Below are 144,179 nucleotides of genomic sequence, written 5' to 3' on the forward strand. Positions count from 1 at the left end.
CCAGTTACAGGACTTCAATTATTTCAATTCTTTATGGGGTGATTTAAAATACATATATAAGTTAGCAATGAATGTGGTTGTTAAATTAGATAGATACTTTCTGTGCTTCTTTGTATATTTGTTTGCGTTTGTTTTATTTGAGATTGTGACACAGTGATGATTGCTGTAATCCTATTTTGACTATTTTACCTGTTATGTCTGTATTGTTCATGCATCGTTGTAAATATAATGGAATTTGATTCGACGGTCATACAAATGAGATGCTTAGCGCTTTAAAACCAGGTTCAATCCACCATTTTCTACATTTAAAAATGCCTGTACCAAGTCAGGAATATGACAGTTTTTGCCCATTTGTTTGATGTGTTTTATCGTCTGATTTTGCCATTTGATAAGGCACTCTCCGTTTTGAATTTTCCTCGGAGTTTTTATAATTTTTTTAGCGAAGGCGTTTTCAGTTTATTATCGATTGATGAGTTTGACTGTCCCTCTGGTATCTTTCGCCCCCTTTTTAAAAGATTGTCGTTTGAAAATATTCTGGAAATCATTTTGTACATTTGCTCATGTTTTGACTGATGATTTTAAACATGTGCTACCTGGAACGATTGTTTGATTAGTGACTTGTAAACATGTGCTACCTGGAACAATTGTTTGATTAGTGACTTGTAAACATGTGCTACCTGGAACGATTGTTTGATTAGTGACTTGTAAACATGTTCTACCTGGTACGATTGTTTGATTAGTGGCTTGTAAACATGTGCTACCTGGAACGATTGTTTGATTAGTGACTGGTAAACATGTGCTACCTGGAACAATTGTTTGATTAGTGGCTTGTAAACATGTGCTACCTGGTACGATTGTTTGATTAGTGGCTTGTAAACATGTGCTACCTGGAACGATTGTTTGATTAGTGGCTTGTAAACATGTGCTACCTGGAACGATTGTTTGATTAGTGACTGGTAAACATGTGCTACCTGGAACAATTGTTTGATTAGTGACTGGTAAACATGTTCTACCTGGTACGATTGTTTGATTAGTGGCTTGTAAACATGTGCTACCTGGAACGATTGTTTGATTAGTGGCTGGTAAACATGTGCTACCTGGAACGATTGTTTGATTAGTGACTGGTAAACATGTGCTACCTGGAACGATTGTTTGATTAGTGACTGGTAAACATGTGCTACCTGGAACGATTGTTTGATTAGTGACTGGTAAACATGTGCTACCTGGAACGATTGTTTGATTAGTGACTTGTAAACATGTGCTACCTGGAACGATTGTTTGATTAGTGACTGGTAAACATGTGCTACCTGGAACGATTGTTTGATTAGTGACTGGTAAACATGTGCTACCTGGAATGATTGTTTGATTAGTGACTTGTAAACATGTGCTACCTGGAACGATTGTTTGATTAGTGACTTGTAAAAATATACAATGATATTTTGTCACCGCAAATGATCCTTTATTTACATCATGTGTTATTCATCTTTGAATGAATGTTTCTACTGATAAACATGGGGTAACCAAAGTATGTATATTTTTGAAAAAAGTGTTTCCGGCTTCCAGCTTCCAGTTTTTTTTAAGTCTTTGTGCTTCTAAGTCTATTTTTTTATGTTGCAATTTGTAAACTGTTGTTTATATTTTGGTCGCATTAATTTTTTGCCATGGCATTTTCAGTTTGTCTTCGTCAGTTTTTATCGTATGAATTGTTTTACATTGTCTTATCGGGGTCTTTTATAGCCGACTATGCGGTATGGGCATTTGCTCATTGTTGAAGGCCGTACGGTGACCTATAGTTGTTAATGTCTGTGTCATTTTGGTCTCTTGTGGACAGTTGTCTCATTGGCAATCATACCACATCTTCTTTTTATATGTGACTTATGGGTTTGAATAAAACTTTGGTATCTTTTAACTAGTTTATGTTTTATTAATGGTTGAACTATCATGATCACTGTGTAGATGCTTCTTTCATTTTGGGGCACAATAAATAAGAACAAAAACCTTTATTTACTTTTGATTTTACCTTTAAGGGTAGTAGAATGCACAAACAGTCTATACATATATACAAACATAAGACAGTTCTTACACACAACGTGCTACAATAATAACATCAACAACAAAACACAACTGTATCATATCATAATTATTTGTAAATAACAAAGTTTCTATATATTTAAAATAAAACAGTTGTATTAATTTATAGCTAACTGTTTGAAGGCAAAATGTATAAGCATTGAAAAAGGCTGACAAATTGACGACACATCTGGCATAAGATTTTTTAGTACACATTTGGGGTGATTGAGTGCAAGGAAAAAATTATCAAGCCTGAAATCATACTATTATTATTATTGTAAAATCATATCCGACATAAAGCCTCCTCGTGGGGTTATTGAGTATTTCTTTATTCAGCTGTTTTAATAATGGTTATTTGGTTATTCGGTTACAAGACCAAATATTTTATGATTATTTAATTAACTAGAACTGTATTTTTGATTATTTGATTATCTTGTTTAGAAAAACAATTAATGATTCTGTGATTATATTGTTAAAAAAAATATGATTATATGATCACTCGGACACCCCCATGAGGGGCCTCACAAAATCTAATCTCTATTGAATATTATTGAGTATAATAAAAATGTTAAAAGGGCGAATCAAACAGAAAGTTGTATAGCATTACGCTTAAACACAAAGAAACAACACATGGTGTAGATAACCGTAGAGACGCACAATTTGTAAGTCCATAAATGTTTTGTGATATGTTCTCAAACACTTTCAAATATTTGATTATATAATATAACCAAACAATTATCACTGATCTATTTGAATTCAAATTCCGTTTTTCTGATGAATGAACAAGAATGTGTCCATAGTCCATGTTCAGTGGACCGTGAAAATGGGGTCAAAACTTTAATTTGGCATTAAAATTAGAAAGATCATTTCAAAGGGAACATGTGTACTAAGTTTCAAATTAATGTAACTTTAACTTCATGAAAAACTACCTTGACCAAAAACTTTAACATGAACTTTACACTATTTTCTATGTTCAGTGGACCATGACATTGGGGTCAAAACTATAATTTGGCATGCAAATTAGAAATAGCATATCATGGGGAACATGTGTACTAAGTGTCAAGTTAATTGGACTTCAACTTCTTCAAAAACTATCTTCACCAAAAACTTTGACCTGAAGCGAACGGACGCACAGACGGACGAACGAACAAACGAACGAATGAAGACACAGACCAGAACACATAATGGCCCTCTACTATCGTACGTGGGGCATAACCATTATTTCATTTGATAGAACAGATAAAATTGAGAAAGGAAATGGTGAATATGCATTAAATGCATTTTTGTTCAAAACCTTATTGATGAAGAGACATTTTTATTTACAAGCTTACATTTAAATAAGCTGCTGTCATGATTTTAGAAATGCACGAAGGACAAGATTCGGTCTCTGATTTAGTTATTTTATATGTGCATACTTTAGTATCCATTAGACTATATAATCACTCGGACACCCCCATAAGAAATGCATGAAGGACAAGATTCGGTCTTTGATTTAGTTATTTCATATGTACATACTTTAGAATACTGGGGAATTTTTAACTAGTATAAATACACATGTGTAGCTGCCAAACTAAATTCTGAGTATGACCAAACGTGAAGGGTGAGAAAGTACATAATATGTGTATCAGTTTAAACTCTTATAAGTTTGAGGTATATAATTGTTGAAAACATGCTGCACAGACTTACGTTTTGACCTTTGAAAAATAAAAGTGCTAATGAACTTTCCATTCTTGGATACAAATTCGTGCGAAACTTCAGTGTAAACATGGTACAGTTAAAGCTGTAAAAGCAGCTGAGAAATTGCACTGTCCTGTTTACTGAGAAATCACACTGTCCTGTTTACTGAGAAATCACACTGTCCTGTTTACTGAGAAATCACACTGTCCTGTTTAATGAGAAATTACACTGTCCTGTTTACTGAGAAATCACACTGTCCTGCTTACTGAGAAATTACACTGTCCTGTTTACTGATAAATTGCACTGTTTATATTTACAGAAATGCAACCTTTGTAAATGGGGAATTACAAATATAGACTGATACTTGTATACACATTACAGAAAGAAAGACATAATAATAGCCATTTATTTACAAACAATTTCAATCTAGCAGTTCATCAGTTGATCTCTGTCCAACATGTAAATGGTATTATATAACTATACAAAAAAAAAGTAACTTTACAAATGATGATAAGTTTAAATTTAATTGATTTCTAAACACAGCTGGTTTACCCACCAGCATAACAAATTAAGTATACTTTACGAGTTTTTACAATCAACGGGTTGATGCAACTACTGGCGGTTGTTACGTTCTAACGGGTATAACCTGCGCAGTAGATATGACATATCACGTGTGCAAATTATCTGTTTACAAAATTATGTATTATCAAAAACACAAAGGTTTGTTCATCTAGACGTATGTGCTCAAACACGCTTCATGAATAGATAACAACTTTTAAATTCCTATTTTTGTACAAACATTTGCTTATGTCGAAAATGGTATACTGAACCTGGTTTCTAGCTAGTTAAACCTCTCACTTGTATAAAAGTCGCATTGAATTCCATTAAATTGACGCCAGTGTGTGAACAAAGTAAATAGACATAATAGGTAAAATTGTCAAAAATAAGGATACAGCAGTAAACATTGTGTTATAGTCTAAATCATTATAAAACAAGAGGCTCTCAAGAGCCTGAATCGCTCACCTTAATTCTTGTGGTTAAATCTCTCATCAATGATTATTTTGGCTTTTCAATTTATTTAAATGTTTTTTGGATCGTCCTATTTTCTTCAAAAGCCAAAAAAAATAATCATTTTCTCCTATGTTCTATTTTAGCCATAGTAGCTATGTTTCTTGACATACAAGGAAATAAAATATAAAATTTATACTAAATACTCTGAAACTCATTTAGCCTAAGTTTGGCTGAAATTGATACAGCAGTTTCAAAAGAGAAGATTTTTTAAAGTAAGTCAACATGATGAACAAATTGTGAAAAAAGTCCTTAAAGGGCAATAACTCCTTAAGGGGTCAATTGACAATTTTGGTCAAATTGACTTAATTGAAGATCTTACTTTGCTGAACATCATTGCTGTTTACAGTTTATTTCTATCTATAATTATATTCAAGATAATAAACAAAAAACAGCAAAATTTCCTTAAAATTATCAATTCAGGGGCAGCAACCCAACAACAGGTTGTCTGATTCATCTGAAAATTTCAGGGCAGATACATTGTAGATCTTGACCTGATAAACATTATAACCCCAGGTCAGATTTGCTCTAAATGCTTTGGTTTTTGAGTTATAAGCCAAAAACTGCATTTGACCCCTATGTTCTATTTTTAGCAATGGCGACCATGTTTGTTGATAGATCATAACTTCGGATACAATTTACAAACCAGATATCCTAAGGAACATTCAGTTAAAGTTTATAAGTATTTGACCCAGTAGTTTCAGAGGAGAAGAATTTTGTAAAAGATTTTTAAGATTTACGAAAAATGGTTAAAAATTGACTATAAAGGGCAATAACTCCTAAAGGGGTCAACTGACCATTTCCGTAATTTGACTTATTTGTAAATCTTACTTTGCTGAACATTATTGCTGTTTACAGTTTATCTCTATCTATAACAATATTCAAGATAATAACCAAAAACAGCAAAATTTCCTTAAAATGATCAATTCAGGGGCAGCAACCCAACAACAGGTTGTCTGATTCATCTGAAAATTTCAGGGCAGATACATTGTAGATCTTGACCTGATAAACATTATAACCCCATGTCAGATTTGCTCTAAATGCTTTGGTTTTTGAGTTATAAACCAAAAACTGCATTTGACCCCTATGTTCTATTTTTAGCAATGGCGACCATGTTTGTTGATAGATCAAATCTTCGGATACAATTTATAAATTAGATACCCTAAGGAACATTCAGTTAAAGTTTGAAAGTATTTGGCCCAGTAGTTTCAGAGGAGAAGATTCTTGAAATAGTTTACTACGACAGACGACGGACGACAGACGACAGACGACGGATGACGACGGACGCCAAGTGATGGCATAAGCTCACTTGTCCCTTCGGGACAGGTGAGCTAAAAATCAAAAAGGCATATAGAGGAATCATATTGGCAAAAACGAAAGCGAGAATACAAAAATTTACCATAGCACAATAACAAAATGACAGGCTGTATAACTACTGAGCCACGTCAAATGGATATTGGGATTGTAGGAATCAACTCTCATAAAAGGGGTTAGTACATATTTTAGCTTTTTCCTTGCCATGCATGACACTCACACATGAAATATGTTTAAGATAAAAGATTGTTATCACTATTACATTGTGATTCATTCACATATTGTAAATTCAGAAATTATTTTGAGGTTTTTATTAATGCGAAAAATGCGACTGAGTGAGTATCACATTAATAAGAACTCAAATTCTTACACTGATACCTATATTAGTATAAAGATTCTTTTGACATTGTAATAATTACTATCGCTTTTTTGTCCCATTTAAAAAAAAGGCAATAATAAATGCACGCAATAATTTTTGAATTTACAGTGGATTATTGAAGTGACCAAATCGTAATGCCTTGGATTGACAATACTTCCTTCTATTAATTGTTAACTGATGGTTTTTCTAGCTGTTTTTTCTGAAAGAAATTACTTTTATTTTATTTGAAGCATTTATGAAGAGTTGCCATATCTGTGCTAGTAACTTCTGTCTTCTCTATTTGATCTGCTAAATCTGCATAAATTGAGTCTTTTCGTAGGGCTTTGAGAAATTCATTAAATCCCTGTTCATTTTTACGCAACAGCATGTCCATTAAATTCCTGTTCTTTTCCTGTGGTGTTTTACCAGATTCTATCTTCTTCCCATCATCAACTGACACCACCTCTCTTGTTATTAGATGATCGACTATGTTTTCGTGTTGTATATCAGTGATGACCTTGAGGTAGTTCTTTTGTAGACGAACTTTATATAATGGAACATTAAAAACTGATAAGCCTACAAAATACAAAAAGATTTTTTTTTCTTCAGATAATGCTATTGACCTTTTATGACTAAAGACGAGGTTAAATCCAGAAAAGATATTTGGACCACATGAAATTTATAACGTTTTTATTGTTTTACATCACTTGGTCGATACCTCTTCTGGTGGATTATACATGCCCTAAAGTATTATTAGCTCAGTATTCAGTAATTTGCAACTCACATGATTTTAAACAAACCCTTCTTAAATTTACCGTTTATATTTTTTTTAAATTATGCAGAAACTAACGTTTCAACTCATTCGGGCAAAGTTGGCATTAGATGGATTTGGCCATTTTTCAGTACTTTCAGGTATGTAGCCCTTCTACTGTTTTAGTTTTATTCAAACTTTTTCTCAAATCTAATGTCTCATGAATAAGTTGAATGCCCACATATAATGATAGATCTTACATTTCTTCATACAAATTGATGATGTATGCTCTGAATTTATGAAACACATATGATAAGCGTTTGACATTTTAAACAGAGCTGGTAAACATACTTATTCACAATTTATAGTTAATTACCAATTTGTTTGTTATTCTGTTTTCTCTCACTTTGATTTTTTTTATAGTTGACCAACACTAATGCCTTTGCATTATATATGTTCACTATTCTTTTCTACAGTTGGATCTAAGAAGCGAAATTCATCTGAGGTCATATTTGCCTGATTCGTAACAGGTACTTAATGAACTGTGACGTCATTATAACTGTAGAAAAGAATCTTGATCTCAATGCCTGAGATCATAATTACTAAATGTCACAATGTCTAAGATCATAGTCACTTAACACAAACTGAAATTCGTTCTGAAAGACTCATCATATATACCAGTGACCTACTTTGGTATGCAAGAAAAGTAGTATACTTATGATAAATTAAATACGACGCAAATGATCTGGTAGATAGTCTTTAGAATCAAATACATTATATCTATTTTGAATGAATATATAACAAGATTTAAAAATGTTTTCAGTAAAAATCCTTCTTTGTTTGTGTTTATAATAAACCCTTCAGACATACCTTTAGTTTCAGCAGATACTGGACTTGGACTGAAATCACATTTCAAATCATTAGCGATATCTTCGTATCCATAAATACGTAATCCATCAACAAACACACTGTAAACAGGTTCCCTCCTTTTGATCACAATATCCAGCAATGCTTTGTTCTGATCATCCTGTCGAGGATAATGTTCAATATAACGTCTGTCGTCTGCTGATATCACCAGATGTGTCATCATATGGTCTAAAATCTGACTGATTTGTATATCTTGTATGATGCTGTTTTCGTTTTCCCTGATTTTATCTGTAAATGAACAGATCTGTTTATTAACAAAGAAGAAGCTTAGTGGATCGTCAAGTAAAAGAATGCTAACAATTTTTTTACATTGTTTTTGTGCATCAATAAGGGACAAAAGATACCAAAAGGACAGTCAATCTCATAAATCTAAAACAAACTGACAACGCCATGGCTAAAAATGAAAAAAAACCAGAAAAACAATAGTACACATGACACAACATATAAAACTAAAGAATAAACAACACGAACCCCACCAAAAACTAGTGCTGATTTCAGGTGCTCCGGAAGGGTAAGCAGATCCTGCACCACATATGGCACCCATCGTGTTGCTTATGTGATTTCAAATCCGGTAAATAGTCTAATTTGGTAGGTCACATTCATGAAAGGTAAGGGGATTGTAGTTACGATGTAAGGAACATATTCAATATCATTTGTGATACGGTTATTCCATAACTGTCAACCAACTCGTGATGGCGTCCGTAAAATTTACGAAGGGATGATTTCAACTTCACTATTTGGAACTCTTGGTTTAATAGATTCCTTGTACGCAGCAACCCTCTATCAAGAAAATCATGATAGGAAATGCAAGCACGGGAATATCGTATCAATTGGGAGATATATACTCCGTATGCAGGTGCTGCTGGAATGTTGCTACTTAGAAATGGAAAGTTCACAATTGAAGCTGAAATCATCTCTTTTGTCATATAGTTTTGTTTTCAACCGACCCTCATTATCAATTTCTAGATGTAAGTCAAGATATGAAGCCGACTTAACTGTATCTGTAGTATCCTTTATCTCCAATTCGATGGGATAGATGCGTTCCACATAGTCACCAAATTTTGAATTGTTTAGTGAAAGAACGTCATCTATATAGCGGAAAGTTGAGTTAAATAATATTGCTAACTTCTTATCTTTCTTCCTAAATGTTGTTTCTCGAACAACATATCATTAGTTTTAAGAAAACCGCCATGACGTGTCATAATACACAGATTAAATCAAGTTGAGTGTAATTGTAGTTTAAAGTAAAGTGTGGCTCTATGGTCGGGTTGTTGTCTCTTATACACATTTCAGATTTTCATTCTCAATTTTATTGCAATAGAGGAAATACAAAACATGTCAGTATATTACAATGTACATTGATTTCAATAAGTTCAGAAAGAATCATCATGTAAAATTATCAGTATGGATTGGACTGTTGACAAAACACCCCTCCCAGTTTGTGTATCTTTCTGTTTTGGTTTTTTCCCCCTACTTTTTCCTGCAGCAAATGTTTTCGGAGCTGTCATCACTTTGCGTTACTTAGCAATTATTAGGAAAATAGTGACCAAGGTCTGGTTAATCATTAAAGTAATAGGTCAGACTAAGGCGGTAGAAAGATATTTGTGCTTAACCATATGATGAAGTACAATAGAAAAACTTTGTTTTAAATATTTCCCTGATTGCACGTAATTTCATTCAACAAACAAAACGTCAGTGGCATTGTGTATTAAAAATATTTTAGCACTGATTCTATGTATTTCTGTTATGAATCTATGATATACATATTCCGTGTACTGAATAACTTTTTTACATAATACCTTATATAGTGTCTTTTTGTTTAATTTACTTAGACCGTTCATGTAGCATTACCTGTTACAATTTCTACTGCTTTAAGTGTATTTGGATCAACATCCTTTACAACCTCCTTTAAACACCTTGCTCCTTTACCAATATTTACAAAAGCTTGCTCAAGAACCCGTATTGTAGGTTTCACTGTTCTGTCTTTCCTCCATGTAAACAAGACTCCCTTATTCTGTGCTGTCAAATCACGATCACATATCTCTTTGATACTCTCTATTTCTTCTACAGACAGTCCAAGTTCTATTCCTAGTTGAAAAACTATCTTGCCAATCAGCGGTGCTAATCTGTCTACAATTTCATCTGATGGAATACAGTCTAGAATATCATCAGAAATACCTGGAATAAAAAAAACAAATATATCTACAGAGAATTATTCAAAACTAATCAAAGACTCATATTGCAGTGTTACCTTGAATGCTTTTTTAAACAATGGAATATTGTTTATCCTGGACAGTCAAATGCATGTTATGCTTGTGAGACACAAGGGTAAACAATTGCATTTATTTTCCAGCTGGCACTACAAATCAAATATGGTAATATATACAGTTTCTAGATTCAATGCATGCTCTCTGGAAATGAGACAATAGCTGAAGCTGAAAATCGAACCTAAATATTTCCCCCATTACTTCAATGTAATTTTATAATTATTCAAGGGCATATTTTCCCCCATATTGGACTACCAACTTTAAATTATTGTCTCATCCAAATTATTTTAATTCTTAAAGGGTCATGACCGGCATTTCAGAGAGCATTACAGATCGATTATTATTAGCGTCATTTCATTCACTGGCTTGTTAAAGTCGAAAATTAAATTTAGACATTCAATGTATACATTTCAGAATACTAGTATTACGGAAACAAAGCAAACCATTCAAACTGAACATTGAACAATAAATCCTAAAAATGGGATTAGGGTCAGTGGAAACCTACCAGTCGGACATCTTCACCTTACAATCATGCCATAAACCAAATACAACTGCCCCATTATTTCCCGGCAAACTACCAAACATCACATTGACCAATGGACTATTAAATAAAATGTATACCTTACCGTATTTCTTGGTTTGTTGGCCGGGTCATCGAACACATTTTTTTAAAATTAGATACCCCAATAATGATTGTGATCAAGTTTGGTTAAATTTGGCACAGTAGTTTCAGAGGAGAAGATTTTTGTAAAAGTTAACGACGGAAGACAGACGACAGACAAAGGACGACGACGGATGCCAAGTGACGAGAAAAGCTAACTTGGCCCTTTGGGCCAGGTGAGCCAAAAAGTTGCACAGTTAGATAAAAAGGAATCAAGATGACCTTTTGTTTACCTTAACTACCCTTAATCAGATATTGTACCAAGGTAAGCATTACATTTATGATTTTTTTTTCGAATCAGAACAGTATGAAAAACATAACACTTTTGAATATACCATGTAAAAAACTTTAGATATCCAAGTACTTACTAGATTTCACTTGTTTTCTCTGACGTACCTGCAAATATGATAATATTAAACATTAATTTATTTCAGGGTGATAAGTTACATCTACCATTGATCCATGTTATGTGGAAACAAGTTCGTACAGTTATTACAGAAGTAAAGGTTCCAGACAAAATCATAAAGACATGTTCAAATTACTCATTGCTTTTGACGGTTTTGGTCAAAGATTAATATCATATAAACTTAACCTTAGCAAAAATTAATGTAAAAAGTTTAACAAAAGTACCAAACTCAAAGACAAATTCAAAAACAGGACGCTTATCAAAACTTGACCAATTTATATCAATATCAATAAACTGAAAAGGTGAAAAACAGGACGCTTATCAAAACTTGACCAATTTATACGATATCAATCAACTGAAAAGATGAAAAACAGGACGCTTATCAAAACTTGACCAATTTATACTATATCAATCAACTGAAAAGATGAAAAACAGGACGCTTATCAAAACTTGACCAATTTATACTATATCAATCAACTGAAAAGATGAAAAACAGGACGCTTATCAAAACTTGACCAATTTATACTATATCAATCAACTGAAAAGGTGAAAAACAGGACGCTTATCAAAACTTGACCAATTTATACTATATCAATCAACTGAAAAGGTGAAAAATAGGACGCTTATCAAAACTTGACCAATTTATACTATATCAATCAACTGAAAAGGTGAAAAACAGGACGCTTATCAAAACGTTACCAATTTATACTATATCAATCAACTGAAAAGGTGAAAAACAGGACGTTTATCAAACCTTGACCAATTTATACTATATCAATCAACTGAAAAGGTGAAAAACAGGACGCTTATCAAAACTTGACCAATTTATACTATATCAATCAACTGAAAAGGTGAAAAACAGCGGCCATATTTATTAGTTGGTACAGGCATTTTCAGAAAAGAAAGCGTGTTCAATCTGGTTTATAGCCAGTTAAACCTCACACTTGTATGACAGTTGTTTGTTTAAAGGGACACCATTGGGTGAGTAACCCAGACAGATATAACAGGTCAAATTACTAAACAATTCCTACAAAAAGACCAACTTATGTAGCAAAGCGCCAAAACAAAAAAATAGTAGATACTGAATTTTGAGTTTCACTATAACATCAACAAAAAAGTGTTAAGTTATATATATATCACATACCTTATATAGTAAACAATATCAACAATTTCTCGTAAGTGAAAACAAAGGAAATATAATTACAAAAAACTTTTGTATCCAAATCAAACCACACGGTCCTCCTGGACCAGAAATGCCTAACGTAAAAATTATTTTAAATATTCTTAATGGGTTCCACGGAACCCTTTGTCTCGAATCCCATTGCTGCTGCGTGTCAAAGTGTAATGTTGACCTAATAAAAACTCAGTCCATTTATCAATAAAATACAGAATTTTTCGATTTTCTCTCTTTAAATGCTACTTCTCGGTCAAGAAGATAAACTTCTGTCCAAGTTTTATGAAGGCTTACAAACTAAGCATGTAAAAAAACATAATCCCAAAATGTTAACTAAAAAGTAAGCCCATCTTTCAAAAGGATACTGAAAATGAAAATATATTTTCAAAACGTTGCATCAGACATTATCTCTTACCGGTAATCATTAAAAAGCTTCTGCCAATGTTTCATAAAATTCTAGGAAGGTTTGACAGGGTATTTGATGTGAAACAAGCTTTAACCTTAGACTCTATCTACTTGTTAACTGTTAAAAGTTTATTTATCATTAAAGGAGAATTAGCTGTCAAATGCATGCTTAACGATTTGACTCAAATTATAACATATAATTTAAAACTATTAACATGTATATTTAAATTATAAAAAAAGTCCTAAATAAACAATTCACGATGCATGTGGTCCATTATATTTATCACTTCTTTGTGTGTATTCTAGTCTAGATTCCATTTAATTAACCATCGAGGTGACCTCCTTAAACTGCCTACGGTCATATAACCAGATATTAACAAGAACTGGATACTGTGTTTTAGTCATTAACAAGGATCTATCCACATTTCATAATATTCCAGAAAGGATTGAACAAGTTAATTCAATTAAACTCTAACCTCAGACTGGACCTAAATGTTGATGTTGCGGCCGATGCTTAAACCAGAATAAAGGATTGCTATGTTTCACTTTCACGAAATTAATGACAACCTGATGGTAGTATGTTCATATAGAGAGTCATTCAAAGTTAATCAAATCAAAAGAAACATGATATCTTGAAGACAAATAAAGGGAAACTGAAGAAAATTGAAAGAAACAGACACAACATAAAAACTAGAATCTATAATTTAATATGACATTGCATATGTCTCTATTAGGTCTTGGTACTTTCAAATGCAATTTTTGGTCAATTGCAGATGAACATTACAAGACAGACATGCACACCTTAAAACCATACCATATACCAAATATATAAAAAAAAAAAAAAAATAGCACAAGTACATTGCAGTAATAACTTACCACACATAATGTATGTGCTGTTATTTCCATTTCTCTCAATCCATTGTCCAATTCTGTGAATGTTATTTCATTCTCTTTCAAATGCATCAGTGTCAAAAACTTTACCATCTGTGTATTTGTTGGGTAATTTTCTACCATATCACTCCATACCATTTCTTCCATTCCAAGATGGAGAGCCAAATCGTGTAGCATGCGTGTCTCACAATTAACAGACAGACGAAGCAACTCTGTGTTACTTGGGATCTGAGATAAAGCATCTTCACTCAAACCTAAAATGAAAATAAAAACACATGTATATATGTATATATATACAACTCGTCTAAACATTAACCCAACAATGTTAGATCTGTAAATTTGCCTTCAAGAGATGTAGTATATAATTAAAGGCAACAATAGTATACCCCTATTCATAAAATTCATAAATCGATTGAGAAAAAAACAAATCCGGGTTACAAACCAACACTGAGGAAAACACACAAAAAAAGAGGAGAACTACGATACAAGAGAAACACAAAACTGGTAAGATTGCCAATGAGACAACTCTCCACAAAAGACCAAATGACACAAAAATTAACAACTGCTGGTCACTGTACGGCGTTCAACAATGAGCAAATCCCATACTGCATAGTCAGCTATAAAATGACAATGTCAAACAATCCAAACAAGAAAACTATCGGCATAATTTATTTACCAAAAATGAACGATAAACAAATATGTTACACATAAACAAACGACAACCACTGAATTACAGTAAAACATAAGAACGAACTAAAAAAATCAGTTGAAAAAGGCTTCACTCATCAGATGGATAAAAATACAACTAATAAAAAATCATGCATCTAAGACTATATTATCAATCCGTACACATCCAACATCCAATGGATTTAGTATAAAGACGTCCTAAACAGTCAGGGAAAAACAAAACCTTGTGCAATGACAAGTACATGTATCGATATATTGTAGATCCATGAATGTGTTTATGTATATAGCATACCAGTAATATTTAGTTTGTTTCTAATTTACTGATAACAAAATCAATATTAATACCAATACAAACAATATTCAATGATCTTATTACAGTGTTGAATTGTAAACCTTTTAGAATAAGTTTATTTGAAGGATCGATAAGATTTACTAGAACTCTAAATTTCGGTTGACAAAATTTCCGTAAAAATAAGGATGTGCTTAATCCCATTTCAAATAAGTTTTCTACAGGTACTACCAAACTTCAAAACCAAGTCTTTATATTTATGGACAAATTTAGTAAAGGTTTTAAGTAATTTATGGTAACGAAGGAAATCCCTGGCTTAATAATTTACCATAGATTATGTTCGTTAAAATCAAATACGTATGTTTGTATAAACACAAATGGTTAAAATCCATTACTTTTCCAAAGAAGTTTCAATCTGAATTATGTGAAATATTGTCAACAGCAAAAAAGTAAAGCATATCAGTAGCATAGTTTATGTCATGAGATTGGAATTAAATTGGATATTTTCATAAGTTAAATGTTAACTCTTGTCAATAATATGGAAGTGCAGAGAGATTAATGATACATTTACCTGGACAATTAGCATCACACTGCTTGTGTTCCTGTAAAATAGAAAATAACTCTACAATCCAAGTATTTGTATAATTCCACGTAACAACCTACTTGCTTGTCGGTCCACATAACACATTTTACAAAATGTGAAAAGCACACATAATAAAACAAATAGAATATTGACAAATGCTGACAGTTACTACAAGCAAAGTCAGGTAAATATTATAGAAGTAATCCGATCTTCTACCTTACAAAAAAAACGTTTCAACATAGAGGTGCCGTAGAAAAATTATCATCCTTTGTCCCTCTGTCTGATACATTTGTCTATTGCTGTTTAGTTACTATACACATTTTTACGTAACGACTTTAAGAGCTTGATATGTAACATATATTACAATGCTGTACACTAAGTAAATTGATAACAGCTATAGAGTGCAATAAAGTATATTATCCACGTTAAAAAAAAAACAACATATATTTTACTCATTGTTGAATATCTTACGGCAACCTAAAGGTTTCTGAATTTTACGTCATTTGGTTTATGGTGGGGAGTTGTCGCGTTGACAATCATACTCCATATCATATTTCTTACATAATGTTAAAAGATTGAATGTTTAACATATAATGCAAATAAAGTAATTATCTTATCCAATAAGGTAACTTGACCACTTATGCGCAAACATTTCCAAATTTCTCGCAGTGATGTTCTTATAAAAGTATTTACATACCTTTTTCTTATTCCAAATACGCCAGTTATTTTTTATGTTTTCTCCGTGTTTACAAAGACATTCCTCAGTCTCGGAGACCAACTTCTTTTCTGAAGTGAAACAGTTAAATTTCGAGCAGGAGTACTCGGTGAGGAAGGGCAACTTGCTGCTGGCTTTACAATGAATAGAGGACTGATAAAATTCGGAGATTCTTTCTAAAGTAACAAACAAACAATCCCGGACACTGGTGGCTATATCAGGTATTATCAGCCCCTTGGAGCGCTTGTGGACTAGATGCAGTAAGATCTGATTTCCTTCTACACAGACAACAATATCATGCTCTTTATCAAATGATAACCCAACAAACCCAGAAAACATAAGTTTCCGTCCTTGGTATTCTTTTAATGTCCACATACTCAGACATGCACATATTAGACGGTTTGGTAAGGCTGGAGGTATGATGGTTCCTCTGAAAACAAAGGCCAAACTTACAGTCCTCTCTGGTGTACATTCTTGTGTCAAGTAATCTGTATTATTTCTGTCTGTAAGCATACAGGGTACAAAGAAGTTTTCTATTGGTAGACGACTTCCTGTTTTTGTATCATATCTCCGTTGTTCAGATACGATATCTAGATGTATCAGCATATCAAATATGTACTCTTTAAATGGTAAAATCTGACGGAATTCTTCTTGTTCCCAAATCTGGTAGAGGTCTTCTTTTTGTATCATTCCATTTTCAGACATTTTTGTGAAGGTTTTCCTTGTTTTCTTTTCTTTAGGCCAAAATGCAACATCTATAAATATGAAACGAAGAATATGTTATCAGACTTAAAATATAGTTTATATTAGGAGGTAATACCGGTCTAAAAAAAATACATGATAAAACAATTGGTATCACTCATTTAGATCATCACTGGAAAAAACAATTTATCCTAATAATTCGATTAAATGTCTTTTATAACAGAACACATTTCTTTTGTCTAGTCTGTTATAACGGGATTTGATGATCAAAGTTGAATCATTTCCCATTTGGAAGAAAATAATCTGAAACAAGGCTTGCATGTGCTGTGGGAAAAATTCCAGTTTTCAAATGTTTGCATGGTTTTTACATGTTTTCTGTAGAAGAAAAACTAAGAATAATGTATGGCAGTCATCCATGATGACATCTTGTCAGTCAATTACTGTCTTTCATATTTTTATTTTCCAGCTTTTAGCACAATTTTTCGGTATAAAGTCTACTCCTCAGTTACTAATTATTCTAAGTCAAAAAATATTTTGAATGTTTATTACCTTGATTTAATACATTCCTTTTGGGTGTGTAATTTTTTAGTTTGAGGTAAGTTCCCAAGCTGTGATCGTATATATAAAGAAGACATTTATGTTAAATACACTGAATGTGGTTTTTTTTTCTTTGAAATACTGGTTATTTTAAGATTCCCTGTTAAGTTTTGTCTTTATCAGTTCAATAAATTTAGAGAATTCCATCCTAATGTAAAACTACATCTACAGGGATTTGAGCAAAATGTCTTCAAAAAATTCCCCTGCCACATCATGATAGAATATAGTGTACAATACAGATCAATAAATGATCAAATATCCGTCTAAATCAAAATGGTTCATTATGATATTAAAGATGTCTATAAGATAATAAACAGCACAAAAAAAACTCTTTATTCTCATTTATAAGGTACTTTTGATTCATTTCTACCTCTCATTCCCTCAAACTTTTAAGACTATTAGAACTATAACATATTTATGTAAGAAATGTGATATTAAATGAGTAATTGTATTGTTAAATCTGAATGAGCTATACATACAAAAGTTTACTGACTCCATGGAGGGCTAAATCAGTTCTTACGTAAAACTGAAGTGTACGTTCAATTCCAAAGAGAGACATGTGATGCTTCCCTATTAATATTTTATTATTTTTTTTCAGTAGTCAGGCTTTTATAATCCCTATACATCACCACCTGACTATAGTGTAAGGGGTTTGATACATGTATATAAAACAAACACAAATGAATAATTGACTACATTGTTTTTCTAACAGTAGTAAATAATGTATTGTTACTGCTTCAAAAGCATTTCATTTACATATTACAGTATATTCCTTCAAGAGCAACTTAAAAAGATGTTTTCTTGTAAAACCCAAAATTGGAAATTTAAAGAAAAAATCAAAATAAGTTCCCCGAAACTCTGTGTCAGGCTTGCTCTGCCTACTAATATTAATGGTAGAGCTTAATTTCCTCAAAACTCTGTGTCAGGCTTGATCTGCCTACTAATATAAATGGTAGAGCCTCATTTCCCCAAAACTGTGTCAGGCTTGATCTGCATACTAATATTAATGGTAGAGCCTCATTTCGATAGATCACCAAAACTCTGTGTCATGCTTGCTCTGCCTACTAATATTAATAGTAGAGCCTCATTTCCCCAAAACTCTGTGTCAGGCTTGCTCTGCCTACTAATATTAATAGTAGAGCCTCATTTCCCCAACACTCCTAGTCAGGCTTGCATTAACACATTCTGTCTTTATTTGTATTTTTCTGATTATGAGCTTATTATGTATATCAAAAACTAAAACACAAACTAGAGGCTCTCAAGAGCATGTGTCGCTCACCTGTTACTGTATTTACTGATGTAGGTCATCTTGGTTGGTAGGTTGGGTCATTAGACACTTTTTTAATAGATACCCTAGTAATGATTGTGGCCAAGTTTGGTTAAAAATGGCCCATAGTTTTAGAAAAGAAATTTTTGTACAAGTTACAAAAATGACGAAAAGTTGTTCAATATTGACTATAAAGGGCAATAACTCCTCAAGGGGTCCTCTAACAATTTTGATCATGCTGACTTATTTGTAGATCTTATTTTGCTGAACATTATTGCTGTTTACAGTTTATCTCTATTTATAATAGTATTCAAGATAATAACAAAAAACTGCAAAATTTCCTTTAAAGTACCAATTTTAGGGCAGCAACCCAACAACGAGTTGTCAGATTCATCTGAAAATTTGTGAGGGAATAGATCTTTTTCTGGTGGACATTTACATCTTGTAAGATTTACCCTAAATGTCTTAGTTTCAAATATATCAATAAAAAACTGCATTTTACCACCATGTTCTAATTTTAGCCATGTCGGCCATTTTGTTTGGTAGGCGGGGTCATCGGACACATTTTTTAAACTAGATACCCCAAGGATGATTGTAACCAAGTTTGGTTTAATTTGGCCCAGTAGTTTCAGAGGAGAAGATTTTTGTACAAGTTACAAAAAATGACGAAAAGTGTTTAAAAATTGACTATAAAGGGCAATAACTCCTTAAGGGGTTGACTGACAATTTCGGTCATGTTGACTTATTTGTAGGTCTTTCTTTGCTGAACATTATTGCTGTTCACAGTTTATCTCTATCTATAATAGTATTCAAGATAATAACCAAAAATTGCAAAATTTCCTTAAAATAACCAATTCAGGGCAGCAACCCAACAACAAGTTGTCATATTCATCTGAATATTTCAGGGCAGATAGATCTTGACCTGAACAACAATTTTACCCTTGACAAATTGCTCTAAATGCTTTGGTTTTTGAGTTCTAAGCCAAAAACTGTATTTTACCCCTATGTTCTATTTTTAGCCATGGCGGCCATCTTGGTTAGATAACCAGGTCACCGGACACATTTTTTAAACTAGATACCCCAAGGATGATTGTGGCCAAGTTTGGTTAAATTTGGCCCAGTAGTTTCAGAGAAGAAGATTTTTGTAAAGGTTTACGGACGACGGACGCGGGACGACGGACGACGGACGCCAAGTGATGAGAAAAGCTCACTTGACCTTTCAGGTCAGGTGAGCTAAAAATGGTTAAAGATTGACTATAAAGGGCAATAACTCCTAAAGGGGTCAACTGACCATTTTGGTCATGTTGACTTATTTGTAGATCTTACTTTGCTGAACATTATTGCAATTTACAATTTATCTCTATCTATAATAATATTCAAGATAATAACCAACTAGAGGCTCTAAAGAGCCTGTGTCGCTCACCTTGGTCTATGTGCATATTAAACAAAGGACACAAATGGATTCATGACAAAATTGTATTTTGGTGATGGTGATGTGTTTGAAGTTCTTACTTTACTGAAAGTTCTTGCTTCTTACAATTATATCTATAATGAACCTTGCCCATTAGTAACAGAGAAAAATATTTGGTAAAAATTTACATAAATTTACCGAATTAATGAAAATTGTTAAAAATTGACTATAAAGGGCAATAACTCCTTAAGGGGTCAATTGACCATTTAGGTCATGTTGACTTATTTGTAGATCTTACTTTGCTGAACATTATTGCTGTTTACAGTTTATCTCTATCTATAATAGTATTCAAGATAATAACCAAAAACGGCAAAATTTCTTAAAAAATTACCAATTGGAGGGCAGCAAGCCAACAACCGATTGTCCAATTCATCTGAAAATTTCAGGGCAAATAGATATTGACTTGATTAACATTTTAACTTCTTGTCAGATTTGCTCTAAATGCTTTGGTTTCAGAGTTATAAGCCAAAATCTACATTTTACCCCTGTTCTATTTGTAGCCTTGGCGTCCATCTTGGTTGAATGGCCAGGTCATCGGACACAATTTTCAAACTAGATACCCCAAAGAAGATTGTGGCCAAGTTTGGATTAATTTGGCTCAGTAGTTTCAGAGGAGAAGATTTTTGTAAAAGATTACTTAGATTTATGAAAAATGGTTAAAAGTTGACTATAAAGGGCAATAACTCCTAAAGGGGTCAACTGACCATTTCGGTCATGTTGACTTATTTGTAAATCTAACTTTGCTGAACATTATTGATGTTTACAGTTTATTTCTATCTATAATAATATTCAAGATAATAACCAAAAACAGCAAAATTTCCTCAAAATTACCAATTCAGGGGCAGCAACCCAACAACAGGTTGACCGATTCATCTGAAAATTTCAGGACAGATAGATCTTGACCTGATAAACATGTTTATCCCATGTCAAATTTCCTCAAAATGCTTTGGTTTTTGAGTTATAAGCCAAAAACTGCATTTTACCCCTATGTTCTATTTTTAGCCGTGGCGGCCATCTTGGTTGGTTGACCGGGTCACGCCACACATTTTTTAAACTAGATACCCCAAAGATGATTGTGGCCAAGTTTGGATTAATTTGGCTCAGTAGTTTCAGAGGATAAGATTTTTGTAAAAGATTACTTAGATTTATGAAAAATGGTTAAAAATTGACTATAAAGGGCAATAACTCCTAAAGGGGTCAACTGACCATTTCGGTCATGTTGACTTATTTGTAAATTTAACTTTGCTGAACATTATTGCTGTTTACAGTTTATCTCTATCTATAATAATATTCAAGATAATAACCAAAAACAGCAAAATTTCCTCAAAATTACCAATTCAGGGGCAGCAACCCAACAACAGGTTGACCGATTCATCTGAAAATTTCAGGGCAGATAGATCTTGACCTGATAAACATTTTTATCCCATGTCAAATTTCCTCAAAATGCTTTGGTTTTTGAGTTATAAGCCAAAAACTGCATTTTACCCCTATGTTCTATTTTTAGCCGTGGTGGCCATCTTGGTTGGTTGACGGGGTCACGCCACAGATTTTTTAAACTAGATACCCCAAAGATGATTGTGGCCAAGTTTGGATTAATTTGGCTCAGTAGTTTCAGAGGAGAAGATTTTTGTAAAAGATTACTTAGATTTATGAAAAATGGTTAAAAATTGACTATAAAGGGCAATAACTCCTAAAGGGGTCAACTGACCATTTCGATCATGTTGACTTATTTGTAAATCTAACTTTGCTGAACATTATTGCTGTTTACAGTTTATCTCTATCTGTAATAATATTCAAGATAATAACCAAAAACAGCAAAATTTCCTCAAAATTACCAATTCAGGGGCAGCAACCCAACAACAGGTTGACCGATTCATCTGAAAATTTCAGGGCAGATAGATCTTGACCTGATAAACATTTTTACCCATGTCAGATTTCCTCTAAATGCTTTGGTTTTTGAGTTATAAGCCAAAAACTGCATTTTACTCCTATGTTCTATTTTTAGCCGTGGCGGCCATCTTGGTTGGATGACCGGGTCACGCCACACATTTTTTAAACTAGATACCCCAATGATGATTGTGGCCAAGTTTGGTTTGATTTGGCCCAGTAGTTTCAGAGGAGAAGATTTTTGTAAAAGCTAACGCCGGACGACGACGGACGACGGACGACGGACGCCAAGTGATGAGAAAAGCTCACTTGGCCCTTTGGGCCAGGTGAGCTAAAAATGAATTTAATTTTTAAGTTATATATGCTGGTTGTTGGTAATTCAAAAACTTGTGCTGTGTCAGATTTACCAGGGTGTATTAGTATTTCAAACTATGATATAGTGCCTATTCTTATTCATGGTTCAGTATTACAGCTGTGCTCCACAGAGCATTACATTTTCTTTTTCTTAAAGAATCTCACTGGAATATTAAGAAAAACATTGTGACATATATTTGTCAGCTTCATTATGATGTTACTTACAAAAAGAATTCAGTTTTGAAGGTCTTGGCAGAAATTCTCTAATGTATCACAACTTTTCCTATATACTCAAGAAATTTTGTACCTCACCTTTTTAACTCCCAATATTTTATTTATTTTACATTATTTCTATTTATACTACATATTGCGGAAATCTAACAAAAAATTGCATTGAAATGTCTCTTTCTTTTCAGGTTAAAAAAATGTCTTGTGATCAAGAAGAAACAGCTTTGATAATCACACATGATTTTAATGATATAATACAAACAGGCAGTGTTACCTTACCAAAGAAAAGAGCCAACCCAGTCGAATCAGAAGACAAAGTAGAATTAGATCAGGAAGCCACAAGAACTGAGGATTTAGAAAATTTATCTAACTCAAGTTTTTCAGTTTTTAATTGCTCTGAAATCGGCTGCACCAAACAATACCAATCCTTCTCCAAACTACAAAATCATATAGAGTTTGGTCGTCATATTTACAAATTGGAAAGAAAATCAACGTATGATGACATCAAATTAAAATGGGCAGATGTTTGTAAAGTTGTTGATATCAGACTGAGAAATTTTGAAAAAGTCCAAGAATCATTAAATGAGATAAATGAACACCAAGTAGATTGTGGATGGGCTCTTAGAAAAGGAAAAAAAGTTATTAGGCACGCATAAGCTGTGAAAGATTATCTTTTACATCTTTTCACCATTGGACAAACTACAGGGAAAAAATTTAGTCCATCTGAAGCAGCCTTGTTGATTAGAAATAGTCAGGATGAGGAAGGAAGAAAAATGTTTCAACCAGAAGAATACCTCCTTACATCACAGGTGGCCTCATACTTTTCTAGACTGGCTTTATTATCCAGGCAGAATCAGCTTTCAAGAAAAGAACAGGACGATTTGAATGATGAAGACTTGGCTGCTGTTTTGTCATCTATTGAGGAAAATGAAGTTCCCTAAAACATTCTTCAAACACATTGACACATTTCTTATTTTAATGTATTTTTATATAAGTTGTATGGACTTTTGTTTTGAGTTAATGGGGGAGGGGGTCATACTGAACAAAAACATGAAAAGGGTTTAAAAGTCATTCATTATCCCTTTTGAATGAAGTTTTGGAGAAGATTTTATTGTTGTCTTTTGTTCATTCCAATTATGCATGGTTCTCAATAAAGATAAAAAAAAATAAAAAATAAATCCCCTCTGAAACTATGTAACAGAATTTTATGACACTTTGACAGTTTTAAGAACACAATAAAGATATGTGCATATAATAGGGTAATTTCAAACCCCTGAGTTTTGTTCGGGGTTTTGAGCTTTTTGGGAATTCCATAAATCTTTCACTGAAACAACTTGTCAGCTCAAATCCTGAAACTCTGCTCAACTCCTGAAACAACTCAGGAGAATTTCATGAAACTTAGTAGTTAGTTAGGACACAGCTGTGCATATTATCTGAAAATTTTAATCCCATGAAATTCTTTGAAGATATATAGCTCTTTAAAAGTAAAAAAAGATATTCCACATACAGTTTGACAGAGCAACTTCTTTGAAGCCATGGAACAGGTTTTGCAAAATTTGATGATTTGTTACAAAAATTATGTATATTTAATTAGCTTTCTGTGACTTATTACAAAAGTAGTTTTTGTTGTCAAAATGAAACAATTGAATAGTGGAAAAGTTTCATTTCTACACAAAAAAGCATTCTGAAGACAACTTTTTCCCCAGTAAAGCTAGTAATTACAATGTAAAGAAATAGATATAAATTCATGAATTTGGCACCATTTAAGGAATTGTCTTATAAGAAATTAAAAATTATTTACTTCAACACAAATATATATATAAGTATATTATTAGTGTGCTCATTTCCAAGTAAAGACATAAAAATTTGGCGGGAAATTAGATTTATCTGGATTTTCATTGCCATTGTATTGATAATTTCAGTCTTTCCATAGAGGATGGAAAACTAACTAGAGTTGTGTTATTTGGTAAATGCTTTATTCAGATATATAAATTTAACTGAGAAATTTTGAAATTAATGTAAAAAAAATTCTGGTTTAGTGATTGATATAACCAAAGGGTTTCCGAAAATCCGACCAAACATTTATCAGCAACATCCTAAAATGTTATTAAAAGTGGGAAACATAATATATAATAACCTTCTTAGCATTGTCTGATCACTACTTTTTTCATATTTGATTGTACATGATGCATAGTGTTATGAAAACAATTCACAGTTAACCTCTTCAGAGGAATTGTAATTTTGATTTTTTTCTGAAATATCGATTTTTTATCTACAAAATAAATTACTTTATGATAAAAGTCACACGGTTTTTGTTATTTTTTCTTTCAAACCAATATATAAACTGTATAATATTCAAAGGTTTGTAGATGTACTGGCTCCATCAATTTTTTTTTAAGACTTTGAAGTTCGGTGAATTTCATGAAAATATAGCCAAATGGCTTTTTGAAAATCAACAGATATTAAAATCACCAAAGAGATATAAAGGCAAATCTTTAGATATCATCTATTTACTTGAATTTCATTCTTTTAAGTTGTTAAATGATATTATATCCCAAATCAGATTAATAATTGAGATATAAATTGATTTTTTTATGTTTAAAAAGTGATGAAAAATAAGATTTTTCAATAAAAAAAAACAATTTTTTTGATTTATGGTTTAAACACTGTTACCATGGCAACGATTTATTTGCAGATTTTTTTTTCATGATAAATCATTATTTTACACTTAAATAGATATGAAAACACATTTCTTACTAAATATTAAAATCTAATTATATCACCATTTGCTTGATTCTTAGGAAGACCTGTACTTAATACCACATTGTTTTTTCTCCTTTTAGTCTTTTTTAAATTGACATTTAAGAAAAACGATTTCAAAATTTATCTCTGTTAATTGGCATGAGTAAAATTTACTTCTGTCCAGTCAAACATTTCCTTTAAGATTTCATTGCATACAAGATCACAAATCAAATCCCCCTCTTTTTTCCTGTTTACAAGCTTTAGTAACCATGTCATCTACAGTTTCCAAAATATTCTATAAAAACACAAAAAAAGAATGGTGTTTCTTAATCCCCAAAATATATTTGAAGGACCCAGAATTATTTTTTTTGCAGTGAAATGCAATGTTATTTTTCTACGGCTGTCAAATTCAAGGGAATATTATTGTTGAACCTGTTTCGTTGGAAACCAGATGTGTCGTTCTATGATTTGATGGTTTTACATCCAAAAGTTCAATAACTGATCACTGGATTGATCATAGATACTGTATCTCTAACAGACAAATATGATATTTTAAAATAGGGGTCAAATATATCACAGGGAAATTCATACTCATAAACTGACATCGCCATGGCTAAAAAAAAATTAGACAAACAGACAAATTTGATATTATGAAATAGGGGTGAAATATACACGAGGCACATTCAAATTCATAAACTGACATCGCCATGGCTAAAAAAGAAAAAGACAAACAGACAAATAAGATATTATAAAATAGGGCGAAATATACCAGAGGGACATTTAAACTCAAAAACTGACATTGCCATGGCTAACAAAGAAAAACACAAACAGACAAATATGATATTATAAAATAGGGGCGAAATATACCAGAGGCACATTCAAACTCAAACACTGACATGGCCATAGATACGACATAATCTGTTATCATCTGTGAAATGAATATTGCATAACAGTCAACCAACTCGTGATGGTGTCCGTAAAAATTACTTTCATCTTCACCGGTTGGAACTATTGGTTTAATTTAGTAGGAATTTTATTTAAATCTGTGTATAAAACTTGTTGTATCTTTTGACAAATATTTCAAAAATGGGGACCAATGAATAGTTTGTAATACTAGGCATCAATATGGGCACTTATACTATTTTGCAATTGTGTTTCATTTGTGGTCAAAATGCATTGATCCTGCAACAAAATTGAAAATAAAAACATGGAATGCGCTAAAGAGATAACTACCTGACCAAAATGCAGAAAACAATCAAAGGCCACCAACACATCAAAAAAATCTTGCAAAGGGAGTTGTGCATCAGCTGGTCCCTAAACAATAATGTATGTTAGTTTAGTGAAACTGAATGTCACACTAACCATGTCTACATTCACCTTCTATAAAAAGTCTAGCATACAAGTTTCAGTTTAAATATATAACAAGAGGCTGTCACAACGACAGCAAACCGGATTTATTAACATGTATTTGTGTCCTGGCTATATCACAAGAACCATTACTGATGAATGGTGAAAGTGAAAATCGTCAATATCGAATTTGACCTCCATTTTGTAATCAGTATCAACATTTGAAAAGCTTAGATTGAATGGTTCATTAGTAAATGCAACAACCTGAATGGAAACGACATTTTACGATCTTTCAAGAACCATAACTCCTGAACGGTAAAAGTCAAAATCGTCATTATTGAACTTGACCTCTATTTTGTCATCAGTAACAACATATCAAAATTTCAAAAGCTTTGGTTGAATGGTTCATGAGAAAATGCACGGACACAACGTTAAAAAACATTTTTCAATCTTTCAAGAACCATAACTCCTGAACGGTAAAAGTCAAATTCGTCATTTTAGGCCTAAAAAAAAAAGATATGTGTTTCCGGTAACATCATTTTGAAAAATAGGGTCGTTAGGTCGGAATTCTTTTTTTTTTTTTTTTTTTTTTTTTTTTTGACATCGTGAATGAAATCTGGAAAATTATCATGTTATTTCCAAGTCCGGATCCGTAATTAGTTTCAAAAACTGGAAGTGTGCCATTTGCAATGTTTTTGAAGCACCTGCTGTGCAAATTTCTTGGATTTTAACCTATTTGGAATACCTTTTGACATAAATAAAATGTTTTACTGGCTTTCTATGCAAGAGGAAGCAAGAGAGAAAAAATATTATGTCATAAATCAGAAGCCTGTGTCAAAAACAGGGTCGGTTGATAAATTTGATCCAATAAAAAAGTTAGGGTCGGGGCTAAAAAACGGGGTCGGTCGGGTTACCGGAAACACGGATCTTTTTTTTCTCGGCCTTATTGAACTTGACCTCCATTCTTTCATTAGTAACAACATATTAAAATTTGGGAAGATTTGGTAGAACAGTTCATGCGTAAATGCACGGACAACTTCATTTTTCAATCTTTCAAGAACCATAACTCCTGAACGGTATAAGTCAAAATCGCCATTATTGAACTTGACCTTTGTATAGTTATCAGTAATAACATATTAAAATTTTAAAAGCTTTGGGTGAACGGTTCATGAGTTAATGCACGGACAACAGTTGATTGCCGCCCGCCCAACCGCCCGCCCGCCGTACATCCCCAAATCAATAACCGACATTTTTGTCACAAAAATCCGGTTAAAAACTACACATTGTCTCAAAACATAATTGTGTTGGTAATCAACTACACGTTGTCTCAAAACATAATTGTGTTGGTAATCAACTCACACATTGTCTCAAAACATAATTGTGTTGGTAAACAACTACACATTGTCTCAAAACATAATTGTGTTGATAATCAACTCATAACGAGATAGAACTACTTGCATTCTCAAAGTTTTTTTAGCATTGTTCAAATATATTTTATATTTTGAAACCATGTAGTTCTATAGTTATACCGATACCTTTATACTAAATAAGTATCAGTTGCAGTTTAAATTGAAAAAAAATCTATTATATTTAAGTTTCATAGAATTTTGATTAAGTAAACTTAAGAAAGAGAACAGAAACGAAAAAAAACTGCATTGTCTCCATTTGTAAGAAGCATAACTCTATAACGGTAAAAGAGAAGGCACCAAAATTCAAACTTGATTTTTGTTTAGTGGTAATAATCATTTTTTATAGAATTCATAAAGTTTGGTTGAGGCATGGACTTTCTATACTAACAGGACTAGTCACTTATAACGATATCTGTACACATTATCAGACTGATCTGTACACATTATCAGACTGATCTCTACAAACTACAAATGAACTATATGTTCAAATTTAACAAAAAATCGTTTTTATGAAATTTTATGCATTTTGTCATTACAAACTGCTTTTCATGTTTTTCAAAAGATTTCTCGTCTTTTGAATATTGATCTTTAAACTTTGAGGAATTTGTTCGTTGAATTTTCAGTGGCCGCCATCTTGTGTGACATTTTACACAACTGGGGTGTTCTTCAAAACGATATGTCTACTTTAGTACTTTATCATTCTGTCAAAATTTTATATTTTTTGTCATCTTAAATCGCTATTAATCAGATTTTATATATACAACTAATAATAATCATACAATTACAATGTACTGTGGAGTACGCAAATAACTACTAGCATCGTATATCAGAGATACGAAACTAAGTTTATTGTTGGGTGGTAGCTTTAAACAGACTGCTGAGTAATCAGTTAAAATCAATAGAGACGAGTCCTGTTAGTATAGAAAGTGCCTGGTTGAGGCAAGCTTAAGTGAGGAAATGGAAACAAAAAAAATCAGCAATTTATACATTCATAAAGGGACATAACTCTAGTATAGTAAAAGTGACGCTACACAATTCAAATTTGATCTAAGTATCTGAGTAAACTGCTCGGTTGCATGCTACCGTTCATCACCAATTAAAAAAACAACTTTTCATTCAGAATTCTGTTAAAATATTGCATGCATTTCACAATTATTAACACTGTGGATAAAAAAAATATTAATCTTTTTACTAATATATTACATAAAAGTTCTCACATACCAACATAAATATTAGTATAGAATATTATCAAACAGTCTGTCACGCTCTAATAAAAGGAAGGTAAACAATTTTTGGATATTGGAACATTTTTACCTGCAATATATATATTCACTACACAATGAAAATACATACACACCTGTGATAAAAGATCTCATAACTTCCACCATAAGAAGAGGGTTGATCATTACATTATCTCTCAGCTGGGGGGTATCGAAATAAACAATCTTCCCCAAAGAATGATGAAAATGTAGAAAATCAGTCAACTGCTCAGGGGACAGGACAGACACCTCGCTGATAGCATTTAATTCTTTAACTTCAGCCAATGACATTATTTGTTTTCCTTCTGCCACTAGTTCAGCGATCTCTAGCTCTAGTGGAACACAAGCATTGGGCATTCTTTCACCCCAGCATGGGTGGTCGAATGTAAGTTCTGTTATTGTTTTCTTCAGAACTTCTATTTCTGGGTCGGCTTGATCTTTGGCATTGACAAATATTAGAGGTCTAAGGACCAGATGATGTTTTCCCTCGTGGTCTTTAAACAACTCCTCAATTCCTCTGTAAAGCTCTTCACGTCTGGTCTCAATATTCTCCTGTTAAACATAAAAAGTTGACAGAATAATTTACTGTAAAGATACTGTATCGCACACCTGATGATTTATATGCATCTTCAATGGTGGAATATTCCAACGCACACCTGATGATTTATATGCATCTTCAATGGTGGAATATTCCAACGCGTACTACAATTAGATTTATCTCAAATTTTCAAATGACATACATCTTCTCTTATAGGTCAATTTTACACTTTTAACCTAGATCTTATACTTTCAAAGATAACAGACTGAAACTGTTATCAGTTGTTAAATCTTACATTCCAAGGAAAACTTGCTATTAACAACAACAACAACAAAACTTTATTTTAAGAGAGTTACACATTTACCTAATCTTCCCTGAGGCCCTCATCATGAAAAATCAAACACAATGCATACATATTATACATTGCATACATTAGTATAAAAAGTCAAGTATGATAATAATGTTCATTAAAACTTGATGAATAAATAAACATGACATAATCAGTTTTTAATATTATTTATACAGCTAGGTTGATTTCAATATAAATTGATCTGTTATAAATGTTGTATTTGAAAGAATTAACATTTGTAATATTTCTTCACGGTATTAGCAAATTATTCCACAAGAATGGTCTCGAATACGTAAAAAAAAATTTTGATCAATTCTGTTTTTGGTTTAGGGAGTATGAGATTTCCTTGAACAGCATTTCTCAAGGGGTATGTATTTCTGCCTGAAACATAATGAAACTTGTCAGTTAGATTTGATGGGGCATCATTTTTAATGCACTTAAATGTCATCACAAACTTGTGATATTTTATTCTCTGTTCAACTGTCAACCAGTTTAAGTGTTTGAATAATGGCGAAGAAGGAGCGAAAGGGTCGGTTTCTAGTATTAATCTAGCAGTAATTTTAATATCCTCACTTCTACAACTACTCCACACTTAACAACAATAATCAATTAGTGGCAAGATAAAACCAATATAGAATAATTTTCTGCAGTCTAGATTTAGAATTTTTTTAATCTTTAATAGTAGATATAGTCTAAATGATATTTTTGAGCAGATCACATCAATTTGGTTTGTCCATGTGAGGGAAGGGTCAATTTTAATTCCTAAAAGACTTTCGCATGTGGAAGATTGTATCACTTGATTGTTAATAGTTAAACAACTCTCATTGTAATTTAACAGGGGTTTAGAAATTTTGTTATAGCTCACTTGCCCAGGGCTAATTGGTAGCAGAGTTTTACTAGCCCTGTTGGAAGAATTACTAGCCCAACAAAACTGACCTGCTAGCCCTAGTATGCCCTACAAATTCAGCGTTTGCTGCAATAACAATGATTTCTATAAACTTAACAATTTGTATCCATTGTACAGTAGATTTTTGCAAACATGATACTCAAAACTTATGTCAGCAAAAAATATTCCTTTAGCATATATATTCAATTAATCGATAATTGAATATTCACTGAATATTCTGATCTAATGAGTTGACCAAATCTGGCGATGATACAAGTCTTTGACCACTGCTATATAATACATGGGAATGTTAAAGGATTGGAGTTTTTTTTTTATCAGATACAATAACATCATCATGTTTTTGTTAAAGAATTATCCACTGGTTAATTACGTAATACTCATATTTGTTTTTAGTTTTTAAAATTATATATTATTAAAATTAACTAGATATCATTGAGATGGGAGCCATCTCTGTGGGCCCCGCTGTCAATAAAGTGTGGTAAATAAGTTGTATGGATAATCTGATATGAAGCATTATTTGAAGTTATTACATAGTCTCATGTGCGATTTTATTCTAAGATTTTAAGTTAAAACTGATAAATATTCTCAACTTACTTTCATAGTATAATAGTGATATGACTGCATGATGTGAACTCATTGTTGACTACTCTAAGGTGACTTCTGGATATATGGATTGATGTTTGAACAATATGTTTAAAGGTGCTGCCCAATTGATATTTGTCACATATTTTTAGAATTATGCCTTCAATATATTAACACCCACCAAGTATAAAGTATGAAATAATAACGGTTCTCGAGAGGTAGAGCGGACACAATTTGTTAAGAACAACGAACGGATGGACAGACCGACGGACTGACCTTTGACCTAGGATGCATACATTATGACACATTCTCTGGTGTTGGTTAATATATATGTTAAGTTGAAAATGTTTGTCAGGTATAAAGTATGAAATAATAACAGCTGTCCTCTCAAAATATAGTGTGGATCAAATTTGTTAGCGATGGACAGACCAACAGACCGACAGACCTTTGACCTATGAAGTGGTACATACATCATGACACACCCTATGGTGTTGGTTAAAATGGATGTCAAGTATAATATTTGAAATCATAAAGGTTCTCAAGATATAGAGCAGACACAATCTTCACAACAGAACACGGGGTTGTCAACTGAAACCAAAGTTTTTTTGACGTTGACCTTTGACCTAGGAAGTTATACATACATCACGACACGCCCTCTGGTGGTGGTTAAAATAGATGACAAGTATAAACTTAGACATCATAACGGTTATCTAGATATGGAGCGGACACGATCTTCATCACAGGACACGGGGTTGTCAACTGAAACCAAAGTTTTTGACCTTGACCTTTGACCTAGGAAGTTCTACATACATCATGACACACCCTTGGGTGTTGGTTAATAATCATGTTAAGTATTAAGTATAAAATCATAACGGTTATCTAGATATGGAGCGGACACGATCTTCACCAAAGAACACAGGGTTGTCAACTGAAACCAAAGTTTTTGACCTTGACCTTTGACCTAGGAAGTTGTACATACATCATGACACACCCTCTGGTGTTGGTTAAAATGGATGTCAAGTATAAACTTTGAAATCATAACGGTTCTCAAGATATGGAGCGGACAAGAAAGTGTTACGGACGGACGGACAGACGGACGGACAGACGGACGGACAGACGGACGGACAGACGGACAGACGGACAGACGGACGGACGGACGGACAGACTGATCACTATAGGGCGACCCGCCTTAGTCGGCGGGGCCCTAATTAAATGACCTTACATATTTATGTGAATAAATTCATCATCCATAGTTTGGGTCTTTTATAATTGTTTTATTAACCAAGTACAGTAATGTCCATATTTACATTTATCACAGGTAGGCTATTTGTAGGCTATAAATAGATTACAACCTGAACACAGTCTCTAAACTAAAACTGTATTCGTTATAAATTTTATTTCTTCAAATCGAATTCATTTGAATATCAATGAAGATAATCATGATTGATGAAATATTATTGCATCAAGGTTAAGTTTTCTGAAGACTGTTAATGTTTTGTTCATGGTTTGGGAGGCTTCTTCACATTATGTAAACAAAAACAAAATGGCATCCATAACATGTGCACATGTTTCAAATTTATATCTGACAAAAGTCAGGTTTCTGCTGTCAAAAGGGATTCACATTTATATTGCAATAAGTTAATCAGAAGGAGGTACAATACCACCCCTTGTATTGACACATCGATATTGAAAGTACGGGATCCACCCAGTTATTTGTTCTATTTTAAAACTTGTACAAAATCAGTTCAAATTCTTGGAATCTGATTGGCTAAAATAGAAAAGTGATGAGGGGATTTTTTTCATTCTATTTCAGAAACGCCAAGAATTTTTTGTTACTAGTCCGTCGGGCATAAGGGGTTACAAGTTTTGGTTGCCCGAGGTCTAAAAGTTGTAGTCCCGGGCGTCGGGCTAGTGGATTTCTTAACCCCTGCAAGTAAGCAAAATAAGTCACAATTAATAAGTTGGCAATAAATCTAAAACAGGTAAAGAGGGTATTTGCATGAACATAAGGATATTGTTTAATTTAAATTTTTTGTTGATAAAAATTGAACTTATTTTAAAACAAATCATGAATCGTCCTCATGCATTCCCTGTCACAATCTTTCACAAACTCATCAACATTTGTATTAGGTTTTGGAATTTCAAATATTTTGGCCTCTAACATCACTGAAGAGACATTTATTGTTAAGATGTGCATATGGTGCAGTACCACTAAATTCTAAACTTTCATATTGTCAACATATTTGTTGAAATAAAACTGACTTAAAAAGAAAATACAAACTTTAACATTTAAACTGAGCAATTGTTATAGTCAATAGACCATGCCCGAGAGAAACAAGGCAAAGAAAATACAAACTTTAACATTTAAACTGAACAATTGTTTAAAGTCAATAGACCATGACCGAGAGTGACATGGCAAAGAATCTCCATGATAATGAGATATATCAAATTGAATATTAATACAAATGCTAACCAATATCATTTTCTTATCTATAAATGTTTCTTCATATATTCTACTCTAGTTATACGCCCTGTAATCTGATCTTAAGTCTATTACCCACAAATCAATTAGGATCAGATCTTGTTCTTTCGAAAGTGTAGCTTTATACGAAGTTTGGTCAAGTTAAGACATATGGGCATATTATCATTATGCAAGCAGTTTTTACACATTATTCAAGTGTTTCAAATGGCAATGACTTACTACTATATTTCTAACATAAGATCACTCACCATTGGTACTCTGTCCTTGTGAGTGGCAACAAACAAAATTTTTGGAATGCCTGCATATACAACCTTACAATAGGTCAGGATGGAATTGACCCAATATTGCAAGAATACTACAAAATAAAATCAAAATCTGTTATAAAAAAAGTATAAACTAGAGGCTCTGAAGAGCCTGTGTCTCTCACCTTGGTCTATGTGAATATTAAACAAAGGAAGCAGATGGAATACAAATTCATGAACAAATTTAACAAGTAATTCCATTCCCCTACTTACTTTTTTAGGCATAAAATATAAGAAAATAAATCTGGATGGTGTATGAAGAAAAATTTCATCAAAACTAAAATTTTTAGTCTTTGGGTAGATAATTTGAGAAATCAGTATGTAAACATTCTAACATTAAATATGTTTTTTGGTTTACTCATTATAAAACAATCTGACTTTCTATAGGAAAACATTGTTTTTAACATTGCTTAATGACTAGGCCATTAATTGTGAATTTGACAATACATTGCTTAACTTACTTTTACAACAAATAAACATATTTTGACACAAGTAAGGATGACATTTGTTTTTGCTGCTATTTAACACAAAGTTTTAACAAAAATAGAATTAAGGAATAACAACAATAGTGCACACACTGAAATTTCTCGCCTTCTTTACTAAACATTTATATTATGTTGATAGTCCTTAATATAAAGTTTTACTACAACTAACACAAAAAACTTAGCATGATCCAAGAGGTCAAGGTCAGATAAACTAAACAGAAATACATGTACTCCTAACAATCATTCAATTCACTAAATGAAGTTGACCGGTCCATCTACAAAGGACTCATCAGTGACGCTCGAATCCAAAAAAGTTAAAAAGGCCAAATAAAGTACGAGGTTGAAGAGCATTGAGGACCAAAATTCCTGAAAGTTTTGCCAAATACACCCAAGGTAATCTATTCCTGAGGTAGAAAAGCCTTAGTATTTTAAAAATTAAAAGTTTTGTAAACAGTTAATTTATAGATATGACCAAGAAAACTAAACATTGACCAATGAACCATACAAAGGAGGTCAAGGTCAGATGAACCATGCCAGGTAGACATGTACACCGTTCAATCAATCTATGCATTAAATATAGTTGAACTATTGCTTATAGTATCTAAGAAACAAACTTAACTATGAAAACTTAACATTGATCAATGATCCATGAAAATAAGGTCAAGGTCAGATGATACATGGAGACTGAAATGTACATCATAAAATATTACCATACACCAAATTGACCTATTCTTGCTTTCATGGCTATAGCGCAATACTGTGCAATTGAAAATTTCTTGCTATTGCACAATACTTAATATAATAATGCACATATCCTGTTTGTTGTGTATCTCCTGCCATATCATTATTATTTGCTTTTATATATATATATATATATATCAGAAATAAACAACTTAAAATAAAACAAGAGTGCACACGCTGAAATGTCTCGCCTTCTATACTAATCATTGATATTATGTTGATAGTCCTAGGTATAAAGCTAAGCTTTATTTCAACTGTCACATAAACTTAACATTAACCAAGATAACTAAACAAAGACCAATGAACCTTGAAAATGAGGTCAAGGTCAGATGAAACATGCCAGGTAGACATGTACAGCTAACAATGCTTCTATACAACATATATAGTTGACCCATTACTTATAGTTTAAGAAAAATAGACCAAAACACAAAAAACTTAACACTGTGCAATGAACCGTGAAAATGAGGTCAGGGTCAAATAAAACCTGCGTGACTGACATAAAGATCATAAAATATTTCCATACACCAAATATAGTTGACCTATGGCATATAGTATACGATAAAAAGCCCAAAACTCAAAAACTTAACTTTTACCACTGAACCATGAAAATGAGGTCAGGGTCACATGACATCTGCGCGCTAGATATGTACATCTTACAATCATTCCATACAACAAATATAGTATTGCATATAGTTTGAGAAAAACAGACCAAAACACAAAAATTTAACTATAACCACTGAACCATGAACATGAGGTCAAGGTCAGATGACACCTGCCAGTTGGAAAATGTACACCTTACAGTCCTTCCATACACCGACTATACTAGCCCTATTGCTTATAGTATCTGAGATATGGACTTGACCACGAAAACTTAACCTTTTTCACTGATCCATGAAATGAGGTCAAGGTCAAGTGAAAACTGTCTGACAGACATGAGGACCTTGCAAGGTACGCACATATTAAATATAATTATCCTATTACTAATAATAAGAGAGAATTCAACATTACAAAAAATTTGAACTTTTTTTAAAGTGGTCACTGAACCATGAAAATGAGGTCAAGAACATTGGACATGTGACTGACGGAAAGTTCGTAACATGAGGCATCTATATACAAAGTATGAAGTATCCAGGTCTTCTACCTTCTAAAATATAAAGCTTTTAAGAAGTGAGCTAACGCCGCCGCCGCCACCGTAGCCACCGTAGCCGCCGCCGCCGCCGCAGGATCACTATCCCTATGTCGAGCTTTCTCCAACAAAAGTTGCAGGCTCGACAAAAAAATTAAAGAAAAATAAGCAGAAAAAAAATCTCCCCGCCCCCCAAATTTTTTGAACCCGTATGATTCATTACCCCAAACTCAATCCCAGCCTTCCCTTTTTGGTCCCAAATTCCTACACATTTAGGGCAATTGCCCCAAAACTCAAACCCAGCCTTCCCTTTGTGATATAGAACCTTGTAGTATAATTTCAGAAAGATCCATACACTTACACAAAAGTTATTGTCCTGAAACTAGAAAAATGTGTTTTTTTAACTTTTTGGCCGCTAATTCCAAAAATGTTGAGGCAATTACCCCCAATATCAATCCCAGCATTTCCTTTGTGATATGGAACCTTGTGGTACAATGTCAGAGAGATCCATAAACTAACACAAAAGTTATTGTCTGAAAGTTACAAAAATGCTTATTATTTGGCCCCTTTGTCCTTAAATTTTGGTACCATAACCCCCAAAATCAAACCCAACCTTCCTTTTGTGATATTGAACCTTATGGTAATATTTCATAGAGATCCTTTTCTTAAACTTAAGTTATTTTGCAAAAACCAATATGTCTTCCTACGACGACAACAACGCCAACTTCATACCAATATATGACCGCAAAAATATAATGATGTCTGTCAATAAATGCAACACTCTGTTCATGCTTATGATAAAATCATCAGCTCCTTTTTTGTGAGAATTTACTGATTCAAAAATCTAAAGCACTTTCCGACGTTCAAAAATTCAAAACCTGGTATCTTTGATAAATATTATTGTCTAAACTCATATCAATGTTTCAAAATGTGAGACATATGTTAAGGTTAATATTGTAGTTTGTGACAAGCTCAAAGTGGCAATGTAAACAAGTTACGTAAACATTTAGATTGGCTTAAATATTTAGACAATTTTAATTATTTTTTTAACTATCACCTTGCTGTCATAGAAATGTATCCTGTTTTCATTATCTGAGTGTAAATAACATGCACATTACCTGCTGGCGTTGGCGTCATGTGCTGCCCTGGAAAACACATCACATCAGGGACCTGTTCATTCAAATCTTTGCTCCCATCAAATACTACAAGAAACAATGCCCGGAACGTCATGAAGGTCTGATGTGTTGTTAGAAAAACATATTGTCCACCAAAATCCCAGAAGATAAGACGTCCGACTTTCATCTTATACTTCCCACTTTTGAGGAACTTTTCCATTTTCTTTCTTATTTCTTCTTTAGTCATTCTTGTTCTCATTTTCTTTTCCATCTGTTTGACCGTGTGAGGCACGTTGGAGGATTTCGTTGATGGCAGAGATTGTGTTGCTGCAGACTGTTCTGATGACAAAGAGGAAAGTGTAGCTTTGGCATAACCAGTTGGGCTTGTATCTGAAGCTTTGTTGGTAAGTTCACTCTCCTCCTCTTCTTCCAGAGAGGTCATTAAAACCTTACTGTACACAACATCCAGGGCATTATAAGAGTCTGAAATTATATTTAATACATCAGGCAAATCAAATCAAAATCAGCTGCAGGCTGTCAAAACGAAGTGAAGAATGTAAGAAAAATCAGTAATTAAGATTAGAATGATATCTTATCAGGTGTAACATTCACATAATGCTATTAACACATTTTAAAGAGTCATATTTTAACTGATTGATGATGACATTATTGAATATGGAAAATAATGTTAATTCATTGAATAATTTTAACATTTAAATTCAATTTCAAAATATAAAACCTTAACATCTTTCTAATAGGATTAGTAAAATGTTAAGATTTTCATACACAAATCAGATTTGATATTGAATTAATATGGTGCGTGAATAGAAGGCACAAAAAAAAGCTACAATGTGAAACTATTTAAATCAGTGCTATAACATGTCTGCTGATAGCGCAGTCCATGCAATATAGTTTTTTTAATGTGGTCAGATGTTTGTACTTGTGCTCTTTCTCACCTGGATCAACAAGAATCCACTCTTTTGACTGAATGTCGAGGCCACAGCGACCTTCTACCAGAGAAATCCCATCAGTTGGATGTCGCCCTTCTGGTAGGACATCCCCAGCTAACAGCTTCACAAGAGTCGTTTTCCCAACAGAAAATTGACCGGTTACCATGCATCTCATATCAAATGATTCATAGCTGCCCTTCCCTAATAAACGACTTAACATGGCAGACTGTTGCCCTTTTCCGATGGAATCTAAAAAAAAATAAAAAAAATGGAAAGTTTTGATGTGTTTATGTTGTGAAAAAAAAATGTATCCATACACAAACTCATGGATAATTTTTCCTCATTTGTTGGTTAATATGTTGATATGTCATCTTTTCGATATGGCAATGTGTTAAATATGTCAGAATGTCTTTATGGATATGTGTTGATGTATTAGCCTGTTTATGTATTGAATTATTGGTGTAATGATGTAGAAGTCTGTAAATGTGTTAAATTGTTAGTGTTTTAATATGTTAATGTGTTGATATATGAATATTTTAAGGTGTTGAAATTTCAGTGTGTCAATATGTCTGTGTCGATGTATGAGTCTGCATGATAATGTGTTAAACTGTCAGTTTGTCGATATCTCTGTGTGGATGAATTTATCTGTTAATGTGTTAGTTTATAAGTGTGTTGATATGTCTACATGTTGATGTACAAGTCTGTTAATTTGTTGATGTGTTAGTGTGCCAATATGTCAAGGTGTATGTATGAGTCTGAAATTTTAGTTAATATGTCAGTGTGTCAATATGTTTATGTGTCGATGTATGAGTGTTAATGTATTGATATATCAGTGTGTTAATGCATTGATGTTTGAATCTGTTAATGTGTTAATCTGTCAGTGTGTTTATATGGCAATGCATTTATTTTTAAGTCTCTGAAGGTATCAATATGTCATTGTGTTGATGTATGAGTCTTGTTCTATGTAGATCTGTCAGTGTTTTGATGTATGAGTGTTAATGGGTTGATTTGTCAGTGTGTCGATGTATCAATGTGTAGATGTTTTAGTATGTTTATGTGTTGATATGTTGATGTGTTGATATGTCATGTGTAGATTTATGAATCTGTTAAAGTGTTCATCTGTCAGTGTGTCAATATCCAAATGTGTTGCTGTGTGAGTCTGTTAATGTGTCGTAATGTCAACTTGTGGATGTTAGAGTCTGTTAATGTGTCGTAATGTCAACTTGTGGATGCTAGAGGCTGTTAATGTGTTGATTTGATAGTGTTGATGTTTTGATATGTCATGTGTAGATTTATGAATCTGTAATAGTGTTCATCTGTCAGTGTGTCAATATGCCAATGTGTTGCCGTGTGAGTCTGTTAATGTGTCGTAATGTCAACTTGTGGATGCTAGAGGCTGTTAATGTGTTGATTTGACAGTGTGTCAATGTGTTAATGTGTTAATGTATGAGTTGTTCAATATGTTTGTGGTTCAATCTGTCAAGAGTGTATATATGTCTATGTATTGATGTATGATCCTGTCAATGTGTCAATATGTCGACGTGTGAATATTTTAGTCTGTTAATGTGTTGATTTGTCAGTGTGTCAATTTGTCAATATGCAAATGTTTCAGTCTGTTAATGTGTAGATCTGTCAATGTGTCAATGTATGAGTCTGTTAATGTGTTTATGTTTGAGTCTGGTAAGATGTTTATATTCAGTGTGTCAATATGTCAATGTGTTGATGTTTGAGTCAGGGAATGTGTTGATATGTCAGTGTGTCAATATGTCAATGTGTTGATGTTTGAGTCAGGGAATGTGTTGATATGTCAGTGTGTCAATCTGTCAATGTGTTGATGTTTGAGTCAGGGAATGTGTTGATATATCAGTGTGTCAATCTGTCAATGTGTTGATGTTTGAGTCAGGGAATGTGTTGATATATCAGTATGTCAATATGTCAATGTGTCGATGTTTGAGTCAGGTAATATGTTGATATGTAAGTGTGCCAATATGTCAATGTGTTGATGTTTGAGTCTGGTAATATGTTGATATGTCAGTGTGTCAATATCCAAGGTGCTGATGCATGAGTCTATCAATGTGTTGATCTATTAGCGTGATGATGTATGTTTGCTTAAGTCAGTCCAGGCAATTACTGAAAACAGTAATATTACTATTTTATATAATATTACAAGTAAAAGTAATATTACAAAAAATAGTAATATAATTCTTATATTACTAAAAACTGTAATTTTGTTATATTACTAAAATGTGTAATATAGTCTCTATATTACATAAAACAGTAATATTACTAGAAAATGCCTATATTACATAGAACTGTAACATAAGGCTTAAAGTCTCTAATGCTGCCTTTAACTCGAGGCTGGAGACAGCATGACGTAGTTTTAGTATCATATTACATGGTAAATAAAAGATGGATCAAAATCAGTTTCATCACTTCTGCAAAATCAGATGGAGACGCCAGAGCAACCAAATATGGAGTTGGAAAACACTTCCAGTACTGAGTAAGTTGAAACATTTTATTATATTGTGAAGGATATAGAATTTTTAAGTAAATAAAAGTATTTTATTCTGATAGTGTAATGACTGGTGATAATTTTAAACATGGTGCAATAGCACCGTGATGTTTATCTTGTTAGCGGTAAGCAGTTTAAAGAGGGCACATAACGTATATCCACGTGTTTAACATGGGGAACAACTCATGTATGTCTTGTAATATTTCGCGGTAAAATGGTTTTTACTGCACAAGTAGTTGGTACATATTGAAAAACGTTGTTTGATTGTTATGAAAATAAAATAATTAAAAAGAAATTGTTTTTCTCTGAAGGCGGCTGAGAATTTCAGAACATCAAAGGAATCACCGTTTTAACTTGTACTAATTTGCGGTAAAAATGATTGTTACTGCAATTGAAGTTTGTACACAATGAAGAACATATATAATTGTCATGAAAATGAAAGACTAAAATTTAATTGTTTTTAAAAAAGATAATTGTTTTCACGCGAAAGCTGAAAATGCAGAAACATCAAAGTGATCACGACCGTATTTAAATTATACCAATTTTGTGTATAAACTACACATGTATTGAAAATATTTATCATAATGTAAATAAAAGATTACAACATGAATAGTGTTCATCGAGATTTGAGAAATTAAGAAACATCAAAGGAGTTTACGTATTTTAACATAAGCTTGTCAAATCAACGAGTTTTATGAGGTGATTATTGTTTATTAACTACCAGTATTTCACGTTTGTAAAAATAGGAAAATCGGAAAGATTGATTACACAATCATAGTAATGATGTTATAAAAATTCAAAAACAGAATTGTTTAAGGGCTTCATGGGTGAAAAACATTTTTCTTTTTTTTAATCTGTATCCGATTTTTCGGAGTTTGGGTGAGCATAGCTGTATGGGTTTATACATCCATGGAGGGGGATAGGACCTTTATCGTTACTCCGGGATGGGTTGTTTTTAAGCTCGGTATTCCGGGAGATGGGTATTTTTTTTTCGAATTTCGGGATTGGGGAGATTTTTTTTTTGAAATTCAGGACCTCAGGATTTCGTGTGTTTAAGTCCGGGATTTCTGGATCAGGACCCCTCTTACCTCCCCTCATCTATGGGGTTATTAGCCGACCTTTTTCTTTTCTTTGCCCACTGGTTGATATTATTTTTAACCGAAGAAAATTTTAAAACAAATTGTAGAGGGAGCGAAAATCATGTTTTTAATTGACAATATCTAAACGGAAGTTTGAAGTTTCCGGAATCGGAAAATCATAGCAACTTATATGTTTTGGACAAAGATGTTTTGGAATTATTGAAACGTATATACATGCATCACTAAGATATACGTCCTTGCTGGGATGAAGAGAAAATCAAACACATAGTGGTTGAATATTTAAAAGTTTTTTTTTTCATTTTAACTTTATTCACGTAAGAGGACGTCCATGTGGTATTCTTGGGAGGAGGATTTTGAAAATTCACATTTCATTGCAGTGACTAAAACAAATAACGAGTCTTTGGAAGATAATTAAAATGAAAGTGCGTGTGGTAAAGCTGCGGAAATAAACAATTCAATATTAAATAAATATAGGACTTCGATAATTATTGAAAATAGTCCCCTATATCCAAATTTATGTAACATGTGTATAATTTAAAATAATTTATAGAATCAAATTCAAAATGTAGAAAACACAAGTCACGAATTTTATTGAAATTAAAAACCTCGTGTGCTCCAAAATTTATATAACATTATTAACAATGGCTTGCCCCGCGTACGCGTTCACCTTCGATACCCTTAAAAAAACTGATACAACTGATAAATTATTTTTACGAAGTCAAGAAGAATTATTACAGAAAAAGTTATGTTCAAGTTTGTTATAATAATCAGAATATGTTGATGCAAGGTCAATTGATATCGATTTTTTTTCATTGGTTAAGACTGAGAGCTGAATTCGATATTAATTTTTTCATTGGTCTAGACAGACATCTATTTATAAAAACAACCAATGAAAACACGCTGATCACGCTAACTAAAAATAGCCTATATTGTTTATTTACAACTCGAGATTTACAATTTTTGAACATTTATATTAACGAACTGGAACTTTTATACTATTATAATAGTTACGATATATTAATTTAACCTTCCACGTTTTTTAGGGGAACACCTTAGGAACCGGTAATTCGTCTATTTTCTTTTTTATTTTCACATTAATTTTGTACTAGACCTACTTGAAGCTGGGTTTAATCAGAGACATATAATATTATATGTCTCTGTCAGTTAAGTAGTAAAACAATAATATTGTTTACTGCATTTACAATTTTAACAAATCCAGGAACTCTTACATGATTCGGCCCCCATGATTCTACATTCTGACTTTTACCTTTTCATGTACCGACGGCTAATCAATCACGTATAACTTAATCAGCTGTCAATCACAACAAGGAATCAATAATTCGATACGGGAAAACGAAATCTCAACAGATCGATCATTTTCATGAATGAATATAACAAGATTGATACTAGTAAAATAAGCTCGAATATTTCTGCGCTGCACAGATCTAATTGTTCTTGTAGTGTATTTTTTTCTTCCAATCATTTTTTTGTACATGAAATGATGCCTTCGTTTCTATTGAAGTGATTGATGATGGATATACAAGGGGCACAATAAATGAATGACATAGTTATACTGCTAAAGAATCTGATTGTCTAGAGAGGAAATTAATCACAGTTTGATTTTAATTTACTTCTTAACTGACCGTTGATTAAACCAAGCTTCAAGCTGCGTGATTACATAATAACTTATCGATGGACGTGTAAATACTGACATGTTTATTGGAATAGTAAATATATTTTGATTGGTTTTTGATACAAGTCAATATCACAGATTAAGATCGATTATTAGGTCACTGGTGAACTCTTCTGATCATAAATACACTCTTAAGACATAAGCCCGGATTTACATATATATTTCTACAAATTTATATCAGCATGTTATCAGTGATCAGTTAGATATAAATTATGTGGACACACTTTCTTAGTGGTTCACTAATTATAACCAGATGTTGACCACAAAATGTTAAGCTGTAAATTCATATTTCTCTATGTCTTTCCTCCAGGCTCCATTGTATTTCTGAACAATAACTATGATTTTTTTTTAATTTATCTGAAGAAATTTTCTTTTATTAATATTAGTCATGTTAATCATTTAATACATGTATAGATTAGACCGATGGTTTTCCAATTTGAATGGTTTTTACACTAGTAAATTTGGGGCCCTTTATAGCTTGTTTCACATGTCAATGTGACTGAGTGTTTTGGAAATAAAGCATATTGTATTGTATTGTATTGTATTGTTCGGTGTGAGCCAAGGCTCCATGTTGAAGGCCGTACATTGACCTATAATGGTTTACTTTTTTAAATTGTTATTTGGATGGAGAGTTGTCTCATTGGCACTTGTACCACATCTTCCTATATCTATATTTAGTTTTTTTGTGATATTATGGACAACTTCCCCTGCATTTATATGAAATCAAATTGTGTTCCTTGTATTTCTTAAACTAATAAAAAAAATGTACCATTAAAAACGAATAACATTAACGGTACATTTATTTGTTTATAAACTTTTTATTACTGTTTCTATTTACTTAATAACTTTAATATTACAATTTATTGAATAATTTCAAAGTGATGTGAATTCAGGGAAAACAAAAAAAAAAACATAAAAGATAAGCCTAACCATTACAAATGATGTGGTTTATGCCATAGATATTGGCTAAAAAGACAATTTGTTTAACCCTCCCCCTTTTATTTAAATCTAGGATTTTTCTTAGTTTTCTATCAATTTCAATAAACTACAAGAAACTACAACATCAGAATTATGTCATCCTTTTTTTTTAAGTGTGTGATATTTGCTACTACCCAAAACAATTAGCATATTATATACTATGAATTACAATAAAAACTGAATCCATTTTAAATATGAACATAAACTATGATATAATTACTGTAATAGTTTTCTTTTTTTTATTTCAACTTCTGATTTTCATCTTACACATGATCAAACTTTATTGCTATATTTGATATCAATATTCACTAGAATTCATTTATACACATTTATAACTGTACTTCAAAATAAATGCTGAAAATAATATATTAAGTAATGTGATATGTATGTGACCAGTTATTTAGGGGATTAAGATAAACAAACCCAGCATGGTACTGGTCTGGGGGTAATTGGCATCAGCATTATAAGAGTAGCTGGAAATTCCGGCTTATGTCTTAGAGTGAGTATAAAATCTGTGTTTTAAACCAGAGACATATGTGCATACATGTGTCTCTATTTTATAAACGAATATGAATAAATGTTAAGTGCAAAGAATGTTAGTATCATTATATATATGTATATACAATTTAGATATGGGATATGTCTTTATAATACAATTCTCCTTTTGCCATTTTTTTGTGATTTTCATTTCGAAATTTTATCAACCAAACGTGTTAACAATATTTGTATTAAACTGAACATTGTTGTTTTTCTGAACCCCTTATTTTCAAAGATTTTCGTTGCATACAGTAAGTTATAAGGTTTATTTTCTCTGTTTAAATTACCATGTACATGTATGAGGCTATGATTGGGTCACCTTTCATAAGGATATTTATGGGATTTTCAAAAAAGAGAATAATGGGACCAAATACTGTAATTACCATACTAAAGAAATGAAGAAATATAAAGAATAGATTGATTTATTAATTGTTGGTTGCTTAACGTCCAGTGGCAAATACTTCATGCATGTAGGACAAATATGAAAGACACAAATTGACAAACGAAAAAAAGAAATAGAGTGATATGGTAAAAAAATAAAAGATATATAACTATAGGAATGATAACCTGACACACTATTAATTACCGCCCAGAATCGCATATGTATATATCTATTATATATAAATGAGTATACATGTCTAATTAAATGTTTATTTTTGTCTCACTGTGCCAGCTTCCCACCCTAAACCTAAATCTTCTCATTTGTTTCTCAGGTCGGAGACGTATATATATGTTCTGTTTGGACAGTCAAGTTTTTTATTAAACTGTGTTATAAAATCTTTTCTGATTTAGTTTTAATTGTTACATGGTTTTGATCTCATAATCTTGAGGTCTGGCATGAAGTGTTTTCCTTGGCAATTCTTTAGATATCACATCATTATGATTAAACATAATGAGTAATGACAAATTTCATAAATAGTTTGTGTCCATTAGCAATCCTGTTTCACTTAAGGTGGTACCTAACACTACAGGGAGATAACTCTGTAAAGTCAGCGTGACGTTTTAATTACGTCGTGTTGAAAAGGGAATAATAAGCTTCTCAATGATCAAAATTGGTGTTTGTCAAACTACTATATAACCAGTGTAATTTTTCTGTCAAAACGGTTGGTTCAAAATTTTTGAAATTTTTATATTTTTGTTAAAGGGTCAAAGTAAATACTTTGTCAAAATTTTATGAAAATTAAACGAGCCAAATTTATTTTAGCGAAAGTGTTGGGTACCACCTTAAATGAAAAAAAAAAATTGAAATTCTAAGATTTAAACCTTCTGAAGGAAACACCAGAATTATTTATTTACAGAAAGAGTTTGACTTTCGATATTTTTATAATAAATTTTAATAAATAACCAGAACTCAAACCTGTGTAATAGATGTACTGCTTGTTGTTAAGACCATTAAATCTTTATTATGTTATATAAATACAAAGATAACTTGTATGAGTGTTATTGAGTACATTGTTGTCTATAACAAATGTATATTACAGATATGTGTAATATAAAGTCCCCTTCTCTCAATAATATATTACAGATATGTGTAATATAAAGTCCCCTTCTCTCAGTAATATTACAGATATGTGTAATATAAAGACTGTCCCCTTCTCTCAAAAATATTACAGATATGTGTAATATAAAGTCCCCTTCTCTCAGTAATATTACAGATATGTGTAATATAAAGTCCCCGCATCTCAATAGTATTACAGAAATCTGTAATATAAAGTCCCCTCATCTCAATAGTATTACAGAAATCTGTAATATTAAATCATTGTAGATCAGTAATATTAATACAGCAATGGGTAATACAGTAGCAGTTCCAAAAAAAACGTTACAAGGGGACAAGTCAAGTCATGCTTCAACTATTTCTTATATATATTCAACCAAATTTTTGACCAAAAATGAGGGGTCTGAGGCTCCCTGAATCTGCATATGATGCTTATGAAAACAAAACTTGAGTTTATATTTACACTTTGTATAAAAGAAATTGTTGATTACAGACATTTCAAATAGACAGCAAAAAGAGTATTTTCATTTGTATCAAAAGGACGTACACATTGAAACAATATACTATAATGGCAAGATGAAGGGTTATAACCCTTTTTACTAGGTTTGACTATTTGGGATATTCACTGACTCAATTGTTTTATTATACCAACAAGCAAATTACAATAAAAAGTAATATATTGTATCATATAAAAAAAGAAGATGTAGCATGATTGCCAATGAGACAACTATCCACAACAGACCAAAATGACACTATAGGTCGCCATACGTACAGCCTTCAACAATGAGCAAAGCCCATACTGCATAGACAGCTATAAAGAGCTCCGATAAGACAATGTAAAACAATTCAAACGAGAAAACTAACGGCCTTATTTATGTAAAAAAAATGAACAAAAAAACAATATGCAACACATAAACAAATGACAATCACTGAATTACAGGCTCCAGGAGTGACTTGGGACAGGTTGTCAAAACATTTACGTTAGAAAACTGTTTTGTGTCTATGAACATTTGGCATATACACAACAAAGCAACTATTTCTGTAATAAATGAATGGCCCTGAAAAGGTTCATTTTAAAGAGATATCATCACACTAGATGAGTTTTCGAGTCTTGTTTGATCTTTTACTTTGGCATTTGATGTACTTTTAACCTAGCCGTTTTCATATTAGCCAATCAAATAATCATTTTATAATGAAAGGTATTATAATACTAAATAAATCTTAGAATCATAAGCAATGAGTTGCCTAATGCACATACTCACTGTCCGGTTGTACTAGTTATAATTACATTAAAAAAAATATTCTTATATATATATATATATATATAAAAAAAAAAAGAAGATGTGGTATGATTGCCAATGAGACACTTACTCTTCACAAGAGACAGAAGGACACAGAAATTAGAAAATATAAATCCCAGTACATGCTTCAACATGAGCAAATCCAGCTTGTCAGGTATATATATATATAATATATATATGACACTATAATAAATTATTTGTATTCTGATATATGGACTTTCAATTTAAACAGAAATAAAGAAAAAAAACACTATCTGGCCTGCATAGAAAATATTTCTGAATAGTTTAATATTTATTGAAATCTTTAATAACAGTAACTGAAAATCATCTAAAGTCGAGGGACAAGGACACTTATATCATATAATCTTTGTATTCAGTGGTTAGGATGGGCCACTGAAATAGTTCTCTATATCTGCTTTATTAGAAATGTTATGTTGAGAAATTTATACTTTACAGTACATATATACAGATGGAAGAATGCCATCACATTTGAGGGAATCCCAATTTTCACAACTCATTAGCTTCACAGTTTGAAGTCCTTGTATATACTACTCTTCCCAATAAACTGACCACAGATGTTACACATAGATTATCTGATAAGAAAGTCAAATTCTGGCATTTTCTGTCTTTACTTGAAACATAAATACATCTTCTACCTGCATGACTTGTAACAATATCTATATATTGTATATACAGAGTCTGATGGTTTGATGGTTTCCAGATAATAACTTTAGTATAGTAAATAGAAATCAATAAAATTTTAATGCAAGGTTTATAACCTCTTTAAGCAAGGAGGTTATAATATAACCTTCTTGCTCTTAAGGAAAGTTGGGATTAATTTTGGTGGTTTTGGTCCTAACAGTTTAGGAACAATGGGCCCAAAAGGGGTCAAAATAAGCATTTTTCTAGTTTCGAGACAATAACTTGTGCCTAAGTGTATGGATCTTTCTGAAATTGTACCACAAGGTTCTATTCATAAAAGAAAGGTTGGGATTGATTTTGGGGTTATGACCAAAACTGTTTGGGAATTAGGGACCAAACAGAGGCCAAGACCAATACTTTTCCAATACTTTGTATAAATTGCTTATTTCTTGACCAATTTCAATGAGGTTTTATTCTTGAATTCTTGGGGTTCTTAAATATGCTGAATCTAACCATGTATTAAGTTTTTGGAATTTGTTTCCTTTTTTTAAATTTGTCCACATGAGGTCAAAAGGGTCCAAAATTAAACTTTGATAATTTCATCAAAAATTGAAATATTGAAGTTCATTGATATGCCAGACCCAACCGTGTATTTAGATTTTTGATTTTGGGTCCCATTTTCAAATTGGTCAACATAATGGTCCAAAGGGTCGGTCCAAAATAAATTTACTTTGATTTTAACAAAATTTCAATTCTTGGGATTCATTGGTATGCTGAATCTAATCATGTATTTGGATTTTTGATTATGGGCCTAGTTTTCCAGTTGGTCCGAGTTGGATTCCAAAATAAAGACCAGATCTGGATTTTAACAGTCTTAAAATACACACACTTTGGTTGATCAATGCATTTGAATGGGTACATATAGTTGGACGCCCTCCCCTTTGTCCTGGGTTGGGAACCCCCTTTTTAAAATGGCTGGATGCCCCTGAATTACATTGACATGTTTTATTAAAACATAAAATTTAAATTATAAATTATCATAGCATTTCTAAATTATATGCAGAAATCAGCTTATTTTTATCAATATTCAAAGAAGAAAAGAAATTTATATTTTCTAATTAAGTTATGGATTAAAACATTGCAAAAATGTTATGAAAATAGAAACCGCCTTGTCTGTAAAAGAGATTATAGATTACATAATGTATTTAGTGGATGTGAGAACCACTATACCTACTGATTTATTACTTGTATAAACAATCAATTATGGATAGCAGGAAAAATCCTGGCTGTAAATTTAGATTAAATATGTCTAAAGGTCAGGGTTTTTTAATTTGCATCATTTTATCATCAGAGGATGTCAGGATGTGGTTAAAACCAAAGTTGTAAATTAATCCTCACATTAGATATTTGACTGAGCTATCAACAGTTGATGCCATGAATCTCATAGTTTGACAATAAATGCACTGATTAACTTTAACAACTTTTTGAAAAAGGAATTTCCAATGTGTCAGCAACTTTTAAGTGGGAATGACAAATTAATTTCTATCTTTTTGACTGCAAAAAAGAAGAACACATTTGTACATGATGCATTTCTATGTCAAGTAAAAATTGTCCACACTTGTTTCAGAAACAGTTAAGGAGGTTCACTACTGACAATTTCAAAATAACAAGCTTTTCGTAACATTAATATACATTTATTGGAGATTAATAACTAATGGAACCAAAAGAACATAAAAAAAAATATATTTAGGTCAATGTGTTTGTTTTCCAGATATGAGCTAGGGAAATTTTGGGGGAATGTGTAAATAGCAAAACCAGAAACCAAGAAACCAGAAATCAGAAACCAGAAACAAGAAACAAGAAACAAAAAATATAAAAAATATGTAATGTTGAATATTATTTTTTTAATAACTAAATATAATTGACATAATATAATTACACATTTATATTAAACTGATAAGGACTGTTCTTTATGCATCTGCTGTAGCTGAAAACCTTATCAGATGAAACAAAACTTATATACAAAAAAGTGTCAGTTCAGTGTTGGACTGCATACTTAACTTGTTACATTGAAAGGATGACATTGATTATAGATGTTTTAATATTGTTTTATATTCTGGCTGTAAACATATCTTTCAAGTGGCATTTTGAGTACAAATTGTGTCATGTTATTTAATCATTTAGATAAATAGTGATTAGAATACCACAAGTGAAATTGGAAAAAAAAATCAGTTACAGTTACACTGTTCATAGTTTCTATGTAAAAATTAGTAAAAAAAAAATAAACAGCTGCGCCATGAGAGCATGATACGCCCGTCACATTTTCTAAAAATAAGGTTCAATAACTTCTAAATGTCATATCAGAAATTTATGAATAATTAAAGGGAGGTTATCTTAATAGATATTAACCAGGCACCAAAGTTTAATGAAAACTGCTCAAAGCAATAAAGGTATTATCTGAAAACTAGAAAATCACCCCTTTTGATGAATAAAATCCCATAACTAGGAAATATAAAATTTAAAATCTATAAAAATTGAAAGGGAGCTTACGTCAATAGATATAAACAATTCACCAAAGTTTCATGAGAACTGCTGATGGCATTTTTGAGTTATTGTCCGAAAACTGGAAAATCCCCCTTTTTTTAATGAATAAAACCCCATAACTCGGAAACATAAATCTGAAATTTATTAAAATCGAAAGGGAGCTTCACCAAAGTTTCTTGCAAATTGGTAAAAGCATTTTTGAGTTAATGTCCGACATGTTGACGACAGACAGACGGACAACGGTATACCATTATACGTCCTGTAAACGTGCGTATAAAAATGACACAATTTTCAACTGTGTATAAAATGACTATAATTCAAGCATATATACATATTCACAAAAATGAAAAAAAAATAGTGAAGAGATGATTCAAATGTCAATGTGACCATTAGGGTTGAGCGAAAAATCAACAGAAATAAGGGTATTTTATCCTAATTTACAAAACACTTAGTTAAACATGATTTGTACAATGTGAAGAGTTTACAAATAACCATATAGATCAGAATTAAAACGCTGTACCAAGTTATGTTTGTGGTCTAACACTGAACTGACACTGTATAATTGTTTTACATCAGCAGCCCTTTACTATAAAGTAAACACACGATTAAAACATCTATAAACAATATGTCAACCTTTCAACACAATTAAAAATCCAACACTGAACTGACACTTTTTTGTATATAGTTAAGTTTTATTACAATTGATAAGGTTTTCAGCTACAGCAGGTGCATAAAGATCAGAGTCCTTATCAGTTATACATGTGTATTTATATCAGGTCAATTATAATTAGTTATTAGAAACATATTCAATATTAGATAATTTTTAATTTCTTGTTTCTTGTTTCTTGTTTCTGATTTCTGGTTTCTTAGTTTCTGGTTTTGCTATTTACACATTCCCGAAATTTTGGTGGGAAAATGTTTTCTCTTGATTTTTTTATAGCTCTATCATAGACAAAGTAAAGTTCTCAAAAACTAATACAATACAATACAATACAGTATTTTTATTTTCCAAATTAAAGGGCATATTACAGAGTGATTAAAGAAACATAAAATAATAGAAAATAACAACTTTTTTAGATGGCTTTATGATTACACATGTTAAAGATTTTTAAAGAGAAAAATGGGGGTCGATGGGCAAAATTTTGTAAGGCAGTCATATGAATAAAACCAGAGGATTTTGAAAATCTGACAAGAATTCCAGAACATTCTTAAGATCGGAATCCAATTTCCTAACCAAAAAGCCTGAACTTAGAACCACCTTAACATAAAATATTAATTCTAAGCACACTGTGAGTGTATTGAATGTTTTAAGAAAACAATTATCACAAGTACAGGACAGAGAAAGATAATATTATACTTCATTCTTTCTTTTCAATCAAAACAACATTTATGTTTCCAGTGAAGCAGTGCTTGCCAGACACCTGAAGATTCTTGAAACATCCTGCAGAATATGTGGTAGTAAAAAATTGCACAAATCATCAAGAAAAAAAGACGAGTTTGTTACTGAGTTTAAAGAAATGTTTAATATTGATATCATCTTAGATGTACCAGAAATTCACCCAAATGCCTTGTGCAGAACTCACGAACAGTTATTATTGAAATACAGAGAACAAAAAAAACACCAAAATATGCACACTTTTAAGACCAGCATCCAAGTAGTAGATTTCAACCCACATACTGACTGTTGTAAAATATGCAATGTTACCCGAGGAAGAAAAAGGAAAAGGACAGGAGTAAACAACCCTCGTATTATACCTGTAGTATCCTTGAATCAGCCTCAATGCGAAATAGAAACCACTGATTTAGATGAACAATATAATGCTTCACCAAGTGATGTCAATGACTATTCTGATTATCTAGTTGAAGAAACATCCGAACCTTCACCTGCTGAAAGGAATTTTGAATTTGAAACCAATTTGTATGACAAAAAGGAGCAAGAGAGTCATGTCAAAGATAAATGTATTGTTGATGATTTATTGACCAATATTGAAAATTTAACAGAAACAAGTAGAAAGTACTTCCTTAGTGAGCTCATTTGTAAACTGTCAAATGAGGAAGTATCTGAACTTGCATTTATTATTGGGAGACAGCAGCAGCAAATTTTTACAGATGATATAGAAAACATTTCACAGCAATATACAAGCCATTCATTCTTGACAGAGTTAAAAGCTGAAAAATGGCTGTCAGAACGAAACAGTGCTTTGATTCAGTTCATTTCTGGAATCACAAAATTTTCAATATCAGATGCAGCTGAAAATATGAAAATAGCTGTTTGTCGAATAGTTGAGCAAGTTTATGCATTACGTTACCAGAAACTTGTTGCACCAATATCATTTCTTCTCTCACTTAATATATATTCTAAAACAAGTAGCAGAGCTGTCGTTGACTTAGTCAGTAAAACAAGCCCAAGCGGAACTTACAATACACTGCAGAAGTGGATTTCAAAATCTGGAACATCTGCTCCACCATGTCCACCAGGTACAGTTATGGCTGCCTTTGATAATGAGCAAGTTGTTGCATATAAACGGGGTATAGCTCCTAATCAAAAGTCCAAGTGCTCAATTATTACCACTGTGCTGTATGCATCTATGTCATCAAAGAATACTATTCCCATGTTCATTCAAGAAATAGATATATTAAAGCCTAATAACTGGTTCACTCTGAATTTTTTTGAAGAACGTCTTAAAATCATCAGGGCAAAACAGCATGAAGATGGAAATCAATTGGAGGAACATATTATGAGGGACAAAGAGACATTTGTACAAGGTATCACTGAAATAAGGGAACAGACATGCGATGAATATGAACAGCTAGAAAAGCTGCATTTTGAACAACTGCACCATTTCATTCAGAATGCCATTGATGCTGTTAGATATGAGCATAAAATGAATGAGGAAGAGGATTCTTACCTTGATGAAATTGACAAAAGAACACATGAAGCAGAGAGAAGGAAAGATATTTTAGTTTGTACGTTATGCAATGCAGAGAATGGCAAGAACAAGATAGTATGTGATAATTGTAAGAGGAGAGAAGGACTTAAAGAAGCAAGAATCAAGAAGAAAGATACCGACACATCTGGAACCAACAAAAAATCAATGTCAAAAACTGAAGAAATAAAGATCAGCAAAACAGATGATAACCAAGATTCTAAATATATACGATACCAACATGTTCCATCCAATCATAAGGGGCCAACATCTACAACTTTAGGCATGCCAGCATTTGTCAACCCTAACAGCAATGAAACTGTGTCTTTAGTTCTAAGGCATATTGGAATCAATATGGGAATTAAGAGATATGGGGGTAAAGAACGTAGTTGGGCCTTTGTCTGTTGTGATGGTAGACCACACAGTCTTTACCAAAAAATTCTAGAAGAATCTGTCATGTGTAACCATTGTAACCAGACTTTTTCAACAAGGAACACCTATAAAGAGCACCACAGATTAAAACATCAACCTTTACGTCCTTTTTGTTCTAGGGAATTCGACTGGCTATACATGCGTATTGGAGGTGGTCACTTTGAAATGAATGCTATGAAAGCATTCTTTGAACTAAACTGGACACCCTTTTTAGAAAAATTATGTGAGCTTATGGGGTTTAAAACAGAAAATGCAAAACATTTTGCAAAAACTTGCAAAGATCATCATGTAGCTTGGCAACTTCTTCTCACTTTCCACACTTCCTCTCTGAAGGAGATGGTGATACCATTCATCAGAAGCTTGAAAGAAACTAACTTAGAAGCCACTGTTGAAAATTATTTCCGCTTTTATAAAGAATTTTTGGCACACAACTCTAACCATGCATTCCTCCATTTGCAAATATGCAGATTTTCCCAAGCTATTATTAATTTCAGAATGGGTATGAGACGTAACAATGCTGAACTTGTAAAAAGCGCAAAATATCATCTGAAAGAATTATTCTATGGACGCTTTCATCCCCACTATCAAAACATTGAACTTTTTGACTGTATTCAGTACAAATTCATGCCTGATGAAGTAAAAAAAGTTTGGGATGATACCATTTCTTTCACAGTGAGTGGAGATCCATCAAAAGGGCAGGACCTTGATTTTGTTTTGGAGGAAAAGAACAAAGCAATAAAACAATATCTACCCAGTGGAACTGTGCCATCAGACGAAACCTGGAAATCAATTTGCTGTAACATCACTTTCTTTGAGTCTTTGCAAGATAAATTAACAGACCTCCTCGGTTTATCAAAACAGTCAGAATATGGAACAAAAATAATTGATATTAACAATGCCATCACCTCCTACCGCCCAGTTTTAAGGCAACATCTATCTACAATGAATGACGAACACACTTCTGTTTGTGGAAAGAAACTCCATTCAGAACTAAACACCTTTCTGGAACAGTCAACACAGAGAAGGCAAGAAAAGATAAATTCTTGTATTCTTGGTATCCCAACAGATAAACCAACAGGTGGACCGGTCTTCATCACACCAGACGAGGAAAAAAAATATGAGAAAAAAATGACAAAGGCTGAATTAAGAGACTCAATTAAAACAATGATCGGAAAGCTTTTTCGTAATGTTGAACTTCAGACTCATTATTCTACAGTTTTAGACAGCCTGAATGATACTACACAGACAAATAAGGATACCTATCTCAATCTTTACTTTGAATTACAGGATGTAACTGACAATATTCAAACTGAACTTGATAGCTTTGAAAATGAATGATATAAATTTTGAATCAGATAATACACATTACTATTAATTTGCATATTTATTAAGATTAAGGTCTTTTGCTGGGCATATTGTTTTTTTTTCTTCAGATTTTCTGAATCTTCTGGTTTTTAATCATTCGAGATTAAAACATAAATTATGTTTCCACTATTAGCATCCAGTTTTCTATTGCGTGCAGAATAATTAGTCATTTGTTTTAATCTTTAAAAGAAATGTTGTTATTTCTTTTAATAAAATTTCTTTATTGATAAAATTTAAAAATTCCAAGAGGGAACGCTTTTCCGACCATATTGTAATGGGTTATAGTCCTTAGAAATAAGCTCATAGTTCTGTAGTTTTGTTTCATTCTATATAATCCTTTAATACCGGTAATCTACTTTCAATAATAATTTATTAGCTATATAAGTATAATTTAGGCTTGTTTTTTTTGTATTTCAGAGTGGCTTCATATATCCTTAATTAAAAATTCATATTTTGACATATTTGAGAGCATCTAAACTTTATCATTGAAATTTTCTAGTTAATCTACTTATTTTTTAGTAAATAATATTTGTTAAAGAACATATGCCTCTAAAACAGTTTATACCTAATTATAAATAAAAGTATTGATTTATGAATTTTATATTTTTGTCTTTGTTTTATTCTCTCAGATGTAATTTTATTTATTTTTTTACAAACATTTGAAATTTAGTAAGAATAATCAGGCATCCAAAACTAGCAAATCTAATTGGGACAAACACATAGATGAATCAACAAAAGAGCCAAGCACATGTTTAAAGAATTGTAATGATACTTAATGTAAACAAACTTCTAAATGCTAATTAGTAGCAAATGTCAAAATAATAGGATCAAAAGCATCCATACCCTTAAATAAGCTACTTTCAAGATTAACTTCTTATCTTAAACTACTACTACACACTCATTGACATAAAATTACTGATAAATTTGTCAGCCTCTAATTAAGTCGTCACATATTACATGAATAATATTTCAGAATTTCAATTAGATTGTTGCAAATATATATGATTAATTCAAATTCCATCTGAATAAAACAAATTAATTTCAGATACAGTTTTGTCATCTTTTAACACCCCCTTTTTTATTCTTTTATATGAACTGATCATGTTTCATTGTATGATGTGGTATCTAGCAGCATTAGTGTTTCAATAGAACAATGAGTCAATATAGGAGTCTGTTACTTTTTCTAATCTGTCAGTGTGTCAATATGGTAATGTGTTGATGTATGAATCTGTTTAAGTGTTGATTTGTCAGTGTATCGATATGACAATGTGTTGATGTATGAATCTGTTTAAGTGTTGATTTGTCAGTGTATCGATATGACAATGTGTTGATGTATGAATATGTTTATGTGTTGATTTGTCAGTGTATCGATATGACAATTGGTGAGTCTGTTGTGTGTTGATCTGTCAGTTCGTCATATGTCAATGTGCTGATGTATGAATCTGTAAAAGTGTTAATCTGTCAGTGTGTCAATATAGCAATGTGCAGACCTCGACAATAACGCTTGTCCGATTGTCCGGTACCAGAGGGAAAAAAGGTCGGACAAGTAAAAGCTGTATCAAGCTTGTCCGTTGGGACAAGTACAATTATTCTGCAGAAAATAAACTTCATCCAACTTTAATGAACAAAGTTTAATTATAAACAACAAACAAACAAAACAAATATTAATTTGACATGTTTCTGTCACGTAGTTTCTGTATTCTGTCTATTCAAATGCAAAACCTTTTTCTTCGACTTGCAATCGATAATTTTTAACTGGTTCTTTGTCAGGTACTTTTTAACAGGTCAAAAGTATACTATTCTTGGAAACCAGTCTTACTGATCCGAATCAATGCTGCGCTTTATAGATAAGGTAACTTTATAGTACAGTTCGTCACCTGGACAGGTTTAGCTCGAAGTTTAAGACAGTTTGGCACCGTAGGACACATATTTAGTAGACATGATTGATAGACAGTTTGGCAAGACAGGAGACAATTTGGGACCAAGACAAATCAGTATCTCATTTTCTTACCTTATTATGTTCTTTTTTAATAAATACCATATGAGTTTTCTCATTGGCAATCAGACCTCATCTTCTTTTTATTGATTGCATTTGAATAAAACATTTTTCAACTAAAAAAACCAGGATACAAACCCAATGAGCAATGATGAGTGTACAGGCCTATCAGATGGTGCCTAATGTTTAGATTCTGATGAGACTGGCATTGGTGAAAACTAGAACCTAAGTCCTGTGACATGACTAGATTCAGTTGTACTTGACTCATATTTTTGAAAAGTATTTCAAAAGAAATTCATCAAATTCGATTCTATTATTTAAATTCGTTTTGTTCCTTTAATCAACTTAAAATTTAAAAAGGTTATTTTGGGTTAAAAAAATTTGGACAAGTAACAATTTCATTCGGACAAGTAAGTTTTGGTATGTACTTGTCCTACTGGACAAGTTGAAAAAAAGTTATTGTAGAGGCCTGATGTGTCGATGCATATATGAGTCTGTTATTGTGTTGATCTGTCTAAGTGTGGATACCTCAAAGTGTCAGTATATGAGTCTGTTACGATAAGTGTTGATCTGTCAATGTGTCAATATGTCAATGTGTAGATCTCTCAAGGCGTTGATGTGTAAAAAGCTTTCGAACTGTCAATGTATAAATATGTCAATGTGTTAATTTGTCAACTGGTCAATGTGTCCATGTCTTTGTGTCAATGTTTGAATTTGATCCTTTTTTGATACCTCAATTTTGAGATGATGATCTGTCAATGTTTTAATATGTCAATTAATTAATATGTCAATTTTTAATAGGTCAACTGGTCAATGTGTCTATCTGTCTATCTGTCAATGTATCAATATGCCAAACAACTACTTATTCTGTATAATCCAGTTGAGCTGATGGCTGGTTTTAAAGTTTAGGGGCCAGCTGAAGCAGCCTCTAGGTGTGGGATTTTCTCACTGTGTTAGAGACCAATGGGAAGCCTTGGGCTGTTTTATGCTTTTTGATCTGGTTGAAGTTCCTTTGAAGCATTCCCCGTTTCCATTCGTAATTTTTATCAAATATTCAATTGCTTGAGTTATATATATTAACTAAGTTTCAAGTTGATATGATCACAAACTACATGTTTATTTCAAATAACTGGGAGAGACGCACAAACAAGAAAACAGCATGACCCTCTACTATTGTAGGCAGAACATAAAACATCAATGTACTTGTCTTAAGCAGATCAGCTTTATCCCACTGTGGCAATACTCTCAGAAAAATATGGATGTACTTGGGACAACAAATATCCGTTTATTAGAAACGAGCGATTATAAATCATTTCAGTCGGTATCTGAATAATTTACATTAGATAATTACCTTCAACTACTGGTGCTGCAGGTTCCTGTAAATGGGTGTCAGGAGTTACTTCTGGGGATGTCTTTGACATGACAGTCTACAAAAGAAAAATATGCTATAAACTATCATGCCCCATGTGAAAAGTTGTTTAATAGTTTAATACCCCTACAGAAAAAAAAAGTTGAGGGCTAGTTGAGGGCTATGTGGAGGACAGTTGAGGGCTAGCTGTTTTAAGCAAAATAGTTGAGGGCTAGGTGTTGAGCAGCTTTCTTTGGTTACATCTTCTGACATCAGACTCGAACTTCTCTTGAACTGAATTTTAATGCGTATTGTTATGCGTTTACCTTTCTGCATTGGCTAGAGGTATAGGGGGAGGGTTGAGATCTCACAAACATGTTTAACCCCGCCGCATTTTTGCGCCTGTCCCGAGTCAGGAGCCTCTGGCCTTTGTTAGTCTTGTATTATTTTAACTTTTAGTTTCTTATGTACAATTTGGAGTTGAGTATGGTGTTCATTATCACTGAACTAGTATATATTTGGTTTTCATATAGTTGAGCAAAAGTTGAGCATTTAGACTTTGATTGTTTTTGTAGTTGAAGAAAAGTTGAGCAATTGATCTTTGGTTTAACTTTTCATGTAGTTGAGCAAAAGTTGAGCAATTAAAAATATGAGCTGGTGATATAAATGTTATGTGCCCCATCTGTTTTCAATTTATCTCTGTGTACATGTGTTAAGTACAAGAAGACAGGAAATTTTATTTTAAAAGTACACAGAGTTTGAGGCAAAATTAAGGGAAGCACATGTTTTTATACATTTTTCTACAGGTATTTACTTAACTATAACTCATAACATAAAAATAAAAAAACAAACAGTATTTTTTTATTATAAGATATATCAAATATTCAAGATTTTGGTAATTAATAGTTATTATTAGGGGCAAGTGTTAAAGGGATCACACTGTCACAATACCCTAAAAAACCTCAAACAAAGTTAAAATTTGAACTCGGCTTGAGCATACACATGGCAAGCAAAGATGTCTTCTAGCTATCATAAATAAAATAAGAATTTTACAATGGATGTTTACTAATAACTGTATAGACATTGAATAGTGCAGTGTATTCTTCTGGTGGCCTGACTTTTGGATTAAGGAAGATTGATGTTTTAACAAATATTTATGGAAACATCTTTTGGTAAGTACATTGCATTAGAATTTCCACCATTTTAAATAAGTGTGTATGCACATTTAGTTCAAAATAGTGATATTTAAAGTGTCTTCTTAACTTTTTACAGTGAAGAAAAATTTAGACAACATATTTATGCATTAGTTTATATATTATCAAGTGTGTAAGACAGGAGACATATTTATTGTATTATTGAGAGAATTTGTTTTATAAAGTTTTACTAATATCCTAATAATAATATTCTAATACATGTATAATGAATATGGTATAAAACTATAGACATCTGGGATAAGACTGCCAATAAGACATCTATCCACAAATGACAGATATATATATATATCTTTTTTTTTCTTGTTGAACATGTTGAACAACTCTTTCTGTTTTGAGAATTTCAATATATATCTAAATACTTCTCCTTGTATAAAAATTAATATGGCTGCAGGATTAACTAGATTGTATTTACTAGATAACTTTTAACTAAAGAGCCTGTGTCGCTCACCTTGGTCTATGTGCATATTCAACAACGGACACTCTCCAACATTGTGGACAAGAATAGAATTCACGACAAAAATCAGTTTAGATGATCTTGTATTGCTTATCATTAAGCCTGTTTAGTTTCTCTCTAACTTCTTTAGTTTTTGCTCAAAACACAAAAGAAGATAAACAAATTCCTCATTTAAGGGCTATCCCTCCTATAAAGAGTCAGTCTACTTAACTATATCGGCAAAATTTGAATTGTTAGTAGATCTTGACTAAGGGCAATAAGGGCAATAACTCCAAAAAGAGTCATCTGACCATTTCCTCCATATTGTCTTCATTGTAGATTTTCTTTTGCTGATCATTTTTGCCTAGCTAATTTTCTATCTGTCTAATATAGTTTTAAGATAGAAGGCAAAAAACGGAAAGATTGGTCAGCAAAGGGCAATAACTCTAATAAGGAGTCTATAGACAATTTTGACCATGTTGACCTACATGTATCTGTAGAACTTGTCTTGTTCATCATCTTCACCGCTGTATCTATTATAGATTTCAAGATAGTAGGCAAAAATAAAAACTAGAGGCTCTAAAGAGCCTGTGTCGCTCACCTTGGTCTATGTGAATATTAAACAAAGGAAGCAGATGGATTCATGACGAAATGATGTTTTGGTGATGGTGGTACATCTTACTTTACTGAACATTCTTGCTGCTTACAATTATCACTATCTATAATGAACTTGGCCCAATAGTTTCTGTTGAAAATGTTACCGTTAGTAAAAATTTACAAATTTTATGAAAATACTTTAAAATTTACTACAAACATGATAAAGGACAATTACCCTTAGGGGGTCAATTGACTATTTTGATCATGTTGACTTATTTGTGAATCTTACTTTGCTGAACATTATTGCTCTTTACAGTTTATCTCTATCTATAATAATATTCAAGATAATAACCGAAAACAGCAAAATTTCCTTAAAATTACCAATCCAGGGGCAGCAACCCAACGACGGGTTCACTGATTCATCTGAAAATGTATGGGCAGATAGATCTTGACCTGAGGAACAAATTTACTCCCTGTCAGATTTGCTCTAAATGCTTTGGTTTTTGAGTTATAAGCCAAAAACTGTGTTTTACCCCTATGTTCTATTTTTAGCCATGGCGGCCATCTTGGTTGGTTTGGCCGGTCACACCACATATTTTTTAAACAAGATACCCCAGAGATGATTGTGGCCAAGTTTGGTGTAATTTGGCCCAGCAGTTTCAGAGGAGAAGATTTTTGTAAAAGATATATAAAATTTAGGAAAAGTGGTTAAAAACTGACTTTAAAGGGCAATAACTCTTAAATGGGTCAACTGATAATTTTAGCCATATAACTTATTTGTAAATCTTACTTTGCTGAACATTATTGCTGTTTACAGTTTATCTCTACCTACAATAATATTCAAGATAATAATCGAAAACAGCAAAATTTCCATAAAATTACCAATTCAGGGGCAGCAACCCAACAACAGGTTCTCTGATTCATCTGAAAATTTCAGGGCAGATAGATCCTGACCTGATAAACATTATCACCCCATGTCAGATTTGCTCTAAATGCTTTGGTTTTTGAGTTATAAGCCAAAAACTGCATTTTACCCCTCTGTTCTATTTTAAGCCATGGTGGCCATCTTGGCTGGTATGGTCGGTCAAGCCACACATTTTTTAAACTAGATACATCAAACATGATTGTGGCCAAGTTTGGATTTATTTGGCCCAGCAGTTTCAGAGGAGAAGATTTTCGTAAAAGATATATAAAATTTACAAAAAATGGTTAAAAATTTACTTTAAAGGGCAATAACTCCTAAAGGGTCAACTGACCATTTTGGTCATGTTGACTTATTTGTGAATCTTACTTTGCTGAACATTATTGCTGTTTACAGTTTATCTCTATCTATAATAATATTCAAGATAATAACCAAAAACAGCAAAATTTTCCCTAAAATTACCAATTCAGGGGCAGCAACCTAACAACGGATTGACCGATTCATCTGAAAATTTTAGAGCAGATAGATCTTGACCTGATAAACAATATCACCTCATGTCAGATTTGCTCTAAATGCTTCGTTTTTTTAGTTATAAGCCAAAAACTGCATTTTACCCCTATGTTCTATTTTTAGCCATGGCGGCCATCCTGGTTGGTTTGGTGGGTCACGCCACACATTTTTTAAACTAGATACACCAGAGATGATTGTGGCCAAGTTTGGTGTAATTTGGCCCAGTAGTTTCAGAGGAGAAGATTTTTTTAAAAGTTAACGACGATGGACGACGACGACGATGACGGATGCCGGACGCCAAGTGATGAGAAAAGTTCACCTAAAAATGGTAAAATTTGTCATTTGAGGGCAATAAATCCTACAAGAAGTCATCTGACGGTTTTGACAAGTATAGACAATTGGCAGAGCTCAACATCCTGATCATTTTAGCTCTTATCAGATTTTCTCTTTATAATGGTTTTCAAAATTATAGACAAAGGGTCTCTTCTACTAACTTGCCTAGTCTGGGGGGCATTCACCCAATATAAGTATATATGGTTTTAAGAAAAGTAACACATAATAATTCTGACAAGAGTGCACCCGCTGAAATGTCTCGCCTGCTTTACTAACCATGATTGGTTTTATGTTGATAGTCCTAAAGATAAAGTTTCACTTCAAGTACCACATAAACTTAAAATTATTAATGATCCATGAAAATGAGGTCAAGGTCATATAAACCAAGTCAGAAAGACATGTACACCTTACAATCATTCCATGCATCAAATAAAGTTGACCTTATTGCTTATAGTATCTAAGAAGCAGACTTAAACAGGAAAACTAAACACTGACCAATGAACCATAAAAATGAGGTCAAGGTCAGATGAACCCTTCCAGACAGACATATACACCTTACAATCATTCCATACACCAAACATAGTTGACCTATTGCTTATGGTATACAAGAAAAATACCAAACCATGAAAACTTAACATTGACCAATGAACCATGAAAATGAGGTCAAGTAATGACACCTGCCAGACAGACATGTAGACATTGCAATCATTCCATACACCAGATATAGTTGACCTATTGCTGATAGTATTAGAAAAACAGATCAAAACACAAAAACTTAACATTGACCAATGAACCATGAAAATGAGGTCAAGGACAAATGACACCTGCCAGTCAGACATGTACACCTTACAATCATTAATCCATACACCAAATATTGTTGACCTATTGCTTATAGTATAAGAAAAACAGACCAAAACACAAAAACTTAACATTGACCAATGAACTGTGAAAATGAGGTCAAGGTCAGATGAAACCTGCCAGACTGATATGTAACCCTTACAATTATTCTATACACCATACATAGCTGACCTACTGCTTATAGTATCCGAGAAACGGACCTAATCACAGCAGGGATGATTCCACTATATAGTTTAGCGGCCCCTTAAATCGGGCAGCGACCCCAAAAAATGTACATGAAAATGAATTCCCAATTCAGGAAATAAAATAAAAATCGATATTTCCGGAAAAGTTTCTGTCACCGATTAAGGCAACTATAATTTTTCATACATTGTTGTCAAAACGTTATTAAATCCGGATAATAATGCTGTTTATGATCCCATTGTATTAACAACGATCTAATTATGTCAACATGTGGCAAACAATTTTAGCAGCCGAATTCAATTGATTAATATGTTATGGGAGTATTCGATCTTGTAAGAGCAGATCGCCCAGCAGGTTGATAAAAATGGGTGTCAAAGCAGACCTCGGCAGAGAGCAAATTCAAATTTTGATATAACATTGATGGATAAAGTTTAATGGGCGCCGATCTTGTAAAAGCAGATCGCCCAGCAGAGCCGGTTATATAATATGATGAAAACTTGTTTTGTAAAAGAAATTATTACCTCAAAAGACAAAAGTTTGAGCGTTTTTTGAAAATAATGTTGATGATAGACCATTCATGAAATACGATGTCATCATTATGGAACTTTTTCAAAAGTTTTGAAGATGATCCAAAGAACACTGGTTCAATGCTTTAAACATCTTATCAATTATATGAACTTTTGTAATTTCTTTTTTGAATTCGACAATTGACCAGTTCAATTTGAAATCCATTTGAATCAAGGTAAATTTATAGAGATGACCTGCTGTTAAAAAAATACCCGATGAATGATTTTTTTCAGAGGTTAATGTTTGCTGAAATATATGTTTTTGTAATAGGCCTAGGTAGCTGAAATATATGTTTTTGTAATAGGCCTAGGTAACTATAGCTAAGATGATATATCACCAAGGAAAAATGAGGTATTTTTCCTTGGCAATATTTTTGAATAATTTTGTATAAATAAATCTATATTTTCTTTATTTCTTTAAAGATGTATTAAAGTGTTAGAATGCCAATATGTCAAAACTAAGTAAAGGCTGAATGCAAATAATTCACATCTCAAAGAAAACATAATTAGACTGTCTTTCTTAATTCTGGATTAGGGATTAAGGTAAACTTGAGGTAAAGCTATTAGCACCTTCAAAATATTACAATAAGACTGTAATTAGCTATTTCCTATTTAAGATAAAATACAATAGAAGTGTTATATTTTAGTTACATAATTTATACTTTAACTATATACAAGGTATTTGATAAAAAAGGTATCTAAGGGACCAAAAGCAATGATAAGTTGAATAGTAAGGATAAGAATAATTACCCTCCCCTTTTTGGGAGTTTAGGTTTTTGATTGGTCAAGTAACTTTGATATAGATAAAATGATTATTGAGATATATGGAGACAGAGATGAGTTTTAGAAAGGGACTTGGATATATTAACTTTATGTAATTTAGAGGATTGGATTAATTTTAGGCTTTGTCACATCATGGTGACTTAGTCCAATATTCGTATACATGTATGACTTGTGTTGTAAATATAAATGCTTATCTATTCGAGAATAATTAATATACAATCATCGAACTTAGTGTTTTATTGACTTCTTGTGCGTTATATAAAGAAAACCAGACAATGCGTTACCTATGCTCTACCATTCACTATACAGAGTTAGTTCCCTACAAAATAATATGATCAAAACTGGTTCGCAGAAGGTCAGCTAGTTCCCCCACTTATTGACATGCGATCCAGTCCGGTCATAGATAGACTAGTGCATCATGTTCAATGATATTCATGTAATAACAGTAGCCCATCTAGAATTATTCAAAATGTTACAACTTACATGAACATCAGTGTACAGGTTAAACTTAATATACATTTTCCGTTTTTACAGGAAAATAATGTTATTTCGTCTTAGATTTTATGCTTAAAAAATTCCCTATTTGATGTTCAAGGGACCCATTTGAAAACACCTGGAATCATCCCTGTCACGTAACTTTAACCTTGATCACTGATCCATGAAATGAGGTGGAGGTTAGGTGAACCCTATCTGACGGACACGTAGACGTTGCAAGGAACCCATATACCAAATGTAGTTATCCTTTTACTCATAAGTGAGAAATTCACAATACAAAAAAAACATATCTTTTTTCAAGCAGTCGCTGAACCATGTAAATGAGGTCAAGGACAATGGACATATGACAGATGGAAACTTCCTAACATAAGGTATCTGCATCCAGGTCTTCTACCTTCTGAAATATAAAGTTTTATACAAATAGTTTACGCATTTACGCCGCCGCTGGATAGTAATACCTATGTCTCACTCTGCGACTTTCGTCACAGGCGAGACAAAAATGGAACATATATCCGGAGTTAAAAGTCAGTAATATGAAAATAGTCTATTTACAACAGATCTCTCAAATTATGTATATTATTTGTACATGTAAGCACTTCTCCCCAACTCTGATTTTTAAAACATGGTTGATATACATATTTTATCAACTTATTTACTGTATAACATATTTCGTTTAGATATGGGGTTCTGTCCCTTCAAATATCTTCCAACTGTTAAAATTTCATTCTAATCAATCAGCTGCAAAGGAAACTGAAGTTACAATCCAGAACTCCTTTTTTCAATTATGTATCAATGACTTTGAAACACCAGACCTTTTTATCCAAGAATCAATGACTTTGAAACACCAGACCTTTTTATCCAAGAATCAATACGCTTTGTAAACCTTCCTTTATGTACATTCTTACAAAAGTCTTTTTATCCAAGAATCAATAAGCTTTGTAAACCTTCCTTTATATACATTCTTACAAAAGTCTTTTTATCCAAGAATCAATACGCTTTGTAAACCTTCCTTTATGTACATTCTTACAGAAGTCTTTGTATCCAAGAATCAATACGCTTTGTAAACCTTCCTTTATGTACATTCTTACAGAAGTCTTTTTATCCAAGAATCAATACGCTTTGTAAACCTTCCTTTATGTACATTCTTACAAAAGTCTTTTTATCCAAGAATCAATACGCTTTGTAAACCTTCCTTTATGTACATTCTTACAAAAGTCTTTTTATCCAAGAATCAATACGCTTTGTAGACCTTCCTTTATGTACATTCTTACAAAAGTCTTTTTATCCAAGAATCAATACGCTTTGTAAACCTTCCTTTATGTACATTCTTACAAAAGTCTTTTTATCCAAGAATCAATACGCTTTGTAAACCTTCCTTTATGTACATTCTTACAAAAGTTTCATTTTAATCTAACAGCCAAGGGTGGTGAAGGTATCTGGAAACCATTAGTTTTGGACAAGGGACAAAAAGACTGAGACAAAACAATAAACATCTGCGCCATGAGCGCATGATACGCCCGATGTCTTGTGTGGAAGTTTTATGCAATAATCATAAATAGTTTCTGAGAATGTTTCAAGCAATAACCATATATTGTTTTTGAGACACGGCGGGACATGTGAAACCCCCAACCTTGTTTTTTTTTACAAAAAACTAAATATCACTAAAATGAAATATTGAATCAAAACCAAAAAGTATACAGATCTTTAGATTGATATAACAAAGAAGTGTGTCAAGTTTTAAGCAATAATCATACATTATTTTTGAGATACGGCGGGACATGTAAAAAAAAACTCCCCTGTTTAACAAAATACTCAATAACTCCAAAATAAAGTTTTGAATCATCACCAAAAAGTATACAGATCTTTAGATTAATATAACAAAGAAGTGTGTAAAGTTTTAAGCAATAATCATTAATTGCTTTTGAGATACGGCATAACATGTAAAAAAACCTCCCCCTTTTTTACAAAATACTCAATAACTCAAAAATGAAATTTTGAATCATCACCAAAATTTATACAGATCTTTCGATTAATATAAGAAAGACATGTCTTAAGTTTTAAACAATAATCATAAATCGTTTTTGAGATATGGTGCGACATGTAAAAAAAAACTCCCCCTTTTTTACAAAATACTCAATAACTCAAAAATAGAATTTTGAATCATCACCAAAAATTATACAGATATTAAGATTAATATTACTAAGAAGTGTTTAAAGTGTTAAGCCATAATCAAGAATCGTTTTTGAAATACGGTGCGACATGTGAAAACCAGATGCTCCGCAGGGCGTAGCTTTATACGACCACAGAGGTTGAACCCTGAACGGTTGGGGCAAGTATGGACACAACATTCAAGCTGGATTCAGCTCTAAATTTGGATTGTGATTGAATAGTTGACACAGCATAGGTTTCTGACACAGAATGAATGTGTTCTAATGAACTTAAAATATTTGTTTTCTTTTAGAGCAATTCACTATGCTGTTGAATATTAATCCTCTCAAAAAAATAATTGAAGAAATTTTCTTTTTATTTATGAAATTTCAAATGCGAACCAGATGCTCCGCAGGGCGTAGCTTTATACGACCGCAGAGGTTGAACCCTGAACGGTTGGGGCAAGTATGGACACAACATTCAAGCTGGATTCAGCTCTAAATTTGGATTGTGATTAAATAGTTGACACAGCATAGGTTTCTGACACAGAATGAATGTGTTCTAATGAACTTAAAATTTTTTGTTTTCTCTTAGAGCAATTCACTATGCTGTTGAATATTAATCCTCTCAAAAAAATGTTTGAAGAAATTTTCTTTTTATTTATGAAATTTCAAATGAGAAAAATTGAACCCAATTTTTTTAATCACATTGCCCTTTCCCTTATTCCAAAACTAATCTCAATTAAAATTTCTAATAGAGTTTGCAACAATAACTACTCATTTAAATACATCATAAAATATTAAGATGTAAAAAAACTGCTTGTTATCACTGAATGGTAAAGATTATTTTAATTTATCAGTTGGTAGTAAAAAGTGAACATACATTGTATATTGTATATAAAAAAGATTTAAGTTGATTCTGGACAAAGAAAGATAACTCCAATTAAAAAAAATTCTTGCTATTGCACAATATTGTGCAATTAGATATTTCTTGCTTACTATTCTGGACAAAGAAAGATAACTTTAATTAAAAAAAAAATGCTATTTCACAATATTGTGCAATTAGATATTTCTTGTTATTGTGCAATACTTTGCAATTGAAAAGACTTGCTATTGCACAATACTTAATATAATAATTTTAGATCCTGATTTGAACCAACTTCAAAACTGGGCCCATTATCAAAAATCTAATAACATGTTTGGATTCAGCATATCAAAGAACTCCAAGATTTCAATTTTTGTTAAAATCAAACTAAGTTTAATTTTGGACCCTTTGGACTTTTATGTAGACCAATTTGAAAACAGGACCAAAAATGAAGAATCTACATACACAGTTAGATTTGGCATATCAAAGAACCCCATTTATTCAATTTTTGATGAAATCAAACAAAGTTTAATTTTTGACCCCGATTTGGACCAACTTGAAAACTGGGCCAATAATCAAAAATCTAAGTACATTTTTAGATCCAGCATATCAAAGAACCCAACCAATTCAGTTTTTGTCAAAATCAAACTAAGTTTAATTTTGGACCCTTTGGACCTTAATGTAGACCAATATGAAAACGGGACCAAAAATTAGAATCTACATACACAGTTAGATTCGGCATATCAAAGAACCCCAATTATTCAATTTTGATGAAATCAAAGAAAGTTTAATTTTGAACCCTGTGGGCCCCTTATTCCTAAACTGTTGGGACCAAAACTCCCAAAATAAATACCAATCTTCCTTTTATGGTCATTAACCTTGTGTTTAAATTTCATAGATTTCTATTTACTTATACTAACGTTATGGTGTGAAAACATAGAAAAATGCTTATTTGGGTCCCTTTTTGGCCCCTAATTCCTAAACTGTTGGACCCTAAACACCAAAAATCAATACCAACCTTCCTTTTGTGGTCATTAACATTGTGTTCAAATTTCATTGATTTCTATTAACTTAAACTTAAGTTATTGTACGAAAACCAAGAAAAATGCTTATTTGGGCCCTTTTTTGGCCCCTCATTCCTAAACTGTTGAAACCAAAACTCCTAAAATCAATCCCAACCTTTCTTTTGTGGTCATAAACCTTGTGTCAAAATTTAATAGATTTCTATTAACATAAACTAAAGTTATAGTACGAAAACCAATAAAATGCTTATTTGGGCCCTTTTTGGCCCCTAATTCCTAAACTGTTGGGACCAAAACTCCAAAAATCAATACCAGCCTTCCTTTTGTGGTCATAAACCTTGTGTTAAAATTTCATAGATTTCTATTCACTTTTACTTAAGTTAGAGTGCAAAAACTAAAAGTATTCGGACGACGACGACGACGACGACGACAACGACGACGGCGACGACGACGCAGCCAATGTGATAGCAATATACGACGAAAATTTTTTCAAATTTCGCGGTCGTATAAAAATTGAACCCAATTTTTTAAACACATCCCCCTTTCCCTTATTCAAAAAATTATCTCAATTAAAATATTCTAATGGAGTTTGCAACAATAACTACTCATTTAAATACATCATAAAATATTAAGATGTAAAAAAACTGCTTGTTATCACTGAATGGTAAAGATTATTTAAATTTATCAGTTGGTAGTAAAAAGTGAATATACATTGTATATTGTATATAACAAAGATTTAAGTTGATTCTGGACAAAGAAAGATAACTCCAATTAAAAAAAATTCTTGCTATTGCACAATAAGATATTTCTTGCTTACTATTCTGGACAAAGAAAGATAACTCTAATTAAAAAAAAATTTGCTATTTTACAATCTTTTGCAATTAGATATTTCTTGCAATTGCACAATACTGTGCAATTGAAAAGACTTGCTATTGCACAATACTTAATATAATAATTTTAGATCCTGATTTAGACCAACTTGAAAACTGGGCCCATAATCAAAAATCTAAGTACATGTTTAGATTCAGCATATCAAAGAGGCCCAAGAATTCAATTTTTGTTAAAATCAAACTTAGTTTAATTTTGGACCCTTTGGACTTTAATGTAGACCAATTTGAAACCAGGACCAAAAATGAAGAATCTACATACACAGATAGATTTGGCATATCAAAGAACCCCAAGATTCAATTTTTGATGAAATCAAACAAAGTTTAGTTTTGGACCCCGATTTGGACCAACTTGAAAACTGGGCCAATAATCAAGAATCTAAGTACATTTTTAGATTCAACATATCAAAGAACCCAACCGATTCATTTTTTGTCAAAATCAAACTAAGTTTAATTTTGGACCCTTTGGACCTTAATGTAGACCAATTTGAAAACGGGACCAAAAGTTGAGAATCTACATATACAGTTAGATTCGGCATATCAAAGACCCCCAATTATTCAATTTTGATGAAATCAAACAAAGTTTAATTTTGGACCCTTTGGGCCCCTTTTTCCCTAAACTGTTGGGACCAAACTCCCAAAATCAATACCAACCTTCCTTTCATGTTCATAAACCTTGTGTTTAAATTTCATAGATTTCTATTTACTTATACTAACGTTATGGTGTGAAAACCAAGAAAAATGCTTTTTTGGGGCCCTTTTTTGCCCCTTATTCCTAAACTGTTGGGTTCTTATCTCCCAAAATCAATACCAACCTTGCTTTTGTGGTCATAAACATTGTGTTTAAATTTCATTGATTTCTATTTACTTAAACTAAAGTATATGCATTTGTATTCAGATATCGCAGATCAAATTTATTAGTTCATTGTGTAATCATACGTTTTTTGATTGAGTTAAGTCTGTCAATTGATATTTTATCGTATGTTTTTATATGTTGTGATGTTATGCTATTGTTTCAGAAAAAGGGAGAAGGTTTGGGCCCATTAAAACGTTTAATCCCGCTGCAAATGTTTGCACCTGTCCTAAGTCAGGAATCTGATGTACAGTAGCTGTCGTTTGTTTATGTAATATATATGTGTTTCTCGTTTCTCGTTTTGTTTATATAGATTAGACCGTTGGTTTTCCCGTTTGAATGGTTTTACACTAGTTATTTTGGGGCCCTTTATAGCTTGTTGTTCGGTGTGAGCCAAGGCTCCGTGTTGAAGCCCGTACTTTAACATATAATGGTTTAGTTTTTGAATTGTTGTTTGGATGGAGAGTTGTCTCATTGGCACTCACACCACATCTTCCTATATCTATTTATTGTGTGAAAACCAAGAAAAATGCTTATTTGGGCCCTTTATTGGCCCCTTATTCCTAAACTGTTGAAACCAAAACTCCCAAAATCAATCCCAACCTTTCTTTTGTGGTCATAAACCTTGTGTCAAAATTTCATAGATTTCTATTAACTTTAACTAAAGTTATGGTGCGAAAACAAAGAAAATACTTATTTGGGCCCTTTTTGGCCCCTAATTCCTAAAATGTTAGGACAAAAACTCCCAAAATCAATACCAACCTTCCTTTTATGGTCATAAACCTTGTGTTAAAATTTCATAGATTTCTATTCAATTTTACTAAAGTTAGAGTCGAAAACTAAAAGTATTCGGACGACGACGACGACAACGCAGACGATGACCCCAACGTATTAGCAATATGCGACGAAAATTTTCTCAAAATTTGCGGTCGTATAAAAACACACCCCTGTTTTAGTTACAAAGTGCCGTAACTCAAAAAGTTTTAATTTAATTCTCACCAAAAAGTATACAGATCATTTGATGATCATAAGAAACAACTATGTTAAGTTTCATGAAATTTGGATAAGTCTTTCTCAAGTTACGGTGCGACATGTTTAGGCCGGACAGACAAACGGACATACAGACGGACGGACAGACACCGGACATTTGTATACCATAAAACGTCCTGTCAAAATTTTGAAGGGCGTATAAAAACTATATATATGCTCCATTTTGCACACCAATGAGCATAAACAAACTTCTGATTTTTTGGATTTCATTTTTTTTGCTGCTCTCAACAACGGAAACTCTTTCAATTTTATACTTAACCAAAGCTGGCCAATAACAGTCAAACCATTTTTACTACATTTAACTGTGTCATGCCATTTTCTGATCTTTCAAATGACCATATCTCTCCTTAGTTGATCTCCCTTTTGCCATCAGCAACATATTTAAATTTGAAAAGAATTGGTAGAACATCCCGTACTTTTACATATTATTGTCAATAACAAGTGTGGAAACAGACTAGCGTGAAAAGTATCCAGCATTCTGAGCAATAGTCAGATAATCTCCCCTTTTTTACAAAATACTCAATAACTCAAAATAAAATTTTGAGTCATCACCAAAAAAGTATACAGATCTTTAGATTAATATAACAAAGAGGTGTGTAAAGTTTTAAGCAATAATCATAAATTGTTTTTGAGATACGGCGCAACATGTAAAAAAAAAACTCCCCCTTTTTTACAAAATACTCAATAACTCAAAAATGAAATTTTGAATCATCACCAAAAAGTATACAGATAATGAGATTAATGTAACTAAGAAGTGTGTAAAGTTTTAAACAATAATCAAGAATCATTTTTGAGATACGGTGCGACATGTGAAAAAGAAGCACACCACTGTTTTAGTTACAAAGTGCGGTAACTCAAAAAGTTTAAATCTTATTTTTACCAAAAAGTATACAGATCATTTGACCATCGTAAGAAACTACTATATTAAGTTTCATGAAATTTAAATAAGGCGTTCTCAAGTTATGGTGCAACATGTTTATGCCTGACAGACGGACAGACACTGGACATTTGTATACCATAATATGTGGCGTATAAAAAATAAGAGACATCCAACAGATGAGAACACAGATTTTAAACATTTTTCTTTCACATTTGCCAACATGTATATTAGGCAACAAGCTTGGAATTGTCAACTTACATTGTTAACTGACAAAAATTACTACAATGACATTGAAAACAATAGGCAACTGTTTAATTGTAATTTCTTTGTACCAAGTCTGTTTTGTCTCTCATAATCTGTAAATATCTTTTAAAGTAAGACAAGACTATTTACCTTAAGGAAGTCTATCACTTCTTTCTTCTTCTCTTCAGAACAATACGGTGATATTTTTACCAGATCATAAGGAGTCTCACCCTGAAACACAATCAAATAATCTTTCATTAATTATACACATATATATCTTTTATTTCAAAAACTGTAAAACATTAAATAATAGGTAACTGTTGAATAAATTTTACCTATACAACATGTACAATGTAAAAAGATAAATAATAGGTAATTGTTGCATTAATGTTACCTGTATAATTCAAAACGATAAATAATAGGTAAATTATTGCACTAATGTTACCTTTATGACATGTATAATGCAATAAAGTAATAGGTAACTGTTGCATCAATTTAATTTATACAATGCAGAATAGTCTTATTTATACTTGACACAAAGAACAGTGAACCTAAACCAACAACAAATATGAAGTAACATTATAAAGAAATCAATGAATAGTATTTGAGATTTTACTGTTAAAGAAATTATTGCAGTATGTAAAATATCACATTAAAACCAAAAGAAATACGAGAAATCAATCTATCTTTATGATAATTCAACAATCTGTCTGGAAACTACACTTAATTTTGTCTGTGTCATTAACTTGTAATAAGTAACAACAGAGTGTAAGGGATTTTACTAACTCTACATATTTGGAACATATCTCATATTACTGGTACAACTGTTATATTAAAATACATTCTGCAAAATACAGCTGGGATTGTTTCTTTACTCACGTGATTTTTGTTTGATTCACATTGACAATGACAGTAATATTATTCTAGTAAGTGCTTTATTTACAACTATGACACATGAGTAAAAAGTTTACATATGTTACTGTGGAGTGTTATTATTCGTGATTTTTGTTCGATTCACATTGACAATGAGAGTATTATTATTCTACTACTAGCTTTTTGACAACCACTATGACACATGAGTAAAAGGCTGACACATGTTACTGCAGAGTATCATTTTTCGTGCTTTGTGTTCTATTCACATGAATAATAATATCATTATTCTATAATGTGCTTCATTGACAACCACTATGACACACAAGTAAAAGGCTAACACATTATGTTACTGTGGTGTGTCACTTTTCTTGTTTGTGCTCTTTTCAATATAATATTAATGACACATGAAGAAAACTGTAATATATGTCATTTTTCTTGTTTGTGCTGTATCGGCATTATAAAAGGCTGAAATATGTGGGCAACACTGTTTTTGTTTTATACTTTTTATATATATTGGCTAATTGATTAATTAGTGAATGCTTGGTATCAAGTGTGTTGGTAAAGTATAAGATTGTAGTTGTGTTGGTAGTGTATGATGTGTTGCTGGAGTAGGATTAGATCATAGCTTTGTTAGTGGTATATAATTGGTGTAAGGTATGTTGGTTGAATGTGATTAGATAGTAGTTATGATGGTAAGGTTTGATTGGATGGTTGATATGCTGGTAGTGTAGAATTTGTGTTAGAAGTGTAATTGAACTATGATTAGATGGTTGATATGCTGGTAGTGTAGAATTTGTGTTAGAAGTGTAATTGAACTATGATTAGATGGTTGATATGCTGGTAGTGTATTTTTGGAGTTAGATGTGTAATTGGAGTATGATTAGATGGTTGATGTGTTGGTAGTGTATGATTGGTGTTAGATGTGTAATTGGATTGATGTAGGGTGTGTTGGTACAGTATGATGAGATGGTAGTTGTGTCAGTAGTGTAGGATTGGTGTAGGGTGTGTTGTTGGAGTATGATGAGATGGTAGTTGTGTCAGTAGTGTAGGATTGGTATTAGGTGTGTTGGTGGAGTATGATGAGATGGTAGTTGTGTCAGTAGCTTATGATTGATGTAGGGTGTGTTGGTGGAGTATGATGAGATGGTAGTTGTGTCAGTAGTTTATGATTGATGTAGGGTGTGTTGGTGGAGTATGATGAGATGTTAGTTGTGTCAGTAGTGTAGGATTGGTGTAGGGTGTGTTGTTGGAGTATGATGAGATGGTAGTTGTGTCAGTAGTGTAGGATTGGTGTAGGGTGTGTTGTTGGAGTATGATGAGATGGTAGTTGTGTCAGTAGCTTATGATTGATGTAGGGTGTGTTGGTGGAGTATGATGAGATGGTAGTTGTGTCAGTAGTTTATGATTGATGTAGGGTGTGTTGTTGGAGTATGATGAGATGGTAGTTGTGTCAGTAATGTAGGATTGGTGTAGGGTGTGTTGGTGGAGTATGATGATATGGTAGTTGTGTCAGTAGTGAAGGATAGGTGTTAGGTGTGTTGGTGGAGTATGATGAGATGGTAGTTGTATCAGTAGTGTAGGATTGGTGTTAGGTGTGTTGGTGGAGTATGATGAGATGGTAGTTGTGTCAGTAGTGCAGGATTGGTGAAGGATTTGCTGGTGGAGTATGATGAGATGGTAGTTGTGTCAGTAGTGTAGGATTGGTGTTAGGTGTGTTGGTGGAGTATGATGAGATGGTAGTTGTGTCAGTAGTGCAGGATTGGTGAAGGATTTGCTGGTGGAGTATGATGAGATGGTAGTTGTATCAGTAGTGTAGGATTGGTGTTAGGTGTGTTGGTGGAGTATGATGAGATGGTAGTTGTGTCAGTAGTGCAGGATTGGTGAAGGATTTGCTGGTGGAGTATGATGAGATGGTTGTTGTGTCAGTAGTGCAGGATTGGTGAAGGATTTGCTGGTGGAGTATGATGAGATGGTAGTTGTGTCAGTAGTGTAGGATTGATGTAGGGTGTGTTGGTGGAATATGATGAGATGGTAGTTGTGTCAGTAGTGTAGGATTGGTGTAGGGTGTGTTGGTAGAGTATGATGAGATGGTAGTTGTGTCAGTAGTTTAGGATTGGTGTAGGGTGTGTTGGTGGAGTATGATGAGATGGTAGTTGTGTCAGTAGTTTAGGATTGATGTAGGGTGTGTTGTTGGAGTATGATGAGATGGTAGTTGTGTCAGTAGTGTAGGATTGGTGTAGGGTGTGTTGGTGGAGTATGATGAGATGGTAGTTGTGTCAGTAGTTTATGATTGATGTAGGGTGTGTTGTTGGAGTATGATGAGATGGTAGTTGTGTCAGTAGTTTAGGATTGGTGTTAGGTGTGTTGGTGGAGTATGATGAGATGGTAGTTGTGTCAGTAGTTTATGATTGATGTAGGGTGTGTTGTTGGAGTATGATGAGATGGTAGTTGTGTCAGTAGTTTAGGATTGGTGTAGGGTGTGTTGTTGGAGTATGATGAGATGGTAGTTGTGTCAGTAGTGTAGGATTGGTGTAGGGTGTGTTGGTGGAGTATGATGAGATGGTAGTTGTGTCAGTAGTTTATGATTGATGTAGGGTGTGTTGTTGGAGTATGATGAGATGGTAGTTGTGTCAGTAGTTTAGGATTGATGTAGGGTGTGTTGGTGGAGTATGATGAGATGGTAGTTGTGTCAGTAGTTTATGATTGATGTAGGGTGTGTTGTTGGAGTATGATGAGATGTTAGTTGTATCAGTAGTGTAGGATTGGTGTAGGGTGTGTTGTTGGAGTATGATGAGATGGTAGTTGTGTCAGTAGTTTAGGATTGGTGTAGGGTGTGTTCTTCCATACAGCAAATATAGTTGACATATTGCTTATAGTTTAAGAACTAGAGGCTCTAAAGAGCCTGTGTCGCTCACCTTGGTACATTTGTATATGTGAATATTCAACAAAGGACACAGATGGATTCGTGACAAAATTGTGTTTTGGTGATGGTGATATGTTTGTAGATCTAACTTTACTGAACATTCTTGCTGCGTACATATATCCCCATCTATAATGATTGGCCCAGTAGTTTCAGTTAAAAGTGTAAGTAAAAATTTACAAATTTTATGAAAATTGTTAAAAATTGACTATCGATTCGTCTGAAATTTTCAGGGCAGATAGATCTTGACCTGATAAACAATTTAACCCATGCCAGTTTTGCTCTTAATGCTTTTGTTTTTGAGTTATAAGCCAAAAACTGCATTTTATCCCATGTTCTATTTTTAGCCATGGCAGCCATCTTGGTAGGTTGACTAGGTCAACGGACACAATTTTTAAACTAGATACCCCAATGATGATTGTGGCCAAGTTTGGTTTAATATGGCGCAGTAGTTTCAGAGGAGAAGATTTTTGTAAAAGATAACTAAGATTTACGAAAAATGGTTAAAAATTGACTATAAAGGGCAATAACTCCTAAAGGGGTCATTTGACCATTTCGGTAATGTTGACTTATTTGTAAATCTTATTTTGCTGAACATTATTGCTGTTTACAGTTTATCTCTATCTATAATATTTTTCAAGATAATAACCAAAAACAGCAAAATTTCCTTAAAATTACCAATTTAGGGGTAGACCCAACAACAGGTTGTTCGATTCATCTGAAATTTTCAGGGCAGATAGATCTTGACCTGATAAACAATTTAACCCCCATGTCAGAATTGCTCTAAATGCTTTGGTTTTTGAGTTATAAGCCAAAAACTGCATTTTACCCCTATGTTCTATTTTTAGCCATGGCGGCCATCTTGGTAGGTTGACCGGGTCACCGGACACAATTTTTAAACTAGATACCCCAATGATGATTGTGGCCAAGTTTGGTTTAATATGGCGCAGTAGTTTCAGAGGAGAAGATTTTTGTAAAAGATAACTAAGATTTACAAAAAATGGTTAAAAATTGACTATAAAGGGCAATAACTCCTAAAGGGGTCATTTGACCATTTCAGTAATGTTGACTTATTTGTAAATCTTATTTTGCTGAACATAATTGCTGTTTACAGTTTATCTCTATCTATAATATTTTTCAAGATAATAACCAAAAACAGCAAAATTTCCTTAAAATTACCAATTTAGGGGTAGCAACCCAACAACAGGTTGTTCGATTCATCTGAAATTTTCAGGGCAGATAGATCTTGACCTGATAAACAATTTTACCCCGTGTCAGAATTGCTCTAAATGCTTTGGTTTTTGAGTTATAAGCCAAAAACTGCATTTTACCCCTATGTTCTATTTTTAGCCATGGCGGCCATCTTGGTTGGTTGACCGGGTCAGCGGACACAATTTTTAAACTAGATACCCCAATGATGATTGTGGCCAAGTTTGGTTTAATTTGGCGCAGTAGTTTCAGAGGAGAAGATTTTTGTAAAAGATAACTAAGATTTACGAAAAATGGTTAAAAATTGACTATAAAGGGCAATTACTCTTAAAGGGGTCATTTGACCATTTCGGTAATGTTGACTTATTTGTAAATCTTATTTTGCTGAACATTATTGCTGTTTACAGTTTATCTCTATCTATAATATTTTTCAAGATAATAACCAAAAACAGCAAAATTTCCTTAAAATTACCAATTTAGGGGTAGCAACCCAACAACAGGTTGTTCGATTCATCTGAAATTTTCAGGGCAGATAGATCTTGACCTGATAAACAATTTTACCCCATGTCAGAATTGCTCTAAATGCTTTGGTTTTTGAGTTATAAGCCAAAAACTGCATTTTACCCCTATGTTCTATTTTTAGCCATGGCGGCCATCTTGGTTGGTTGACCGGGTCACCGGACACAATTTTTAAACTAGATACCCCAATGATGATTGTGGCCAAGTTTGGTTTAATTTAGCCTAGTAGTTTCAGAGGAGAAGATTTTTGTAAAAGTTAACGCAGGACGACGACGGACGACGACGACGACGGACGACGACGACGACGGACGACGACAGACGCCGGACGCAAAGTGATGAGAAAAGCTCACTTGGCCCTTCGGGCCAGGTGAGCTAAAAACAGACCATAACCCAAAAACTTAACACTGAGCAATGAACCCTGAAAATAAGGTCAAGGTCAAATAAAACCTACGCGACTGACATATTGATCATAAAACATTTCCATACACCAATTTAAGAACCTTAGTGAGCACGCTCACATACCCCATGTCCCCACATTGTCATTGGAGAAATTAAATAAGTATAAGAAATAAAAATTGTATAAGAAAAAATATTGAATAATAATTTCAATATACATAGTATGTCCTTATTATCTACAAAATTTCATGAAATTCTGTTGTGTGTTTTCAGAGGAGTTGCGATGACAAACTGTTGCAGAAGTACATTGAAGCAAATAAGTTCAAAGGGGCATAACTTCTAGAAAAAAAATTGAACCGTTATTTCCTGTCGATATGTCCTTATTATCTGAAAAGGTTTCGTGAAATTCTGTTTTGTGGTTTGAGAGGAGTTGCGATGACAAACTGTTGCAGTAGTACATTAAAGTAAATAAGTTCAAAGGGGCGTAACTCCTAGAAAAAAATTGAATCACAATTTCCCGTCGATATGCACAACTACATAGTATTTCCTTATTATCTGAAAAGGTTTCGTGAAATTCTGTTGTGTGGTTTGAGAGGAGTTGCGATGACAAACTGTTGCAGTAGTACATTAAAGGAAATAAGTTCAAAGGGGTGCAACTCCTAGAAAAAAAAATTGAATCGCAATTTCCTGTCGATATGCACAACTACATAGTATGTCCTTATTATCTGAAAAGGTTTCGTGAAATTCTGTTGTGTGGTTTGAGAGGAGTTGCGATGACAAACTGTTGCAGTTGTACATTAAAGTAAAGAAGTTCAAAGGGGCGTAACTCCTAGAAAAAAAATTGAATCGCAATTTCCAGTCGATATGCACAACTACATAGTATGTCCTTATTATCTGAAAAGGTTTCGTAAAATTCTGTTGTGTGGTTTGAGAGGAGTTGCGATGACAAACTGTTGCAGTAGTACATTAAAGTAAATAAGTTCAAAGGGGCGTAACTCCTAGAAAAAAAATTGAATCACAATTTCCCGTCGATATGCACAACTACATTGTATGTCCTTATTATCTGAAAAGGTTTCGTGAAATTCTGTTTTGTGGTTTGAGAGGAGTTGCGATGACAAACTGTTGCAGTAGTACATTAAAGTAAATAAGTTCAAAGGGGCGTAACTCCTAGAAAAAAATTGAATCACAATTTCCCGTCGATATGCACAACTACATAGTATTTCCTTATTATCTGAAAAGGTTTCGTGAAATTCTGTTGTGTGGTTTGAGAGGAGTTGTGATGACAAACTGTTGCAGACGTACATTAAAGTAAATAAGTTCAAAGGGGTGTAACTCCTAGAAAAAAAAATTGAATCGCAATTTCCTGTCGATATGCACAACTACATAGTATGTCCTTATTATCTGAAAAGGTTTCGTGAAATTCTGTTGTGTGGTTTGAGAGGAGTTGCGATGACAAGAAACAGGACTGACGGACGGACGGACTGACTGACTGACGGACGGACAGATGGACAGGTCAAAAACATTATACGCTCCGCAACTTCGTTGCATGGGGTATAAATATAGTTGACCTATTGTATATACATTGTGTAGTATTAGAAAAAAGACCAAAACTCAAAAACTTAACTTTTCGTTCATTTTTTTATATAAATAAGGCAGTTAGTTTTCTCGTTTAATTGTTTTACATTGTCTTATCGGGGCCTTTAATAGCTGACTATGCAGTATGGGCTTTGCTCATTGTTGAAGGCCGTACGGTTAATGTCTGTGTCATTTTGGTCTGTTGTGGACAGTTGTTTCATTTACAATCATACCACATCTTCTTTTTTATATTTGACCATTCAACCATGAAAATGTGGTCAAGGTCAATTGACACCTGCCAGCTAGACATGTACACTTTACAATCATTCTATACACCAAATATAGTAGACCTATTGCATACAGTATAAGAAAAACAGACCAAAACACAAACACTTAACTATAACCACTGAACCATGAAAATGAGGTCAAGGTCAGATGACACCTGCCAGTTGGACATGTACACCTTATAGTCCTTCCAAAAGTATCTGAGATATGGACTTGTCCACCAAAACTTAACCTTGTTGAATGTTCACTGATCCATGAAATGAGGTCGAGGTCAAGTGGAAACTGTCTGACGGGCATGAGGACCTTGCAAGGTACGCACATAACAAATATAGTTATACTATTACTTATAAAAGAGAATTTAAATTACAAAATAAGTTTTTTTCAAGTAGTCACTGAATCATGAAAATGAGGTCAAGGACATTGGAAATGTGACTGGTGGAAACTTCGTAACATGAGGCATCCATATACAAAGTATGAAGCATCCAGGTCTACCACCTTCTAAAATATAAAGCTTTTAAGAAGTTAGCTAACGCCTCCGCCACTGCTTGATCACTATCCCTATGCCGAGCTTTCTCAGATTAAAGTCGCAGGCTCGACAAAAAATAATCAGTTTTAAGGGGGCTCGCGGGTCTAAATCATTTTTTTAATTTTAAAAAAATGGGGTCACCGTTCATTTACGCTCACAATCTGCCTTCGAAAGAAGTATACATTTTTGTTAATGTCCTTTTTTCTGTTGACCTAATAGGGGAAATAGTTGTAATATCGAAATAAAAAAAGAACTAAATTACAGAAATTGCTTAAATTTTACAGTTATTTGGTTTATGTACAGCTTTTTCGAAAACAACAATAAACAAGAGGCTCTCAAGAGCCTGAATCGCTCACCTTAATTCTTTTGGTTAAATCTCTCATCAATGATTATTTTGGCTTTTCAATTTATTTAAATGTTTTTTGGATCGTCCTATTTTCTTCAAAAGCCAAAAAAAAAATCATTTTCTCCTATGTTCTATTTTAGCCATAGGAGCTATGTTTCTTGACATACAAGGAAATAAAATATAAAATTTATACTAGATACTCTGAAACTCATTTAGCCTAAGTTTAGCTGAAATTGATACAGCAGTTTCAAAGGAGAAGATTTTTTAAAGTAAGTCAACATGATGAACAAATTGTGAAAAAAGTCTTTAAAGGGCAATAACTCCTTAAGGGGTCAATGGACAATTTTGGTCAAATTGACTTAATTGAAGATCTTACTTTGCTGAACATTATTGCTATTAACAGTTTATTTCTATCTATAATTATATTCAAGATAATAAACAAATACCGCAAAATTTCCTTAAAATTATCAATTCAGGGGCAGCAACCCAACAACAGGTTGTCTGATTCATCTGAAAATTTCAGGGCAGATAGATCTTGACCTGATAAACAATATTACCCAACGTCAGATTTGCTCTAAATGCTTTGGTTTTTGAGTTATAAGCCAAAAACTGCATTTGACCCCTATGTTCTATTTTTAGCAATGGCCACCATGTTTGTTGATAGATCATAACTTCGGATGCAATTTACAAACTAGATACCTTAAGGAACATTCAGTTAAAGTTTGGAAGTATTTTGTCCAGTAGTTTCAGAGGAGAAGATTTTTGTATGAGATTACTAAGATTTACGAAAAATGGTTAAAAATTGACTATAAAGGGCAATAATTCCTAAAGGGGTCAACTGACCATTGCCGTCAAGTTGACTTATTTGTAAATCTTACTTTGCTGAACATTATTGCTGTTTACAGTTTATCTCTATCTATAATAATATTCAAGATAATAACCAAAAACAGCAAAATTTCTTTAAAATTACCAATTCAGGGGCAGTAACCCAACAATAGGTTGTCTGATCATTCATCTGAAAATTTCAGGGCAAATAGATCTTGACCTGATAAACAACATTACCCAATGTCAGATTTGCTCTAAATGCTTTGGTTTTTGAGTTATAAGCCAAAAACTGCATTTGACCCCTATGTTCTATTTTTAGCAATGGCGACCATGTTTGTTAATAGATCACAACTTCGGATACAATTTACAAACTAGATACCCTAAGGAACATTCAGTTAAAGTTTGGAAGTATTTGGCCCAGTAGTTTCAGAGGAGAAGATTTTGGTAAAAGATTACTAAGATTTACGAAAAATGGTTAAACATTGACTATAAAGGGCAATAACTCCTAAAGGCAGGGATGATTCCAGGTGTTTTCAAATGGGTCCCTTGAACATCAAATTGGGAATTTTTTATGCATACAATCTAAGACGAAATAATATCCTTTTCCTGTAAAAACGTAAAATGGATATTTTAAAGTTTCACCATGTACACCGATTGAAGACGTTATTGGATTCAGACCAGGGAAGTTGTAATACATGATCATCATTGCACATGATGCACTATCATCTTAACTTTGGTAAACGAGGCCTATTACCAAAATATATATACCAGCTAACATAAACCTATGGCAAGCAGTTTGGCTATTTATTCGAATTTCAAATTATCTCATAATATATAAGATATATTATACAAATACAGCCTTTGTATGAGGTCGATACAAGGATATACTTCTTTGGGTCGATATATCCTGTATAGACCTCATACAAAGGCTATATTTGTTATATTATTAATTTCCGAACATGTTTGTATCAAAATCGTCATTTAGGTTTATTGGAACTTTATAGATATTACATTATTTCCTTGACAATAACAACATATTAGTTGTTATTTCATTTACTTTTTTTTTGGACATCTTATGTATTTGAAGATTTTTTTTCGTCAAATAATCCATCACAGATATCATTTGTTTCAAAACGTTAAACAATATCCTGAAAATCATTACATGACGTCACAAAGTATATCGGTTTTTAGATATTCTAAAAATAACCGTGCGATATGTTTTTTGCAGGTCAATATGCTTTTTGCTATCCGCCGTTTTCTCTCTACCTTCGAAAATATAGTTTAACATGTGACTATCCCTAAAAGAATCAAATTTGTTAAAATATACGAATTAATTATATTATATCATATATAAGATATCTCATTCAATATATGAGATAACTCATATTATTTAATTTTTTAAAAGCTATCTTATATATTATATCGTATATCATATATTATATATGATATGTCTTATATTATATGAGATATCATATATATTTAATCTTATATATTATATCATATATCATATATTATATGATATATCTTATATTATATGAGATATCATATATATTTAATAAGATATCTAATAAGATATCTTATATACTTCAGAAGATATCTTATATACTTTATAAGATATCTTATATACGTTATAAGATATCTCATAACTTTATAAGATATCTTATATACTTTATAAGATATCTTCTTAAGTTTATAAGATATCTTATCAAGTTTAAAAACTTTATGAGATATCTTATATACTTTATAAGACATCTTATATACTTTATAAGACATCTTATATACTTTATAAGACATCTTATATACTTTATAAGACATCTTATATACTTTATAAGATGTCTTATAAACTTTATTAGATATCTTATATACTTTATACTTAGATGTCTTATATACAAATAATAAGATATCAGATATACTTATAAGATATATTATATATTTAATAAGATATGCTATATACTTTATGCTTAGATATCTTATATACTTTATAAGTTATCTTCTAGAGTTTATAAGATATCTCATAAAGACTATGAAATATCTTATATGTTTATATAAGATATCTTGTATAGTTTATTGGATATCATATTAACAAAATTATATAAGATATCTTATAAATTATATGAAATATCTGATAATTTATATACGATATCTCTAATAATATATCTTATATCATATATAAGATATCTTAAATAATCTTTTTTATTAGATATCTTATATAAAAAAGATATCTTATATAATAAAGAAGATATTTAATATCGATTATAAGATATCTTACATAGTATATAAGATATCTTATAAATATACTTTATATAAGATTTCTTATATAGTTTATAAGATATATCACATAGTTTATAAGATAGCTTATATAATTTATAAGATATCTGATAAAGAAAATTATATAAACTATATAAGATATCTCATAAATTATGTAAGATATATCATGAACTATATAAGATATCTTATAAACTGTATAAGATATCTTACAAACAATATAAGAAATAGAATGGACTATTATATAAGATATCTTATAAAGTTTTGAATTAGATTAAATAGCAAAACGGCTTGCCATACTAATCCCTCAAAAAAATCATCCATTGGGTATTTTTTCAACAGATCATCTCTATAAAATCACCTTGATTCAAATGGATTTCAAATTGAACTGGCCAATATTGTTGAATTCAGAAAATCAATAACAAAAGTTTATATACTATAAAAATGTAACTGATAGATATTTAAAGCAGCGGAACCAGAGAACTTAAAAATTATTTGGATCATTTTCATATCTTTTAAAACAGTTCCATAATGATGACATCGTATTTCAAGGGAGGGGGGGGGGCTCATTTCGTGAATGGTCTATCATCAACATTATTTTCAAAAATGTTCAAACTTTTGTCTTTTGAGGAAATAGAGCAAAATATAAAATAATTTCTTTTACAAAACAATTTTTAATCAAATTACATAACCGAATCTGCTGGCCAGTTCGCTTTTACGATATCTACATTTTTTCAATGATATCTACATTTTAAAAGTCACCTGAGGCCAACAAGAATTGATTTTTTGGAATGATTATTGTACCATAATGATAAAGTAATAACTACTGAAGGTAATAAATGAAATTTGTAATGAAAAATTATTGTTTTATTTTTTTCTGAAAATCTTATACCCGTGAGCCTCCTTAAGAAAACTGTGTTCACTCATTAAGTGTATTAATAAAAAGGTTTGTCCCTCCATGTAAAAGTTACACACAGACTGATTTCTTCATATTTAGTTTAACCTGTTTATTATACAGGTATTTCATCATAAACTTAAAAGTTGTACTTTATTATATTTTATCTGCAGCTGTTTAATCTCAACTATTGTACATGTATTTGTATTTATATTGTCATTGTACTTTCTCTGTTGGCTTGTATTTAGTTTTTAGAGAAGAAAATAACTATCTATCTAATAAGAATAAAACTGAATGTTACCCGTTTTGATTTCACCCAAGGACTGCATCCTTGATCTATTATCCATTTTGCTACATCAATCTGTCCATACTCAGCAGCATAATGTAAAGCTGTTTGTCCAAACTATAACAATATAAAAATATAAACATGTTAATGGTGTGTGATAACAAAATCATGAGAGGAGTCAAGCAATTTATCAAATGTAAGAAATATAACATTGGGTAAGAAAATATCCAATTATATTTGTGTATAAACTATTAAATGGTAGATAAATTTATATAAAATATATAAATTCAATGCATATTTTCTAATTCAGTGAAAGAAAACAGGTAAAAAAAATAGTAAACTCTTAATTATATAAGTGTAACAAGTCAAATAATAGCAACCCTCACTTTATATAAGTCTCACAAGTATTTGTTGTCCATTTAACATGTATGATTAACAACATGATTTTATGTTGATTCAGTAGAATGATCAAAGTTGAAAAAAAGTTAGAAACATTAAAACGAGTAATATTTTCTGATTCAGTGCGAAGAGACAAGAAAAATAAGACCCCACTTTATATAATTCTGTCAAGTATTTGTTATTTTTAAAAGATGTTTAACATTAGATCTGTAGAATTAACATTATCTGACTTAAGATGTTTACACAACTTGTTCTCATCAACTTCTCATTAAAATCAGATGTTTACAAAATAATTTTTCGTCAGGAAACAAAATAAAACCTTAACGATCTGATTCAGTTCTGTGTTACGAATAAAATGAGACCCCACTTTATATAATTCTAACAAATATTTGTTGTCCATTAAACCTGTCTGATTAACAACATGATTTTGTGTAGATTCTGTATAAAGTGATGTTTGGTCAGAGTAAGGTGATTATATATAACATTACCACGTCTGAAGTCTCTAACTGACTGCCGTGAGTGACTAGGTAAGTCACCACCTCCAGGTGTCCGTTCACAGCCGCCAACATTAATGGTGTCCATCCTCTCTGTAATATCAACATATAACAGACATCAAAACTTGTGTCATAAACTGGACAATGTTGTGTAATAAATATAAACAAAATATATATCACATGAATCAGTGGTCAAAACTGAATAAAATGACCAGTCACAATTTTATTTATATTCTACATAAACAACAAATAAACAACATGTTTTATTGTGAGATGTCAGAACTTCCATCAGAAATGTCAGGTAAAAAAAACAAACTTTTTTCTAGAAACATAAACAATATTTATATCAATGGACTCAGCTGGACAAGACAATTAAAATGAGACCCTACTTTATATAATTCTATCAAATTTTTGTTGTCCATTAAACCTGTCTGATTAACAATGATTATGTAGAATGATCAACAGTTTTAAAAAAAAATCAAAAAAATCAAGAAACATTAAAACGAGTAATATTTTCTGATTCAGTAGGAAGAGACAAGAAAAATGAGACCCCACTTTATATAATTCTGTCAAGTATTTGTTATTTTTAAAAGATGTTTTACATTAAATCTGTAGAATTAATATTATCTGACTAAAGAAGTTAACACAACTTTTTCTCATCAACTTCTCATTGAAATCAAATGTTTACAAAATAATTTTTCATCAAGAAACAAAATAAAACCTTTACTATCTGATTCAGTTCTGTGTTACGAATAAAATGAGACCCCACTTTATATAATTCTAACAAATATTTGTTGTCCATTAAACCTGTCTGATTAACAACATGATTTTGTGTAGATTCTGTATAAAGTGATGTTTGGTCAGAGTAAGGTGATTATATCTATCATTACCCTGTCTGTAACTTCTAACTGACTTCCGTGAGTGACTAGGTGAGTCACTACCTCCAGGTGTCCTCTCTCAGCCGCCCACATTAATGGTGTCCATCCATCCTGTAATATCAACATATAACAGACATCAAAACTTGTGTCATAAACTGGACAATGTTGTGTAATAAATATAAACAAAATATATATCACATGAATCAGTGGTCAAAACTGAATAAAATGACCAGTCACACTTTTATTTATATTCTACATAAACAACAAATAAACAACATGTTTTATTGTGAGATGTTAGAACTTGCAACAGAAATGTCAGGTTAAAAAAACACTTTTTTCTAGAAACACAAACAATATTTATATCAATGGACTCAGCTGGACAAGACAATTAAAATGAGACCCCACTTTATATAATTCTATCAAATATTTGTTGTCCATTAAATCTGTCTGATTAACAATGATTACGTAGAATGATCAAAAGTTAAAAAAAAAAAAAATTCAAGAAACATTAAAACGAGTTATATTTTCTGATTCAGTTCGAAGAGACAAGAAAAATAAGACCCCACTTTATATAATTCTGTCAAGTATTTGTTATTTTTAAAAGGCATTTTACATTAGATCTGTAGAATTAACATTATCTAACTAAAGAAGTTAACACAACTTGTTCTCATTAACTTCTCATTAAAATCAGATGTTTACAAAATAATTTTTTGTCAGGAAACAAAATAAAACCTTAACTATCTGATTCAGTTCTGTGTTACGAATAAAATGAGACCCCACTTTATATAATTCTAACAAATATTTGTTGTCCATTAAACCTGTCTGATTAACAACATGATTTTGTGTAGATTCTGTATAAAGTGATGTTTGGTCAGAGTAAGGTTATTATATCTATCTTTACCGAGGATGTAGCGTCTAATTGACTGCCGTGAGTGACGAGGTAGGTCACTACCTCCAGGTGTCCTTCCTCAGCGGCCAAAATTAATGGTGTCTCTCCATCCTGTAATATCAACATATAACAGACATCAAAACTTGTGTCATAAACTGGACAATGTTGTGTAATAAATATAAACAAAATATATATCACATGAATCAGTGGACAAAACTGAATAAAATGACCAGTCACACTTTTATTTATATTCTACATAAACAACAAATGAACAACATGTTTTATTGTGAGATGTCAGAACTTCCATCAGAACTGTCAGGTTAAATAAAAACAAATTTTCAAGAAACATTAAAACGAGTAATATTTTCTGATTCAGTGTGAAGAGACAAGAAAAATAAGACCCCACTTTATATAATTCTAACAAATATGTGTTGTCCATTAAACCTGTCTGATTAACAGTATTGTGTGTCTATTCAAAATAATGATCAAAGCTCAGAAAATATTTAGTGGTATTTCCGTGTAAAATATTGGGTGTCTACCAGCTGCTTCATATCATATGAGTTGTTGTGTATAAGGGTAATATAGCAATGGTGTATGTTTGTGGTGAGTTTAAGGGTAATATAGCAATGGTGTATGTTTGTTGTGAGTATAAGGGTAATATAGCAATGGTGTATGTTTGTGTTGAGTATAAGGGTAATATAACAATGGTGTATGTTTGTGGTGAGTATAAGGGTAATATAGCAATGGTGTATGTTTCTTGTGAGTATAAGAGTAATATAACAATGGTGTATGTTTGTGATGTGTATAAGGGTAATATAACAATGGTGTATGTTTGTGATGTGTATAAGGGTAATATAGCAATGGTGTATGTTTGTGGTGAGTATAAGGGTAATATAACAATGGTGTATGTTTGTGATGTGTATAAGGGTAATATAGCAATGGTGTATGTTTGTGATGTGTATAAGGGTAATATAACAATGGTGTATGTTTGTGATGTGTATAAGGGTAATATAGCAATGGTGTATGTTTGTGGTGAGTATAAGGGTAATATAGCAATGGTGTATGTTTGTGGTGAGTATAAAGGTAATATAGCAATGGTGTATGTTTGTGGTGAGTATAAGGGTAATATAGCAATGGTGTATGTGGTGAGTATAAGGGTAATATAGCAATGGTGTATGTTTGCTGTGTGTATAAGGGTAATATAGCAATGGTGTATGTTTGTGGTCAGTATAAGGGTAATATAGCAATGGTGTATGTTTGTGGTGAGTATAAGATTAATATAGCAATGGTGTATGTTTGTGTTGAGTATAAGGGTAATATATCAATGGTGTATGTTTGTGATGTGTATAAAGGTAATATAGCAATGGTGTATGTTTGCTGTGTGTATAAGGGTAATATAGCAATGGTGTATGTTTGTGTTGAGTATAAGGGTAATATAGCAATGGTGTATGTTTGTGGTGAGTATAAGGGTAATATAGCAATGGTGTATGTTTGTGATGTATATAAGGGTAATATAACAATGGTGTATGGTTGTGGTGAGTAGAAGGGTGATATAGCCATGGTTTATGTTTGTGGTGAGTTTAAGGGTAATATAGCAATGGTGTATGTTTGTGGTGAGTATAAGGGTAATATAGCAATGGTGTATGTTTGTGGTGAGTATAAAGGTAATATAGCAATGGTGTATGTTTGTGGTGAGTATAAAGGTAATATAGCAATGGTGTATGTTTGTGGTGAGTATAAGGGTAATATAGCAATGGTGTATGTGGTGAGTATAAGGGTAATATAGCAATGGTGTATGTTTGCTGTGTGTATAAGGGTAATATCGCAATGGTGTATGTTTGTGGTCAGTATAAGGGTGATATAGCAATGGTGTATGTTTGTGGTGAGTATAAGGGTAATATAGCAATGGTGTATGTTTGTGGTGAGTATAAGGGTGATATAGCAATGGTGTATGTGTTGTTGTGAGTATAACGGTGATATAGCAATGGTGTATGTTTGTGGTGAGTATAAGGGTGATATAGCAATGGTGTATGGTTGTGGTGAGTATAAGGGTGATATAGCCATGGTTTATGTTTGTGGTGAGTTTAAGGGAAATATAGCAATGGTGTATGTTTGTGGTGAGTATAAGGGTGATATAGCAATGGTGTATGTGTGTGGTGAGTATAAGGGTAATATAGCAATGGTGTATGTTTGTGGTGAGTATAAAGGTAATATAGCAATGGTGTATGTGGTGAGTATAAGGGTAATATAGCAATGGTGTATGTTTGTGGTCAGTATAAGGGTGATATAGCAATGGTGTATGTTTGTGGTGAGTATAAGGGTAGTATAGCAATGGTGAATGTTTGTGGTGAGTATAAGGGTGATATGGCCATGGTTTATGTTTGTGGTGAGTATAAGGGTAATATAGCAATGGTGTATGTTTGTGGTGAGTATAAGATTGATATAGCAATGGTGTATGTTTGTGGTGAGCATAAGATTAATATAGCAATGGCGTATGTTTGTGGTGAGTATAAGGGTGATATAGCAATGGTGTATGTTTGTGGTGAGTATAAGATTGATATAGCAATGGTGTATGTTTGTGGTGAGTATAAGATTAATATAGCAATGGCGTATGTTTGTGGTGAGTATAAGGGTGATATAGCAATGGTGTATGTTTGTGGTGAGTATAAGATTGATATAGCAATGGTGTATGTTTGTGGTGAGTATAAGATTAATATAGCAATGGCGTATGTTTGTGGTGAGTATAAGTGAAGAACTGCAATAAGCCATGTTTGTATTTTTTTCAAGTTTGCATTGCCTATAAGTGTGATCTGTAACTTGTATGTGTGTTGAGTATAAGAGTGTCATTGCTATGTCACATGTTGGTATTAAGTATAAGAGTGTCACTGCTACGTCACATGTTGGTGTTGACTATAAGAGTGTCACTGCTACGTCACATGCTGGTGTTGAGTATAAGAGTGTCATTGCTTGCTATGTCACATGTTGGTGTTGAAGTAAAGAGTGTCATTGCTATGTCACATGTTGGTGTTGAGTATAAGAGTGTCATTGCTAACTGACATGTTGATGTTGAGGTTAATAGTGGTACTGCTACGCCACATGTTGGTGTTGAGTATAAGAATGTCATTGCTATGCCACATGCTGGTGTTGACTATAAGAGTCACATGTTTGTGTTGAGGTAAAGAGTGGTACTGCTACGCCACATGCTGGTGTTGAGTATAAGAGTGTCATTGCTAACTGATATGTTGATGTTGAGGTAAATAGTGGTACTGCTACGCCACATGCTGGTGTTGAGAATAAGAATGGCATTGCTATGTCACATGTTGGTGTTGACTATAAGAGTGTCATTGCTATGTCACATGTTGGTGTTGAGTATAAGAGTGTCATTGCTATGTCACATGTTGTTGTTAGCTATAAGAGTGTCATTGCTATGTCACATGTTGTTGTTAGCTATAAGAGTGTCATTGCTATGTCACATGTTGGTGTTAGCAATAAGAGTGTCATTGCTATGTCATATGTTGGTGTTGAGCATATGAGTGTCATTGCTATGTCACATGTTGGTGTGTTGACTATAAGAGTGCCATTGCTATGTCACATGTTGGTGTTAGCAATAAGAGTGTCATTGCTATGTCATATGTTGGTGTTGAGCATATGAGTGTCATTGCTATGTCACATGTTGGTGTTGACTATAAGAGTGTCATTGCTATGTCACATGTTGGTGTTGACTTTACATTTATAAGAGTGTCATTGCTATGTCACATGTTAGTGTTGAGGTAAAGAGTGTCATTGATATGTGTCTTGTACCTTTTTGGATCATAGCTCTTCATTGTTTTAATAAGCTTTGGATTTTCAAATATTATGTCCTCGAGCATCACTGAAGAGACATTTATTGTCGAAATCTGCATCTGGTGCAGAAACAATTGCTAATGTTAAAGTTATTTTATGTCACATGTTGATGTTGACTATAAGAGTGTCATTGCTAAGTGACATGTTGGTGTTGAGGGAAATAGTGTCATTGCTATGTCACATGTTGGTGTTGACTATAAGAGTGTCATTGCTATGTCACATGTTGGTGTTGAGGTAAAGAGTGGCATTGATGTCACAAGTTGGTGTTGAGGTAAAGAGTGTCATTGCTGTCACATGTTGGTGTTAATGGATATATTATCATTGCTATGTCACATGTTTGTGTTGAGGGAAATAGTGTCATTGCTATGTCACATGTTGGTGTTGAGTATAATAGTGTCATTGCTATGTCACATGTTAGTGTTGACTATAAGAGTGTCATTGCTATGTCACATGTTGGTCTTGACTATAAAAGTGTCTTTGCTACGTCACATGTTGGTGTTGACTATAAGAGTGTCATTGATATGTCACATGTTGGTGTTGATTTTAAGAGTGTCATTGCTATGTGACATGTTGGTGTTGAGTGAAAGAGTGTCATTGCTATGTCATATGTTGGGGTGACTAGAAGAATGTCATTGATATGTCACATGTTGGTGTTAACTATAAAAGTGTCATTGCTATGTCACATGTTGGTATTGAGGTAAAGAGTGTCATTGCTATGTCAAATGTTGGTGTTGAGGTAGAGTGTCATTGGTATGGCACTTGTTGGTGTTGACTATAAGAGTGTCATTGCTATGTCACATGTTGGTGTTGAGCATAAGAGTGTCATTGGTATGTCACACGTTGGTGTTTAGGTAAAGAGTATCATTGCTGTGTCACTTGTTGGTGTTGAGTATAAGAGTGTCATTGCTATGTCACATGTTGGTGTTGAACATAAGAGTGTCATTTATGTCACATGTTGGTGTTTGGGTAAAGAGTGTCATTGCTGTGTCACATAGTGGTGTTGAGTATAAGAGTGTCATTGATATGTCACATGTTGGTGTTGAGGTAAAGAGTGTCATTGAAATGCGTCTTGTACCTTTTTGCATCATAGCTGTTCATCATTTTAATAAGCTTTGAATTTGCAAATATTTTGTCCTGGAGCATCACCGAAGAGACATTTATTGTCGGAATCCTTATCTGGTGCCGCAAAAATTGGTACTGTTAAAGTTATTTTATGTCACATGTTGGTGTTTAGTATTAGAGTGTCATTGCTATGTCACATATTGGTGTTGGGCATAAAAGTGTCATGGTTATGTCAGAGGTTGGTGTTAGGTATGATAGTCAAGTTGTTATGTCAGATGTTGGTTTTGGGTATAAGAGGGACATTGTTATGTCAGAGGTTGGTGTTGGGTACAAGAGGGATATTGTTATGTCAGAGGTTGATGTTGGGTATAAGAGGGACATTGTCATGTCAGAGGTTGGTGTTGGGTATAAGAGGGACTTTGTTATGTCACATGTTGGTGTTGGGTATAAGAGGGACATTATCATGTCACATGTTGTTGTTGGTATAAGAGGGACATTGTTATGTCAGAGGTTGGTGTTGGGTATAAGAGGGACATTGTTATGTCAGAGGTTGGTGTTGGGTATAAGAGGGACATTGTTATGTCAGAGGTTGGTGTTGGGTATAAGAGGGACATTGTTATGTCAGAGGTTGGTGTTGGGTATCAGAGGGACTTTGTTATGTCAGAGGTTGGTGTCTGGTATAAGTGGGACATTGTTATGTCAGAGGTTGGTGTTGGGTATAAGAGGGACTTTGTTATGTCACATGTTGGTGTTTGGTATAAGAGGGACATTATCATGTCACATGTTGTTGTTGGTATAAGAGGGACATTGTTATGTCAGAGGTTGGTGTTGGGTATAAGAGGGACATTGTTATGTCAGAGGTTGGTGTTGGGTATAAGAGGGACATTGTTTATGTCAGAGGTTGGTGTTGGGTATAAGAGGGACATTGTTATGTCAGAGGTTGGTGTTGGGTATAAGAGGGACTTTGTTATGTCAGAGGTTAGTGTCTGGTATAAGAGGGACATTGTTATGTCACATGCTGGTGTTGGGTAAAAGAGGGACATTGTTATGTCAGATGTTGGTGTTGGGTATAAGAGGGACATTGTCATGTCAGAGGTTGGTGTCAGGTATAAAAGTGTCATGGTTATGTCAGAGTTTGGTGTTGGGTATGAGAGGGACATTGTTATGTCAGAGGTTGGTGTTGGGTATAAGAGGGACATTGTTATGTCAGAGGTTGGTGTTGGGTAAAAGAGGGACTTTGTTATGTCAGAGGTTAGTGTCTGGTATAAGAGGGACATTGTTATGTCACATGCTGGTGTTGGGTATAAGAGGGACATTGTTATGTCAGATGTTGGTGTTGGGTATAAGAGGGACATTGTCATGTCAGAGGTTGGTGTCAGGTATAAAAGTGTCATGGTTATGTCAGAGTTTGGTGTTGGGTATAAGAGTGTCATGGTTATGTCAGAGTTTGGTGTTGGGTATAAGAGTGTCATGGTTATGTCAGAGTTTGGTGTTGGGTATAAGAGGGACATTGTCATGTCAGAGGTTGGTGTCAGGTATAAAAGTGTCATGGTTATGTCAGAGTTTGGTGTTGGGTATAAGAGTGTCATGGTTATGTCAGAGTTTGGTGTTGGGTATAAGAGTGTCATGGTTATGTCAGAGTTTGGTGTTGGGTATAAGAGTGTCATGGTTATGTCAGAGTTTGGTGTTGGGTATAAGAGTGTCATGGTTATGTCAGAGTTTGGTGTTGGGTATAAGAGTGTCATGGTTATGTCAGAGTTTGGTGTTGGGTATAAGAGTGTCATGGTTATGTCAGAGTTTGGTGTTGGGTATAAGAGTGTCATGGTTATGTCAGAGTTTGGTGTTGGGTATAAGAGTGTCATGGTTATGTCAGAGTTTGGTGTTGGGTATAAGAGTGTCATGGTTATGTCAGAGTTTGGTGTTGGGTATAAGAGTGTCATGGTTATGTCAGAGGTCAGGATTGTATGTTTAGTGCAAGAGTGGTAAATGAATGTTGTATAATCAGGTGTCACGTGTCATGTTTAGTAATGGAGTGGTAAATGAATGTTGTATAATCAGGTGTCACATGTCATGTTAAGCACAAGAGTGGTAAATTAAAGTTGTATGATCAGGTGTCACATGTCATGTTCAGTACAAGAGTGGTAAATGCAGGTTGTATGATCAGGTGTCACATGTCATGTTCAGTACAGGAGTGGTTAATGAATGGTGTATGATCAGGTGTCACGTGTCATGTTTAGTAATGGAGTGGTAAATGAATGTTGTATAATCAGGTGTCACATGTCATGTTCACAAATGAGTGGTAAATTAAAGTTGTATGATCAGGTGTCACATGTCATGTTCAGTACAAGAGTGGTAAATGCAGGTTGTATGATCAGGTGTCACATGTCATGTTTAGTACTGGAGTGGTAAATGAATGTTGTATAATCAGGTGTCACATGTCATGTTCAGCACAAGAGTGGTAAATTAAAGTTGTATGATCAGGTGTCACATGTCATGTTCAGTACAAGAGTGGTAAATGCAGGTTGTATGAGCAGGTGTCACATGTCATGTTTAGTACTGGAGTGGTAAATGAATGTTGTATATTCAGGTGTTACATGTCATGTTCAGTACTGGAGTGGTAAATGCATGTTGTATATTCAGGTGTCACATGTCATGTTCAGCACAAGAGTGGTAAATTAAAGTTGTATGATCAGGTGTCACATGTCATGTTCAGTTCTGGAGTGGTGAATGAATGGTGTATGATCAGGTGTCACGTGTCATGTTTAGTACTGGAGTGGTAAATGAATGTTGTATAATCAGGTGTCACATGTCATGTTCAGTACAAGAGTGGTAAATGCAGGTTGTATGATCAGGTGTCACATGTCATGCTAAGTACTGGAGTGGTAAGTGAATGTTGTATATTCAGGTGTCACATGTCATGTTTAGTACTGGAGTGGTAAATAAATGTTGTATATTCAGGTGTCACATGTCATGTTCAGCACAAGAGTGGTAAATTAAAGTTGTATGATCAGGTGTCGCATGTCATGTTCAGTACAAGCGTGGTTAATGAATGTTGTATATATAATCAGGTCTTACATATCATGTTTAGTAGTGGAGTGGTAAATGAATGTTGTATAATCAGGTGTCATACGTCATGTTCAGTTCAGGAGTGGTAAATGCAGGTTGTATGATCAGGTGTCACATTTCATATTCAGTACAGGAGAGGTAAATGTATGTGGTATGATCTGGTGTTACATGTCATGTTCAGTACAAGAGTGGTAAATGCAGGTTGTATGATCAGGTGTCACATTTCATATTCAGTACAGGAGAGGTAAATGTATGTGGTATGATCTGGTGTTACATGTCATGTTCAGTGCAGGAGTGGTAAATGCATGTTGTATAATCAGGGGTCACATGTCATGTTCAGTTCAAGAGTGGTAAATGCAGGTTTTATGATCAGGTGTCACATGTTAAGTTCAGTACAGAAGTGGTTAATGAATATTGTAGAATCAGGTGTCACATGGCATGTTTAGAACAGGTGTGGTCAATGAAAGTTGTATGTTCAGGTGTCACGTCTCAAGTCATGGTCATGCAAGATTTTTTTTTAACCAAAGTAATGTTTTTTGTGTAGAATACTATGTTACGTGTAATAAAGTGAATCACAATATTTCCAGTTACGAAGTATCAGACAGCAACTCTTTGACATACAAACTGGAGTGGTACTCATCAGTGTAATGAAGTAAATCACAATATATCATAATAGTATGTTTCTTAATATTTTGAAGACAAGAGTATTTGCAATAAATAGAATGTACACTGAATCACTGAACACTAACAAGGGCAGTGTTTAACTGATCCACATTATGGGTACTATTATATAGTCTTCGCAATGAACTGTTAAATCTACAGGCCCGGAGATCAATTTTTGAAAATTTTTGGTTAGATTCTGTTGGCCTGTAGATATGATGTTTACAGGCCCAAGACCAATTTTACAAGCCTGGGCTACCATTCAGCGTGTATACTATATAATAAATATCTGTAAGTGTGTTAAACATTTTACTTTACTTACACCATCTCTACATTCCAAGTTAGCTCTGTTCTTTACACATAATTCTACCTCTTTTATATTCCCATTCTCTGCAGCTGTAAGAAGTTTCTGTAAGCAAAACAAATCTATTTTCCTCTAGAACATACAAATGTATCATAAATGTAATAATTGAATTTAACAAGCTATATTTTTACAGTTTTAAAACAGTAGATACCAAATGCAGTGATTACCAAGAAGGAGTGAAATTGCCGTCTATAATTTCAGATTTTTTTTTTAGAAAAGTCTGTAGACAATTGTCATGGTCGTATTATGCATCAGTTTTGAGATCAGCCTAAGTTTTTGTTGAGGTTTGTGTTGCTCGGTCTTTAGTTTTTTATGTAATGTTTTGAATATAAAAAGAAGACGTGGTATGATTGCCAATGAGACAATTCTACAAAATAGACCAAATGACACAGAAAATAACAACTATAGGTCACTGTACAGCCTTCAACAATGATCAAAGCCCATATGGTATAGTCAGCTATAAAAGGCCCTGAAATGACTAATGTAGACTGCTGAATTTTGATTGTTTTTCATTTTTTTCCATGGCATTGTCGGATTCTCTTCGACTTAAAGAGTTGTGAATGTCCTACAATATCTTATGTTTCTTTTTTTTTGTCTCCTGGAATTTTGAATATTGAAATTCTGTTCACTGTAGTCATTTTGATTTCTCCTGTTCTCCCCCTGAGAATACTGCATGCCTGTATCTTTATGTACAGTTTATAGATAACATATGTCACATGACATAGGTCACATGACAATGAATTTTAAGAAGAAAAACTTACCCCATCCCAACTTGCCATTATATCCTGTAAAAGAAAATGAAATCATTGTATATTTATAACTAGAGGCTCTAAAGAGCCTGTGTCGCTCACCTTGGTATATGTGAATTAAACAAAGGAAGCAGACAGTTCATGACAAAATTGTGTTTAGGTGATTGTGATGTGTTTGTACATCTTACTTTACTGAACATTCTTGCTGCTTACAATTATCTCTATCTATAATGAACTTGTCCGTGTAGTTTCAGTGGAAAATGTTATTAAAAATTTACAAATTTTATGAAAATTGTTAAAAATTGATTATATAGGACAATAACTTCTTAGGGGGTCAATTGACCATTTTGGTCATTTTGCCTTATTTTTGAGTCTTAAATTGCTGTACATTATTGGTGTTGACAGTTTATCTCTATCTATAATAATATTCAAGATAATAACCCAAAACAGCAAAATTTCCTTAAAATTACCAATTTACGGGCAGCAACCTAACAACAAGTTGTCCGATTCATCTAAAAATTTCAGGGCAGATAGATCTTGACCAGATGAAAAATTTTACCCCCTTGTCAGATTTGCTCTAAATGCTTTGGTTATTGAGTTATAAGCCAAAAACTGCATTATTCCCCTATGTTCTACTTTTAGCCGTAGCGGCCATCTTGGTTGGTTTGCCAGGTCACAAAACACACTTTTTAAACTAAATAGCCTAATAATGATTCTGGCTATATTTGGTAATATTTGGCCCAGTAGTTTCAGAGGAGAAGATTTTTGTAAAAGTTAACTAAGATTTACGAAAAATGGTTAAAAATTGACTTTAAAGGGCAATAACTCCTAAAGGGGTCAACTGACCATTTGTTCATGTTGACTTATTTGTAAATCTTACTTTGCTGAACATTATTGCTGCTTACAGTTTATCTCCATCTATAATAATGTTCAAGATAATAACCAAAAACAGTAAAATTTCCTTAAAATTACCAATTTAGGGGCAGCAACCCAACAATGGGTTGTCTGATTCATCTGAAAATTTCAGGGCAGATAGATCTTGACCTGATAAACAATTTTACCCCATGTCAGATTGCTCTAAATGCTTTGTTTTTTGAGTTATAAGCCAAAAACTGCATTTTACCCCTATGTTCTATTTTAAGCCATGGCGGCCATCTTGGTAGGTTGGCCGGGTAAAAAAACACAAATTTTAAACTAGATACCCCAATGATGATTGTGGCCAAGTTTGGTTTAATTTAGCCCAGTAGTTTCGGAGGAGAAAATTTTGTAAAAGTTAACGACGGATGACGGACGCCGGACGACAGACGACGGACGCCGGACGCCAAGTGATGAGAAAAGCTCACTTGGCCCTTCGGCCCGGTGAGCTAAAAATAAGGAGATATGATTACCAATGAGACAACAATCAACTTAAGTTCAAATGAAGTGGATGTAAGCAATTATAGGCAATGGTACAGCCTTCAACAATAAGCATAGGTCGAACCCTGAACAATTGAACAAGTATGGACACAACATTTAAGCTTAAAACAGCTCTGAATTTGGATTCTGATTGAATATTTATAATAGATTATTTTTTAATTAAGAGGGAATGCCACGAACCATCAAGCTTCCTCCCTAAAATTTATTGAAAGTACATTTTTATTTAATAATGAAAATGATATAAAATTTGCAAATCTGAAACACAAACAGGATCAAGTAAAAAAATAAACATTAACACACACAGCAAAAATGAATTACCACATAACAACTGTGACATCTACCTTCATAACACACATGACTTTAAAAAAAAAAAAAAAAAGAAATTTTGATGTTATCATTACTCAGGTCAGGAACACTACCTTATATGGAAATGCATGAATAAGCATACTTATGTTCTCGCACGTGTAATTGTTTATTTACGTGTGATGCAATTTATTGTTACCTGGTTTTTTTACCAATCCACTAAATGAGCAACAATGCATTATGGACTACTACGTGTTTACAATCAACCAAGAACACGTGCTACTTACTTAAATACAACACATTTTGTCATGCAATGCAGGATTAACATTATTTCGCTTAGTTTTTCATTTTTTGTATCCACATTTATAGTTCGTGATATAAAGTATTCGTTCCATGCTCAGATTAATGAAGAGTTCTTTCTATGCGAAGAAAAAGTGTTTGATGATGACAAACTTTCAAACTGTTCCCTTTGCTCTGACGGTAGTGGAAAACAACTGTTGTTTCATATGGTTTTCGTCTTTGCTAAGATTTTTTTTCAAATGCAAATGGAGATATTAGATTTTTTTTTAATTTTTAACAGACTCGGACTCGAACATTTGTCAATCTTAATAAAATCATTAATGATGTTATCCATGTTTATGTTCGACAACGTGGGAAATTTGATATATTTTGTGAAAATTGCACCTTTACACCTAAACCTACTATATTTCTTTTATGCATTGGATATACAAATTTCTATTTTTGTATATAAAATAAGGCCGTTTTTTTTTATGTTATTTTACACAAATAATTTTTGGTCACTTTATAGCTTACTTTTCAGCAACGAACCTATGATTGCTTACTTTACTAGATTGTGTATTGAATGGAAAGATCTCAATTGGCACTCATACATCATCGTCGTATTTCTAACTTAATAGGTAATATTGCACCCACTATGATCCAGAGGATTAATATAATCGGAGATATTGCACAGGACAGCAGCCGAACGATAAAATTACCTATGACGGACTCTGCTGTTGTCTGTTCTATAGTCGGGTTGTTGTCTCTTTGACACATTCCCAATTACCATTCTCAATTTTATGCATCGAGTGATGAAACAATACAAAATATGGTAAGCTATTTACCGTCCGAGCTTTATTAACACTTATTTTTAGCATACTGAATATTATGATGTTCAGATCCTGATAAAAAGTTTACACATCCAGACTCCAGTACATATAGAAGTGTTTCTGTGCCATTTTTTGTGTTTTTCGAGGCAGAAATGTTTTTGGAATGACATTATATATGTTTTAAAGAGATTACAAAATTTTCATACTTGACACATGTGACAGTAATCACTTCATATGAAATTTCACGGTTTCACATCGTGAAATTATTGCACAGGTACAATGCATAACAATGGGAAAAACCTGTTTAACTACTTTTACAAGGCGAGAAAGAAAGTTGAACAGTGAAGCTCGTAAGCAATACTTTTTCAATCTGAGCATGCAAATTGAAGATTATGTGATTTTAAAGAAACGTGTTAAAGTAAAGTCCCTTACTTATTACAGTACAATTAAATACCCAAAGTGAAATCTGTTGGTACGAGTTCTACAACCGTCAATATGGGATTACATGTGGGTCTTCGTCAAACTGTTATTGCAACTTCAGCATGTTATTGTTAAGTCTGTCTGCAAGGCCTTAATGCCACTTTATATTCATACCCCTTCTGCCACCAGTCAATCAGAATCTGAAAAAAAGTTTTAAAATTTAAAACATGTAAACAGATTAAACAGATTAGAGAATGGAAACAAGGAATGTGTCATAGAGACAACAACCCAACCAGAGAGCAGAGACAGCCAAAGGCCAACAATGGGTCATCAACACAGCGAGAAAATTTCGCACCCAGAGGCACACTTGATCTGGCCCCTAAAGGCTAAACAATAATGATTACTAGTTCAGCAAAGTAAACATGGTAAACGGCAAATATGTTTGTTATTTGTAAAATAAATCATAACTATTTTAATTTTTAGTGGCCTCTAGGGAACTCTTGAAACTGTGCCCAGAAACTATATATGAGAAACACGGGAATTACTGGGAAGCTTGCGCAGAACCTCATTACATGCTCTGATCATATTTCTTACAATAAATTAAAATACATTGTAATTAAGCATGTATATGTCTGAGCAAATGCTTTGGAGTGATGAAGAGAAGCTGTAATAACACCCTTTAGTTATTACAGACATACATGTACTTTTTCTGTAATCATGGTAATAACATAGGTGTACTATGCATGATTGGAAACTATGAACTGTTATATCTTTCTATACTTGAGTATACATAAAGACAATAGTAATATCAATAGAACTTGTATACATTTAAACAAAACTAATGACATGAATGATGTATATTGTTACTTTGAAACATGTAACATACATATGTTATCACAGTTCTTTGATTTTTTAGTCCACAATAACAAATGTATGTTATTTTTCTGTAATAACTCTATAAAGTTATATCCTTGAATGACTGAACCATGAAAATGAGGTTAACGTCGGGTGACAGCTGCCAGTTGGACATGTACATCTTACAATGATTCCATATACAAATAAATTGGGAATGTTTCCATGGGACACAGAAGTTGTCCCCGCTTGCATATCATATAAAATTATAAAGGGACATAACTGAAGAACGGTAAAGGTCACTATCAAAATTTGGTTGAGGTTAACTTAAGTCAGAGAACAGAAACGAAAAATTCAGCACCTTAAAGGCTTTACCATTTGTAAAGAGGCATAACTCTAGAACGGTTTAAGTGAAGCATCAAAATTCAAACTTGATCTGTGCTTTGTGGAAATAAGCATTGTGTATAAGTTTCATAACATTTGGTTGAGACAAATTAAAGTTAGAGAACGGATACCACCTTTGGGACAGACGGACGCACAGACCGACAAAGGCATAAATATAGTAGACATATTGCTTACAGTATTTGAGATATGATAGATATTTTATTCTCATAAAACCATGAAGTACATAGGTTACAGAGAAGTTAAAAACAATTACATGCATATGGACTTGACCCATACAAATTTAACCTTGAATGTTCACTGATCCATGAATAGAAAACTGTCTGAAGGGCACTAGGATCCTGCAAGGTACGCACATACCAAATATAGTTATCCAATTACTCATAATAAGAGAGAAATAAAGAATACTAATAATCTTATTTTTTTTTTTCAAGTAGTCACTGAACCATGAAAATGAGGTCAAGGACAATGGACATATGACAGACAGTCACAGAAACTTAATAACATAAGGCATCTATATCCAAAGTACAAAGTATGAAGGATCCAGGTCTTCTACCTTCTGAAATATTGGGCTTTTAAGAAGTCTGTTACGATGCTGCCGCTGCCACCGCCGCTGGATCACTATCCCTATGTCGAGCTTTCTGCAACAAAAGTCATAGCCTGGACAAAAACTGATTACATGCATGTATTATTTCAGCCATCTTGGTTCGTGGGCGGAGTCACCGGACAGATTTTTTAAACTAGATACCCAAATGATGATTGTGGACAATTTAGTTTGGTTAAATTTGTCTTGGTAGTTTCAGAGGAGAAGATTTTTGTAAAGGATTACAAAAATTTACCAAAATTTGTTAAAAATTGACTATAACATGTATAAAGGGCAATAACTCTTTAAGGGGTCAACTGACCATTTTGGTCATGTTGACTTTTTTGTAGATCTTACTTTGCTGAACATTATTGCTGTTTACAGTTTATCTCTATCTATAATAAATTTCAAGATAATAACCAAAAACGGCAAAATTTTCTTAAAATTACCAATTCAGGGGCAGCAACCCAACAACGGGTTGTCCGATTCATCTGAAAATTTCAGGGCAGAAAGATCTTGACCTAAAAAACATTTTTACCTCTATTTTTAGCCATGGCGGCCATCTTGGTTGGTTGGCCTGATCACCCGACACATTTTTTAAAACTAGATACCCCAATGATGATTGTGGCCAACTTTGGTTTAATTTGGCCCAGCAGTTTCAGAGGAGAAGATTTTTGTAAAAGTTTACGACGACGGACGACGACGGACGCCAGACGCAAAGTGATGAGAAAAGCTCACTTGGTCCTTTGGGCCAGGTGAGCTAAAAAGCACTTTACAATGATTAGTACACCTCATTCATTTCATATGCCACCGTCAGTCTTCTTTAGAATAGTTAGTGGCTCAAATATACAATGATATATGCCAATTGAGACTAAAACTGCATGCAAGTTTTCCTTGAAAAGTGAAAAAACTGTGCATCAGACCTTGCTGTCTGCAAAAAAAGTTGAATGCAAGAGTCTTTTTGCAATAAGACTTCTTGTATTATAACATCTTAGCATAGAAATGAACAAAAAGTAACAAATTTCCACTTCTCAAAGCTTCTGTCATGTCTGTATGCATTTTTATATGTAAATATGTGCTACGGCCTAAATCGACTCTAAATAATTTTCAATCTCACATGGCCGAAGACCATTAATTTTATACTCATGTGGTATGCTTTTTATATATGGAAGAATAATTAATGGTAAAATAACTTCAAAAACTTGAAATTGGGGAAAAAATCAAGTTAGTCGTCCCTTGTTTTAAACAAAGACGGATTCTTAGGGTTGCAGACATGTTACTTATTGGGATCTATGTAGCAAATTAACACAACTTTCCGTTGTTCGTTATTGACAAATAAGAACGTGCATTTGCTCATACAAAACATATAATCCTGTAGCAAATAGCTCATAGTGGTCTATACTCCACTTATCTTTTTATCATTCTAATATACAAACAAAGACCATGAATACCATTTCCATTGTGTTTCAAAACTGTTTGAAAAACATACACATTTACAGTAAAATACATCTTCCACTTTCCAAATTCATTAAGAAATCAGGGCAAGCAATTTTTCTTCCGGACAAGTAACAATTACAATTTCACTTGCCCAGGGACAAGTGGTCACAACAAATATTTCCACACCCTTGGTCTATATGTCATTTTAATTTATTGTGTCTGGCAAATTCATGCCTTTAATTTTGAATAAATAAATATAAATAATCAATGCATACCTTTTTTTAAATTTCTAATCCATAGATTTTATAAGGTCAGGAAAAAACATTAATTGGTGGATTATCATGATTATACCTCAATTGAGGTATAATCCACCATTTGACATATATAGTGTGATAGACATGATAGACCAATTGAGGTATAATGCAGTTTTTATCATAAAAAAATTTTAAAGAGATATTCGAGCATCTTTTTTCATATATCATGTATATCATGTATAGATACCATCTTAAGCTTTGATGAGTACTCATTAGCAGTCTTCACGCTTAACCACAAGTCCTACGGCATTGGCTGGTAATTAAAATTGCTTTCAGACTTGTTTACGAGAATAGTATGTCTTTTACCTGTAACAAAGTACCTGACAAAGAACCAGTTTAAAATTGAGCTTCGGGCTTGTGGACTCTAAAAGTTAATCGTGAAGGCTGCATTAGTGATATGTAATTGCTTCTGACTTTCTCTGCTGTGTTTTAAAAAATGTGGATTATACCCCACCAATTCACGGATATTAACAATTGGTTTCCTTAAGTCTGCATCAGTTCTAACTTTAAAATTTGTTAGTAAAAATGGACAGGAAGAGACTACAGAACAAAAATGAGATTTAATAGATGAAAACTCAGAATTTATCAGTAGGAAAAGGAGGGTTGCATTAGTTTTTAGTTTTCTCTAACAAATTGCAGCACGAAGTGTCAGAATCAATTACATGTCATCACTAAGTGGTCACTATCATCATTCAAATGGTAGATTATACCTGAGTTGAGTTATAATCCACCAATGAATGGTAATTCCTGACCTGTTTATATTTTCATGATTGAATGCACAATTTTGATTCTAAATGCATTTATAAAAGTCTAAATGAAAGGTTCACGACAAGCTTTTTATAAAAAAAAATACTTGTCACAAAAAAAGTGACAAACATCAGCGCCGCCTAGTGTGTAAAACTCTTGAACAGTTCAAATGCAACGCACCAAGTTTTACTGTCTTTTAACTTTCAAATTTGGCTTCATAAATTCTTTAACCTTGAAGAAAATAAAAATACTCATTTAAATGTAAAATTGAACATTTCTTCTCAGTCATCATTTAGAAAGTTTTGTCCAAATGCAAAGAAGAAGAGATATGGAAACCCGGAAATGTGTCCATCGACCTGTTCCTGTGTTCATGGTGTTCAAAATGTAAATAATATTTCTAAAATGAGATAAAATGAGTAGGGTCTATGTCATTTCTTCACGTGAGTCAGATATAACAGAAATATTTAAAACTTACCCTTTAAAGTCATTGAATTGACGTCTTCTTGGTCAAAAAGAATTGTAGTTTGTCGATAGCAGGAACAGGAAGCTTTGCCAAAACGAGACACTGAATGACGGGATTGGGACAAGTCGTACCAGGAAAACTCGGATCGGTGTTTAAGAAACTCGGATTAGATTGAAAGATCGGACCAGTTTGAAACACTGATTGGGCACATTTAAGGACGACACAATTTCAAAGACACCTTGGAACAATGTGAAACACTGATTGGGCCCATTTAAGAACGCTTCTCAGTGGTTGATTCTAAGGGAAAAAAAGGGGGCGTAGAGGACGTAAGACGCGGCCTCCCGTTTGATCGCCAAATAATAATTTTTCACGGTATATATATAGATTTTTAGTATAAAAACGTCCAAACATTTTTTTTATTTAATTGTCTTAAAAACTGGTCCAAGTTGTCTTAAAATGATTTTGACAAAATTTCGTTGTTTAATTCATAACACGTTCTCATCTAGAATTAGATGACACCAATGAACAACACCTGACCTTTTGCTGTTCCTGCTAATAAAGTAAAAATGGCTTCGCTAAAAAAGGATGACACCTAGAAAAAGCATCAATTATTGAGTGTATATGCCATTTACCATAGTATAATGCTATAAATTCACAAATTTTCATGTCTTTAAGCTAGTCCAGTTAGAAACCGACTTATGATACGCAGTGAATATAAAAAAAGAAGATGTGGTTCGATTTCCAATGAGACAACTCTCCACAAGAGACCAAAATGACACAGTAATTAACAACTATAGGTAACCGTACAGCCTTCAACAATGAACAAAGCCCATACCGCATACGGTCAGCTATAAAAGGACCCGAAATGACAATGGAAAAAAAATCAAACGAGAAAACTAACTGCATTATATAAAATAATGAACGAAAAACAAATATGTAACACATAAACAAACGACAACCACTGAATTCCGGGCCACTGACTTGGAACAGGCACATGCATGCATATATATATGATAATGTGGCGGGGTGAAGACAGATCATTGCAAATTGTTTAAATTACCGATAATTAAGATGCATGTACAGTACTGTACGCATGTTTGGCATGCATCTTTGTAAAGCAAATTGACCCCCTAAAAGAATTTAAAGAAATCAAGAACTTTGGCATATACCATGTTGACCGGCAGCGATGCAAACACAATGACTTAAACACTTTGCTGTATCACTATCTATTTAGTATGCATATTGCCATTGAATTATATCAGACATATCAGATTTTAATACAGTTTCATTTTCTCTCCATCAATTTCTAACCAAGAGTTCAAAATGGTGAAGGAAAAATCATCCAATTGTAAATTTTACGGACAGCAATGCCATCACGAGTCGGTTGACCGTTATGCAGTGGGCGAACTCACGGGTGTCATTCGTGGTCAAATGGTTTAACTTCCTCATCAAAACTGTGAAATAAGATGAAGAAAATATGCAGTACTTTATGAAAAAACACAAAAGGCGCAATGCATGTCTATGAAATTAATTACAAATAACACGCTTTATGTACCTATAATGGTCATATTTCAGTTTATTATGATAATATTATATTTGAAATTTAATCTTTGGTGTATCTGATTGTACACTAAAATTAAAGTATGTTCTTCCCTTAAAAGCATTAATTTGTATATGAAAACCTTGAATTTGTTGAATTTCCATCAAACTTGATCGTGAAAGATCAGGCAACGCATTATGTTGATCGTGAAAGATAATGCGTGACCAGACTTAATACTAGTAATCAGAAAGTTGTATTATTTTACCATTTGATAAACCTGCAACTGGTTGAAGCCTGTAACTATTTTGAAAAAGGATGAACATTAAAACTTTTATTTTTTTCTATTCAACACTTTACCCCGAAGGTTAAAAAAAAAAACACCTAAAAACGTGTCTAAAGAAGTGTGAAAGATTCAGCTCTGAGAATCGGTCAAGTGCAATTCAGGCAGACCGACACTATTTAGCCAATAATATGAATATGCAACGTTTAAACCAAAATGATATCCATCAAACAAAAAATTACAGCAAAACAGCATCTTTCATGAGTAATTTGAGATTGAACGATAATCAACATTTTGTGAAACAGTACTTTCTTAAGTTCTTTGTATACAACGCAGATGTGGATTAATTTAACTATATACTACAGACTATAGAATTTCATAGCGCAAATGCTTTAATGTCTCGTATGCTTTACTCATGATAGTATATTTGTTGAACGTCTGTAATATCAAGGGTTTTACTAGAAGTGTCAAATGCGCTTAAGATTGTCAATGGTTCATAAAAAGAGTTCAAGGTCAGAATACCATGCCATACAGATCTCTACAAATATCCTGTACACCAAATAAATGTGTTCCGATTCTTAAAGTGCCTTAGAAACTGACAAATGTAAAAGTTATGCTTGGTCAATTAATTCGGAACATAAGGTCAAAAGCATATGAACCCTGACCGACAGCCAGACATAGACATCTTACTATCATGCTATATATCAAATACAATTGAAGTCATCATGGTCATATATGAAACATGCAGACAGACATGTTCACCATAAACGAAATACCATGGCGCTATAGCATACAGGTATATATCCAAAAGGCTAAACAACATAAAACGAACATGATGCATGATAATGGGTTAGATGTTATTTGAAACCTTGCAGGAGTCGAAAATGTACACCTTACAATCAGAACAACAGACAGTTATCCTAAAGCTTAACGAATCCGCGATACGGACTAGACCATGCACAAAATGAATCTTCATCCATGAAATGAGGCAAATTCGGGGTCAGGTGAATCCTGTCTGACGGACATGTAGTTTATATGATCCAATATACAAAATGTGGGTATCCTATAACTCGTGATAAGTGAGTACTTCACATGACAATAAAAAGCTTAATCCTACAATCATCCAACTATTTTACATTTCATTTTCTAAAAATATTAATACTTTGAAATGCTTAACCCTATTGAGGATGTTGACCTATCTAGCTTTTCTCAATACCAATAACAAATATTAATTATGATATAATTGAAGAATAATTTGAACATCAGATCTTTCACGATCCTTTTCACGATCTTCAAAAATGCGGTACGTGATCTTTCACGATCCGAAAAATAAATGTTTGTGTAAATAATTCTTTATTTACCAAGTTTCAGATTATGTTTATACAAAATAACTATGAGAACCATTTGATTAATTCAAATAGAATGCCCTTATTTGGATAAGAGTAGTTTTTCTAGTCGAATTTGTGAAAAAATCATGTTTGTTTACATTTCTTATGTCATTGAAATGTCAAGAAGCAATGTGCCTTTTGTTGTTTTGTAATAACTATGTACTTTTAAAACTGGATATTCTCACATACTGATCATAATGTTGAACCATTTTGACATGTTTGACAGACAGGTTTACTTTGTCGTTAATTTGTCTGTGTAATTAATTAAATTAGAATATTTATTGACCTTTCATATGTCTTCTCGATTAAATGTCTTTCACGATCCGTTACTAGAACTTTCACGATCGTCTCTCAATACTTGACCGCCGTTAGATATTCTTTTACGATCATTTCTCTCGTTAAACCGAATGACACCCGTGGAACTGGTGACAAAATATTACCTCCCCTGTAAACAGTGCGCTCTTAATTCTGACTAGAGGTAATCGGTAAAGAAAAACGGATGATGCTGTAATTGTTAAGCTTGTTTAAAATGAGCTAGCACAAACGAACTAAGAAGTGTCAACATAATGTGAATAACGAATCAGGTAAAATATTTCTTGTTAAGTTTATCACCACATCGTATCATCATGTGATAGGTAAATGCGTGAATTTTCGATTTTCAGTGTCGTCAGGGTTCAAACTTGTAACAAGGACGTATGTTAGTTATACCACAGGAGTTTGAAATCCTATCAATAACGGGGTAAAAATATACCAAAGTCGACTATCACAGTAGAGCTTCTCTTGAAGAGAGTCTCTCATGTTGCATACACTGCTATGGCGCGGTATCAGGGTCATAAATATCGATTTTAGTATATCCTAAAATAATTTCAGTATATACTAAATTACATTTAAGCATACCCTAAATTGATTTTAGGATATCCTTAAATGATTCTAGCATATACTAAAATCATTTAAGGGTATCCTAAAGTCAATTCAGTATATACTAAAATGATTTTAGTATATACTAAAATCATTTTAGGATACCCTTAAATCAATTTAGCATATACTGAAATATTCAGCTTATACAGAAATATAGGCGCGGAATCAAGGTCATAAATAACGATTTTAGTATACACTTAATTAATTTTAGTATATCCTTAATTCAATTTGCTAATAGTTTTGTTCACCAATGAAAAGATCGCTTTCTGGACGAGTTGGAAAGACAGTCACTGCGGACCTTGCTGAGATGTGGCAAATGTCCTCTGACTTGATTTCATTTTCAGTTGTTTTTATTTTATTTTTTTAAATATTTTTGCTGGAAATGTATAGATATAATTGATTGTTTAGCTGTAACAGACATACATATGCAAGGTGAAAATAATGTGAATGTTATATGTTTATATTGTATAAATGTATTCAGCGTTAAAAGACCAGCACGCTGAGTTGAAGCATAAAGTTCTATCTTTGATATTATCCTGGCTACAAGCTACTCATCCATCATGTATTTCATTTCACTAAGTTGTATTCAGTGTGTATAGAAGATAGCAGTGTAGAATAGATATCAACAGCCTCATACGTTTGAAGCCAACACAAGGTTCATTGCGACCCCTTGGATTCAGTATTACAATCCATGACAAGAAATTATCGCTCAAAACTTTTGGGGACCTTCTACGGCACCCATCAGTAGTTACCGATTTGATTTCATTCAACAAATTAATTTATGACCTGCATGTACGTGTCGCTTAAACACGGTTATGCTATTAATCATCCGTGCTATTTGCTCTATGGGATGTTTGCATAATTTCAACGAAGGCATGGTATCAAAAGACGTATTCAAGATTTGCTATAACACGGCCGGCACTCGGCTAACCAAAAGATTGGTCGGTTAATCTATATTGAGTATACAGCTATATCGGCGGTTGGTCGGTTAATCTATATTGAGTATGCAGCTATATCGGCGGTTGGTCTGTTAATCGGGTTGGCTAAAATCTGGTAATCAGGTGTTATTGAGACAATAATTGCAAGTTCAGTATATTTCATTGTATAACTTTTTAAATATATTTTTATCATAAGAATTATTCATGTCTGACAAAACAATACAATATACTGTACCAGTGGTGTAATTAATATAAAGAATAGCGAAAGAATAATGAGTAAAATAAATAAAATGTAGAGAAAAGTGACATAACAATTTAAAGAATACAGAAATAAACAAAAAAAACAATCCGGACCCTCATGGTATACACGAGAATCTGGACGGAGACGCAGAATATATAATTATAGATAAGGACAGTAGAGAGTGATCTGCATTGCTAAAAAAGTAAGAAAAAATAATACTGAGATGAAACACCCAAACGTGTTGAAACAGTAACGGATTACGATGTACTCAAATTGATGACAAACGTAGAAGTGTACAAGCGGACAACTGTAGTTCTCCTTTGCACTTATGTACGTAGAAAGGAACTAAACGATAAATGAATTAAAACTTAAGATAACTAAATGTAGCTGCATTCGCTCCTTTCCATTTACTTCTTTAGAATGATTTGTAAACAACATATGATTAGTAATAGAAAAAAAAACAATTGGATGATGCTGACGAATTAGGGTTTAACGTCCAGTGACAAATATCATGTGCATATGAGAACGACAACACGTTATATGTACCCTGTGTTGTATTAGAAAGACACTTTCAGTCGGATTTTAGAACGTACTACTTTGAACAGACACAAAAATTAAGGCTGATTGAAAAAACGTTAATAATAAATTCATGCATATTTCAGCGCCCAATCCATATCACGCTATATTGAAGTAACACAACCTTCAATAAAAGGCGAAGAAAGTCAAAATAAAATTGCTCTTACTAGAATGATACTGTTGCACCGTATCGTTATTTTTTTTTTACTCAGTCAAGTACATCTCATTTTTAACTTTTTCAATGGGAAAATATAAAGATAGCAAAAAGTAAAATCACAAAAATACTGAACTCTGAGGAAAATCAATTCGGAAAGTCCATAATCACATGGCAAAATCAAATAACAAAATACATCAAAAACGAATGGACAAGAACTGTCATATTCCTGACTTGGTACAGGCATTTTCAAATGTAGAAAATGGTGGATTAAACCTGGTTGTATAGCGCTAACCCTCTCACTTTGATGACAGTCTTATCAAATTCCGTTTGTCGTGGCTAAATAACTCTTAACTGACACAAATTTAATTGTCCAACCCAGTAACAGACTTTATTCCCCTAATTGACACTAACACGTAGTATTATTCACGTTATATTACAATTATGAAAAATTTAGCAATGTCAATTTATTTTTTAGAACCAAAGTACTATTTTGTGTCCTTCAAATGATATATAAAATTGTTTGTTTCGCCTTTTATTAAAAAAATTGCTATGCGTATAAGCATAAATACTACATACTTGAGCGACGCCTTTTCGTTTTACTGAAAACTGCACAGACTATGAAATGTTTTATACTGGTGGAAAATGTTCTATGATAGATATCATTTTGTAAAACACTTTTCTTTTTTTGATTTGGTTCTTATAAGATGCCAAAAATCTGTATATTTAACAGAGTTTAAAACTAAATTGTGCGTTTCACTCTTAACAGACGTATAACCAACCCGATTAACAGACCAACCGCCCATATAGCCGCTTATTCAATATAGATTAACCGACCAATCTCTCTGTTAGCCGAGTGTCGGCCGTGTATTTTGTCTTAATAACCTTATGGTTTATTCCTTGCATGCCTATATCCTTTATTCTGCCGACAAATAAAAATATGAAGGCTATGACGGAATAGTGGCTGATTAAAATTAACAAACAGTAATTATAATTTGTGCATCCAATTAAAAGTCAAGGTATTAAATATAACCATTTTTCTGTTTGTTTGCGATAAATAAATATTTTTATATATCTTTTTTTTTTTTTTTTTTTATAAATGAGGAAATCGATTTTGTTTTGAAGCAATGTAAAAAAAAATCTTTTAGATCTTTTCGACATTTCAATGATATCCTATCTTAAAGATAATTAACACATGACATGGATACAATCTCTGTGTTCTTACTGTGCTATAATCTGCATTAACTACCTCAGATATACTGCACAGTTCAAAAGTACTCTGACCTTTAGGGGGCGGACCCTGGATTTTGAAAGCCGGTGTGTAATTCAATAAAGTGTAGCGAGACTAAAAACAATTTTTGACGATTTTATGCTAAAAAATGATATGTTTTCCAATCAAAGGGTGGGACTTACACTATTTTGTGTTCAATGTAAATCTTAACTGAGGGTTTCACATCCAAACCGAATAAGAATTATTTTTGGTAATTTCTGCCAAAAAAGAAATATATTTTGGAATATCCAAATAAATAAAATCTTAGTGTAAACATATTTTATTAATTATATTCAGGTACATACATAGGCATTAACATAATAATACAAGTGAAATGATTAATAGGAAAACAAGAAACAAGCTGTTAGCTTATATTAATTTGTTTCCTGATAAGAACATTTCATATTGTAATACTCAAGGAGTATAATGTTAAAAAAAATAACAATGTTACACTAGATGGAAAGAAGAAAAAAAAACATATAATAAAGTTGTGACACAAAAGAAAGAAGAAAAAAATATACATCGGAAATTAAATAATAAAGTGTATGTTTCTGAACGGACACACTTATTTAAGATATAAGTATTACTTGTTGAACAAGATGTGTGCTATCATATGACAAATCTTTTGCTACTGAGTATAAATTTTTGAACTGCCAAGAATATTTCAATGTTTTGTTCGTAGCTGAAGTCCGTTGAACCGTGTAGCAAGATTTCTTCCGACAAAAAAAGTATTATATTGATATTATAAAAATGCTGTTCACGCATAATGTGAAAACGGGGGCAGTGCAACAAGTAGTGCGCTGTCGTTTCTATAGCACCACATAAACAAAGTGGCGAAGCCACTATATTTTTAACAAAAAGATGATGATTTAGAGAACTGCATTGCATACGAAGTCTTGAGTGATAAATTTGACCTAATCGCTTACCAATGTAAAAATAATTTGGAGGTTTAATCGCCCGAGACTGGACACAATTCCTGAATGAACCCACCGAAGTACTGGTCTTAGCATTCTCCGGGGGGGGGGGGGAGATTCCATGAACGTACAGTTGTCGGTAAAAAATAATTTGAATACAGGGCTGTTCTTGTTCGAACAGGGGGGATTAGGGACGAGTTTCTCGTATTATGATTATGTATGGTTGCATGGGATTCTGGAACTAAGGTTGATAAATATTCCGGAGTAATATTATTTTTCATCTTGTAAAAATAAATTAATCTGTGGGCCTTCCTCCGATCTTTAAGCTTTTCCCAACCCGTTTCGAGATATAATCTCTCTAGGGACACCAACCTAGTACCCCCAGTTACGATCCTGGCAGCCGCTGTTTGTACTTTTTCAATCTTATCAATCAAAAGATGTGTGTTGTTGTCCCAGATGACATCAGCATATTCTAATAATGGTCTTATATATGTTAGTTATATTGTCTCGAGTGTTCGTCTGTCAAGGATGAATTTAAATTTCCGTAGAATCAGACGTTTGTACGCCTTTTCGGTTATTACATCAATATGTTTATGCCAAGTGCCATCGTTTGAAATATGTAATTCAAGGTGTTTATGGGTTGATACCTCATCAGTTACGTTGTCCATGTTAAGTTTTGGATGATCAGGTTTGTGAATTTTCCGTGAAATTGTCATGGTCTCGGTTTTCTGAGGGTTAAAGGTCACTAGCCAATCTGAAGACCATCTATGGATTTTTGCGAGATCACTATTCAAGTTGTTTGCTGATTCTCGGGGGTCATCTTCTATCAAATATAAACTTGTATCATCAGCAAACAACTTAATAGTAGACTGTATATCAGATATGATATCGTTGATAAATATCAAAAATAAAAGAGGACCCAGGATCGACCCCTGTGGTACCCCAGCCCTTATATTGCCCCACTCGGATAATACACTATTAATTACAACCCTTTGCTTTCTATCAGATAGATAATTGTTTACCCATGCCAAAACAGAACCTTTAATGCCAATAGCTTCTAATTTCCGTAACAACCCCTTATGCCAAACTCTGTCAAATGCCTTACTTATATAACAAAAAAATACTCTAATATCTTTCCCGTCATCTAATGCCTTCCCAAACTCATTTGTAATATTCAGCAATTGATTAATGGCTGAGTCCCCTTGGGTGAATCCTGATTGGTTGGGTGTGATTATCTGGTTAGCTATTAGATAGTTATGCATATGCTTAAAGACACATCTTTCCATGACTTTTCCGATAACACTTATTAATGATATCGGTCTATAGTTTCTATAGTCACTTGGAGAGTCCTTCTTAAATACAGGGGTAACATTAGCACATTTCCAGTCGGAAAGAAATTTGCCAACTGATAAAGATAGGTTAAATAACCTGCACAAAGGGTATTTCATAATTCCATATGCTCCTTTTAGAAATCGTGGGCTTATACGATCTGGTCCCGATGCTTTTGATACATCCAAAATCTTTAAAATGTCTACTACCTCGTTCTCAGATATTATCATATCACCGAGTCCGTCTGTTCGTGTGTCAGGTATGTCTGGAAGGTGTGTGTTAGAGTCATCAAGATTTGATTGACCACAAAAATAATCATTAAATATTGTTTGCCACCATGAGTTTCAGATATAATTTTGGTTGACAATTTTAAAAAATAATCAGTTTTAGAGTTTTAAACTAGTTTATTACACTCATTCCTAACTAATCGAAATTTTGTCCAGTCCGGAGCAGAATTTGTTTTTTTTTGGCTCTTTTATGGATACGATTTTTTTTACGAATCATCCTTTTGATATCAGCGGTAAGCCATGGTGGTTTATCTTTTCTGACTGTAATAATTCGGTTAGGAATGTTTTTATCTGCCTTGTCAATAAGTTCGTCCGTTTAAGCACGTGCTTTGACATCAACGTCATTGGAAATAAATAAAGCATCCCAATCAACAAGTGATAGCTGGTGTCTATATGAGTCATAATCACCTCTATCATACATGTATACTTTACGCTTACAAAACTTGATGTAACTTGCATGGCTGGGTAAGGATACCTATTACTGGTAAATGATATCGTATTTGATCAAGTAACGGGGCCCCGACATCAGAAACTAGGAGGTTAACTGGGTCATTTACTAAAATAAGGTCAAGAAGTGACGAACTGTGTTCTGTAATATAAGTTGGGTCGGAAATAACTTGATGTAGAGTGAATTGTGCTTTAATCATGCTTATTCTATTATTAGTGGTGTTCCTTAACTGGTTGGTGTTAACATCGCCTGTAACTAGGATATCTAAATTACATGATAAGGCAAGGTCGATAGACTGTTCTATGTTGTCCCATACCTGTGGGCTACTGTTAGGTGGGACGTAAAAGGTCCCATAAAGATATTTTTTGGTCTTGAATCTAACTTCGAGCCATATACACTCAATACCACAGCCTACTAAGTCTCGCCTTTCAGAGCAATTCAAATTATCTTTAGCATATACTATAACACCTCCCCCTGCCTTCCCCACCCGATCTTTCCGGAATGGTGTTTTATAACCCAGTAATAAAATGGCTTCATTGCTTACTTGCGGTGAAAGCCAACTTTCGGTAAACGAGAGTAATTCATGGCAAGAATATTCAGCAATCAACCCAAGCTTCGGAACAATACTCTGAATATTAAGATGCATAAATAAAACAGCATTTTTAAAATCATCATCTTGGCTACTATTACTACTAAAGCTGGACTCTGTAGTCAACGGACCTGGATTTGGCTATATTTGGATATGAGAAACTTGGTAATTGCTGAAAAGCTTGTGCAGAACCTCATTACATGCTCTGATCATATTTCTTACAATAAATTAAAATACATTGTATATGTCTGAGCAAATGCTTTGGAGTGATGAAGAGAAGCTGTAATAACACCCTTTAGTTATTACAGACATACATGTACTTTTTCTGTAATAACATAGGTGTACTGAGCATGATTGGAAACTATGAACTGTTATATCTTTCTATAGTTGAGTATACATAAAGACAATAGTAATATCAATAGAACTTGTATACATTTAAACAAAACTAACAAGTGAAACTGCGAGCTACTGCTCACTGATGATACCCCGCCGCAAATGGATAATATTAATAGTGTAAAAATATGCAAGTGTTCGGTAAACAGGAAGTTATCGAGTGATGAATCTGAAAACGCATCACACGGTATAGCTGACTTATATAAATCCTGAAACCAAATTTGAGAAATCCTTGTATTGTAGTTCCTGAGAAAAATGTGACGAAACTTTTCAACTTGGCTATCATGTGTAAAATCATACAAGTGTTCGGTAAACAGGAAGATGTCAAGTGATGAAAACGCATCACACGGTATGGCTGACATCTATAAATGTTGATACCAAATTACAGAAAGGGTGTATGTGTAGTTCCTGAGAAAAATTTTCAACTTGGCTATCATGTGTAAAATCATACAAGTGTTCGGTAAACAGGAAGTTGTCAAGTGATGAAAACGCATCAAACGGTTTGGCTGACATCTATAAATGTTGATACCAAATTACAGAAAGGGTGGATGTGTAGTTCCTGAGAAAAATGTGACGAAAGTTTCATGGGACGGACTGACAGACAGAGGTAAAACAGTATACCCCCTTTTTTAAAGCGGGGGTATAATAAATTGGGAATGTTTCCATGCCCCCGCTTTCATATCATATAAAGTTATCAAGGGACATAACTGAAGAACGGTAAAGATCACTATCAAAATTTGGTTGAGGCTAACTTAAGTCAGAGAACAGGAACGAAAAATTCAGCACCTTAAAGGCTTTACCATTTTTAAAGGGGCATAACTCTAGAACGGTTTAAGTGAAGCACCAAAATTCAAACTTGATCTGTGCTTTGTGGAAATAAGCAATGTGTATAAGTTTCATAACATTTGGTTGAGGCAAACTAAAGTTAGAGAACGGATACCACCTTTGGGACGCACGGACATATTTAGGGACAGACGGACGCACAGACCGACAAGGGCATAAATATAGTGGACCTATTAAATACAGTATTTGAGATATGATAGATAGTTTATTCTCATAAAACCATGAAGTACATAGGTTACAGAGAAGTTAAAAACATGCATATGGACTTGACCCATACAAATTTAACCTTACATGTTCACTGATCCATGAATAGAAAACTGTCTGATGGGCACTAGGACCCTGCAAGGTACGCACATACCAAATATAGTTATCCAATTACTCATAATAAGAGAGAAATAAAGAATACTAATAATCTTAATTTTTTTTTCAAGTAGTCACTGAACCATGAAAATGAGGTCAAGGACAATGGACATATGACAGACAGAAACTTCATAACATAAGGCATCTATATCCAAAGTATGAAGTATGAAGGATCCAGGTCTTCTACCTTCTGAAATATTGGGCTTTTAAGAAGTCTGTACATAACGATGCTCAGCCGCTGCCACCACTGCTGGATCACTATCCCTATGTCGAGCTTTCTGCAACAAAAGTCATAGCCTGGACAAAAACTGATTACATGCATGTATTATTTCAGCCATCTTGGTTGTGGGCGGGGTCACCGGACACATTTTTTAAACTAGATACCCAAATGATGATTGTGGACAAGTTTGGTTAAAATTGTCTTTGTAGTTCCAGAGGAGAAGATTTTTGTAAAAGATTACAAAAATTTACCAAAAATTGTTAAAATTGACTTTCACCGTCAGAGCTCAGACATAAATAAGTCTGAATCTGCTTTTGAATCATAGAGGTCTAAATTTGTAAGTTTTAGGATTTGTCTCCCTTTAATGCAAGACAAAATACGACTTTAATAAGTCAAATATTGTTAAGCAAGAAATAATTGACCATAATCAAAATGTTGCAAATATCGACTCCTACAAGTCGATAAGTTATCAAAATTGGTTAACTTCAAGACCCTCACATATTTATAAAAAGGTCATGCGTCTAAATCAAATAATGACAACATTGAAAGACAATGCTTTGTCTTCTAAAGAAAAATATGAATGAGAGTCTAACAAATCGGAGATAATGTTGATCAACCTTACAATGCAACCACCTGGAACCACACTTATGGTGACTTGAGTAACACCGGTATCACTCAGATTACAATTCTACCTTGACAGGTAAGTTTGTATTTAGCCTATAAAGTACTTATTTAGCCTTGAGAATTGAAATGTCAGTTTATCCCATTCATACAATAGAAGTTGATAAATTTGGCTTCATGCCATTTACCTTGTCCAAAATTAAGGTCACTTTATATTGTTATTGTGATATTGTTAAAGTACAAAAGAACCCTATATTCTGAACAATACTTAAAATGTTGTGCATCTTGATTTAATTGTTAAAAATCTGTTAATGCTGAATTTTTGGGGTTATTTCGGCCTTTTAATTGCATATTTCTTTACATCGGTAGTTTTTTTTTCAGATATAAAAAAAACTATCTGCTTGACTTTATAGAAATAGCCTATGCTTGCAGGTTATCTATTACACTGTCTTGTTTTTTGTTTACACCAAATCTGACAGATTATTATTAAGTTGCAAAATATTTTAAATGAGAGCTGAAATTTTTTCTATATCTTTAAATGTGCATTGAAGGTTTAAATAATCATAATGTGAACAAGAATGAAGAAAACATCTTGGTCCCTAAAAAACATCATCAACAAGGATATACCATTCCAAATATTAATTTATTATACATGTACTAATATCAGTTAAAATCTCAAGCCACTGTTTTGCATGTTTGGCCAATTAAAATTAATTGCTTGATTTTCATCCCCGCCCGCCCGCCCCTCTGAAATCGTCCCGCCCCGATATTTTTCATTTAACAAAAATACGATTTCCGGATTTTGATCATGTCCGTTACCGGGAACCATCGATAATTTCGTTTCATTCAAAACTTCCTGTTTCAAATTTCGTTTTTGTATTTCTTCGAGTAATCTAACGAAAATGATTAAGTCGACATATTCTGCTGCACTATGATGACAACATCATCTACCGAGAATAGAGATTGATAACGAGAAGGGCATGACATATTCGAGTTATGAGTAAAACGCCTTGTCCTTGAACGCAAATTGCGGTAGTCACAAGTGAATCGAAAACTGTGTTTTTTACTTTATTGATGCAATGACTTTGTGTCAGGAAATTTGGACTGAATGATTTCTAAATCACAAGAATTGTAGAACAAATTGGTACACAAAAACATGACTGGATTAAAGAAATTGACACAAGCACGAACTTATTTGATTTATGACCGTATATTGAGGAGAAAAAAGTCGACAAACACGCATTTTAATTATAACAAGCCCTTATATTTACCCATGGCTGTTGTTTTTGTTGACAAACAGCAAACTCCTTCTGTAACTGTCCCAATACCCTCAATTTAGTCATTAAACAACAACTACGTTTTGGTTAAGTTCATTTTTTACATCATAATTACTTTCAACACTGAGTTTAAATTTTATTCTGTACTCATAATACTTGTGTTGCATACAATTGTACCAATACATTGTATTGATTTTATGGGGACGACAAACCATTGCTTAGAAAGCAAAATAAATTTGGTGTAGGTATAGTCCAACTGAAGAGAGCATTTCTCTTCTTTTTGATGTATACTATAAATAGTTTTCTAAAGCGGCAATTACATGTATAACAGTGGTTGCCAATCAGGGATTTTTATTTAAGAGTTTAAAAAATAGTGTAGGATTCCTTATACAGCATGTATATATACATTATACAACTTGTTTTCCACCAGCATATACTCCGCGGTATGAAGAACTCGTGACGAGGGTCTCATATGAAATAAAATTTAAAAAATAAATCCTCCCACCCGCCCCATTTTTTTCAAAAATTTTGATGAAAATCTACTTATTAATTTTAGTTGGCCTTAACAATGTAGGTCATGTCCCAACAGAAAATCAATAAATATGACAGTACAGTGTACTCTGAGCACAAACACATAAGGTCACTGTGAAATAGACATATAGGGCAAGAAACAGTCAGTTATACAAAACCAGTTTGACTAGATGTGTCCTATATTTTGACAATGTAAATGACATGAGGACCTGCATGGGTTTTTTTAATATCTGTATTCTTTAAATTATTAGGGCATTTTTCTTTTAATAGCCTTAAAAATAACTCATTCTGTAAAATTCTCATGAAAATGATTTTACTTTTTAGTCTTTCTGTTACAAGATTATTTATTAATTCTGTACATTGATCATATTTTATCAGTATTCATGGCATTACAGTTTCCTAAGTTACCTTTTTATTTTGCACAGTATTCTTTATACTTTTGCACCGCATTAAATTATTCTCTCTTCCTTATTTTGTTGTTCATTTTCTCTATTCTCTATTTTTTGTTGCTATTACATGTGTTCTCTATTATGTAAACCCCATTCTTACCCTTATAGGTAAACTTCTATTGTATGAATGGGATAAACTGACCTTTCAATTCTCAAGGCTAAATAAGTATTTTATAGGCTACTCAAGTCACCATAATGAGGTAAAACATCTGTGTTTAGTAAGGATGTTCAATTAAATAATTAAATATAGATAGCTCAAGTCCATGTGAACTCTCAGACAGGTTTTTGCTGTCATAGGTGGTGTACTTTGGCCACCAAGTAAAATTAAGTTTTTTCATCAACATAAATAGACCTAAACAAGTCTGTCATTTTCTGACTTAGATAAGTCTAAAATTGAAAACACATTTTTATAATAAATACATGTTTTGACTTCTTTAAGTTGAAAACAAAAATCGACTTGTTTATGACTCTGAGCTCTGACTGTATAAAGGGCAATAACTCTGTAAGGGTCAACTGACCATTTTGGTCATGTTGACTTTTTTGTAGATCTTACTTTGCTGAACATTATAATTGCTGTTTACAGTTTATCTCTATCTATAATAATATTCAAGATAATAACCAAACTAGAGGCTCTAAAGAGCCTGTGTCGCTCAACTTGGTCTATGTGAATATTCAAGTAAACAAAGGAAGCAGAAGGATTCATGACAAAATTATGTTTTGGAGATGGTGATGTGTTTGTAAATCTTACTTTACTGTACATTGTTGATGCTTACAATTATCTCTATCTATAATGAACTTGGCCCAGTAGATTCAGAGGAAAATGTTTACAAACTTTATGAAAATTGTTAAAAATTGACTATAAAGGGCAATAACTACTAAAGGGATCAACTGACCATTTCGGTCATGTTGACTTATTTGTAAATCTTACTTTGCTGAACATTATTGATGTTTACAGTTTATATCTCTATCTATAATAATATTCAAGATAATAACCAAAAACAGCAAAATTTCCTCAAAATTACCAATTCAGGGGCAGCAACCCAACAACCGATTGACCGATTCATCTGAAAATTTCAGGGCACATAGATCTTGACCTGATACACATTTTTATCCCGTGAAAGATTTCCTCAAAATGCTTTGGTTTTTGAGTTATAAGCCAATAACTGCATTTTACACCTACGTTCTATTTTTAGCCGTGGCGGCCATCTTGGTTGGTTGACCAGGTCACGCAACACATTTTTTAAACAAGATAACCCAAAAATGATTATGGCCAAGTTTGGATGAATTTGGCCCAGTAGTTTCAGAGGAGAAGATTTTTGTAAAAGATTACTTTAATTTGCGAAAAATTGTTTAAAAATTGACTATAAAGGGCAATAACTCCTAAACGAGTCAACTGACCATTTTGGTCATGTTGACTTAATTGTAGATCTTACTTTGTTGAACATTATTGCTGTGAACAGTTTATGTCTATCTATAATAATATTCAAGATAATAACCAAAAACAGCAAAATTTCCTCAAAATTACAAATTCAGGGGCAGCAACCAAACAACCGATTGACCGATTCATCTGAAAATTTCAGGGTAGATAGATCTTGACCTGATAAACATTTTTACCCCATGTCAGATTTGCTCTAAATGCTTTGAGTCTTGAGTTATAAGCCAAAAACTGCATTTTACCCCTATGTTCTATTTTTAGCCGTGGCGGCCATCTTGGTTGGTTGACCGGGTCATGCCACACATTTTTTAAACTAGATACCCCAATGATGATTGTGGCCAAGTTTGGTTTGATTTGGCCAGGTAGTTTAAGAGAAGAAGATTTTTGTAAAAGCTTACGCCGGACGACGACGGACACCGGACGCCGGACGCAGAGTGATGGGCCAGGTGAGCTTATAAACGTTTAATAAAAAATAAATCAAAATTAAACTACATGGGGGGTCATTAGGGATATTCCCACTCAGGGGCAGCCGAAGGGTATCCTGTCCACAAGTTCCTGTGTTATAATCTTGATAATAAAAAACAAACTATGGATGGTGATATTTATTCACATAAATATTTGAGGTCATTTAACATGTTTAACTTATTTAAATAAACATAATTTTAAAACTGAAAACAAATATGAGCATTACATAATTAACCAGTTGATAATTCTTTTACACAAACGTGATGATGTACCTCCAATCCTTTTATATACCCATGTATAGCAGTGGTCAAGACTTGTATCATCTCCGGATTTGGTCAACTCTTATATCAGAATATTCAGTAAATATTCCATTATCGATTAATTAAATATATCTGCTAATAAGTTTTGGGTATCCAATATGCAAAAATCTTCTGTACACTGGATAAAAAAATTGTTAAGTTTATAGAATTCATGGTTATTGCAGCAAACTCTGAATTTGTAAGGCTTATAAGGGCTAGCATGTCAGTTTTGTTGGGCTAGTAGTTCTTCCAACAGGGCTAGTAAAATCCTGCTACCAATTAGCCCTGGGCTAGTGAGCTATTACAAATCTTCTTAACCCCTGTCAAGAGTTTTTTTGCAATAAGACTTCTTGTATTATAACATCTTAGCATAGAAATGAACAAAACGTAACAAATTTCCACTTCTCAACGCTTCTGTATGCATTTGTATATGTAAATATGTGCTACGGCCTAAATCGACTCTAAATAATTTTCAATCTCACATGGCCGAAGACCATTTTATACTGATGTGGTATGCTTTTTGTAACTTTTGTTTACATTTAAAGTACATTTAATATATATGTTTATGTAAGGCTTCCCTTAATTTGAAAATCTCTATTTTAAGGCACAGGTTCATATATAAATTTGACTTTTAGATAATTGTAATAGATCTGATAAATCAGATGAGTGTTAAGTTGTTTTCAATACTTAATATATTATATATAGCAGTATAGGAACATTTAAAAAGCAATTTTTTTTCACTTTTGCAATATTTTAATTTTTTTAGCCCAAATCTTGACAGTTGAAATTATTTGATTAAAACGTCAAAATTAAACATCCAAATTTCAATATTAAAATGGCCATAGTTTCTATAATATATATCCTATGGCCATGAAATTTGGCCAACTATCTCGTAATTTCGTAAGCTTAGGTCTGCCAAAAATTGGTCAAGTCCTTCTATCCTATTAGGTCCGAGGACACTGTTATCGTCCTTCGATTTTCGTGTCCACAATATATAGTCCCTAGTCCATGTAGTGTGAACAGTGTATAACTTGCCAATTTTTTTCATACCCTTTCCTTATTTATTTCTAGATATTTTATGCATGAAATATTAAGTAAGGGGATGAAATTACATGATAAAAACATTTGGGTGCTGAATCTTTATGTTAAGTAGTGATTTGGTCCAGTTAAAAAAAGGTCAAAAATTAGTATGTCTGAAGCTGTCCAGCTGAAGTTTAGACCCCCTTAACACAGAATTGTCAATATTTTGAGTTAGAGCTGGTAGAAGTTTCTATAAAAAAGTAAAAACACAAAAATACCGAACTCCGAGGAAAATTCAAAATTCTATAATTTTCATAGTATTTGTCCCAATAGTAATGATAGAAGAACACTACACTGTAAAAATCTTTTTTGAGATTGAACAGGTGCGATTTTTTTAATTTGAGTTTATTGTCTAAAAGAAATGCACTACGAAATAACTGTGTTCTCGGGCCATATATTATAGGTGAACAACTTGCATGTGAACGGAATATGGACCTGTACTACATCGCATGCAAATTATGCATTGACTTAATTTGTATGATCGAACCCCTTGATGCAAAGCTGTAATTGTATATATCATGTATATAATATGCAAACTTACTCTTTGTCTTTTTTTGTAAATATGAACTCAAAATAATATAAGCATGTGATAAGAATACTACATTGTTTTATAGCCCCAATCTACATGATCTACGAAGTAGTGGTAAATAGTTATTTATCTCTCTATCCGTCTGTCTGTCCATCCATTCTTCCGTAAGTATTCTTGATTTTCGTATACTTAATCAAATACTTTAATCATGTTACATGTACTATTGTATTGCAACCTTCTTTGGATATATGATTACAAATTTATGAGAGGAAGGACTTCTGATCATGTTCATCATGTTCATACATTTGTATTTTTTAATATGGTCTCGTACCTGCTGAAAAGGAACCGAACTTATGTCTAGTGCTATATATGTCTATATGTCATTTTAATTTATTGTGTCTGGCAAATTCATGTCTTTTATCTTGAATAAAAATATATAAATAATCAGTGAATAACTGTTTTTAAATTTTCTAATCCATAGATTTTATAAGGTCAGAAAAACCATTAATTGATAATTGAGGTATAATCCACCATTTGATATATAGTGCGATAGACCAATTGAGGTATAATGCAGTTTTTATCATAAACAAATTTTAAAGAGATAATTTATCATCTTTTTTCATATATATATACCATCTTAAGCTTTGATGAGTACTCATTAGCAGTCTTCACGCTTAACCACAAGTCCTACGGCATTGGCTGGTAATTGAAATTGCTTTCAGACTTGTAAAATTATTCTCTATAGGCCAACAGAATCGAACTAAAAAAATAAATAAATGGAGCTTCAGGCTTGTGGACTCTAAAAGTTAATCGTGAAGGCTGCATTAGTGATATGTAATTGCTTCTGACTTCCTCTGCTGTGTTTTAAAAAATGTGGATTATACCTCAATTGAGGTATACTCCACAAATTGACGGATATTCACAATTGGTTTCCTTAAGTCTGCATCAGTTCTAACTTCAAAATTTGTTAATCGAAATGGACAGGAAGAGACTACAGAACAAAAATGAGATTTAATAGATGAAAACTCAGAATTTATCAGTAGGAAAAGGAGTGTTGCATTAGTTTTTAGGTTTCTCAAATTGCAGCACGAAGTGTTAGAATCAATTACATGTCATCACTAAGTCAGAATAAGTGGTCACTATCGTGATTATATGTCAAATGGTAGATTATGTATACCTGAATTGAGTTATAATCCACCAATTAATGGTAATTCCTGACCTGTTTATATTGTATGCACAATTTTGATTCTAAATGCATTGATAAAAGTCTAAATGAAAGGTTCACGACAAGCTTTTTATAAAAAAAAATACTTGTCACAAAAAAAGTGACAAACATCAGCGCCGCCTGGTGGCTAATAAATCTTCAACAGTTCAAATGCAACGCACCAAGTTTTACTGTCTTTTAACTTTCAAATTTGGTTTCATAAATACTTTAACCTTGAAGAAAATAAAAATACTCAGTAAAGTGTTCAATTGAAAATTTCTTCTCAGTCATCATTTAGAAATTTTCGTCCAAATGCAAAAAAGAAGAGATATCCCGGAAATGTGTCCATCGACCTGTTACTGTGTTCAAAATGTAAATAATATTTTTAAAAGGAGATAAAATGAGTAGAACATATGTCATTCTTCGCGTGAGGGGTTACACTAAAAACTGGACCGAATGACAGGACCAAATGAAAAATGCTAATAACTTTTTCATTTCTTAAAGGATTGATCTCAAAATTGAAATATAATAAGATTTCATCATTTGATAAACGGATTTAAGAAAAAAAAATAAAAAAAACTGTAAGAAACTTTAGAAAATGTGACATGACCAACTCTGATAATGACATGACCAACATGGAGAATGACAGGACCAAATAAAAATGCTAATAACTTTTTTATTTTTCAAAGAAATTCTCTCAGATTTGAAATATAAAATGATATGTAATATTTTGTCACCAAAATGTTATAAAAAATATAGATTTATTTTCAAAAACTTTCGAAAACGTGACATGACCAACGCTGACTGACAGGATCAACCTCGACAATGACCGGACCAGATGAAATTGCTAATTTGTCTTTTATTTCTCAAAATATTTTTCTGAAATTTGAAATATAATAAGATTTAATCATTTGATAAATAGATTTAAGAACAAAAAAGTAAAAAAAGATACTGTTAGTGTAAAAAAAATTAGAAACGTGACATGACCAACTCTGAAAATGACAGGGCCAAATAAAAATATTAATAACTTTTTTATTTTTCAAAAAAAATAACTCAAGATTTGAAACATAAAAAGATATGTCATGAGAATAATGGGCAAAAACAAAGAATAGAGTAAAATGGGCAAAAAAGAGATAAGAGAGTAATGGGGGTGATAAAATATAATGAATAACTGCAAAATTTCAAGAATTGGGTAAAAATATACTGATTAAGGAAAAGAACAATGTTCTGTCAAAATACAGTTATCAAGTTATTGCAGAATAGCCATTATTTTTAAAGATAAAGAATAACGAGCGAAAAAAAATAAAGAATACAGAAATGAACCGGGACCCTAATCAACCATTGACCAACATATAATGACACAGATAAACAAACCAAAAACTTCACAGTTACTTGACCAGGTCTCAGCACGGGCAAGTACATTATAAGGTTTCTATAAAAACAGTAAAAAACAATGTCACAAATCTAGGAAACTTTCCATGTCACAAAAATATGTAGATTTACCCTGACATAGAAATTTGTAAATACACAATGTCAAAAAAATATATAGCATCTGTCACGGTAAGTTAAACTGTAAATTTACCATGTCACAGAAATATGTAACTTTCCGCTGTCACAGACATCATTTTGTAATTGCACCTTGTCACAAACATAGGTAGCTACTCTGTAAGAAAAACCTTAAATTTGCCCGGTCACAGAAATATGTAACTAATTAAACTTACTCCGTCACTGAAATATATAACTCAACCCTGTTACAGAAATTTGTGAATGCACCATGTCACAAACATATGTACATGTATCTACTTTGTAAAACAAGTTATTCTCTTTAAAAAAAGAAAAGCAATACGCGAACCTAAGACCGCTGACTGCCGGGTCAGCAAAAGATTGTTGCTGAATATTTATTTGCTTTTGAATTGAAATAAATGACTGTGATTAGAAGAAGTCAGTTGAGAGTGAATATTTACATTTACTACTTGAATATACATTTTAAAGCTAGACTATTTTATCAAGTACTTGGGAATATACATAATTTTACCGATGATAACCAAATTTCTACAAACCGGATCACTTATGCAAATTGCACAAACCAATCGCAATATAAATTTCTGCACCCAGTTTGCTTTATAATCTGGAATTCTGCATGCATTTACTTTATCATATCTTTATATGTTATTTCCTGCATGGACTTTCATGTACTCAACTCGTTATTGAAGTTGTCTGTACTCATGGATATGTTAATTGTATAGACAAATCAAAAGTCCAATGTACATGTGAAATGAAACCTGTGGCATGTAACTGATTGGGACATCTTGTAAAGAGACTTTTTTTGGTCTAATAAATTAGGTGAGTAACTATGACCGTACATGCGAGTCACATGTCAATCTCTTACAGCCGTGTCCTAAAGGAGTAAGTTCGGTAAGGGCCATATTTGGCCCCAATTATAAAGTTCATAGTTACAAGACAATACATGTTTAATAACAGAAAACAGAACAGTTTTTGTCAAAGTTTAATTCTAACACGTTGATTTTTACATCCATAAAAGGTGAAAAAAAAGGATTTTGGTGAAATTTGACAAAGTTAGCTAGATTTCAACAAAACAAAGGACCAGGAAACATAGAGCGCAGACGTCGACAAGCTTAAGATTCAAATTAGACATGTAAAATGTCTTCACACACATAATTTTAAAAGATCTTTGTTGTCGACGTATGCGCTCTATGTTTCCTGTCCAATAATCTATGGAAATTTACCCCTTTTCATTGATTTGTTCATGTAAAATAAACATGAGTACAACTTGTGACGTCATAATGAAACGCAGAAACGTAAAATTTTCAACAAAATTGTTTATATCCTAGATATTCAATGTATTAGCTATAATCTATCGTGATATTGGTCGATAAATCCGAGTTTCGAATTTACGCTGAAAAAAGGGGCCATTTTAGGACCTTATCGAACATACACACGAGTGAAATTAGTATAATTGTTTTTTTTGAGAACGCAAACCGATAGTGTGCGTTTGAATTCGCACTATAGCGTGAATGAATCAAGACGTGAAGGATAGGTGGGCAACACAGTGAGTACAATTTTTAAAATGTACCATAGTACACATATATATGAAGATGTTATAAGGTAATACTATTAAAACAAACAAACAAAAATAGGGTTGAAATTTTATAATAAACATACATTCTTGTCAGTAATGTTTTTCCGAAATTTTTTAATAGATATACATGTAGTATCAATAAACACAAGCGTCAAGTATTTAAGGACGGACATTTTATTAATCAAATGATTCTATTTTTAAATTCTACCATTGCACTATAAGAACAGATTGCTATACAAAATATCAGCAAAGACTTATAAATCCATACTTAAACAGTACAAAATAATAGCAATCGGAAATCAGACAGAGATCGACGGAATATAACTGACATTATTCGGGTTAGTACTTTATTAAATTTTGTTATGAATATTGTAAATTATTACTAGGACTATTATTCTATTGTTACGTTTTTTTGTGAGCTGCAGGGATTTAAAATCTTTGTGAATTGAAAACACATAAGTATTTTTATTCACTACCGTTTAAAATTTAAATATTTAATTAATTTATCTTACTTTCCGTTTTATGGATATATTACAATACACAAAAAAAAAAACAATTACTTATCAATCTTACTAAATCGAAGGAAATAATTAACATAGAAACATAATTATTATTGTTTATCAACATTTGTTTTGTATGATGCAAAGATTTATTTAGAATTAATTATTATGCATGTTTCATTTACAAATGACTATTTAAAAATACAAAAGCAGAGTATCCTGTCATATAAATAATTATTTCTTAATTGCAACTCCGAAAATATCCTGACTTCAATTTAATATTTAGTTTCTACAGAAACATAGATAAATGTACATTCTAATATGACGTTCTTCTTAAGCTTTGGGTACAAAGCCATGTTCTAATTCAAATGGAACATGGGCTGCACGTGATTGACGTCACAATTGAAATTGCAACGTCAGATGAATTTTGAACAACGCCAGATATCAAAATGGAAATTTTTGTTGGTGTTGCTCGCTAGGAAATTAAATAAAAAACATTCTAAAAGTAAGTTTAAATGTTTCTGTTCTTTTTTATTGATAAACTGTTGATTTTCTATAACGTTTTTGGTTCATGAAATCAAAATGGCGACATTCCGAGCGTCTACTCACTATAGGCCACTTCGAAGTGAAAAAGTTCAATTATTCCTATTAGAATATATTATAATTCTATCCTGCCATGCTCTATGCTCATTTTAACATGGGTAGGCATTATATTTGTTAATATCTTAATACCGAGCGTTAGCGAGGTATTAAATTTTTATAAATATAATGTCTACCCATGTTAAAATGAGCATACAGCATGGCAGGATAAAATTATTTCTCAAGTATATATTTTGTAAATATTGCTTTGATTTCTAATGACTTAATTAAATTGAATACTTCTGATAATAATATTATCTTTCTGTTTTCTGATCTAATATAATACACATTTAAACCAGCCGAATGTTTTCTCCTTAGTCTATGATGAAAATACACACGTGGTTAAATCTTCAGATATAATTTGTTTACATGTTCTCATGATAATGCATAATACTGACACGTTATTATTGACCTAGATGCACACAGTGTACAGGGGTCGTTTTAAAACAACTAAGACAACTATCCACCATGGTCGACATTAAATTCATGTAGAGGCTTTCTATAATGAGCAAAATCCATTCTGTATAGACATAAGTCAGCTTACAAAACCCCAAATACAACACAACGTGATACAATTCAAACGAGATAATGAACGCCCCGATTTTTGACAAAACAATAAACGAAAAAAGAAAAATAATAGATATGATCAACAATTTACCAACGAACCAGTGAATTTCAGGCTCCTGACTTGGAACAGGCACTTTAAGAATATGACGGGGTTAAACATGTTTGTGATCGTTTTTAAAACCCTCTCCTAAATTGAGACAGTGGTGTAACAGCCCAATATAAAAACGAAGTGTAAAAATCAGTTCGAAATGGTGATGATTTCTTCTTGTCGAGTTGCAATTGCGAGTCACAAAAAGTCGAGTTGAGAGTTTGAAAAATCGAGTTTTAAGTTACAAAATTCGAATTGTGAGTTTAGAAAGTCGAGTTGCGAGTTACAAATGTCGAGTTGCGTTTTACAAAAGTCGACTTGCGAGTTAAGTAATTCTAAAAATAATTAAAAAAAAACAATGATTTATATCACTGGTAAATGATAAACTGACGGCCATTTAAATTCGTAGTGCAGGCCTTGCAATTTTCTTTTTAAAATTAAATAAACTAGGTTTATTTATTGTTAAACGCCACGTTCAGCACTTTATAATTGCCAGTGTTCATTGATGGAGGAAGTCTAAGTCCTTGAAGAACTAGAGAACTGCAGACCTTCGGGTGGAAAACTGGCATTCCTAATTAATTCGAACGCACCTTGGTACGCCCATAATTTCGGTTAATCTTAATATATTGCATGTCCTGAATAAATGAAATACATTCTGATGTCGTCTGAGTTGAAACAAGCTGTTCTTCAGGGGCGGATCCAGACATTTATAAAAGATGGGGTTCCTAACCCAGGATAAAGGGGGGTCCAACTATATGTCTCCATTCAAATGCATAGATCGTCAAGAAAAAGGGGGGGTTCATACCCCCCGGACCCCCACCCTCTGTATCCGCCACTGCTATCTCAATTAAGTATTATATACACTGTTAGTATCTCAATGCTAACAATGAGGAACTTTTATGCAAATTTACAGCCTTTCTCCGTGTATTCTTATATTTGATATTCCTGCACTTAACAGATAGAGGATTGCTACAAAAGTGTAAGCAATGATTTCCCTTAAACAACTTTTCAAATTAAGATATTAGTTAAAACAAGTACAAATATGGACCAATTCAAGTACACCTTTTAGGGTGCGCTTGATTTTAGTGAATCAGTACGAGGGTTTCTCTTTTGTAAAGGTTGTTTGGGATTGTTTGCTAACAATAAACGCTAGCACGACATGGACAAACAAGCGAGGAATCTATTTTTCAGATGTTAACACGGAAATCTCTGTAATAAAGTCTATAGATTTTCTGTGAAAAAATTGGTTTGAGCTGCCACAAAATCCACATTTTCTATCTATATATTGCATTATTTAAAAATACATATAATTGCTGTGAACGACGTTTCCCTGTGGTATATGTACAAAATGACAATCTCTTTTCTTCAGTATTTTTTGCTGTTATGATATTATTGCACGTTGAAAATTTCTTCATTCACAGGCCTAAAGAAGGAATCAGAAATGTTCATGAACATGATACACGACGCCATCCGCCGTACACTGCAATGTAGATTTCAGATTCATAAACATGGAGTAACTTAATTTGTTATGGGTATGTTTATTTCGAATTTTATTTTCAAGTTAGGCATCCCTTGTTTTTGTAACAATGTAAAACTTCGGAAATGTTTTAATAGGATAACTTCCTACAATTACAACATAAAGTTATTTATCTACAAGGTTCACAATTGTTAATATCCGTAATCACAATATCCAACTGTACGACTCACACTACCGGAAACACCTTCTCTCCTTTTCAACACCTAAAACTCGACCTAGTCCCGACCAATTTCAAGGTGTCACATAATCCCCCCTTCTAAAAAAGACACGCCCTCGTGTCTTTATTATAATGTTTACATATCAGTTTCAAAATCCTGCAAATAAGCAGGCGGCCGACGCTCTCTCTATGGACGGACATGAACTTCACCATCATCATCTTCTTCTACTTCTGAATTAATGTTTTCACTATCACCATCGACACTTTGATCAACACCATTATCATCATCTGCAATGCTAAGCTCATGAACTGAATTTAGCTCCTCGTCTTCGCTTCCAATATCATCAGTGCCAGTGTTTTCCCTCCTTGATTTATCAGGAGCTGCAAAACGCTGCTCCCGATCAGGATTGTGTCCCTTTCCTAAAACTGGCTGTTTGTTTTTAGGTTTAAATCTAGTATTTCTTCTAACTTTATTTGCCTCAATTCGAACTTCATTTTCCGGTTCAGACGCCACAAATTTCTTCAATCGATTAAAGTGGACGATCTTTGATTTTGCATTTTGTTTCTTTATTTTGTAATCCACATCAGAAACTTTCTCTAAAACTACATATGGTTCCTTCTCCCTCTGACAATGAGGTTTGTGTGTTCTTCCTGGTTTTACCGCGGGATTGTATAACATAACTAAATCTCCTACACTTATTTGCTTTCCCGATATTTTCTTATCATTATAGTCCTTTTGCCTCTTTTGGGAGTAATTTATGTTCGTTCTAACCTTTTCAAATGCTATATTTAAATTCTGACGTAGAGATGTAACATATTGGGTCTTATTACTTTCCTCTTGTGGACATTCCCCAAATACAACATCAATGGGTAATCGAAGTTCTTGTCCTAGCATTAACATTGATGGCGAGAATCCAGTAGTTTCGTTAACACTACATCTGTATGCCATCATAAGGAATGGTATCTGCTCGTCCCAATTCTTTTGATCTTCTTTCACATGCTTACTTAACATGTTAAGGAGCGTTTTATTAAACCTTTCGACTTGTCCGTCGCACTGAGGGTGATATGCAGTCGTTCTCTGCTTCTTTGATTCAAATACTATGCTGATTTCTTTGATCAAGTTCGATTCAAAGTCTCTTCCTTGATCACTGTGTACGGCATATGGTGCTCCAAAGCGACAAATAAATTCCTCTACTAACTTTTTCGCTATGGTTTTTGCCTTGTGGTTACGAAGGGTAAATGCTTCTGTCCATTTAGAGAAATAATCTGATATCACTTATATATATTTATTACCCCTTGACGACGTGGGTAATGGGCCTAAAATGTCCATAGCTATTTTTTCTAGTGGGGCACCAGTTTTAACAGAAACCAAAGGTGCTCTTAAGTGTTTAGAAGGATTTCTCCGAGTAGCACAAGTTAGACATTCTTCACAGAATATTTCAACGTCTTGAGAACATCCAGGCCAATAAAAACGATCTTTCAGCTTCCTCAACATTTTCTTTGTCCCGAGATGTCCACCGTCTATACCAGAATGCAATGTTTCCAAAATGTTCCGTCTTAATTCGGTAGGTACCAAGAACTGGTAGGCAGTCCCATTTGTGTCTTCGAATTTCCTGTACAGAATATCATCTCTAGGAACTATATTTTCCCATTGACCAATCAGCCTCTTTACCGCACTTGAGTACCCTTTCTCCACAATTGGTTTATCACTACTAGCCGTTTTCAAGTCTTGAATCAGCTTTAAATCAACATCTTTCAACTGCGCCTTTTCCCAATCAATTTGATCACCGGCACAAACAGCTTGACAAAACTCACTATCGCTTGTTATTCCGTCATCCTTTTCTTCTCTTTCTAATTGTGCAGTTGGTCGTCTAGACATGCCATCTGCATTATTATAGTTTGATCACTTTCGATGAACAATTTCCATGTCAAATTCAGATAGATATGCTTGCCACCTTGCTATTTGATCTTCCGGTTCCTTGAAGTTCCAGAGCCACGACAATGCCTTATGGTCTGTTCTGACTTCGAATTTATTTCCGAGAAGGTAATATCTAAATTTCTTTACAAAATACACTAATGCCAACATTTCCTTTTTTATTATTAACGATGACTTTAAAATTTCGAATCCCTCACTGCAATCTTTAGACCAAACGGAGGTTTCCTCTTTTAATAGTAATTTATGGAGAGGCGAACAGATGAGGGAAAATCCTTTAATAAACCGTCTGTAATAACTGGCTAGACCAATAAAGGATTCCAGTTCCCGAACATTAGTGGGTTGAGGCCATGATTTGATCGCTTCATTTTTTTCGGGGTCTGTTTGAATACCTTGATCAGAAATTATGTGACCAAGACACTTGACACTTCTGCCTGCAAAGTGACACTTACTAGGCTTCAATTTGAGGCCATTTTCTCTGAACCGCTGAAACACTATTCCTTATCTTTCAACATGATCGTCAAATGTTGAGCTAAAAATTACCACATCATCCAGATAAATTAAGCATATTTCAAACTGAAGACCTTTAAGAACATTTTCCATTAACCGCTGAAACAGACCTGGTGCACTTGTCAGTCCAAACGGCATAACATTGAATTCGTACAGCCCATACGGTGTTGAGAATGCCGTTTTTTCCTTGTCGTCCTCTTCTACTTCAACTTACCAATAGCCATTGGCCATAACAACACATTAAAAGAATCTTGCACCAGAAAGCGTATCAAATGTGTCGTCGATGCGTGGTATCGGGTATGCATCTTTTTTTGTAATTTCATTTACCTTGCGAAAATCCACACAAAAACGAGTGCTATTGTCCTTCTTCTTCACTAACACATGTCAATGGGCGAAGACCATGGACTACTCGATGGTCTTATCACCTCATGTTCCAACATATCATGAATTAGTTATTTAACTTTATCTTTCTTGTGGAGTGGTATTCTCCTTGGGTTTTGTTTTATTGCAGCTTCATTAACAGTGTTAATACCATGTCTTACTAAGTCTGTTCGTCCAATATATGACGGGTCTTTCGAGAAGATGTCATTATACTCGAGCAATAATGTTTTTAATACCTCCCTTTCTCCACTTTGTAGGTTGGAATCTATGTTGAATGATGTACCAGGAGCTGCAATCTGCTGCTCCAGGGAGGGCTTACACTTGTGTTCCTTCACAGGCAAAAGGATTCCAACTGTCGTGTTTTATACATCGTTACATCCTCAGCCGAAACATTCATAACTCTAATGATGCATAAATCCTTCCCTTCTGTTAACACATTTATAAGCTGCACAAACTTTGTCGTTATTTTCGAATCTCTGTTTTGGTTCAAATAAGAACGTTCCTGTCTTTTGAAACCCCCTTTCTTTCTTCTTCACCTTACCCGAAGGAATACACACGGTTTGTTTTAGATTTACTCTACAAACAGCAGCACTTCCGGTAGAGTAATTTACATCACACTCATTGTTATCAACTGAAATAGTCATTTTATTAAAATCTATTTTTGCATTATGCTTTTTCATAAAGTCTGTTCCCAGTAAACACTGGTGAGCTAAGTCTTTTGCGATTAATACTGTTTGCTTACACTGTACACCTTTAATCGAAATATTTACATCAATAACTCAATGTATATCAATAATTTCGCTTTTGGCCGAAACCACTGTTGATTTACAAGGTGCTACTAAAATTTTACTCTGACTTTTAGTTTCAATTTCCTTGAACACATTTTAATGTATAATAGTAAAAACTGAACCTGTATCTATCAACATTTCCGCAGGCGTGTTATTAACCAATCCTTTACATATCATTGATAACCCTGCACTGAAACAAGTATAAATGTCCCTTGGGTCTTTAAAATCAGCCGATGTCTGACCCTCGACTTCGGCTAGTGGCCGTTTCCCGGACTGTTTAAATGTGGGACAGTCATTTCTCATGTGTCCCGGAAGTCCACAATTCCAACATTCTCTATTTTTGGGACAATTTCGTTTGAAGTGTTGGTCACTGCCACAAATAAAGCATTTATAGTCATTTTCATAGCGACCTCGACCTCTTCCTATTCCTGCAATATTTTGACCTCGTGACCTTCTTGCTTCTACTCTATCTTCCTTCATCATTGTCAATGCTTCATTCATCATTGTCATTAAAGCTGTTTCTTGTGTAGTAGTACTACATGCTCCTGCTGGCGGCTGAATAGAAGTGGTTGATTTATCTTTTCGAACTTCGAATTCCACTGTTTGCCAGTCGATTGCCATTCTGATTGCATCATCCAATGTCGCTGGCATACCATGTCTGAGTTTTAGAGTCATGTCGACATTTATTAAAGCACGGACATATTGATCACGTGCTAATTCATCTCGTAATCCCGCCTCGATGGTGGGGTAGGCTTTCCTGGCCAATGTCCTTATTCTGTTACCGAGATTCAGAAGTGTGTCGCCTTGCAGTTGTTTTGTAGCATTAAATTTTGTTTTATAGAACTGAGGTTCTTTAACCGTTCTAAACCTCTTTTCTAAGGTGGCGCACAAGTTGGTCCAGTCTGTTTTTACTGCTGCTTCAGTGTCTTGATATACTTTTTATGCAGTGTCCCTAAGTCTCACTCCCATAAATTTACATTTTAAAATATTTCTGCGCACGCTTTAAAATTATCCTGCCAGTCCTTCCAATCCTCCTCTATTTCACCTCTAAATGGATCTGGCATAATGACTGGCTTCTTAATCCCAGCATGTTCTGTGTCAGCCATAGCTAACTGTTCCAAATATTGCATAAAAGTTACCAAAAAAAAAGCAAACTACTGTGTTACCGTAATTTTAGTCGTTTTTAAATTATATTGTCGAATTAAATTTAATTCGGAGGTAGCACACTTTATTAGTTGTTTATGCCAACGTCTCTTCAAACTTATGCCACGATATTGTAAAACACCCCTTTAACAGTCCAGATTGTTTTCTTGAATTTTCAAGCTTTATGTCCGCATTTAGCAATGTTAGTTCTTTACCTAGTTTGGCCTGATCTGCCTGTAATTCCTTATCTGACGCACTACACGTTTCACGTCCACTACTTTTATAACTCCTTGGTTTAAGTCTTAGGAAATCTCTTTTACAAAAGACAGTGTAGGAACTGTAATAAATCCAACCGATGCAGTTGGCAGTTCAGTTTTCATCTTCTCTTTAAAACTTTTTAGTCTATTGAAAACTGTTCTGCTTAAAACATCTGACTTTAATCTTAGATCTGTACCTTCCTTGTGGTGCTCAAACTTAGTAAATTCATTGATACCACATGCTATTTTAACTATAATACTTCGGTCTGTCCCTTTATACTCCCGCAAAATTGACAATGTTTCATTCACAAGATCTTCAATGACAGCTCCTCTTTTAATTACATAACGGAATCGAAAATGTTCGTATTTAAATGAATCGAATCCACAGAGTCTTTTATCACCTGCTAAAAGTAATACTGGCTTGTTCCCGGACATAAAATTGTTCACTTTTGAAAATTATTTAAAATCGATATATATATGGTACTTTCTGGTATATGATTTTTAAACTAAATCAATGGTATTCTCTCCTTTTCAACACCTAAAACCTTCGACCTAGTCCCGACCAATTTCAAGGTGTCACATTTTAAACAAAGACGGATTCTTAGGGTTGCATACACACGAAGTATCATGTTACTTATTGGGATCTATGTAGCAAATTAACACAACTTTCCGTTGTTCGTTATTGACAAATAAGAACGTGCACTTGCTCATAAAAAAACATATAATCCTGTAGCAAATAGTCTAGAATCAAATTCATTGAAAAGATACCGGTAGTTCATGTTCATTAAATATCAAGACTTTAGCAGAAACAACTGTATTTGTAATATAATTACAGCACAAATGATCAAGCGTCTACGTGAACGGCGAAAAAGGCATATACGTCTTGACAAATACAACGACAGAGAGAGAAAACGGGCATGGTTGTCGTTTGTTGCTGTGTTACATATTTGGTTTTCGTTCATTTTTTGTATATACATTAGTCCGTTAGTTTTCTCGTTTGAATTGTTTTACATTTGTCACTTCGGGGCCTTTTATAGCTGACTATGCGGTATGGTCTTTGCTCAATGTTGAAAGACGTACGGTGACCTATAGTTGTTTATTTCTGTGTCATTTGGTCTCTTGTGAAGAGTTGTCTCATTGGCAATCAAACCACATCTTCTTTTTTATATAACATTGTGTAAATATCCTTGCGGCGGGAAAAACTTAACGATCAACCATACATTAGATCAAGGATGTGTATATTAGATAAATAGAAAATACATGAAAAACACACTATTCAAAATCTAGCATATATTTGTATGATAAATAGAAAAGATATCATATGGAATATTCTCGCAAATAATTTTGTTTTGTTGGCAGACCAAGAACAGTGATGCCACATAGAAATCTTGCATATCTCAGTTTTTATACCTTATATTTTATGATGATGAAAAGCAGGATACCTATTTAAGCAGAAAATGTCTTCTATACCACTTTTAAAATATTTAGAAATTGACTCCTCTCAGTGGTAAATTACACATTTTTCTGGAAAACAAAAGTTATAGGAATATAACAGTCACTCGCCAGTCGTTCTGTTCGTCTCTGTATGAGCTGGTTAATCTTTTCAGATAATATGTCATATATATATATATATAGCACGGCTTAACGAATTAACGTATTTAATTCACGAAAAGCGTAGCTTTGAGTGGATTAAATATGTTAATGAGTAAGGCGTGGGTATATATGATTTGTAACATTAATGGGCGATGACACATGTCAGGCGTTAAACTTAACTGTACTTTTCATGAATTAAATGTGTCAATCAAATAGTTGGACTTCTTTCTATGACAAAATGTTTCTACTTTTCAGAAAATGGTTTCATGGATTGGACATTTTAGTTGGATGTAATTTAATGATAGATCTGTACATGTAAATGATAGATCTGTACATGTAAATGATAGATCCGTAAATGTAAATGATAGATCTGTACATGTAAATGAATTGTTGCCGTGATACTTTCATCATGGTTTAAAGAACAGAGAGCGATTTATGCGTTATTGAAGTGCCCCCCCCTCCCTGGGCGAAAATTCGTAAGGGAATAGATGCAAAATATTGTTAGATGAAAAACATGCTGCCTGCTTTCAAAACAAAACGGAACATGCAGTTTCAGAAGAGGTAAACGAATTGTGAAGGTAGTCTGCCTTTCCCAACACCATGAAACTGATCGATTGATAGCTGGGAAACAAGTATCCACCAATTTATCAATATCGCCTTTTTTTTATATAGACCACGTTATTCCTTTTTGTAGCTTTCCTCGGGCATTCATTTGTTTCAAGTACAGGAAACCATTTTTAATTCAGGGTTAGGTTTGCAAGTTTGGCTAGTTTTAGGGTAAGCCCCTTCACCCTATTTCACGATTTTTTTTATTTACTTTACGTGGCCAAAGAGGCGGAGCTAGACAGTGAAATAACAAACTTGAGATGGAAGTTAGAGCACTCGTCTAAGCTCCTCCCATTCTTTGCTTTTCCTATGACAAGCGACACACGGCGGGACTGGAGATTTCAATGACTAAAAAATAATTCAGTTAACTCACTCCTCTAAAAATAACCGAAGTTAACTCACTCAAAGATTAAAAGGAAAATTACCATTCATGTTACAAAAGACTATGGTGTATGATATTTTATTTTTTGAAAGAGTGTGTAATTAGAAGTTACCGTAGATACATGTAAAATAAAGAATATTTTTAATATCTCGTAGGACTTCACTAAATCCTAAATCCTAAAGGATAAAGCTATAATTCTATAGGATATTAAAAATATCACCAATGCTACATTATTCAGATAAGATAATTTCTTCTCCGATAGGACACGTTTAGTTCCATTGGACAAGTTAGTCTAAATTCGTTTTTGACATGCAATGTCGTTTAAAAGTTAAAGTGGTAAATCGGTACAATGGGATATCTAGTGAACGAAAACAAAAGAAAATTCACTCTTATGATAGAGTCGTGAAAGTCAATAATAAAACAATACCGGTGACGATACTGATCAAAAGTTATTTCTAAATAATAATCGTACATTTTATAGAAATTATTTGTTAAATTGTGTTATCAGAAATATATGTATGCAAATACACGATGTTTTATGTTCAGTATTTATCGAGATAATTGCTTGTGAAACTGAAATTTAAAAAAAATCTTTGCTCCATATTGATAAAAAAAAAAAGGGAAAAATCATGTGCATACAAAATCGAAAGATCTTTCGGATCACCAATTTTCGGAGTATTCCAAAGAGTCTTTAGCATGTTACAAATTCCCAAAGTATGCTTATATTTTCACCCCATAAGTTATCGTGCACACCGGTTTGCTCTTGTCACATGTACATTCAGTAGAGAAATATTGTCTTTTCGTGAACATAAACATCTAAAAGTCTCTCTATGCAGGTTAAAAAAAATAAAGATAACTATTTTTATAAATCAGGTATCTTTCTACTATTTTGGAAAATTTTAAGAAAAGGTCGCCTCGAGTTTTGTTCAAGTATTTGCGGTCTTCTCGATCTATTCACATTCAATGTTTACATCGAGCTAAGGTCTGTTTGAATTTCCTTGTAACTTAATTTCAAAAGTGCCAATCTTTGCTGCATATCAATCGATTCCTTTGGAATTTTTTCCCTGACTTTCTCTGATCTAGCTGTATATAAATACGAGTAATTAGCTTGTTCCAGAGATATACAGACAGTAAACAAATTAATTAATTTTACACTACACTTCTATAGCCTGTTGTACTCGCCGTTTGCTACTTAAGGAGGACAATGATAACATTGAGTGGAAGTTTTGTTTTTATTTCAACTAATTTCTATTTTT

At 33.0% G+C, this 144,179-nt stretch overlaps 1 protein-coding gene across 1 annotated transcript; it reads right to left on the reverse strand.

Annotated features, from left to right (window-relative positions):
• Nucleotides 1–2,014: 2,014 nt before the first annotated feature.
• On the reverse strand, nt 2,015–108,253 carry LOC134718337 (uncharacterized). Its single transcript, XM_063580832.1, has 21 exons — nt 108,177–108,253; nt 103,401–103,566; nt 100,131–100,154; nt 99,328–99,414; nt 90,387–90,485; nt 89,498–89,596; nt 88,602–88,700; nt 87,730–87,831; nt 74,945–75,025; nt 59,957–60,032; nt 39,090–39,332; nt 38,137–38,616; nt 34,613–34,719; nt 29,605–30,058; nt 16,226–16,998; nt 15,517–15,547; nt 13,955–14,223; nt 11,462–11,489; nt 10,017–10,343; nt 8,109–8,393; nt 2,015–7,063 (listed from the first exon to the last, which is right to left on the reverse strand). Exons 3-21 carry the CDS (start codon nt 100,146–100,148, stop codon nt 6,729–6,731), a joined length of 3,993 nt encoding a protein of 1,330 aa, XP_063436902.1. The 5' UTR covers nt 100,149–100,154; nt 103,401–103,566; nt 108,177–108,253; the 3' UTR covers nt 2,015–6,728.
• Between the last annotated feature and the right edge of the window lie 35,926 nt (nt 108,254–144,179).

Source organism: Mytilus trossulus, chromosome 5 (assembly GCF_036588685.1).
Source record: "Mytilus trossulus isolate FHL-02 chromosome 5, PNRI_Mtr1.1.1.hap1, whole genome shotgun sequence".
In the NCBI taxonomy this organism is placed as follows: Eukaryota; Metazoa; Mollusca; class Bivalvia; order Mytilida; family Mytilidae; genus Mytilus; species Mytilus trossulus.

Bases quoted from the DNA above. Each gene is read 5' to 3' on its own strand.
- LOC134718337 (XM_063580832.1), bottom strand. The intron at 15,548-16,225 runs GTATGTAAATAC...TCTATTTTACAG, and splicing joins GTATTTGGAATAAGAAAAAG to GAACACAAGCAGTGTGATGC. The intron at 11,490-13,954 runs GTAAGTTATTAC...TCATATTTGCAG, and splicing joins CAGCACATACATTATGTGTG to GTACGTCAGAGAAAACAAGT.